Source organism: Melopsittacus undulatus, chromosome 1 (genome assembly GCF_012275295.1).
Source record: "Melopsittacus undulatus isolate bMelUnd1 chromosome 1, bMelUnd1.mat.Z, whole genome shotgun sequence".
NCBI lineage: Eukaryota > Metazoa > Chordata > Aves > Psittaciformes > Psittaculidae > Melopsittacus > Melopsittacus undulatus.
This window is the reverse complement of record NC_047527.1, coordinates 7272062-7416240: the sequence shown is the minus strand read 5'-3', so window position 1 is coordinate 7416240 and position 144179 is coordinate 7272062. Positions and strand designations below refer to the sequence as shown.

At 39.4% G+C, this 144179-nt stretch overlaps 1 protein-coding gene across 2 annotated transcripts; it reads left to right on the top strand.

Annotated features, from left to right (window-relative positions):
* Positions 1-27482: 27482 nt before the first annotated feature.
* KHDRBS3 (KH RNA binding domain containing, signal transduction associated 3) lies at positions 27483-111137 on the top strand. Of its 2 annotated transcripts, XM_031045773.2 has the most exons (10): positions 27483-27968; positions 51908-52026; positions 64283-64399; positions 67363-67509; positions 73396-73535; positions 78901-79011; positions 80384-80576; positions 93052-93134; positions 107183-107241; positions 110524-111137. In XM_031045773.2, exons 1-10 carry the CDS (start codon positions 27881-27883, stop codon positions 110613-110615), a joined length of 1149 nt encoding a protein of 382 aa, XP_030901633.1. In that variant the 5' UTR covers positions 27483-27880; the 3' UTR covers positions 110616-111137. The 2 variants fall into 2 exon arrangements, with proteins under 2 accessions (XP_030901633.1, XP_005145555.1); XM_005145498.3 differs by lacking the exon at positions 78901-79011.
* The last annotated feature ends 33042 nt before the right edge of the window (positions 111138-144179 follow it).

Here is a 144179-nt window from a genome sequence, read left to right as displayed (position 1 = left end):
AATCCTATCAAGAAAAGCAAATGTTGTTGCTTGTTCCTTTTTGCTACAGCATTCCAGAGGGGAAAAAAATAAATCCAGAAATGAGCTGTCACCTAATTCACAGCTTCCACCCTGCCCTTTGTATGGGTCTTTGTCTAAGACTGTGTAAAAACACTGTATGTACTCAATTAATGAAATATTTGTGCTTCTCTCAGTCTTGCTGCTTTTATTTTAGCTAGAAATATAAAACATATTCATACTGAGTTAGAGAAATGGTGCTTGCTGAGTCCTGTCTGACTGTGGCCAGCAGCTGTTCTTCATAGAAAGGTATAAAATCACACTAAGGATCCAATATTTTCCCCCATCCACCCTACCAGCTTCCAACCAGAATATAATGGGTTGCTTTGTACTCATCTTTTCACCCAATTTCTTCCCTTCCTGCTAACTTGAAGGATTTTATGAAGCACTATAACTACACAATCACTGTCCTCTTTTATGGCCACAGACAACATTTCCCCCCACCTCCCTCTTTTATTACATTTATAGTCTTTGCCTGCCAGGATACTTTTATGGCGGTGGGAATGATTGCCTCACTCTTGATAAAGTCTGGAGTATCCCTTGGTGCTCCATATAACATGTCACAACATTCTTAACAGCAGCTCGTCCCGATGCTTGCTACCAACTCCCCTGATGTGCTTCCTGACACTGTTAACAAGTATTCTTCCTTACAGCATCTCCCACACAGTGCTGTGCACTGGTTCTTTCCAACTTGTGCTCTTGGTTTCTTGACTTGTCTTAGCTCCTGGGCTTTTGCCTTTGAAAGCAGTGAAAATTTATACATCTGCTTTGCACAGTACACCAAAAAATGGAAGTAAAACATTTCTTTCACTGCACAGCATTTGTGTTGAGAGGCTGTGTGTGTTCTTGTATATATCCCCCAATGCTTTGTTTTTAATGTCACTGGAAATCACACATGTTTACCTCAAGGTACCTTGTGGAGAGCAAGCTTCATTGTCACAAACTCTTGGCTTTCCATACAGTTCAGCTTTGCTGACTGATTCATCCACATTTCCAGCTCACAGAAGAATACATATGCACTTTCTGTACTGAAACATGCAACCTACAGGCAATAAAAGACCAAGCAATAGTATAGATTTGGTTCTTCTTCAGAGATCTAAATGGGAAAGAATTATTGAAGATACTCTTAAGACCCCTTGCTGAATCATAAAACTATTTTGCAGGGGTAATTGAGGCAGCATATAAATACTGCATGGATATCTCTTCAGGCTCTCTTCATAGAGCAGTTACATTGCATTAAAGCACTTTTCTTGTACAGGTTAATCTCTCAGAATAAAAGTGGAAAATACAGCAACAAAACAAGATGATATTTTCAGTTCTCAGTAAACCTCTCCTCCCTTGTCTGTAAATAAACCATTCCCAGAGGCATCCCCTCCAGGGCTTCTGGAAGCTCCAAAGGGCAAGGAAAGGAAGTAAAAAATATCACAGCCTGCTCCAACACATTCATAGCACTTATTAAAAACAAACAAACAAACCAACCAGCACATCAAAGGCTGCTTGGTACTGCACAAAGCCTCGCTGATTTACATGGTGTGCAAGTTAAATCAGATTTGGGCCCAGTCCGACTGTAGCAATACATGCCTTGTACTGCCATTGATTGAGAAAACAACCCCACAGTTGATAGGAAGCAGAAAAGCTGTGGGTTTTTAAATGAGAATGGCAAATAAGGGTTAATGATCAAGACAAATCCAAAGTGTGAAAGAACAAGCTGCAATTTCACTTCTCATAATTTCTTATACATCCCTCACTTGCTTTCTGACTTACCCTGTGATTGTTTTTTAGTACCAGAACTATATCTACAGCAACTGAACAGCACCTGATACATTTGGGACACTATAATAATGTAACTACCAGTGACAAAACTACATTCTTGTTGCTGTTGCACACATAGGAAAGTATTTCAACACTCAGTGTTGTGTTGCATTCACATTATAGGTTAAAAAAAATACAGATGTCTCTTCTAAGGGAAGTCCTGCAGTATAATGGCTAGCTCCTCGTACCAGGATACTTAGAAAAATTACATTAACTTCCAATGTATCTAATTATATACTATCTGCCATTCTGTTCTGACACTTTTGTCCTTCTGTTCCTTCCCCAGTCTATTGTATAACTGTTCCTTGCCCAAGCAGTGGTCACATTTTCTTCATGGGTCTTGTATTTCCTCTGACAAAGGGTGTTTAAAGGAGTTCATAAAATGCTTTGGGATCTTTGGGAGATGAAAGGCACTATATAAATCTCAGTTATTACTATTAAAAAAGCACTGAGTGAGCTGTCTAGAGGCAACTCCAGTATGTGGTTTGGCTCTTTACTGATGAATCTTACAAACCTGCACTACTGGTCTGCCTTACTGTATATGAAACAAGTGTTGGATGACACCTTGTATTTCACCAGCTGCTTTTCTGCAGTTTCTCAAAGAAAGTAACACAATATATGGCCCACCTGCTGTGAGAACATCTGAATACAACAGACAGTAAAAAGCCTTGGAGTAAAGTTCTTCCAGAGAGTCTTTTGCTGTTATGCTCTGTAGCCCTTACTCAGTTTGCAGGTGGTATCTCTAGTTTTCCATGAAAAAGAATGTTGATTTTCTCTATGTGCATAAGAATTTGATGAGAAAAATCATATAAAATCATATAATCATAGAATCATAGAATAGTTAGGGTTGGAAAGGACCTTAAGATCATACAGTTCAAACCCCCCTGCCATGCCCAGGGACACCTTACACTAAACCATATCACCCAAGGCTTCATCCAACCTGGTCTTGAACACCAACAGGGATGGAGCATTCACATCCTCCCTGGGCAACCCATTCCAGTGCCTCATGACCCTAACAATAAAGAAATTCTTCCTTATATCCAGTCTAAACCTCTGCTGTTTAAGTTTCAACCCGTTACCCCTTGTCCTATCACTACAGTCCCTAATGAAGAGTCCATCCCCAGCATCCTTATAAGCCCCCTTCAGATACTGCAAGGCTGCTATGAGGTCTCCATGCAGCCTTCTCTTCTCCAGGCTGAACAGACCCAACTTTCTCAGCCTGTCTCCATACAGGAGGTGCTCCAGTTCCCTGATCATCCTTGTGGCCTCCTCTGGACTTGTTCTAACAGTTCCATGTCCTTTTTATGTTGAAGACACCAGAACTGCACACAATACTGCAAATGAGGTCTCACAAGAGCAGAGTAGAGGGGCAGGATCACCTCCTTGAACCTGCTGGTCACGCTTCTTTTGATGCAGCCCAGGATACGTTTGGCTTTCTGGGCTGTGAGCACACACTGCAGCTGGCTCATGTTCATTTTCTTATTGACTAACACCCCCAAGTCCTTCTCCTTTTCCTTTTGTTTTAGGCTTCTGGGTTTGTTTTAGTTTTCATTTAGGTCTGCACAAAGGATTAATCAGCCCATTATTACCTCATTGCCAGCAAGTACAAATTTAGCTCCTGCAAGAGTCCTCACAAAGGACTAATCTTGTACCCTTCACTTATGCAAGTAAATTGTCAGATGTTAGTGGAACTAATTACAAGAGCATTGCTTTCCACTTTCATCATGACTTCAAGGCCTGATTGAAGCATGGTCAATACACACCACTGTCTTCCAATAGCATCTTTATTCCAGATGTTGGTTTATAAAGTAGTGTCCTCTTTGATAAGCGTGAAAGAACTTTATGAGCATTAATTCCTGCGGTGACCTGGAACGGGGCTACAGCCATCCTACAGGCAAGTCAATTGAGCCTCAGCAAAGCTTGGTGGTTCATCCAACACATCTTCAGCAGTGACCGAGCCTCAGTTCCACAGCCCACACAATTCTCATCATTAAATTCCACTTCACTCCCATACAAGCACTCTGTGCCTTTGATTTATACTCAATTCCTTTAGACCCACAAAGCAGCCACTAATTGTACTCTGCATACACAGTGGAATGGGACCTTAAGGGATAGGTTTTAGTAACTCTGATGACACCTTTCTAGTTAGTGTGGTGTAGCAGTATCCTATTAAAGATTGCTTTGTTTAATTATTTAAGAGCCATTATGGTAACTGGATATACTCTAACTGTAATTTATTAACTCATACATTTGAATTATCCAAGTCTCCACATCCACTTCACAGAATTACAGAGGAACTAGAATAAAGTAATAGTATTAGAATGGTACAGAATATTTCCTCTGCTGTGAAGGACAGAAGCTCTCTTATCTCTTATAGCAAAGGTGTGCATAAGCTTTTTCAAAATATGCACTAAAACCATGAAAATCATTTTATACCAGCAGCAGTTGTTCATATAGTACATTAAGAAAATGTGTGCATTTGATATATACGTATCTATAAGTATTTACTCATATATATGCAATCATAATTGAATTCAATGCAATACTAAAATTTGCCTTTCCTTTTTGATCTAAAAATTGATACCACATCCATCTGTTCATCCCTCTTTCCCTGCTCCTCTGAATGTGCTTCTTCACACCACAATCCTTATCTCTTTTTCTACAGTTGTTCTTTCCTGTTGTTTACTCCTGTTGTCTAAGCTAGGGTGTCATGTTAAATGATACCTTTCTCACTGGAGATACTGCCCATTCCCCTGAATCCCTCCTCACCATCATTGTCTCCATACACTGCTGTCTGCCTGCATAGGATATGACTTTACTCTGGAAAACAGCAGCTCTGGGAGCAGCACCTTGCGAGCGGCTCTTCCTTGCTCCAATGCAGCTCCTCTTGCCATCAGCAGCTAGATTCTCTTCTTACCATTAAACCACTTTTTGCACATCTCAGAGCTGTCATTTGCAAAAAAGAATAGAGACACATGGAGCAGCAGATAAAGAAAAGGGAACCCAGATTAAATCATGGGACCAACCATCTCCCTGAATGCCATAGAAACACTCACAGACCATCCTAGCATCATAAATTAATTTGAAACTCCTTAGAAAGGAAAAATTCAGCACTCAGGAGTCTAACAGCAGTCTCTTCAACACAATATTGCTTTAGTTACAACATGTATCTTAATCTAACGCGCTTACCAGAATTCCACTGTGCTCCCCATAATATGTCATAAACATCATGAGCGTGCAGAGCCATTATAGGGGTCGGATACTGGGCTGCAGCATCCCTGCTGTTCAAATGCACTGGCACAGGACAGAAAACTGACAACAGCAATTCTACAAAGCTTTTGAACCAGGAGAAGAGGAGGATTGCAACCAAATACTGCCCTGCAGGCTCAGGTGTTCTAAAGTACAAAAGGGGAAAACTCATCATTTACTTGTGTTGACCACTCTTGCGAAACAGAAGTCATTTGCTCTAAATAAGAGCTTGCCAAAAATGAAAAGTTAGGCAGGGGCACTTGAGAAAGATTATTAGCAGATAGAGAATACTTTCCTGCACAAACAGAATCATGTAATCACTAATGCATAACATCTCTCTCACACTTAACCTTTATGTGCTACCAAAGTACAGTGTCAAGATTGTCCTTTGGCGTTACACGTCTGTAACTGAAAGCTTTTAATATCCTCTTTCCATCTCCCTCAAAGCCAAGTTATCAGGAACATAGAAAGATTTAACCACTTTTTAAACAGTGCTAACTTGTCAGGCAATATGTTCTTTTCCAGAGGGCAATAGTGAATTGAATGTGTAAGAGAGACAAAGTGTCTAACAAAGAAAAACTTGTTGCCTGACAAGGATCACTTCTTCTCTCCCAAGGAAACCAACTAGCAAGGAAACCTCTTCATGGAGTACAAAACAAAGGAATCCTATGATAGGAGATGAGGTAATAGAAAATCACAGAAATAAAGATGTAGAATGAGAATGGTGGACATGAAATTTGTAACATTTTTGCAAATATTACTTCAATAATAAATGAAAACTGCTTTGATTATTTGGCTCACGATGAACCTTTCTCTCCCTTCCTCTTTTTCTGCAAAGAGGAGTTGGAAAACCCAACTCTTGCTGTCATGCTTTGCACAACCGCTGCACAAACACAGCACACAGAACACAAAGTAGCTGAGAATGAGGTCTTGTGTACACTTCAGAGCATGAAACACATATCATTATGCACCTATGGGTATTTAACACCCATAGTGGTCATTGGGATTGCTCCAGAGAAAGAAGATGAAACAAAAAGTTGTCCCATGGCAATATTAACACATCTTCATTGCACAGTATAGATGTCCTGACATTTATAGATGCAACACATATAAGACAGAGATAGATATGTTCTGACAGAGAGAGGTCAAAATCAGCCTGTGTCCAGCTTTACTACCCCGCAGATTCATCATATCAACACCCACAATGTCTGTGGAGACAAAACAGTGCAAGCAGTTCAGGACTCCTACGTTTCTATGCCAGTAACTAACTCCAACGTCCATTAAGACTGCTCCTGATGCAGATTCACTCCAGCTCACATTTGTTTCCTGTCTTTAATGCTATATCTAAACCCACAAGTACCAGTTGATGTGTACTCATGAGACATATATATGAAAGTCACCCAACATGAACCATGCCAACCAACCTACAACATCTTTACTTGCCTCTGCAGATCTCTGCTAACTGGAGAACAAAAAGGCTTGGTCATAGTCCTCTTTTTCCTTTTGGACAGCATTCCACCCAGGAAGAGATGCAGCCAAGAGTGTATGGATGCACAGGCAGCCTTGAGTTTTGGCTTTCTATGCTTAAAATAGTTACCTAAAATGAGCAATTAAGAACAGTAATTTAAAAATGTAAGTTGTAACTTTTAGGGGGCCAGGACCACCCAGTGCAGTTGTTTTCATGTGGTCAGATGAGATCCTATGCACAGTCCTAAGGTGAGAATGAAAAAAACCCATAAAGCAACCCCCCAAAATGAAGTACATTGTGATTTTAACAGTATTAATAGAAAAATGCAACATTAACTGTACAGACATATTAGATTCACACAGTTCATTTGGTTTTCTTGTTAATTTCACCTTTAAAAAGGGGGATTGTTTTATATTGAGCAAAGCAGACACTTAATTAGCCTTCGTGATTTACATATAATTGAATAAAATACATGGAAAAGGGCACATCCATCTCAAGTCATTTTATACCTTTGCTTGAATTAATACAGCAGGCCTCTATACCCCTTCTTTTAACAGTGACTTTCCACTTTTGAAAGCCTAGTCATCTCTCTGAGGTCTGTAGTCTTTGTGCAGAGAGGTCAAGTGGACCTGGATGTCAGAAGCAACACAAAAGAAGCAAATGCATGTATTTAAGTTGAAGGATACAGCCTCATTAAATCACTTCTGCAGAAGGATGAGGAGTTTCTAGCAGCTTGATTGCTCAGTGTGCTGCAAGAGAAATTGCTCTGGACCACAGTTTGTCTTAAGGAATATAATGCTTTTTGCATCTTCCTAACTAATGTTGCTAAGGCACAGTATGAAGAAAACAGAGTGTTTGGGGGTTTCAGTCAGAGCCTCAATCACTGCAATTGTAGTAGAATAATCATGTGAAAAAGCCAGAAAAAGCATCCTGCAAATTCACGTATGGATGTAGTTATATCTTGTGGGATACAAGAAAGGAGTGGGCTTACTCGTGTGCATTAAGCATTCAAAATACAACAGCAACAACACAATTTGCCTCAACCGAAAACCAGGTTTAAATTGTCAGGAACGAATGACAGAGGAAGCCACCGGGAGGCAGTGTTGTCACTTAGCAAGCGCATGAGCAAAGTCTTGCTTGCTTCTGCAGACCTCGATCACCATCACACTGGGAAACTTCCCCTAACAGCGCTGTGTGTGGGTCAACTCCCAGACAAGAACATGTCAACACAGAAAATACAGTATGTTATAGTTATAACTTTATGTTTAGAGGCTGATGCATTTGTACCTACCAAGAATAGCAATGAAATTGTTCGCACTAAAAGCGATGCGTGAGTTTTGCTGGCAACTCAACAGTGAAGCGGTTTGGTTTGTTCTTTTGGAGGTTTTCTTTCGGTATAGCATCATCTATCTTTATCCATGCTATAGCAAAATGAGAGCTATTATGAACAAAACGAATTTTATGTGATGATGCAGGAGCTTCTTTGTAAATTAGAAATTAAGGAATGTCTTATCTTTCAAAACTGCAAACTGCTATGAAAAAGAAATTGAAAGTGGTGATAAAATATGATTCTTTTCATTTGACCAAACCTCTTATATTTGTTTTTATTAGGTTTTGTGATTTATAAATTTTCCACTGCATCAACCCCTTTGATTATAACCTCACAAGCAGAAGCAAAGCTATGCACAACATGGATGAAAATCTGAAACCACATAAGAGACATCCTGTTCTTATAGTCTGTCATCATAGTAAAAATCCACAAAAGCCAACTTTATTTTTCTCCCAGATACACCTACCTAATTTTTATTCTTGGGTTTAACAATTCTTTTTCAATTTGAAGAACATTTCAGGTCTTTTTAGCTCGTGGATTCTATGATTCTGAAGGAACCACATGCAAAAACTTGACTCTCACTCATACAGTATCACAGTCAGAGAAGGCTTTACTTAATATTCTTGTTTAATGCATTAGATTTGTAAAAGCTGCCATAAACTGGGAAAATACAGATTTATTTAGGATTTATGTTATTTTTCTAATTAAAACAGCATATGAAAAATTGTATTTTAATAAATGTCTTATAATCTCTACTGGTCCATATGTATGAGAGTTTAATTCCTGAAGCTGAGCATGCATATAATATTTTCCATTTCTGCTGTTACCCACAGTATTTCACATGCAGGTTATTTGCCTTTTTTCACCTGAAGATAGAAACACACCCTCCTCTAATTACAGATAAATGTCACATCATCCCCTTTAATTGCCTAACAACAATTGACACAGAAAGATCTGCTGATAGCATGAAGCATAAAAGCACTTATAATGCAAAGAACCCAATGGGAATGATTTTAAGGTACACTATGCATTGAATTATTTAGCTCAGTACATAGAATACTCTGAGAGAAACACAATACTCATCTCAGTTGAAACTCCTCTTTGGTGCAGAGGTTTTAATGTTAGTGAGTCTTGTTTGTTAATCCATGGGATTATCTGATATCATCTGGCATAGGTGTCTGTGCCCAGAGCATGTGCTCAGGCGGGTGGATACATCTGGCTTTAACTTCGCTTCCACTAAAAGCTAGGAAATGCACATCAGCTCCATGGTTGATAGCTGTGCTCCTTAGAGCAGGTCACCTGAGACAATGGATAGGAGCTGAAACCTGAGTCAATGACATTAAATAGTTCTGCTTTTACAACTGGCTTGCTCTCTGCCATGTTCCAATGTTGGCAGAGTTAGGCCAGGTCACAGCATAGAGATACACCAGGGCACCAGAGAAAGATGGTTTGCTCTGTGCAGTGCTAACTGGAATTTAATCCACTGCTCTGTCACAGTTTATATTTGGGCAATATTCTGTGCTTTGGATCTTCATCCACAAAAGATTAATTCTCAAATTATCACAGTATAATAGAGATAAATCTATGTATGAGTGTCATGCACTTCAGTACTGTTCTAATGAAGCTCTTATAAGATGCTTTAGAGAGGTCCAGCTCAGGACAGTATGCACTGTTGACTCTTTTGAGGCACAGAAGGCCTTGCAGAGGGGTCTAGATATATTGGAGCATTGTGCTGTGATTAATGGGATGTAATTGAACAATTCCAAATGCCTATCAGTGTTTAAGAGGCATTTGGACAATGCCCTTGACAACATGCTTTACCCTTTGGTCAGTCCTGAAATAGTCAGACAGTTGGACTAGATGACTCTTGTATGTCCTTTTCAACTGAAATAGTCTATTCTGTTCTATACTGATTCACACAGTCAGGGGTTACAAAGCAGCTGTGCCCCACAGTGCCTAATGTCTAGAAGACAAGAGAGGCTGAGTCCCAAAGAGTCCACTTAGGAACCTGCAATGACAATGTTAACCGTGCCTGATGACTGTGTTATTCTTTAAATGCCTTTCAATAGTACCCAGTGTAATCTTCTCCCTAATGTTTGCATTAACTGAGGTTAGACTAACAGGGCTGTAGGTCCCTGGGTCCTCCCTCATATACTTTGTGTAGACTGTACAGAATTTCTTCCTCCCATCCAGCCTGAATCTCCTCTCTTAGTTTAAAGCCATCACCCCTCATCCTATCACAAAAGGCCCTGCTAAAAAGTCTCTCCTCATCTTTCTTATAGGCCCCTTTTAGGTAGGGAAAGGCCACAATAATGCAAATGTGTTTTCATTTCTGTACTCATGAGGGTTAATACTATTACAGAGAAAGCTCATTTTTTTAAGCTGCCATTTCCAGTCTTGGTGCCAGAGGTAACCTGCAGCTAGGAAATAGTTCTATTGATTTTATTAAACAACTTAGTTGTTCACTTATCCTCAGACTTCTGGGGTAATGGGCAAGCAGAATAGGTTTCTTGAACCAGTTGCACCCAGTAGCTCATCAGAGAGCATGCAGCAGGTTGTATTTCTAATGTTGTTGCTGTAAATGAAGCCATTCAGGACAGACAGTTCCAGAGAGATCTGGACCGAATGAAGCTCACCTACCTTCACTGTTTGGAACACAGACTTGTACAGGGATGAGTATTTTTGGTTCTTTCTCTTTTTTGTCCTAAGGAAAAATGTGTTTTCTACAAGTTGGAGGGAGTAGAAACCTATAAACAACTGTTGATTGCTTGCGAACTACAATCCTCTTGCAACTGAACAGAGTAATCACCATAATTAATAACTCAGCAATATTCTGTACAATGTCATGACCTGGTAGAAGCTCTCATCTAGAATTAATTATACTCTTCATTTTGAATAGACTTTTTTGTTTTAGAAATAAGAATAACAGTATTTGTCCTGATGAATTTAACTGCTAACATGAGCCTAATTCCATTCACAGCATAATTTGGGTTTTGATTTGCACCAATCAAAACAAAATCAGCTGCATTATTCCTGAAAATTACCTTAAAACCAGCTACAGCTCTGCCTGCTTTTACCAAGGTACAGAAATAGATTCTTTTTTTCCATGTAAGAAATAAGGTGAGAAAATATGCACTTTCTTACCTTTACTGTCTGGAAGTTGCTGTCATTTCTCCCATTTTGATAATGTAGTAGCTGTAAAGCTAAAAGATAGGCTCAAAGGACACTTTTTTTTCATCTTTTTCTAATTTATTCTTTGGAGAGTTATTGGATTTATATGCATTTTTATGGAAAAGGGCAAAACAAAAACGATGGTGAAAACCAGAATGCATAAATAGACCATGTACCTAGTTACGTGCTATAAATCATGCTGATGAGTATTTTTAACTGGGGAAAGGTGACACGAGAACAATGAAGAAATGTAGCTGCTTCGAAAGCCTAATGTGATTCTATTCTGTTGTTGTAGAGACACTAGAAACGCACACGTACACCGAGGCTTACACAGCTTTGCCTACTTCTCAAAGGGAAGTGATAAATGGGGGAAGGCATCCCAAGGGGTTCCCTTAGTTTAACAAAAACAAAAGTACTTTTCAGTACATTGCGTTTTCCTCACATCTTCCCTCAAATAAAATGAATTATGCACACAGATTGTTTATTGTCAGTTGGCATGCTGTGGTGTTCCTGTTGTAATAAACAAGGCTCTGAGGACTTCTCTGTAAATGCTTTTCCTGTTTATTTATATGGGGTTTATCGATACAAATGCTTATCTCAAACCCAACACTTTATTCCCCTTCCCCCAAAAATAGAGAAACTTTATATACATGGAGATGATGAGATACGTTGCAAGTTGCTGTTTCTCTGCATCTTTCCATCAACAGAACAAATGGAATGGGAAAGTCTATATTCCTGCAGGATCGATTGTGAGATGTTTTGCATTCCTTATATGCATAGAAAATGGATTCACTAGCTGTTTAAGTTGATTTTATAACTAAATTAGTTGTAGGATTTAGGTGTAGTCATAGAGTCATAAGCTCATAAAACAATTAAAAAGAAAAGTACATATAAAACCCAACCTGAAGATATTTTTATGGTAACTCCATTCTGTACACAAATACGGTGGGGTTTTCTCCAAGTAGGTGTGGTTCTGTCTTCTTCCCCCAATATCCTGAAGCATGAGCTCTGTCAGGATCCAGTAAATACACAGGGCAATGCCCAATATTCCAGACATCTGGTCTGGAAGTTGCCTTCTAACAACAGTGGGGACACATCCACAAAAGGTCGAATGCTGCCCCAAATGCACCTGTAGCTTCTTTCTTTATAAAAACCAAACTGCAGCAGTATCTATCATTATAATAGCCCAGCAGTTGCAGCATTTACCCAGAACCTGCTGAAAACTGACTTATTTGGGAAGATTTTCCCCTCTTAGAAAGCTACTCTAGTCAGCAGTTCACTCTTCCATATCCTTTCTCCTCCTGCCATATGAATCTTCCCTCCTTTTCAACACAGGGGAACACTTTGTACCTACAGGCTACTGTTATGCATTCAATAGTCAATGGGTTTAAATAAGAAAGAATCATGAGGGCAAGTCAGACCTTCAGGAAGGCACTAGTGTAAAAGCATTTGTGATTGTTAAAATCAGCAGGTTATTTTGTACAAGGAGGGCATCACCATGCTTTTAGCACAATCTTTTTTTCCATTCTTTCAGATTAGGCATCTTCCCTTATGAACTGGGTTTGACTCTGGGCTCTGAGGAGGCTGCTGCTCCTTTACAGAACTGACTGTGGTGCCTAAACTGCAGAGAGGACACAAAGATTGGACTTCTCCCATGATCAGAGGTACTAACACTGCCCTAGTGAATCTGCAGGTCTTTGGGGCATCTCACCAAGGGAAGTAGTTCTCCCCACAGTGCTGCATAGAAAGCATATGGTTGGATTTGGCTTCAATTTCTTGGGACCAGCCACCTAAAAAATAACCATTGCAGAAAATCTCTGCAGTTCTTTATCCATCTGTCTTTAGTGCTGGTGTGAGACTATTTTACTCTAATTTGCTAGTACTGAAGGAGTCCTACTTAAGTGAAGCAGTGCCATAGAAAATATCTGGGCAGAGAAGCTGTTCTTGGAGGATATCTTTGCTCACTGAAGCAACTCCACAGACTTACACAGTCTTGACAAAGTAAGTTGCAGAAAACTCATTATGGTGAAGGTTTCTGCATTGCTCTGTCCCCATTATCAATGTGCTTGCTAGAGGCCATCATAAGAGGTCTGCACATATGTTTGAAGTTGAACACCTTCACAAACTGTGGCACAATGGAGTCACAGCTATTACCAAAGCACCATAATGTCAATAAACGTTGTCTTAACAGATTCCAATGGATGATTATTGCATGTTGCTCACAGACCCCATTATGAAGCAAACTAAAAGCCAAACCAAACTGTCCTACACTCCGTTCATTAAAAGCATCTGTCTTCTTCATAGAAAGAAATCAAAACAACAGGCTCTAAACTCACCAGACTGCTTAGACCTAACATGGCACTAACAAGGCTGTGGATCCTGACTACATCCTAACACTCTCCTGCTAGTGCCATGTTGTCTTTAACTGTAAGACACGGTTTTATCCAACACTACCAGCTCTTCATCCCTTTCTCCCAGTGTGATAACAAAGTTTAATTACCAAAATGACCCTAAATTCCCTTCTTGAACTTTTGTCAGGGGCTGGATTTTAACACCTAGCTGTTGAATCAGCCACTACAACCTGGTGTTGTAGAGTTTTCAGCTCAGGGTTTGCAGGTACTTGTAAACAAAGGCAAATGATGAATCTTTTATAGGGACCTTAGCTTTTCTCAGCATGTTTTACTGTTGCATCTGCACACTGTTGTACATTATAACTGATTTCCTTACAACAAAATTTGTTGGAGGAACAAAAGTTACTATGAAATTCCATATCATAGGAAGTGTTCAATGACGTAGCACAGGAAACATCCAGGGCTATAACTAAAGCTTCAATTTGGGGGTCCCTAAAATATCTTCAAAACCACAAAGGATTTGTTAATATAATACAATTTTTCACATTTATAATGCATGATAACCTTTAATTTGTTTCAAAGTTTCTAATATTAGAGCCTTTTTGAAGAGATGGTTCTAGGACTCTGGAGGATCAGAAATAGATCTCAAATTCCTGGGCTGCTTCTTTCTCTATTAGGATAAAGAAACGTTACAAACATCACTAGCTGTGTGTGAGGCTACAGGGGTTTGTGGTTTTTAAGGATGGAGGTTGATTCTGGGGTTTTTTAAATAAGGTTAGAAATTACTCCAGGAAAGACTCCTGCTGCATCAGCAGATCTGAATGAAAGTAATCAGTATAAAATAATGTATGTATGGGCTTCTATTCTTTAATAAGAAAACCCCAAACCAAAACAGAAACAAAACCAAGAAACCCTGAATGAAAATAAAAGTTAAGATCTCAGTAAGTAAAAGCTTGTGGCAACAAAGATTAAATGAACACTAAATTGTCTTATATTTATTATTTTTTTCTTCCCATGTCTCATCTGTTTTTGAAATCACATATTCAACATGATTTTATGTCTTTAAAATGAATATGTGGGCTAAATTTTCTTAGTTTTATTAACAATAGCTTACATTTTTCTTCTGAAGGACATGAATATTAGTCCTCTCAATCTCAGGACAACCAAAGCAATGAAATGCCATAAATCCAGATCTTTAAAGCTCCTTGGTATGTATGAACCAGCCTGTAAGATTAGTTCCCCAAATAGCTCACAGACTTCAGTTTCATTCTTTAAGAAGAAAATAACTTGTTTCTCAAATTATAGTCTTTGCTTTTCTCATCTGATATTAAATTCCTTTAAGGTTTTGTAAGTTTATGACAGAAAAGAAAAAATAGGCACCTCTTTTAACTTCCTTTTTCTATATTGAATTAAGATCTTTTATCATGCCACCTGTAGTAATAATACTCTCCACATATGTTTTTGGAGTGCTTTCCATTTGGAGCAAGTTTGAGACTGAATATCGTTTTCTGAACTTCATCCACCTCAGACAGCAGTGCATGGCAATCTCACTAAAATGACTGAAGCATTAACATTTTAACTGTGAAGATTTCATTCCGAGTTTATCCTTCAAAAGCCCATAACTTTTATGTTAACCTTTCACAAGTGCCTTCCTCTGGCCTTTACATTTACTGAGACACAGAAGACCATTAGTCTGCAGCATCTTTATTGCATGAGGTTTTAAATAAAAAATAGACTAACCATTAACCTTTTTAGCTAAAAAGGGGTTAATTGGGAGATAATATTGATAATATTATTTTCATAACTGTTGAAGACTTAAACATGTTAGAACAGCAGTTTGGAAAACACATGAACTCCTTTACATGTGATTTACTCACTTCATATCTAAAAAGATAATAGATACAGTGGTGTCAACTCAGCATATTCTATGAGGACTGAATTAACTCGAAAAAGAATCAATACCACAGAAAATAGTATAGTGGGTGGTAAAGTTAGCTTTTATCTCATGTTTTTAATATAAGAGAGGGTAACTAGGCATTTGTATAGTGACTTAGATTCTAAAAGCATAATGTAATTATTAATATTCTTTAGGGTGGGTAAGTATTAACAAACAAGATGCAGGATGAATAAAAGCAACCTGCATAACCTGGGATAACATTATATATATATTGTCTTACAGCTCCAGGTCAAAAGCTCAAGTCCTACAGTGAGCTCTGTCCTGGTGCACATGCATCCCATAATGCTTTACATCAAAGGAGAAGTCTGTAGGAATAAGAAGAGGGCATTACTGGGGGCATTGTTTCCAATTTTCTGGCAAGGCAGTTCAGCAGGTATCAATGTCCCCTGGACTCTTTCCTTCAGCAAACTATTGGATTAGATGACCTTGTAGGGTCTGTTCCACTCTTTTTCTTCAGCTCTGTATCATGTAGCTCACCATAAGAATGCATTGTCAAGGAAAAAAGATCATGTTGATTTTTCTCCTGCCTGTAGAAGACAACAGCTTCTGCCAAAGCAATCTCCAGTTGACCACTGGCCTGTTGTGTTAAGCACATTTGAATATTAGTATTTTCTTCCATATGAAAACCCAGCGAGACTTTAACACTGCCTCAGCTAAATACCATAAATCTTGAAATGGAAGCATATGTTTCCTTCACACATTCCCACTTTTATGCTTTAATTTGTCCCAGCCTACCTGAAGTGTTTTTACTCAAATTAGATCTGTTACTAGTATAAAATTATAGCTGTTCTATTTATGTGATACAACAAAAATGAAATAGAAATGTATCTGGTTATACTTAGGATTGGGTATTTTTAGGATTGCTTTCTAATCTTGCTGTGGAAACCTAATGCAATATAGAATATAAGAGATCATGTTATTATCCTTATAGCTATAATATAGCCCATCATGAATAAAAATAATACATATACAATAATGAATATTAAAAATCTAATTATTTGTGTCATTAGAACATTGTCTTTGTTTTATAATACAATCATGAATATGGCACATTTGTGTAACACATTCTGTTTATTGAAAAACAAATACAAAATGAGATCATTTTAAGTGCATATTATACCATAGGAAAAAAAGATCTGTGGCAAAAAAACAGAATAAAACAAAATCACAGTAATGAATGAAAAAATCAGTAGCTAAGAAACTTACAGCTAGGGACCCATTTGTTCTTTGGGATTGTTATGCTAATTTTCAGGACTTGCTGCAGCAGCAAAGTTGAGATTTAGGATGAATGCATCAATTACTAACTACTAACGCTATAAAGATATCTTTAGGTTCTCAAGGTAATTTAAAAGACACATTCATATCCTGCTTTTCAAGCATTGCACTTTTACTTGAACTCTGGAAGAGGGAAACTCTTCAAAAGTCAATAACGGCTTTAAACTGAAATAGGGTAAATTTAGATTAGATATAAGGAAGAAATTCTTCCCTGTGAGGGTGCTGAGGCGCTGGCACAGGTTGCCCAGAGAAGCTGTGGCTGCCCCATCCCTGGAAGTGTGCAAGTCCTGGTTGGAAGGGGCTTGGAGCAACCTGCTCCAGTGAAAGGTGTCCCTGCCTGTGGCAGGGTGTTGGAAGCTTTAAGGTCCCTTCCAATGCAAACCATTCTGTGATTCTATGATAACATTAACTGTTTCCTTAAGAAAACAGAAGTGGTTTCCTTGGGAAGCATTGTTTCTAATTCTCCACTAATTAAACAAAAAAGAAACCACCAACAAACAAACAACTACCTAAAGGCCTGTGAATAAGACCCAGAACTAAGGTACTAGCCTACTAGCCTATTGGCGTACTTTTTTTAAGGAAATGTGTATATACATTTCCTTATATACATATATACATTTCCTTATGTATATACATATATACATTTCCTTATATACATATATACAAAATACATTTTACACCTTACTAAGTGTTTCTTGCCTGAGAGTACATTCATGGCTGTACACTGCCAAAATAAGACAGTGCATCAATAAAATTCAAACTATTGATTTTTAGTAAGTTGGTTTTGACAAAAAATGTATTTCTCAATTTGAATCACAGAACTGCATTGAGTCAATACCCCAAATTATTAAAGAAAACGACTGGGGGAGGGAAACCACTTTTAATTAAAATCTTGTAGCAGTAAAGCAAAGACGTATTTTTGTCTTAACATTCCACTTTATGCACTGAGCTACAATGAGATAATCCTGCTTCTTATTTTCCCTCATTTTGCTAAAACTTAATACGTGGAAAAGAGTGCTGTGATATTTGTGAACGTATCAGGAATATTGTTTTCCAACTGAGTTCTAAATTAAAACTCTGGAATCGGGTCATTTTCACCCACTGAATTCTCAGACACACTTTTTAGAAACAGGTATTTTTCTTCCTGCCAGTGACTTCTCTTTCTCCTCTCACAGCCACATTTCTTTTACCACTCTGCAAAGCAACAGCTCTCCCAGCAGTTCTTATATTGCTCTATTTTGTGTGCTCTTGTCTTGTTTCCACAACACGTTTAGGACTCACAAATCTGAGATAACCTCTAGAATTGCTTTTGAAGTCTCAAAAGCCAACCTCCTAATATACAGTGGCCAGACTATGTTCCCAGAGCACTTTCCCCTGGGATTTATCAGTGCTCAGGTGTTTATTAAAAATGTAATTAGAACAAATACTGTTGTAAGGTTTTTTCCCTCTTGTTACACCCTAAAAATTCCAACACATTATCTGTGATTATAACCTGTCTGTCTGGAGTTTATTTCCTTTTAACAGGGCAGGTAAAAGTGATTTTCATCTCTTAAAGTGAAATGGTGAAATTATCTAATCTCTTTGAACACTCCTAATACTGCATGCAATAAAGAAGGCTTTAAGAGAGCTAACAAGATATTACCTTCTAACTGCAAAACTAACATAAGGGGTTGGGACTACTGTTGTAATATCTCTCTCCTCTTATCTCCATGTAATTCTACCTGATGCTGTGAGTACTTAGCATTTAAACAATGGATGATACAGATACTGTTTTCTTCCTACAGTGAGACAATTAATGGGAGGATGAATCTTGATAAACAATTTTAATTGATACTTCCATCTAGGCTACTTTATCTCAAACAGAAAATACATATATGGCTATGTATTTCACATAATCATTCTAAACCGTAGAATTATTACAAAGAACTCAAGATTACTGTTCAGTGTGGTACCATATTGCAGAGCATGCAGTTTAAATCTCAGTTCATTCTGATACAAAAGAAAACCTAAAATGCAATCAGACTGCTACTGAAATAGAAATTACTGTCTGTTTATTGTCTAGAGCAAGAAATGCTGAACTTAGAGCTGTAATACTTAGCTTGCTTATTGCAAAAATTAAAGAAAATTAAGTTTAAGTGAGGAAACATTTTATTTCAGAATCTAAAACAAAACCACAATGATAAGATGTTCCATTAGAACTAAATTTAAATGGACATTTTACTGTTATCCCTTCTCCCCCTTCAGAAAGGCTTAAGAAATGTTTTTTTCTAAGACTGCTTCATGATTACTGTGTGTGAGTTAACTCTGTTTAAAAGCAAATGCAATAACTACTATAACCAAGTGGCCTCTATTATATAGCAACTTTAGTTTACTCTAGTTCTCTGAGGATCTGAGCAGCCTGAACAACTGTATTTTCTGATATCGTCTCAGAAAAAAAATAAACCATCTACAGGTTTCATGCAGAATAATGAAGGAAATGGGCCATGGGTAGATCAGAAAAGCATTGCAGAAAATAGTGGGATACAGAAGATACTAATGCAATTAATTTTTTTCAGGGTTGGAGTAGATAACACCCTGAATAGCCACTCATTCCACTAGGTAACTAGGAAAAAGGCAGGGGTGTTTTCAAAGCTCAGGTAACCAGCAATCTCATAGGAGCAGACAGGGAAACACAGATTATCATATCTCTTTCTTTTTAAAGAACACATCACCATGCAAAGATAAATGTTATGAGAGACATCAAGGTCTTACTAAGACAACTGTTAAGTTATGGCTAATGAGGCCTTAGTAGCTAGAAAAGACAGTCTGTGAAAGACAGGCTTTTAATGGGATTGAATTTAAGAGTAAAAAATGAGTAACAAACAATTTCACGCTGGAAAAAGCTGTCCCAAGAACAAAAGAGAGCATTCATTAGCATATAGCACAATATGTTAAAAGAGACGCAACCAGGAAGACAGGTATAACAAAGATAAGAGTGTACTGGCTTTGGCATCACCCACGTTGAGAGAAATGAAAGAGGTATGTGGGACTACCAGATGCATCAAGGTCTGCAATACATGTTGATTGTTCAGCATTACAGAAGACAGTCACAAAGGGCACAAAGCAAATCACTTCTATAAGCATATTACTCTGGAAAATAGGAAAGTAAAGAGCATACAGTTTTGCAAAAGCTCCTAACAGAGGAATTTAGAAATTGCATAACATTCCTTTATAGCTACATCGGAGGATCAAGAAAGGAGTAGTAAAGAAATGTTTATATCCAAATACGACCCATGAGAAAAAGAATACACCAAAAAAGTCTTTCCATCATGATAGCATTGATCTTTTCCATCATTAGAGCTATATGAAGTATTAGCAAGTATATATGGGAAAATGTCAAAATCTAGGTTTTAATAAATGCAGAAACAAAGCAAATACTGGGGCAGGGAGCTGTAAAAATACTGCACCTTATTTAAAACTGTCCTGGGTTCAGCAGCAGCAGTCATTTTTCACCTTCTTAGCAGCTGGTGCAGTGCTGTGGTTTTGACTTTCAGCCTGGGAACAGTGCTGATAACACCGATGTTTTTAGTGGCTGTTCAGTAATGTTTACTCTGACCAAGGACTTTCTCAGTCTCATGTTCTGCCAGGGAGGAGGGGAAGACAGGAGGAAGCAGAGACAGGACACCTGAACCAAACACTAACCCTAACCCTAGCCAAACAGGTATTCCATACCACAGCACATCATGCCCAGTATATAAACTGGGGGAGTTACCCGGGAGGTGTTAGATCACTGCTTGGGTCTGGCTGGGTATTGGTTGGCGGGTGGTGAGCGATTGTATTCTCTCCCCTTGTTATTTCCCTTATCATTATTATTATTGGTGGTAGCAGTAGTGGTTTGTGTTATACCTTAGTTACTGGACTGCTCTTATCTCAACCCATTGGAGTTATGAGAAAGGGGAGGGGGAGTGAGAGAGAGACTGCGTGGCTGAATTGCTAGCTGGGTTTAAACCATGACAAAAACAAAATTAGAAAAGACTTTTCCAATCTCACAAAATACTTCAGAGGAGAGAAAATAAAGTTCATCTTGATGCCTACAGGCACATCATATGATCAAGGTATATGTGCATGCAGTTCCATAACTATGTGCAATGCTACAACTGCCATTAGCAAAATGCCTAAAGGAAAGCAAAAAGCCCTTTAGATCATGCCATACATTAATATAATGAAAACGGTGGTGAACTCACTGCAATGTATTCCCTCAATTACTGCACTAGAAACTGGAGGGACTTGTGCTGATACAGTGCATTAGCTTTTCAGACCTAAAAAGAACAATAAGGTGGAATGCTAAATTTACTTGCTACAGATGATGTAATATTTTTGCTCTGCAGCTCTCATATATTCTATGCACTATGTATTCTACGTGGATGCCAACAGTTCAGGCCAGGCAAACTGTGGCAACCCATTTCAGTTCTCTGGAAGGCAGCAGTTCAAGAAAGTGGTTTTTATCATGGCTGCTGCATATGAGATTTTGAAGGGAGGTGCATGATACACAAAAAGGATTGTTTGGAATTAGCTGTTTTCAATACCGATACTGAAACAACAGCAACAAAATATTATGGCAAAATCCTAATGTCACAGGGAAAAGATAAAAGGAGATGCCATCTAAAATTCTACTACACTAGAAGGAAAACTGGTGTTCATCATTTTGGTTATGTCTAGGAATAGATATGTATGTAACTCCCCAGAGTTAGTGCTTCAAACAAGTAAAAATATTTTCTTCTTACAAGAGCTGAAGAACATAATGAAGAGGATGACTAAGACAGGCAGAAGTCTAGACCAGTTGGGGAGGGAAGGATGAAAATGGTATTGGGATACAGTCTGAATGATTTCACAGATGATGTTTCCCATAACATGAAAGATTTAGTCATTTCCTTGTTCTACTGTAGTATCTTAGCTCATTCAAGGAAACACCCTGTAGGCTGATACATAACAAGCAGAAGTTAAGAGTAGCCCTCCAATAACGTAAAATCAGAATAGTAGTTATTTGTGAATACTATACCTTTTTTTTTTCATCACAGATATGGGTTCAGAGGGACAGTAGAATCTAAATGTAATCAGTTCAGATTCAAAAACCTTTGACTCTTTCAGTGACAGCACTATAACACTATCAAAAGTACAAATGTACAACTTGAATAAGGCACATAATAACTGAAAACAATATTTTTTGTGTATCTCTTTTACCATACAGAATCTCTGAAGTTGGATTGGACTTCTGGAGGTTATCTGGTCCAACCCCACCTCTCAAGCAGGATCAACTAAAGCCAGTTGCCCGGGACCATGTCCAGATGTCTTTTTAACATCTCCAGGGATTGGAGGCTCCACAACCTCCCTGGCAGCCTGTGCCAGTGCTCAGTCACCCTCACAGTAAAAAAGGTGTCCTGCTGTTAAGCGGGAACCTGCTGTGTTTCAGTTTATGGCCATTGCCACTGGTGCTCTCACAGGGCACCACTGAAAAGAGCCTGTCTCTGTCCTCTCTGCACCCTCCCTTCAGATACTTATGTACATTAAAAGACCTCCTCCTCAGCCTTCTCTTCTTTTGGCTGAACAGTCCCATCTCTCTCAGCCGTTCTTCATAGGAGAGATACTCCAGTCCCTTCATCATCGTCGTGGCCCTCTGCTGCGCTCTATTTACTACTGTCCCTGTGTGTCTTGTGCTGGGGAGCCCATAACTGGATACATGGATACAGCTCACCAGTATGAATCAGAGGATAAGGATCGTCTCTCTCAACTTGTGAGCAGAGCTCCTCTTAACGCAGCCTAGGACACAGTTAGCCCTCTTTGCAGCAAGGGTGCGCTGCTGGCTCATGTTCAACTTGGTGCTAACACCACCGGGTCGTTTTCTGACAACCTGCTGTTCAGCTGGGTGGCCACCCGCACGGACTGATATTCTTACCCGGGTGCAGGACTTTCCACTTCCCTTATTAAACTTCATGAGGTTCCTGCAAGACCATTTCTGATATTTAATACCATAAATCAAGTTATAAAACAAATGGAAGACTTGGATGAACAGCTGCATGTGATGGTATGGCACACTCTATAATGACTAAAAATATGGTGGCAAAGAACTTACATGCCTGAAAGCCTTTTTTTTTTCGTAGAACAAAATACTTTCCTCCTGCAAACTTTGTTGTTTTGTTTTTTTGTTTTTTTTTTTTTTTTTTTAGAAATAAATGTAGAGAAAGAGTGTGTAAAATATTAAAATTAGAGAACAAATCTTTTAAAATAAGCAAACTTAACATAGCTGGTAATGAAATAAATCTCATTAGGGACAAAAATAGCCTAACCTTTGATCTCTGGGGCAAAAGGTACAAACGAGAAAGCTATGAAATACTGGAAGCATCCACAGCTTTTGAAAGTGGTTCATGATAGATGTCTTGATCTGACAGTATACTCTTTTTATACTATTTATATGTATTTTTTTCATACTTTCACACACATGCAAGTTTGGAAAGCAAAAAGAAATGGCCACAGGAATATTGGAGAAAGGAGTGTGACTGTAATTTCAATATACCCAATAAAAATTGGCAAGTGATATATTGGAATACTAAGGCAGCCAGAACCTACTTAGCAACATGCTAATCAGAACTGTGGTGAGTCACGTCAAGGACATATTCACTAGATGTGGTATTTGTGACAAACTATTTCCCAAAATAGACCCTGCTTCTATAGGTCTTCAGCTGTGTGCATTTTAATGAGCTTAAGTCTCAAATAAATAATGACTCTCTAACAGTCTGTTGTGGTCTGAGCTTTAAATCAGGGTCCCAGAGCTAAATCAGAGTCAAGAAGTACATTAGAGGCATGTAAAGTCTGCCATGCTCAGCAGCAGCTTGATAGGATCATTGAATAAATGGAATAACGCTTGACATATGAAAAAATAAAAAATAAATAAGAATGGGCAGTAATTTCGGTAAAATCAACCTTGTGGTTGGCGTCTACTACAGGCCATCTGATCAAGGGGAGCGTATTGGATATAAGGAAGAAGTTCTTGACTGTAAGGGTGGTGAGGCACTGGAATGGGTTGCCCAAGGAACTTGTGAATGCTCCATCCCTGGCAGTGTTCAAGGCCAGGTTGGACAGAGCTTTGGATGACATGGTTTAGTGTGAGCTGTCCCTGCCCATGGCAGGGGGGTTGGAACTGGATGAACTTAAGGTCCTTTCCAAGCCTAATTATTCTATGATTCTACTGATGAAGCCTTGTTACTTCAGCTACAGGAGGCATCATGCTGGCAGGCTACTATTGTCCTGGGGACTTAAACCACCACAATGTCTGCGGGAGAAGTAGCATGGTGAACTGCAGGCAATCGAGGAGACCCCTGGAGAGCACTGGGGATAACTTAAGCCAGGTAACAGTCTGCTTTACCAGAGCAGATACGATACTGATCTTGATGGTCACTAACACAAGTGAGCTAATCAGTGACATAAAGATTGGAGGCTGCAATGATCACACATTGGTGGAGTTCACAGTCCTGAGGGATAAGGGGCAGGTGAAGACTGAAGTCAGGAACCTGAATTTTAGGAAAGCAAACTTCCAGCTATTCAAGAAATCAGTCAATAGGACCCCCTGGGAAACTGCCCTCAGGGACGAGGGAGCAGAAGAGAGCTGGCAGACCTTTAAGGACACTTTCTATAAAGCACAAGAGCTCTTGATCCCCAGGTGTAAGAAACCAGGCAAGAGGCCAGCATGGCTGTGTTGAGACCTGCTGGTCAAACACAAGGGCAAGAAGGAAAGAACAGGCAGTGGAAGCAGGGACAGGTAACCTGGAACAAGTACAGGGACACTGCCCAGTTGTGCAGAGATAGGGTCAGATAGGCCAAGGCTGGAGCTGAACTTGGCAAGGGATGCAAAGAATAACAAGAAGGGCTTCTACAGGTATGTCAGCCAGAAAAGGAAGGTCGAAGAAAGTGTATGCCCCCCAATGAGTAAGACTGGCAAACTGGTAATAACTGATAATGAGAAGACTGAGGTACTCAGCAATGGTTTTGTCTCAGTCTTCATTGGCAACCGTTCTTCCTACACTGGTTGAGTGGATGGACTACTAGGCAGGGACTGGGGAAGCAAAGTCCATTCTACTGTGAGAGAAGATCAGGTTCAAGACCACCTGAGGAATGTGAACATATATAAGTCTATACGACCAGATGAGGTGCATCCCGGCTTCCTAAGGGAGTTGGCTGATGTAGTTGCCAAGCTGCTCTCCATCTTTGAGAAGTCATGGCAGTCAGGTGAAGTCCCTGGTGACTGGAAAAAAGGAAACATTGCTGCCATTTTTAGAAAGGATAGAAGGTAAGACCCTGGGAAGTGGTAAATGCCCCATCCCTGGCAGTGTTCAAGGCCAGGCTGGATGGGGCTTGGAGCAACCTGCTTTAATGGAAGGTGTCCCTGCTCATGTCAGGGGTGCTGGAACTGGATGATCTTAAGGTGCTTTCCAACCCGAACCATTCTGTGGTTCTATGATTCTGTGAATCAGTGCTTAAGAAGTTGGTGTTTCCTGCCTTTCCTGGTCAGGAAGGATCACGCTCAGCAGGCTTTTCCCAGCTAACCACATCCTAGGCTGCTTTCTACAGCCCGAGGCTCATGATTTCCCATCTTTTCTGTCCTTCTCTTGTTTTATTACATCCTAGTGAATTTCATTGGAGAAAACAATATATTGTTCTTGTTATGTGCAGGCTTGAGTTTGAACAACAGGGTAAAATGTGGAGAATTTTATAATTCCTTTCCTATAATAGATCTGGTGAGAAAAGAAGTCTTCAGACTTCCAGTAAGCCTTTCACTGTTGCAAGCCAGAGAGAAATGGTATAATTTGGGTAGAAATACAGTGGTTTCTTTAAACACTAAATGCTTATTTAATCAGTTACCAGTGAGAACATGACTCTTTCCAAGAAAGGTACATTGTGTTTTACTGCATTTGTGATAATATAGCTACTTTTCTTTCTGAGGTCCTGTATGCTGTAAAGGGACTTTAAATACATTTTTTTGGCTTTACTGACAAAGACAGGGATTATTTTGCTGAGGTCATCCAATAAAGATCACACTCCTACATATTGTTGTGTGTGAAAGTTGTATGTGTCTGCCTGTTTCACAACAGATGGCCGCATTTCAGTACTTTTATAGAGAATATGTATATGGAAGGTTGAAATAAACCACTCATCGTAATCCAAATTCTTCCTGTTGCTTGTATGTTTTAGTTGTATCCCTCAAACTCGATGTCATGCAGGAGAATTAATATATAACTTTGTAAGTTTGTTTCTATTCATCCTGGGTCAAGATTTATTTGGAAAGGTTGTAGAGAGAATGTAAATCAAGTTTATTCCACACTGTAACATATCATTGTTTTATGAGATATTCCAGCCTGTAAAACATGAGAAGAAATAAGATACCTTAATATATGGTCTTTCTGTTTTAAGGGTGAAAGAGCACACGTAACTCTGAGAAGGGAGCCTTAACCTCTGCTTCCAAGCTCTGAGTGATTTCTCGTGCTAGCTTTTTGTTTTCAGAGCTTCTTTATCCCTATCTTGCAGGCATATGACTAAGATACATTGCAGACCTCTTTTTATTTTCCATTAAATAGAAAAAAGCAAATGTGTGCGTATTTGATTCACACAGATAAGAATATTTTCAGTGTTTTTTTAACTGTAGCTTTCACTTAAAAGTTTATTATTGTCTTTTCCAGTGAATGTTGGTTTAAAATACTACTTAACATCGCAGTTTTGCCTTCAGTGATTGAGTGACTCCTCTGGTTTGCCCTTGTGTTGTATTAAAGAGCATCACTGGTCTTGCTTTCTTTGGGCTTATGTCACCAAAGATTCATTGATGAAACACCTGAGGTTTAATGAGGAAGCTACATAAAACCTCAAAGCCGAAGATCAAAGTGAATAATAATTTAATGTATTATCTACTAGGAACAAAAATAGGCTTATGAAAGGTCTTTTAAACCTTTTTTCCTGTAGCACAGGCTGCTGCTGAATCACAAGCCCACTTAGAACGCCTCATCGGTGTAATCTATCGGAAGTAAGATCTTTTTGGCCAGTGTTTATGAAATGCTTTGTGCTACTGGAGGCGTCAAGTATAAAATGCAGCGTAAATAAAGAATACCGCTGGTTTGGGAAGAAGAAAAAAGTTAAGATCGGGGTTTTTCTCCTCTTTAAAAAGAAACCCTGCCCTTCATCGTCCCCCCAACCCCCCCCCTCGCCCCATGAACTTTGTAAGGCACTGCCCTGGCTCCCCTGGTCCCCCTCACACGCCGCTGCCCCGGGGAGCGAGTCCTCAGCCGCTGAGTACGTCCCGTCGGAGGCAGGACACCTGGGGCGGCTCCTTGCTCCCGTTTCCCCTCGCCTCAGGGGAACGAATGCCTGCAGGTCCGCCGGCACCGACGGCAACAGCACCGGCACTGCTCCCAGGGGATGGTCCGCTGTTTAATGGAGTTTAATGGAGACCCGGCTCCGTACAATGCTTCATACCCGACCAGCTCCCACTGCCGTGCGACCATTACCTCAGCACCGTCTGTATACCGGCAACCGGCGGACGCCCGACAGACGCTGGTAGGTGGGAGGGGGCACGGATCCACCAATCCGAAGCTGCGGCCGGCCTCTGACTGACAAGACACACCACCCAATAGGAGCCGTTCTTTGAGCAGGAGGGGAAGATACCGCCCATTGGGAGGAGCTGGGGGGCGGGACAACGTCCCGGGGCGGGTCTCGGGTGCGGCTGGGGGGCGCGGCCTCAGAGAGGGTATTTAAACGTCGCGCCGAGGGGCTCGTCTCCTCAGTCCGCGAAGCGCTGGTGGCTGTGCTGGTGTGCGCTTCACGGGTTGCCGCTTGTTCTACGCGCGGGTGTGTGGGGCGCCCGTCCCGTCTTGGTCAGCGGCTCCCGAGCCGCGTCTTTTCCCCTTTCCTAGCCCCTTGCTCCTCCGCTGAGGGATTTCTCCGCACCCCTTGTCCGGTTGTGGGGGGGTATCCCCCCGGCCCGCGTTCCTTCCCTCCCCGCTCCCTGCCGGGGGTTTGCGGCGCTTCCTTCTGGATGCGTCCCCGCAGCCCCAGGCGGGAGGCGGCCGGGGGGAAGCGCTGCCTCAGAGGATTTACCGCTCACACCGCTTGGAACTCGGACCCGCTTCGCCGCCGCTGCTCCCTTTCCTGTGGGGGCACCCAGCGCCCCGCCGCTCCAGGCCACCGCCGCCATGGATGAGAAGTATCTGCCCGAGCTGATGGCCGAGAAGGACTCTCTGGACCCGTCCTTCACTCACGCCCTGCGGCTGGTCAACCAAGGTGAGGGACGGGCCGGAGTTAGCGAGGATGCTCCGGGAAGGGGGTGCTGTTCGCTCCGCACCGCTTGGTGGGGTTGGGTTGTGTCTGTAGCTGCTGCTCCGCTCCCGGCGCTGTGCGCTGAGGAGGAGCCGGGGGGTCTGCGCTGCCCACGGCGATCCCGGAGTGTTCCCGGGTGCGGCTCCAGCATCAAACCGAACCGAAACAAACGCTGGGCCGCCTTCCTCAATTGCTTCGCTTCCATAGGGGTGTTTTACAATGGCGAAGGGATGACCGCTCACTGCCTGAGTTATAAGTGATACGAAGTGGTATCCTGGTGTAGAACAGCAGGGGTCTTACGTACTCTACCCGGGCTTAGAGTCGATTAAAACCCGGAAAGGTTTTCCTTTTTAACCCTACTAACAAGTTTCTGAATAATAAATCGCTTATTATTTACATATGTGTAAAAAGGAGCTTACAATCTATGTCATTTCCTAGGAACTTTTGTCTATAACTAATGTATTAAGGAGCCAACAATGCATTTGGTAAACCTTTTAAAAACATCAAAACGTACTTTTTGCATGTATGTAACTCCAGAAAGCAGTGATTCCTATCCCTTTTGCATCTGACATGTCAGATGTGCATTGAAGTGCTAGCTCTTTGTTTCAGTGATGGTGTACTGAACAGAAAATTCTATGTGATTTACAATATGGTTATACACTTGGAACTGTTGTATAATTGGCAGGTGACTTTCAAGTATAGCTTTGAAGGAGTGAATACTTGGTGCAGTACTTGGGATGGTCAAGCGAAATAAGTTACGAACTAATCTTGTAATGTAACTTAATGACATCTAAAATGATTTTGGCTTCAACTGACATGATTGAAAAGCTGTACAAATGTACTTCCCATAAGAGGAATGTGGCTTCTTCTAATGCATTGCTGTAGTTTTTGATGTGTAATTGACTGTGAATGCCCATTTCTAAATCAGGAGAATCAAGTGTTGTCTTACATATTCTGGAACTAGGGGTAGCTGTAAGTTTTGGTTGTGGAATGCCTTGTGATTTGTTGTAGCTGCATGTCCTTGGATTGTTGCTATTTTGCATATTTCTCCTACCTTTGAGTTTGTAATAGTGCTGGTATTGATAGTAGGAGTAGAGATTTCTATTGTTTGCTATAAATTTGTTAAAATTTAGTTTGATGGCTAAGAACTTAAGACTGCAAAATTGTGAAGTTATTCTCCACGTTGTGTAGAAAGAGTCTTTATTGCATATGTAAATTACCTTATGATGTTACAGATGTGATTTTCTGTTTTAAAACTGGCATTTATGGAATTAGATGTGGCTGTATGGTTGCTACCAAAATTGTGACTTCTGAGGACTATGTATGTTACTTTTGAGGTGCTCACTGAAATGAGGAATTAGAGGACAGGCAGACGTCTGCCTGCTTTTGTCATGTAATATTTGGTATCTGCATGTATCCTTTCAGTTCCAATGATAAATTACATTGTCAGTGAAAGAGTGTAATGGACATGGATCCAACCTCTTTTTCTCTACTATGTCTCTAGATTTTTTTTTTTCTTACTTTGAAAAATCAAGTCTTGCATTAAAACTTAAGTATTTCACATGTTGGAGAGAGGTTAAAAAAAGATTAAGCAGGGTGACTATCAAACTGCAGCTTAAAATGTAAGTTTCTATAATATCCATGTAAAATAGATGATTTAGCAGTTGAGTCACCAAGGAACCAAGTAAGGTGAAGTGACTGTATAATACAAGTGGGAATTGCATGGCTTTAGGAGGAGATACTTTACAAACCCATGCTGTCATGGCACTGACTTGACTACAGTTCAGAAGAAAAACCAGTTACTGATAATTCTGTTCAGGTAGATGAAGGCAACTGTTAGTGGAAATGTATATGTAATAGTTGTGGCTTGTACTTCATCTGTCAGGTCCACTGGAGCTCTTTCTATGGTAGTTCAGTGAGCAAGCAAATGAAAGGGCTTTTATCATGTTTTTACCAGGGTTTGTTTAGCTTTTCGAGTGAGAATGAAATGTGTGTCAAAGTTTGACTTCTTCCAGGTATGTGTGAGAATGCCTTAGCAAAGGTTTTTAAGTGCTTAAAATAACCAGCTTAATTATGTAACAGCATTTTAATGTCTTAATAGCATTAAATTTACTGTCTGTGTTTACTCAAACCAAAATGCTATAGATCAGACAGCTTTCTGTAGAAACTCAGGATTGATTTGTAAGAATTGCATGGTTGAACTGGTAAATCCTTCAGAGATGCTGAAGGAGTTGAAGTGTGTGTACTGCTTAGACAAGAGCCAAATCGCCAACAAATCTTTATCCATGCTGAGATCTGGCTTCTAAGGAAAAGTCCTGTGTTTGACTTCCAAATTCTGTTAATTGTAGTGCTCATATGGAAGTGGACACATTTGCATATTATACTTGTAATTACAAATTATAATTTGGATATGATATAATTTCCTGTATCATTTAGAATTATGCCATAAGGAAGTGGAGCTTGACATGCTTTGAGCTCCAGGGCAGCCTTTCAGCTGAAAAAGAATAATGTGGTGATAAGTAAGATGCTGCAAGAATACTTCTGTGGTCAGTATTATTAATGTATCTCAGAATTAAGAGATGTCAGCATCTTCTCCTGCTCTAATAAAACCTTGTTTTAAGCATTTTGAAAGCACTAAATTCTGTGTCCTTCATTGTTCCTGCACAGCACATAAAGTGCTGATGTTTCCTGTTGTAAATCGTTCAGGTATTTGACAACTTCTCTCTTTGTGACACAACTGCAAGACTGCTTAAATTTTGCTTTAAATAGTCGTTGGAACATTCAGATGATGCTTAAAATTCAAAACAATAGGAACCTTTTCTAGGAGACCAGAGTATATTCTTTGTTCTAATTAAGATGATTTACTGGTATACTTGAACACTAAGCCATTCTGAAAAGGGGATATTTCTCCCTATAAACCTTTACACATATAATAGATTGGAAGTATACTTATTTTTGCATGTGTGGTAAGGTGACCAGGCTAATAGGATTAATTTGCAGCTGCTACCAGACAATGGGGAGTGGAACATTGTGCCCAATTAATGTCTTGAGTTCTGTAATTGAAGAGCCTTGGGGAAGATGAGGCTCTGGGAAGTGAGAGCGTAGTCCATGTGTATTTGTGTTTTTCCTACTTGCATCTTTATGCAAAAATCTGAAAAATGTTTTTGTATGTGCAAGAGATGCTTGTTCTCAAGGCAGACTGGTTCTTTGTGTTTATCATTGCGAGGCACTGAGCAGCTTTGCTTTTCGACCTTTGAGAGCTTTATTTTGAAGGCTGACTTTGCACTTGGGCTGGTATGTAAATGCTGGTAAATGTGCAAGTATAATACTGATTGTCATAACTTGGTTCACGAGTAATGCTGTACAAATATTGGAAGACCTGCAAGAAGAGTTTATCTTTTCACATCTATGCATAGTATTGATTGATGACAAGTATTTTGGGAATGCTGGGTGAAGTATGTGAAACTGCAGATTGAAGAAGCTAGCTGTAAATAAAACATGTTGATACAGATAGGGGAGGCATTAAAGCAGATGCCTGGCACTTGTTTGGTTTGTATAATGTTAAATACATGGGAGAGAAGAGCCCCGTAATCAGTGTTAGGGCAGCTGAAATCCTCATGTCAGAAGACAGTGAGTCCTGGTGCCACTGCTGAATGACAGTTCTTACTTGTGTAGACTGTACCTGTGGAATTCTTCCTTACAGGCTCATTTTAGCTACTTAGAGATTTGAGGTAATATCTTAAATTGGTGAGGCGTCCTTTAAATTGTCAACAAGATGTACAGGAATAGGAAGCCTTCCTATCAGTAGATGGCTGTATATGCTAGCTGTATGCTGACTGACTTTACTGAGCCATGTGTCTAGTAGTGATTGGTAGAGGGTTACTGTTTCTTGTCATATTGAGTAGCTCAGTAATCAAACAGACTAGTAATTCCTTAAATATCAAGGAGAATGGTATGTAAAGAAAAGTGCACTGGCTTTCTGGCTTTGAGGGTATTCACTGTCTCATTTTTATAGCAGCTAAGGGATAGCTTAGCGAAAATGCTTGAAGTAGAAGCTGAGTGAATTATGGCTTCATAGATGTTATTAATTTTTAATCTCTTTCGATATGCAAGCATACCTGGGCACTGAGGAAGGACTTTAATTTGTCATTCTAGTTTTTCACAAATCTAAAAGATGTATTTGATTATATGTAGTAAAGTGACATACATGATATCAGTTTGTTACTGAATCCACTTTTCTCCGAGGACAGGTGCTTCATGGCATGGAACAGATCCGTGATGCCATGCATTCCAAGTCACTAATGGTGTAATGTGTACGCTGTTGCTGTGTCACCTCAAACTCTCCTTCTCATTGTAGTCTCAGCCATGTGAACAGTGCTTGCTCCAAGTTCCCTGCTCTTGGAGGCTGGCAAAATGCTTTATGAAGGTCGCAGGTATTTTGTAAAGCAAATATAGCCGAAGAAAACCTATGGAGTTTTAAGATTATTTTTAAGGTTATAAATTTGAATGAAACAGTGAATTTTGTGATATACTCTTCAGATGGACATTTTTGGGCAGCATGTCACTAGGTTATCTTTCTTAGAGGTTAACTAGAAAGAATAAACTCTTCTGTTGTTTTCCAGTAATCAGACTTCAGAACAGAAGTCTATGAAAATGTGTGGGTGCAATTGGTTATTCAGCAGGCTCAGTGTGATGAGAAATTGAAGTGGTGGTAGTAGGAATGGTATGGTATAGCAACAACATAAAAACAGGGAAGGCTCACTTTGGTTCTGTTGCTGTTTTCTTGAAAGAGCATGAGAAGTAATAAGACTTGGAGTGAAAACGGAATATTTCAGAGGTTGTTCCTGGTGTCTCAGCCTTCCTTGTTCAGTAACACTTTAGAAGTCCATGTTTTTGTGATGGTTGTGCTTTGCTTTCACTGCAGTGAAACTGCATTGGGAAAGTCATAAGATTTATTAACAATTAGATTCCAGTCTTGCTCTCTTAAAAGGCTGGGGAAGTGATTTATCAGATATTCTGGTCATGTTAACAGGGCTGCTGTGAAATGCAGCTGAAGATAATCATACATACTTCACCCTAGGCTCATCTGCTCTGAAGCATGACTCTAGCCTGCAGCCACTCACTGATGATCACATTTAGTCGGAAGCTGACTTCTAATTCACTTGCACACTTACTTTGGCAGTCAATGAGAGAGATCGAATTTAAAGGTTTCAAATTTAGACTGGCATGGTTTGTCACTTTCAATCCTTTTTGACACCAGCCATGCAAATTAAAACTGTAACCTTCTGAGTACGTATTTACTGGAGAAATCAGAAAGATCACAGCACTGACTGGCTGCTCTGGTGGCCTGTGGCTTGTTTGGCTTGGCTTATGTATGCTTAAAATCTATGTATGTGACCTTTCTGCCCTCTGAGTTCCCCCCCCCCCCCCCCCCCCCCCCCCATCTTCAGGTATAGTTAAGAAACGAAAGGATTTAAGATGTGGTTTGATTTGAAAGAACTGGATCTCAACATTCAGAGTAGCTTCTGAAAGTATTCAGTGTGATACTGCATGACTTTAATTAGTATTTAGCAGTGTCAGTAAAAAGCATGTTTAAATGGATTAACTGGTAACTGACACACCTAATATTTTCTGGTGAATTAACAAACTGCTCTTAGCTGAGCTCTGCAGAAATCTTGCAAGCTTAATGCTTACATTATTAATACTGTTTGGCAAAGAAAAGGTAAAGGACAGGATGTTCATACAGGGCAAGTGGAATATCTTGATAAAGTGGGGTTATCTACCCCTGAGTCCTGGGAAGGCAGGGCTCAATGGGAGCTGCATGGTGGGGACAGTAGTTCTGGGAATTACCTTAGAGCCATGTACTGCTAGCTGAGTGACTTCCAAGTGCAACACCAGGTAGAAAATTAATGTCTTTGTGGCCTTAAGCTAAAGCCATGAGAGCATATAGGGTAGGGAATTCCATTTTCCTGACATTCTAGCTATACAAGTCTATGTATCTTAACCTTTGGGAAGATCATATTAAAAACCCAGTGCTTTGCAAACTTGGAGGTCTGTGTGCCTCTTGCTGGTCTGATTGGTTTGTGACCATGTTCATTAACTGATGGTTTGAGTGCCCTCCTACTGTCACAGAGGTCAATAAGGGGGCTAATAGGTCCTTTAAACTGATGATGAAATGTCTGGCCAAAAAGTGCAAACAAAAAATAAAGCATGCTGCTTTAGCAGCAGATGATTAACTCTTAAATCTAAGCACTGGTAGATTTTCTCTTCCCATCTTTGATTCAAAATGGGATACATTTCTGGGTATTTGACCTCAGCTAAATTGTTAGGCTCTTTACAGATCCGTCAATGACTTGGGATATGTGATAGATGTAAGCTGGCTATTTATGACAAGGAGTGAATTGGAGTAGTAACTGGAGAGGTGGAATGAAGAAAGCGTGTATTTTTGAGTATTTCAACAGCTGAGCAGTGCATGCTTTATTCTTTGTGTGCTTATCCTATTTCAAAATATATCTTTGCTGGAACTCAATTAAAATTTATCATTTTTGTGTTGTCATTTTTCATTATTTTACTGTATTGTCAGGTTATAATAAGAAACTAGAAAGTAAGATGGTTTTCCTTCCTTCCTGGTCTCCATTTCCAGTTGCTGTTTTTGCTGGCTGCCTTCCATTTCTTATTTTGATGTGTTTATCAGGCATTTGGCTTCAGGTAGCAGACAAGCAACAACAAAGCTGCAAGGCAGCAAACAAATGTCAGTTTAATTCTTGTCGTTGGTAAATCTTTCACTGTTTTTTTGCCTTTATAGGTGTTCTTCTGTAGATCTATATTTCCTAGGAAGAATTTCTTGACAAAATAATTTGAAACCTAAAAGATTAGAAATCATTTCAGTAAACCTATTGTTTTTGTGCTTAATCCAAGAAGTTGTTACAACTGCTTGTGCTGATCTTGGTATAATGTAGTGACAGGTTCCAAATACTTTGAGGATTTTTTTTCTTCAACTTTATTAATGCATTTGGATTGGATAAAAGGAATAGAGGAAGGTGCCTTTTTGTACACAAAAATCTAGTGAGAAGTAAAAGTTCCTTCTGTTGCTCTGACACTGCTTCTGCACTTACTGAGTGCTTGGAGCATAAATGCATTTGTGGTCTCTTACTGTCTGTGATTATTCAGTAACAGTACTCTGGATAGCACATGCGTTTGAAAGCAAAAGGTTTTAGATATTTTCAGCCATGTTTTTCCGCTACTTTAGGATAATAATGATGTTTTAAAAGATGTAGAAATGGAAGGACTGCTTTTAATGCATCTGTTTTTCCTTTCATGTGTCTCCTTTTCTGGTTACTGATAATGGACAAAGTTTTTCATTATTGGTTCATAATGTCCTAATTAAATAGAGGCTGTGATGAAGCACCAGTCCTGATGTGCCTCTGGTCAGCAGCAGAGTTTCTGCTCCATGAGATCACATCCTCAGTACCTGAGGGCTAAGGAGCTTTCTGTTGCTTTTCTCCCGCTACCAAGCGGAAATGATGTGATCCCTTGAATGTAGACTTGAGTGATACGGCTCTATGAGGTAAGCTGGTAAAGTGAAATTGCCCTTTTCTGCCCACCTCCAAACTAATCCTAAATGATAAACTTCCCTTTAGCAAAAGTGAAAAGCGTCTGTCTTATTTCATGGCCTTTTGTTATGCTCAGCTAAACCCTATAACCCTTCCTGAGTCTACAGGAGAAGTGTTTTCCTTCTGGACTTCTTTTCACACAGTTTGAGCTCAATGTTTTGGCCCATTCGTACACTCATGGAAGTTCGGAAACCTAGAATGGTTTTTCACTTTAATTGTGTCATGACCACTTCTAGACTGCTTTTTTCAGGATCAACAAGTCCTAATTCCAGTGAAAAAGGTAGTGTCACTGCTGCGGGTTCTATCTTCCTTACTGGGATTCCCCCAAGCTTTCATGGCATGTGGAAGAGTTTCTCAAAGTAAAAGAGTTTATTACTAATGATTTGACTCAGTTTCTCCATTTAAATCCTGATGTGCATGGAAGAGCTAATCTGCTTCCCTTCCTGCTTCACAGCAGATGCATTGCAGCTTTATCTTGAGCTGTAGTTAATCACTGCCGCTTTTCTAGAACTATCCTAATGATATCCTAGGCTGACTGTTCTACAGGGTGTAATGTGGCACTTTAGTACTAGATTTTCAGTCTGGAAAGGACTACTGTGGTCCAGTTTGTTCTGTGCAACAAATTGGTCTTGAAGATTCTTTTCACTTATCTTACAGCCTTGACCTTTTTATTATACCATGCATCTATGGTCTGGAAAAATGATTAGGTTTTTATTGTCCTTCTGTTGTATGCTTTTATACAGTAGATTTATCATGCTTTTAAAGCTTACTGTATCTGCTCAGGCATTTTTTCTGCAAACTCTTGAAGTCTTCACAGAAACCTATTAAGCCATGTGAAAAAAATGCTGGGAATAACCTAAGTGTAGTCTATGAAGTGCTTGTGAAGGAATTAAGGACCTTTGAAGATTTCTTTCAGCTTTATTTTTGATGGATTTGGGGATTTCAAGCAATTAAGTATTAATATGAGCCCACTGTGGAAAAAGCTGAAGTGTTGCGCAATGGGTTTCCTGTAATGTAGCTATGGAGTATCTTAAATACAGTGATGCTGAGGTTTTGAAGGTATAACTTCTCCAGGAAGGCTTTTGGATGCTCTGTATGTGTCAGGGAACTCTGTTATATTAGAGATAGTAGCTAAGTATTAGTGATTAGTATATCATGCATTCTGAGCTGAGCTTTTTCCAAAGGGATTTTCAGACCATGGTTTGTAATCATTTGGCACATTGCGGTGCTGCAGTTCGGGCGCTGTGTCAGGAGGGGGAGCCGGCGCTCAGCCCATCCAGCCCTGCCGGGAAGCGGGATCTTAGGGAAGGGATGCCTGACCCCCGAGAAAAGCTGCTGTAGGGGAACCAGCGGTTTTCGCTTGCGGCCAGATGTGTTCTGCAGCTCAAAGTGCAGGTCCTTTCCAAAAGCCAGTATACAGATCACCGTGGCTTCAGTGCTTAGGGGATCATTTTGTCAGTGTTACTTTCAGAGCTTCACTGTGTGCATGTAAAATTGATGCTCAAGGTATACAATTATATATACAGGCTTTAATTGGTAACTGGCCAGTTTGAAATCAGCATCTTTCTGCTCAGCCATCTCATTGGTATTTGTCTTTATGGCTCATACCTTGGCCACAAGCTCAAATATAGATGGAATTGCTGTGGCTGTTTGCACACAGGGTTTCCAGATACAACTGGGATGCAGATGGGACCTGAAATAGCTTTGGCCTGTGCTGCGCTCTTGATGTATTCTTGAGGTATACTTGAACTTGACAGCTGTCAGTCTGTCCCGTTTGAGGAGTCCTCAATGAAGTTTTAAAGCAAATCCTTTACTAGGCTTTTACATTTGAACCTCTTAGAAGATCACATACAGCTGATTATGGTAATTTCCCTGTACTCTCCATTTAGTGTTTATCAGTCATTTCTTCAGAGATGCATTTACAGAATTTACAGATCTCCAGAAATAATAGGCCTCATTTAGAACACAAAGTAATAGTTCACATAGTTCAATATAAGGTTAATTAAAAATGCCAATGTGTATTTCATTATCACATAAGTGACAAGTAGCTGGCTGTGAAGTGAGCTCTATGAAGAGCTCTAGACAAATTACCCTTTTTAAACTGATACCCTGATAGAGGAAAATGTGATTTGTTTAACCTGTAGATCACAGTTTCTTTAGACTTCAGTGATATGCTGAGCATTATGCTAGCATAATGTGTTTTCTGCCTCTGAGTAGGTCCTCAAGGCACTGATCCCTTATGTTTGTCAGTGGCAATGAGCAAAGCTTTCCATGACTGGTTGTCTAGGCTAGAAGGCTACCTATTATGATAGCTTCCATGAACATGATGCTGGGAAGTTGAGTGCTCTAGGCACTAAATAAAGTACTCAGTGTGCTGGATAGCCTCCTGCTTGGTCTTTCTGCTGGAGAAAACAGTGGAATAGACAGGAAAAAACTCGAATCAGAAGTACTTTTCCTTCCCACTTGGTTGAAGTAAGATGTAAAGCTGTAGGTTTCATTCTGTACTGTTCTTTTAGAATCCTTTGCTTAGTTGTATTGGAGTAATAGCTGGGTACAGCTCAAACTTGTAGTTTGTAGTAAATTTTTCAGCACTAACTACTCATTATTTGTAAGTCTGCAAATCATGCTACTCATGTCTTGTTAGCATTTGCATGAGGTATTTTTGGCTGCCTCATTTGGAAGGTTTCAGTACTGTTATCGAAGCTGAGATTTGAAGCTTTTCTGCAGAGTCATGTAAAAAAAGCTGAGTGCAGGGAATGTAGAAAGCAAACCAGTTCAGGTTTGGCACCCTTAAAACATGATTGAGTGTGCTTGCCAGTAATGGATGTCAAGCTGTGTTGTAATAAAACAAATGTTAGAGCATTATTTTTCCCTTCATTTTATTGATGACTAATCAGCTATTTGAGCTCTGTCAGTTATAGTCAATTGGCTTCTGCTAATAATCCCTTTTTCCTCTTTACCTTACTGTACTTTATCAAGACAACTATCCTTACCTGAAATCTTTACAGGTATTCTTTACAGAATTGAAATGCTATCAGAATAGTGAATGTGGCTTCAAGTTAGGCCATGAAATGAAGAAATAAGAGCAGATGGCCCCTTAAGAAAAACAGGTTAAAGAGAATAGGTGCTCCTGGCCAGCTATGTAGTTAATTCCTTACCTCTTGTCAAGAGGTCTGCCAATAGATAGTTGTTATGCAAAGGTAAAATAAAACCTGTATGAATTTATGGGTGGGGGGGGTTGGGGAGAGAAAGGGTGTGCCTCATTTCCAGCTCTCTGTAATATTTTAGTGTTATTTTTGTATTTTCAAGATACAGCTTGAATTTGGGATATAATGTTAAATTAGTTCTTTAGGTGGCTCGAGGGAGAGTTTAACTGTGCCCTTGTTAAATGTTTTTTACAGATTTATTATTAGTGGACAGACAGACCTTTTTCAATTCAGTTAAGCCCCTCTATTTTGGGGGTTTATGTGAAAGTAGCACATTCCAGCATTTTGGGTGGTTCTGTTTGGAACTAGGTAATTAATTCCTGAACTTAGAAAATGAATGGATCAGGAAGGGAAGTAAGAATTGAAACTAATATATACAGTCATTATGTTGGTTGGGCAGGAGCCTTGGGTGGCATGGTCTAGGGTGAGATGTCTCTGCCTGTGGCAGTGGGGTTGAAACTAGATTATCTTAAGGTCCTTTCCAGCCCTAACCAGTCTATGTGATTCTATAGGAAGGCTTATTTGTGGGAACATAAGTACCCATTATTACTGGTTTGGTCTTTTGTTCTTCCCACATACACTTATGCTTTGCTTCTCTCTAGTAGCAAGGAGTGATAAAAACAGTGTACTGTATTAAGTGGTTATTGCTGACTCAGCTGTCCTTGGTTTGGGCACCCAGACCCTGAATTTCTTATGCAGCTGTGTATTTTTTTTTAAATGCATTTTTTTTGTCCTCTGATGCATCTAGAAGGTAACTTGATTCAGTACTTTCAGAAAATGGAACATCAGTTTCTTTTCCCATAGAGAAGCAATTCAAATGTCACTGAACCAAGGAGTAATGACACTTCGGGTTCTTGGTGTTGGCACTCTTCTTACTGTTTCTTGGCAGACAGAAGTGATGGAGCAGAAACTTGAATATATGGGCTTATGAAGGCATAAGTAGCAGCAGCAACTTCTGCATTTTGCCAGCACTACTGATCTCAGTATGAACAGTTCAGGTTTGTCTTTGCTGTCTCACCTTGCATGTAGGTGTACTTCCCTGACCATGAATTCTTCTGTGCTTGTAGATGCAGTATGCCAACTGCCTTGTACATGTACTTTCTAGTAGTTGACTGTTTTGTGCAAAATCAGTAGGAATGTACTGAAATTGGCTACTTAAGCTATTAAATATAGGAATTACTCCCATAAAGTTCATCACACACACGGGGGAAAAAATAGTAGTGTTCAGTTAAAGCTGGGGTTTGAAACTGGCTGGATTAAAACTAAATCAGTAACACTTCTAAAATGAATTCATCACACAACTACATAAAGATGTGACTTCTGAAACTGCAGGAAAACAGAGGCATCACGTTTTCCACTTCCATATAAGCATTCAATTTTAAACTGTCTTCAAAACAAATCTGTAAGACAAATGAATTTGTAATATCTTGACTGCTGAGCAGTTGCATAGAATATCATGCAGGTGTTCCGCTCCTTGCAGCTATAATACAACTATGTCTGTTGGAGAGAAGTGTGACCTTGGGCTTTTTAAAAGACATTTTACTCAAGATGCTTCTTAGAAACAAATTTACAAACATGAAATATGTGGCTTAGAAGGAAGAGTTTATTTTTAAGCTAAACATGAAAACACCTTCTTTAGAAAAAAATACTGTTTATAACTGTTTCCTATGGCAAGTAAAACCATACTATAAGTGCTACTAAAACTTGTATATTTTAGCTTTTACTGAAATGTACCTTAAAGTTAACTGGGTAGCTATTCCAGATATTTATTTAAGTATAAATCATGGTCTGTTTAATTTTCCTTAAAGCTGGAAAATTGGATAATATTCTACTAGGTGAATGCTAGAAATACTAGCTTAAGGAAAAAAATATCCAACCCTTTCTTTGACAGATGCCACACAAGTTGGAGGATTGCTTTCCTCAGTGAAGGTGCTACATGGATAAGCACAGAGGTCCTGCAGAAGACACAGGCTTACTGCAGACTTTGATCTCGCTTCTTTCCTGCAGAAACTGCTCTGCTGGCAAGGGATGTTGGTTGCTTTCCCATGAGTTGCAGCTGGAATGAGTCCATAAGGTGATCTTTCAGGGTTTATTGCATGTGCAAGGAAGTGTGATCTAGAGCTAAAATTACATGAAATGATTCAACTGACTTTGAGAATACATGTAGAATCATAGAATTGTTAGGGTTGGAAAGGACCTTAAGATCAACCAGTTCCATCTAGTGTAATAGAATAATATTTGGGAACAACTGAATGTGGAAGTAATCTGCTTAACTCTGGGTAATAGGTATCTTCATACACAGTAAAGAGATTTGGATTCACCTGCTATTGAGCATGTGGAAGGGAAAGTAATGCTATCCCTCTGCTAATTAAAAAATAACTTGGAAGCTGATAGTTTAACATCCAATTTGTTGAAGCTCATACATAATTTCCATGAGCTTTTTTAGGCTGCACTTTCCCATGGGGTGGTAGATGTACAAGCTGCCTTGGTATGTTTTTCCTGCCAAGCTATGTTACTGCAGCCAAGGACTGTAATGGATGACAAACACTAAAAGTGCTGCCTACAATAATTGTATCAATAGTGTTTTGCCTCTGTCTGTTGGCAGTAGGAGTGATGGCCTTCTGAAGGGTTAGAGGTGTGTTAAAGTAATCCAGAATGGTGTGCTGGAAGTAGTCCCTTTCTGCATGCACCATATAACCTCTGCAGGTTCTTTTCGTACATCTCTGGACCAGAATACACAAATACTTCAGGATCTTTGGGCTTCTGCCTTTTTCATAAGCATTCTGAAAGCATTTTTTCAACTTCTAGAGCTACAGTTTTGGCTTAGGCATTAAAATACAACCCAGCAATAGTGCTATGTTGCTTCATATTCACCTGTCGTTTCATGTTCCTTCCGTGGAAGTTTACCTTTTCATGCAGCTTACTTGCACATCAATAGTATGTGCTCTAGTAAACAAAGCTGCCGACACGAAGTCTTGGGAACCTGAGCAGTTTATACTGGAAAACTTGTGTTAGAATCAGCAGGCTGATAAAATTATGAACAGTTGTTTGAATTAACTGTTTACAATAGTTAATCTTTTACAGGCTCCAAAGTAGTGGTGGTATTCATTTTCATGGTTCATTTGACTAGTGCAGTGTCACAGAACATACAGATTCCTTAATTCCTTCAGTAAGAGAGGTTATGGTTATGTTGCAGCTATGAGTTTTTCTAAGTCCTAACAGTGTCTGGTGCTAACTCTTGAGTTTTATGGAATTAAATATAAAGATTTAGACACAAATACTTGTGGTAGCCTCATGTAATTTTCTTTCTCTAATGCTGTAAAACAGGAGCAATAATAGTTTTTTTAAGTCTGTTCTTATGCATGGGGTTGAACATTCACAGGTACAGGACTTTGCACTTCCCTTTGAATATAATGAGATTGCTGTCTGCCCATTTTTCCAGTTCTTCAGTGTGCTTTTGAGTGCCAGTGTAACCCTCAGGTGTTTGAATCGCTTCTCTTGTATTTCTGTTACCTGTAAACTAGTGGAAGCTGTGCTCTGTCCCATCATCCATGTCAACAATGGAGATGCTACACACTATTGACCCTTGGGAGCAGACACTAGTGTTGTGCTCCTAGCTGGACTGGTGGTGATGCCACTAAACATGACTTTTGAACCAGGCAGGCCATTTGTCAGTCCCACCTCACTGTCCATTTCTTCTGCCTGTACCTCATCAGTTTGTTACGATGCTATGGGAAATAGTATCAAAAGCCCTACTGCAGATGAGAAGGACTCTGCTTTTGTCTCATCTGGAGAGGCAATCGTGTTTTGTTATTGAAGGGTCTAAGTTTGGTATGTAGACTTCCCTGTCATGTATTCATGAAGGCTATTAATAATCACCTTGTCCTTTATGCTTGGAAATGGCCTTCCAAGGGCTGCTTGCTGCCTTATCTTCCAAAGAGTCAAGGTTAGTCTTACCATCCTGTTCTTCAGATCTCCCTCCTTGATCTTGAACATAGGACTGATACTTGCTTTCCTACAGTGTTCCCCACAATCACCATGACCCTTCAAAAACAGTGGTTTTGTCACTGACATCAACCAGCTCCCTCAGCACTTGTGGGTGTTTGCTGAAGCTTCTGGTTTAGTGATGATTTCAAGTAAATTGTGACTTAGGTGTGAATTGTGTTTCAGGCTTTATCAACAGGATGTGTGACACATGACTGAATTACAGATTGCCAGTGTGAGGATATACCCTGGCTCCATCATGTGGGATGGAGAGTACTGGCAAAGCTCCAGAGTTGCTCAAAATGACTTTTAGATAAGTAGGGGAAGATAAGACTGCTTTGTCTAGCTGATGGCTACATAAAGCTTTTATAATGCTTCATAAGCAGTTTTATACTGTTGTGTAACTATTGTACAAAATACAGGGATGGGAGATTCCCTATCAAGATGAGCTTTGGTAGTACAGGTATCTTCCAGTATGAAGTGTGGTTTGTTTAAATCTAGTGACAGGGTTTTTTAGGCTACACTGTCTTTGGCAGTGCCCTAATGCTTTACATGTGGCCGCTTAATATTGCTCAAATCTGCTTCAAGGTTCAATAACTGGGTGTGCTATGGCTAGTATTTCATCTTGGCAGTAGTTTTAAATGTGATATATGCAGATTAAGAGCTGCAGGTTGTATCAGTTTGCAGATGGGATCTGAATTATGCTTTTCCTTGTGAAAATTGTCAAAGGACTCACAAAGTTTGTGTAGTACTATCTACTGAATAAGAAAGGATATAGACCATTCTTGATGACTCACCAAGATGACAAGTTAAATCTTGTGTAAAGACTACCTGATTGTGTTCCTGTAGTGACAGATGGAACAGCTTTTTAGAAGGGCTCTTGATACAAAAAAAACTAACTTCATTTTATCTATGCCCTGAGTAGTGTAAGATGATCCTTGTGTTGGATCCCCTCCTGAAATGAAGTCATGGCTTTACTTTTGAAATCTGAATTCAAAGTAGGCTTATACCTATGCTGTCAGTTTTCACATTTACACATTATGCTTTTATGAGGGAACTACTTTAGGCTCATGTTTGAAACTCCTTAAGAAATGTCTGCTAAAAATAAAGATCACTTAGCACCAACTCCTCCATTTTGTTCTACCATACCATTTGAATGGTTCAGAGGGCTTTAGAGCTTTGCCTTTGGAGCTTGTTGGGCTACTTGTGTTGGCATATAGAAGCACATAAGAAGTATTAGTAGAAAGGGAATTTATATTGCATGGTAGATGTGGGAGGTAAAACCAAGACAGTAAGGGTCCCTTTCCAGACACCTTCTGCTTATAGAAAGGATCATAAGGTGTCAGAGGCTTTAATAAACCCCTGAAGGTCCTATCTCCTGCTCAATGCAAGGAAAAAGTCAGTGTTCCTATGTGCTTCCCATTTAAGCAGGTGTTCCTGAAGCAGGGGGGAACGTGGCAGTCAAGTGTGTTAGGCCTGATAGGATGTAGCATTCAAGTTAGTAAGTGAGTGTAGGCTATTTGGTGCTGGTTTTCTACATATATGCTTAAATTGTGTTTGGATTTAAGTTCCTGATGAGTTGACATTTTTCGCAGTTAATGGATTCCTGCCCTTAGCAGTAGGTAAGCCAGATAGGAAACTTTTAAGTTCAGAAACTCCCCTCACAATGACATAAATAGTAATTTCCAGTGAAGCAGGGTGGGTAAATGGGACTGAAGCTTATGTTGACATCCTGTATTTTTCCTGAGCAAGACTGGCTGAACATCTGTTAATATCGTATATGTTATTTTTGACAGTTTCTACTCTGGTACTTCCTACTTCATTGCTAATATTAATCAGTTTAAATAGATTTAAGTGGAGTCATTTTTGATGTGAAGGTAATAGGTTTTGAATTGCTTAAATAAAAAGGCCTATTCAAAATATTTGTCATATTGGTGACTGAAATGTATTTTCAGATCAGTGCAGACAGTAGTACTTACACTGTAAAATAGAACTTAGAATGCCTGTGAATGCAATTTAAATAAAGATTGGTTTGAGTACTCTAACAGGGATATTATTATTAATTTGAGGATGCTGAATGTTGTAGACATCATTGTAGCATGAACCACTCATTTTATTGAAAATTCAAATTAAGAGTCATTGTCAATTGCTTCCACAAAATTAAGGTGGCGTATGAAAGACAGTTATTCTGAATTAAACTATTGTTATAATGTGCATTTGTTGAAACATTCCTGTGTTTCTTATGATCAGTTCATGTTCTTAATACATCGCTTTTTATGCTAGTTCAGAATTAGGACCTACTGTGGAGGTGATTTTTAAAGTATCACAGTGATGGCTAAGAAGTGAAGTTTTCTGAAGCCCACAGAGGAGAGGGGATGCATATAGTAATAGAATAGATGCATTTTAAAGTAGTGTATTTCATTGTGTTTGATTCAGTCTTTCAGACCCATTCAGGATGGATCTAGATGTAGCCATTCCACATATATTTAACTCCATAATTTGTCTCTTTCAGGAAGATACATTAATTAGTATTTGCTTTGGAAATTGTGGGTGGTAAAAGGGATATTTAGAATCATAGAATAGTTAGGGTTGGAAAGCACCTAAGATCATCCAGTTCCAAACCCCCTGCCACGGACAGGGACATCTCACTCTAAACAATGTCACCCAAGGTTTCATCCAACCTGGCCTTGAACACTGCCAGGGATGGAGCATTCACAACTTCCCTGAGCAATATTTGTGCAAGCATTTTCTTACATCAGAAAATGTTTAGTTGCTGCTCTTAATTGTGGATTTTTTTTTGTTTTCCTAGGACATTGAGATGCTACATGCAATTCAAAATGAGGGATTACTTATGTTTTGTGAATGTATACACACAGATTGCTTTAAAGCCAACTAGACATGCTTAGCATCTTTTAAAATACTCGAAAGCAAGAGGCTAAGCTTACCTCTTCTGTTTAGTGCCAAATTTAGGAGGGTTGCAATCACAGAATGGTTAAGGTTGGAAAGAGACCACCAGGGTTCTAGTCCAACCTCCCTGCTCAGGCAGAGTCTCCCGCAGCACATCGCTCAGGGTTGTGTCCAGATGGCTCTGAAAAGACAGGTATTTGTTGGAAAGGTGCTATTTCAAATGAATTTTAATCCCTCAGTTAATGGGTTAGGGATTAAAGAAGTCAGTGTAAGAGGTGTATAATCTGAAGCACAGTTGAGACCATTTCACTGTGACTATAATGAGATTAAGTTCTCATCAATGTAATCAAAATTGGAACTATTGTTACGCTCATTGTCCTATGTTAGTGCAGTTTGGATTTACCAGAACAAGTCATGGAAGGACTGTGAGCATTAAATCAATATCTAGCATAGCAAACAAAGCCACCCCATAGAGAAGTTGTAACTGCCAGTATTTTCAGAATAGGTGTGCTTAAATTGTGCTTTGAGATAAAATATGGATTCTGACACAACAAAAATCTTCAAATAAGACACAGTATGGAATGCTGGGGCAGTAATACTTTAATCCTGAAGAGTGCTTCAGAAGTACTTCCCAATACTCTGAATTAGGATTATAGGAAATTGAAGAAACTGATGTTGACATTTTTTCTCCATTAAGGAAAAGCTATTCTGAAATTCTTCCAGCTGGCTTGGAGTCCCTGCCCTCCTCTGGAAGCTTGTCTCGTATCAAAGCTTGGGTGTGTTTGTTAAAGGAGGTCATTATAATTAATAAGCTAAAATGTTTTTGTAGTGCTGTCACTTCTTAATGTGGAACCAAAGGGAATCATACTGTCAGCCCAGCTATCAGTCTAGCTCAGTGATGTTTACAGCCAATAGCAATGATTTTTCCTAAGGAGTGAAAGAATAAGGACGTATATAAAGATGCTTCCGCAGCCTTCACTTAGGAGCTTTTTGAATTGAAGATGGTATGTTTTTTCCAAGTAAGCTACGAAGTCTTGAGAATTTACTGAGAAATACTATTGTTATTGGAACATGCTTCAGTAGTTCAGACCTGTTTGGTTGACTTGGTCTAACTTTTGACATCTTTGTCTTAGCTACAAGCTGCCAAAATTGGAGTTGTCCAAATTGAGCTAAACATGATGTTGCTGTTGTATAGTGTCAGCAACTTTGAAAGCCACTATAGTGTTTGAGGTGTTGTTAGAGATTATTCACAAAGCATAATGTTGTTCTTCAAATATTTTAGGTTTCAAAATTAAAGTAGAAATTATTTGTAGTGAAATAGCAGGGCAGTTTGGATGGCCATCGTTTGGATGTCTTAGAATTTGACCCTTGGGTTCTTCAATTTTTCTTCCATTTGAAATAGAAAAATGGTATGAAATGAAATTTGGGTTCAAACTAAAATGGGAGAAGTTCAGGTTAGATATAAGGAGGAAGCTATTTACTGTGAGGGTGCTGAGGCACTGGAACAGGTTGCCCAAGGAGGTTGTGAATGCTCCATCCCTGGCAGTGTGTTCAAGGCCAGGTTGGATGGAGTCTTTAGTGGTTTAGTGTGATGTGTCCCTGCCTATGGCAGGGGGTTTGGAGCTAGATGATCTTAAGGTCCTTTCCAAGCAAACCATTCTATGATTCTGTGACTTGGATTTTGTGGTGTCTGATAACAGTTCTGAACCTAAAGAAAAAAGAGTAGAATTTTAAGGATTTGCAGATAAATTTACCTGATTATTTTTCTTTTTTTTTTTTCCTGGGAACCCTGTATTAAGGGCAGATGCAGTAAACATTTGTTTGAGTTTGACATTTGATCTTATGTTGATTATATTGATTTACTGCAGACAAATAGAGCATCACTTTGTTTTACATTAAATGCAAGTATTTATGTTGTCTTAGGAGAGGGAGCTGAAATCCTGGCTTGTAGTTCTGCCACAGGAAGTTTAATTCTACCTACAGATTAACATGGAACAATTCTACTTTGTCATTATCTGATGTATCTAGCAACATTATTTGGTGAACTGAGGAGTAATCATTGCTTAGAGCTCTCTGCTATGATTAAATGTAAAGACAAAAATCATGCAGTTATTACTTCATCCAGTTAAATTCCTGGACTATTGCATTAGCTGCATCCTTGGTCTCAGAAAATGGGATTTTAATCTTTAGCATTATGGAAAGCTTTAATCACATGTTTTTCTATTTGTGATCTAGGAAATGTCATTGCTTCACATAGCTAAGCAGTACAGAATGTAATCTAAGGATTAGGAAAAGGCAAATCTCCTTATTCATCTGACCTTGAAAATCTGATTGGATTTCCTTTGTAATCTGGCATGTTTTTTCTCTAATTATCTAAAGCTAGATGTGAATGATAGGTGTTGAATGAGCAGGTAGGATAGTATTCTGATGCTTAACTTTATTTCATCTTAGATTTGAGTGCAAATAAATGACAAAAAGACCACCCAAGAATCTGAGACAAAAAGTGGTCTCAGTATAGGGTGAACTTTCAGTAATTCAGTGTCCTTGACTTTCATTCGAAATTGAAGTCATAATGATAGTGAATATGCATAAAGTCAATGTCATTAACTTTAGACCATAATAGGAAAAGCCTTTTATCTCATTCTGCAGTGTTTTGACAATGAGCTGGTAAGAAAAAAGTCATCTGACTTCAGAACCAATGGGAAAAATTGTGATCCATCTTACTGAGCATTTACTGGTGGCATCCTATGGGTCTCAGTAGCTTCAGGCAGTAGAAAGTCAATTAAACAGTGGAAGTTAAAGAATAAAAAAATGGTTATTCTTAAAATGGTCAATAAAATGTAGCTGCTTGGGGTAGGGAAACCATTCTTCAGAGTAATGAATGGAGTTCTTTTAATATTTATTAGGACAAGAAGGGAACGTTCTTTCTACAACCTTTTTAACTTATCCAAAATATGATAGAATTGAGTGTATCCAGCATTAATGAAGTTGTTGGAGCTTAGTCCTTCAAAAACTGTACTCAAATACATTCTGTCAGCTAAAATATTTAGGAAATACAAATAATGGTATATTGATATTATAAGGGACTAACATGGCTGGCTCACCTGAGGAATGATGCTGCTCTAAACCCTTCAGATGCTTTTTAACCTTGACAAAGTCAGACATCTGAATATTCCTGAAGCAAAAATCACTTTAGATGTGATTTCTTGGCAGTATTTAGGAAGGTCCCTAAACCACGGCTCATTCATAAACTTGTGGTTCTCATTTAAAATTCCTTACTACTTCTGGAGGTAAAAGTTTGATGGTATTAAATTTGCAGGTGGGCAGGGGGTTGCTGTGCATGTGTGTAAAACTGATTTATCTTCAACTGAGAAAACCATGGTGGGCTTTCATGTTAAAGGTACTTTTATTTTGTAAGTTTAGGTTACTTCAGGAAAAAGGTCTCTCACTGGAACAGCAATTACAGCTACTGCAAACTAAGGATTTCGCATCAATCTGCCTACCAGGAGCCTTTGGTGCACTGATCTCTTCCAAAATAATAGCACAGTGCATTAATTTTCTGAACAAATTCTGGTCTTAACACTTAAAGTCACTACTAAATCATGTTGTATTACATTTTATTGTAACTGCATTTGCCTTAGTTATAACAACATGGATGTATTTAATTTTTAATATGTGGTATTTCTTGGTGTGAAACATTTCTGAAGAGCATCCTATTTACAATCCGTTTTGAGCTTTGAGTGCTTATACTGTCAATATTATAAACCAACACCAGCATTGAAAAGCAGTGTCATGTTTGCTTTCCACTTGTAAAACATAGAAACCTTTAAGTGTCTTGATTTCCAAGAGAATTGAAGAGGTTCATCACAACTGCTCTTGTTATATCAGGAAGCAGGGGTATTAAAAGTAGTTTATTTGTGTTTGAGTGCTGTGATAGTACTGCACTTACATTTGAATAGGACATTCAGAACTTGGATGTCTAAAAAACACCAGTCACCTGCTTTCTGGGTGGGAACATCTTGCCCTGTAAAACTTCAGTCTCAATTTCATCTGGAAATAAACTTCAGTGTAATTTTACATCTGTTTTATTGCCATGATTATCTAGTTCATAAAGTGGCATCTACAAAACCCATGTGAATTCTGTTTTTACCTGAATTCAGCTGTTAGTATATTTGTTGGTAGTTGTTAGCCTGTGGGCTGAGGAGTTGGGAGTTTTTCTGAGCATGCTGCAATGTGAAGGACACTTAGAGGAAGCTTGCTTTGACAGGGCTTCTCCAAAATTCTTACATTACTAGAATCCATATGAATCAAAAACTTCCCAGGGACTTGCCAAGATATGACAGTATAGCTGGGGACACCCCCAGGTTAGTCTGAGGCTAGTTTGGCTCTTAGTTCTTCAGTTACTTAGCATTAGCTTGAATAAATACAGTGGTATTTCCTGTTCTGTGCTAGTGAGGTGAAAGCTTGCATGAAAGACTGGAATTTGTTATAGGGAAAGATGTTATCTTCACTTTCTGTTGTGGTAAATGGGAATGGAGTAGTGTTCTTTAAAGCTGAGTGGATTTTTTCAGTAGTAAGAAATGTGCTGTTTACTACTGTTTTCATTGGAAGCTATTTGGAACTATGTTGTCTTTTAAAGTGTACAGAATGGATGCTTTCTCCTATATTTTTGATTGGTTTCTTTTGAACACTGGGGCTTGTTACTGTCTCCTGTTGTTGCAAGTTTGCATTCCTACTAAACTGTCAAGGATAAAAGACATTAACTTCCAGTGGTAGAGTAGAAGCATATTTTTTGTGAAAAACTGAGATTTGAAAATGATTGTTGAGGACAAATGTTAACTAGTTAGAATAACTTCTGTTCCACATCTGAAAGTGATTGGATTCTGATAAGTCTTGTGCTAACATACTTAACCCACAGCATGCTGGATGTGATCCAGCAAAGGCTTCAATCAGTACTTCATTTTTAGTTTCCCTGTATGCTTGTCATGTTTTCCCACTAATGAAGTGAAACCTTCAGTTTTTCATTAGCACACTGGAGAGTCAGTATTTGGACAGAATTATAATCAAGAATCAGTTTTGTATGTATCTCTGGATTGACAAACCCAGTCATGCAGCCTGGGTTTGAGCTTCTAAATCTCATAGCTAATTATTTTGTCATTGGTATAACTCATCAGATTTTTGGGTATGATCTATGTCTCATACATCCCTGAAATGTCAAAAGATAGACATTTGCTCATTAAAACTCTAGACTCGGTTTACCATAGAGAGGAAATAATAGTTAAAGTACTAACCTAATTGTAAGCTTTTGAACTTAAGACAGGTATCTAAGTTTTTACTGCTTGAGCCATATAGAATATTAATGTATCATAAGGGTTAACTTAAAAGTTAATGTTTAAAATGCTTGGAATTAGGATTTGAGAGGTGTTGATATGAACATGAATATTAAAGTTTGAAAAAGAGAAACATGATCTATCCCATTGACCTACATAACCAGTTATATATGTAATGTGCAATGTGTATGTCATGATTTAAGCCCAGCTGGCAACCCAGAAAAAAACATGCAGCTGCTCTCTCACCTCCCCCCTTGCTCCCAGAGGGATGGGGAGGAAAATCGAAGGAATGTAACTCCCACATGTTGAGATAAGAACAGTTCAGTAACTAAGGTATAACCCAAACCACTGCTGCTACCACTAATAATAAGGAAATAACAAGGGGAGAGAATACAACTGCTCATCACCTGCTGACTGATACCCAGCCAGACCGGAGCAGTGATCTAGCATCTCCTGGGTAACTGTCCTCAGTTTATATACTGGGCATGACGTGCTGTGGTATGGAATACCTGTTTGGCAATTTTGGGTTAGGTGTCCTGTTTCTGCTTTCTCCTCGTTTCCCCACCTCCCTGGCAGAGCATGAGACTGAGAATGTCCTTGGTCAGACTAAACATTACTGAGCAGCTACTAAAACCATCGGTGTTATCAGCACTGTTCCAAGGCTTAAAGTCAAAACCACAGCACTGCACCAGCTACTAAGAAGGAGAAAAATGACTGCTATTGTTGAACACAGGACATTTTATTATGTTATTATGCCGTAGTGTTAGGCTTTAAAGTTTTCAATTTATACTGACTTTGAAGATCCTCAGTTCTTACATTGTTGCGTTAAACTGAGAAAATAACTAACTTTTTCCCTTTAACAGAAATTGAAAAATTCCAGAAAGGGGAAGGAAAGGAAGAAGAAAAGTATATTGATGTAGTCATCAATAAGAATATGAAGCTGGGACAAAAAGTTTTGATTCCAGTAAAACAATTCCCAAAGGTAAGCCCCATTTTCATACTTGGTAAATCTAAGTGCTTGTAAAATTTGTTGCACTATTTTAACTGTTTTAACTGTTACAGTTTTGCATTATAGTGCTCTAATCCTTTGTCTTTTGATGCCTTGCTGTGTGCTATGTCTGTGATTTTATTTGTAGATTGAAGCCTTAGGGTGTAATAGAGACTTAACCAGAGGTGCAGTTAGTGTGGTTTACTTTCAGTATATAGGGTTGAATAAAGACTTGATGAAACTATATTTGGATATAACTTTTTAAAACAGATTTTGACATCTGACTACCATTAATAATATTCAGGAGTGATATGAAGCTGAAGCTGTATCAACTTTAAATTGTCTTGGTCTAATGCTTAAGTGATTATTATGGTGAATGAGTACTATTAATGAATAGTGAAATATGAAAGTAATGAGTTCCTCTAAGCTATTCTGAGGGTTATTTAGGGCCATGTATGGACACTTAAGGACATGATTTAGTGGTGGACTTGGCAGTGTTGGGTTTATGGTTGGACTCAATGATCTTAAATGTCTCTTGCAATCTAAATTATTCTATGATTTAAAATTCCTCTACAGTTGTTGTCCTACAGTCTGTTCTATGAGAATTCTAAGATAAGAATGATTCTTGTTGGAATAAATACACAGGGAAGTTGTGCTGGTCACATGAAATAGTATGTTGAGAACTATTGATAAATGAATCCTGTTTTCAGGACATCAAGATCATTCTATTCAGAATATTAAAACGGATAGGATATATTTCAGTTGACTCCAGTGAAAGGCTTTGAAGCTTTCTTATTGTAGGTAGCAGTGCAGCTTAAGATGCACCATTATGGAGCTCACTGTGTTAACTTAATTTTCATCATCTTAGAATTCAGCCATTGTTAGACTTGGATTAGTTTGGTCTACACTAGTAAATGATGCAATCTATTCTGGAGGGGTAGGAATTGTTCTATTAATATTTGACCACCATAAATTCTTAACTTTTACTGCCAAGTCTTTTTCTGCACTAAAATATTGCTACCTGGAAGCATTTATTCAATATCCAATAAGCTGTGGATCTGTATTCTTTTGGTCCCTCTTTAAATTAAAGTTGATCCTATGCAAATAAGATTAGCTTTTTTTATTTGCTTGAATTTGCTTTTTCCTACTACTGAGTTCAAGACTGCTTCTATTTCTGCTCATGGAGGAAAGGAATTCAATTCCTTCATTTGTTTAGGAATACTTTTTATCAATGTTTTTTCCTCCAACTACCCTATCAGTGTTTTTCTCACAAGACTGTGCTGTGTAACTTGCAAGGATTGCTTTATTGCTGTTTGAAGTTTCATGAAATACTGCTTCAGTGAATTCAAGACTGCATATCGCTTATATGCAGGCACCTCTTTGGAACTCTGGCTTAAAAGTCATCTTTGACTAGGAAGAGCTATAGGAAAATATTACAGAAATGTAATGATGAGATGATAAAAGACAAGGGAAGCTTACCTGTTCAGTGTTTGTAATCAGGATGCTTCTTACAGGTACTGAAATGTAGATACTTGTATTCAATGGTAAGAAAGGCAAAATAGGTGCTAAAGTGAAATGGTGCCTTTTGAAAGAAGCTTGTTTCAACTTTGTAGGATGAAACACTGAAATTTCTTAAGGAAACAAGTAAAAAAGTCCTTGCTGTCTTTTGAATGGGCATCTGTGCTCTGCTGTGTGCTCAGTAGTTCTGGTCCATGGAGAAGTCTTTGACTTAGAATAAAGCCTGGTGTATGCTATGGAAAGAAACCTGATTTTATATCCAGATAGAGCTTTGATGTAATCCAGTATGCCTCTGTTTAGACCACCAGGATCCAGGGGGCATGGAGTACAACTGATGTGTCAGTTTCTATGTCTAGGACTTTTTCCACAGAGAGTAGAATACTGGTATCTCTACTCACATAACTCCCTTCTGCCAGGGTGAACAAAAATCCTAGGGATTATCTAAGAATATTTTAACCTCAAAATAACAGGCTCAATTTTCTTAAATTTCCTTTTTATTACACACAAATGTTATGTAAATATGTGTGAAGCTTATTAAAGATTCCATGTAGTCCAAAGGAATTGAAAAGAATAGTTTGGGAGTATGAATTCAGACTTAGGACAGGCACTCTAGGTCTTGGAAGCACCTGCCCTAAGTCACAAGCAGTCACTGCAGTTTAGCATCACTTGTTTACTAGACCAGGCTTGTACTTCTGAGATGTAATAAATTTAAATGCATTGTATGAGGTGACATTGCTTCAGCATGGCAAGCAGAGCTTTATCCTGTCATACCGTAGTCTGCAGTGGGTGACATGAATTTTGAAAGCCTGTACACGAAGGAACAAGTCTTTTTGCATCCTGATGTTTGTGCTAAAGGCTAATCCCCTTCCTTCTAGGTGTTCAGAGGCGGGCTTAGAAATTAGAGATGCTTTGTCAAGTCTTTTGGGGTAGATACAGAATTGTTCCTGTCATCTTGGTTTCACTGAGCTGTACTTAGAATGCATGCATTGTCTATTAAGATTTTGCAGAACCTAAGCAGAAAGTATTATGTAGTGCTTATGAAACCTGAAATGATGCTTCATGTAAATGCTTTATGCCTCTACGCAGTTCTTTCCTGTGAATATGTGTGGTTTCCTAGACCATTTTGCCTGCAAGAGGTGTTAGTATTAGTGCGAATGTGTCATCTGTAGAAGGTGCCAAGTGATACTTCCTCAGAAAAAGAGTTGAAAGATTTGGTTCTGATTTAGGAGCAATTTTCTCCTTCCTGCTGATCACTGATTGGTGACAAATGCTTCAGAGGAATGAAACTTAAAACTTAAATATGGATGAAATCTGTGCAAAATGCCCTTCTGCATGTGAATACTGAATTTAGAGAAGCTCTCCTAGAAGCTGGCATCTGTTTGTGTGTCTGCAGTCCACACTAATATTGTTAGCTATTGTGCAAGATCTTAAACGAGAAGATAACTCCTGAAGCACTGGAGATACAGTCTATTTTGTGTTAACAGAGTCAGCTATTTGAACCTGACCAAGTCACTACAGTAATTAATCAAACTAGTGCCAGTTTGGGTTGAATCTGGCAAACTTAGGTTTCCAGAAAGTAATGAGGAATAAGTTTGTTTCAACTTTTTTTGGGAAGCACTATTCCATTCATAGCCATAATTCTGCTTTTAAACAGGATCAAAAAAGTAAATTGTTAAAGTTATTTTTAGCAGGGTTTAATATCTGTGAATATAATAACTATTAATATAAGTGACTTTGCTAGCAGAAACTGTTCCTTTCTTTATATTTGCCAGTGATGACTGGCAAGCAGAGATGCGTCTCCTGTTTAGGTATATAGATAGGACTAATGAAGTATCAACCAATTCTTTTGTGATAAATGATGTCTCTGGACCAAAACAGACCACAAGAGCACTACCCCCATTGAGACAGTTTACAAGATCTGACACAGAGTTAATCAAGTTTCCTTCAAGTATTGCACTGCCCTTTCCTTGTTTAAAACTTCTGACTCCTTGAATAAATCATAACAGCCTCGAGAAGGGTCAGGCAGTCCTAGCTCTGATGTGATCAGCCTGGCATTGTAATGCCTGCTCACATTACCTGTCCTGTCAGATGCATTCTCATGGGCTCATAGCTGAGCCCTGTGCAGATTCAGCCTCATTACCTCTGACATCCCTGGAAGGTGACAGGTTAACTGCAGCAGAAAGTTTTCTATGGGGAGTTGAGAGCAGCTGGGTTTCTTACTGGAAAAGAATTTGGCAGACCTCATTCAGGAGCAGGGATTTTAATTTATATATATATCTTATATATATATCCTTCAGCTGGGACCTTTTGTCTTGCTCAAACCTTAGCAGTGTTAGGAGGCCTAATAGCTCATGCTAGAGCCAGTTTGCCTACATCCCCTTTTGTGTCTGGACCTTGACAGAATAACCAAAAGAGCCTGAATTTTGTCTGCTTAATGAAGTAATTTTATAGTCCCAGGAGTTTTCTTCAGTTTCTCTTTGAAACTGGTTATGCATTTGAATTAATTTCATTTATGTTCTTTAGCCTCCTGTACATTAAAAACCCCAAATTTGTCTTTATGGTGACAGTTTTCCTTGTTAAGACTAAACCTTGTGGAAGCTGTTCTGTGCATTGCAGGTCCAGTCAAGTCTACAAAATCCGGTTGTATCCAATCTTATGCATTTTTCAGGTTGGTCAGCTCTACAGATACCTCAGAAGTCTGAATTGCTGTGATATGGAAATTAATCTGAGGTTTTTAGGTGAGGCTTGAACGTGCTTTGGTAATGCTGCAGTTTTACTGTACCTGGGACATAAGCTACAAGCAAGGATTAGAGAGGTTAGGACTTTTATGTAAGCTTATAGGGCCAACTTTTTGAGGCATGATTCAGTTCAAAATCAATTCTCTGTAGGTAGGAATTCATGTGGATGTTGGATGTCTAAATTGTGGTTAGTGGAATGAGATCTTGTCAGTTTAGGCAATGGAGTTCAGAGTGATTTAATACACCTTGCTATTTGATCAGCTGAATACCTCAACTGACTGTCGAGTGTGAAAATGCGACCCTTAAACCCATGCTTCTGTTGTATTTCATGCTTGAAAGTCTTCAAGCTTGCACAGACTTGAAGGCAGAAAGTGAGCTGGCCATGGAAGGTCATGATGTGGTTGTCTTGAAGGGACTCTGGATCTGTCCTGACATTGCTATGAAATGTCAGCCTGTGTGAAAAGGTGTTTCATAGCTTAGTTACGTACCAGTGAGTAAGGAGGCTGTTATCCCCTTCCAACGCATCTAATGCTTTGTGAAGTGCTTTTGTCTAAGAAATCTGATTTTGCTTTGACAGTTTAGGGAACTCAAATGTTCTGATTCTGGAGGGAAATAGCTTCCATGGATGGTAAATGGAATGATGATGGCTTTCCATGAGATGGATCAGAACTATGGGGAAAAATTACTTGCTTTGTGACAGCCTACCATTTATAAATTGTTCATGGATTTACACTTAAATACTGGGTAAATCTCTGAAATCAATAAGAAATGGCCTGTATCGTGTTCCCTGAAGCAATACTTGAGATACGTGCTGTCAAAAGTTACTGACTTAAGGAGCTGGTATCCATATAAGCCTTTTAGCTCAGCATTTAAAGAGAAAAGACCTATTTCAAAATGTCATTGGTATATATAATAGATCTGTAGTTGTTACATAAAGTCACTGGAAGAAGTTCTTGACTGTAAGAGTGGTGAGGCACTGGAATGGGTTGCCCAAGGAAGTTGTGAATGCTCCATCCCTGGCAGTGTTCAAGGCCAGGTTGGAAAGAGCCTTGGGTGACATGGTTTAGTGTGAGGTGTACCTGCCCATGGCAGGGGGGTTGGAAGTGGGTGATCTTACGGTCCTTTCCAACCCTAACTATCCTATGATTCTATGATTTTAATCACATAAGTAGTTAGAAAACAATTTGTCATCATAGCTTAGATCAATAGGATTTCTTGAAGTAGAAATAAGAACGTGGTTGTATAACCATTGGTTACATGGAGCAACAAGCATGGAATGTAATGCCAGGGATAAATTTTGAGCAAATTTATAGTTACTGACCAAGGTTTGTTATGAATGTTTAAAGCAAAAAAAGAGTGATGGGCTCAAAGTTACACAGGGGAAGCTTAGGTTAGATGTAAGGAAGTTCCTTGTTGTGAGGGTGGTGAGGAACTGGAATGGGTGGCCAAGGAAGTTGTGAATGCTCCATCCCTGGCAGTGTTCAAGGCCAGGTTGGACAGAGCCTTTGGTGATATGGTTTACTATGAGGTGTCCCTGCCAATGGCAGGGGGCTTGGAACTGGATGATCTTAAGGTCCTTTCCAACACTATGATTCTATTGCTGTTTGTGAAGGAGATTAGTTTGATGTGGTAGAATGTAGATTCTTGGAGTATTTATTTTTCTATAGAAACCGTATTTTCTTGAAAATTAAGAAAAATGTTGATGTTTTCCTATTTTCCCTGAAAAAGTTTCCTGGTTTTCCCTTTCATTGTAAGAAAGTACTCAAAATCTTAAAGTAAATATTTTTTCTAGTAACCCTATCACAGAGGAACCCTTGCAGAAAACTAATATGCCAAGAAAGCTTTCTATGACTTTAATGACAATGGCTTGTTTAGAGCATTACAGGGAAGCATTTTGTAAAGCATTTATACTTTCACTAAGTATTTTAAGCAGGATGAACCATTCTCAGCAGAGTTGTCTTGGTGGGGATAAAGGAGGATTACTTCTATTATATCCTCCTTTCTGCTATATATACATTTAAAAATGCTGTAGCATTGGCATTAATTCCTTTTTTGCTGAAATTCATACTGTAGATCAAATGCTTATGCTTGCTTGTGTACATTTTTAGCTGTGTTTTCTCCAAACTGTTTTCAGGAAATAGGTTCAGACTGTGATCTGGTAAGGACATAAATCTCTAGATAACTGTTAATCATGTTTTGATGTGGGGATTCTGAAGAAATCAGTGTTAAGCAGTGATGTCCATAATCTCCATTTTACTATATCTGCAAAGCTGCTTCTTAAAATGAGGATTTATTAATATCTGGAGGAAACAATTTTCAAGTAAAAAATTGATTTGTTTCTATTGGGATAGAATTTTTCCTTTAAAATGTACCTTAAATTGGAAGTTTTTGTAGTTAAACAGAACTCTAAAAAGGAAACAAATGCATGCTTTCTGTCTAGATAACCAATATTTGTGGGCAATACAGATTCCATGGCCAAGGATAGAATCCTGTATATAAGGATTTCGATAAGGAGCTGTAGCACTTCATGGTGTATTTTTACCCCCAAAGCCAGAGATGTAGATAGATGAAGGATGTGCTTTCAGTGATCAGAGGGTTTGGGAAAATACCCCTCCTAAAATCTTGCATTCTTTTGCTCAAGCTAATGTATATTTGGTGATACTTTATAATAAGACTATAGAGGCAACCATTTATCCTTTCAACCCAAACCATTATATGATACACTTAATGTACTGTGTGTGGCATATGCTTCAGAGCTGGTCTAGAAGCAACTTTGTGTTGTGGACTTTTATCTTCTGTTTTCTATACATACTGTCATCCATAATATACTGATTCTTAAGATATCAGAGGCTGTCTTAATGTAGAAACAATCCTTGATTTAACATAGGTGATTCATCCAGTGTAGCATAACATTCATGGCTGGCTCTTCAGAGTTCAGCTATTCTGTAGAAATGTGAATATTGCAGTATCTTCCAGATCAGCTTGTGCTGGAAAGCACTGTGGCTGCTTTGATACTATAATAAAACTAAGGTGATGGTGGTGAACTTGAGGACAGTTTTAGGTATTTACTGCAGTTTGGATATGATTGTGCTGTAGCAGGGAGAAGGGTGAGTGCAATGGGGGTTCTGGCATGTCTGATTCTGAGCCAGACCTAATGAATGTGACTGGTCAGACTTGTACAGAACTGCTTCGATGTCATCATGTTAGCAGGATCCAGTGCACTAATTCAGAAACAATTTACAAGCTTAAGTTGAGTACTGCACCTGAATGTAGGGTTTTTTCTTGTTGCACTTTTGCTCTAAATTTCCAGCAGTAATATTAAAAGAAAGGTGACATTTTATTCATGCTTTGACTGCAATTTAGAAGGCAAGCATGTTTAAGTGTACAATGCATAGCTTTGAACATCACTTCCTAACTGGAACAAAGGCTACCTGACAATTAAAATATAAACCATAAATCATGACAAATTTGGCAAATAAACTCTAAATGGAACCCATGAAATGTGTATATGAGCTATCTTGTGTAAGAGCTAACTTGGGTCTGCCAGGCTTATTTGCTTGTTTCACCAGCAGATAGGCTGGATTTGTTGATCTTGTAATGAAAGCTTGTCTTTGTGGTGATTTATACCTTTCAGGGTGACTCCTACTCATTGATTATTGGGGTAAAGTGTATCAGTAATGATAGTAACTTAGTGGCTGGTATCTTTTGAGTGTTTATGAAATATTTTAAAATTAACCTTTTGATCAGATGTTTCCAGTTTTATGTAGAAGGGAGAAAGCCCAATAGTTTGAACTAAACCAGTACCTGTTAAAAGTAAATGATTTCTACTGAAATGATTCAATATCATAAATGAGCTTCATTTATAGAATAATCAACTGAAATGATCCAGAGCTTTTTGGCTGTCTTATGTTGGAGTGAAAAGGCTTTGGAACTGCACTGTAAGCCATTTGGTAGTAACCCCCAAGTTCATTGTGTTCTTAAGCTACACCTGGAGTTACTGTGTTTTCAGATCAGTAGAATTTGACTTGCAGCTGAAAACCAGGTTTTCCAGACTTGGGATCTATCATCTAATATTTGGAGCATCGATCCACTGAGTAGTTCAGTGGATCTCAGGATACAGCTTACATTCATTTAATGTTGTCTAGGACACATCATATATGTGGCTTGTGTATCTACTTGTATACTTATATAGCTACCACATCATCCAGCTTCAATGCTAAATATTGTTTTGGTTTTGAGAAGACAGCTCTTGGTGCTATTAGTTTTGTAGGTCATGTTTTAGATATGCACAACACACTAAACATTTGGCTTTAATTAAAATACTAGAGCTGGAGTAAACAAACGTGCTTTGGAACACCCAAGCTGTCTTTTGAGCACTGAAGCCTTTTAGTAACTTTGATTACATTCAAAGTGGATTTCATTTTTGCTGCAGGTATTCACTTCCATTTGTCACGATTTATAGTTTATATTTTAATTGTCAGGTAGCTTTTGTTCCAGTTAAGAAGTGATGTTCAAAGCCATGCATTGTATAGTTAAATATATGCTTGCCTTCTCCTAAATTACAGTCAAAACATAAATGAAATTTCACCTTTCTTTCAAGATTACTGCTGGAAATTTAGACTGTATCAGACTGCAGGTATTCAACATGCTGAAGTAATTTCAGTATACTGCACTGTAAATGGAAAAATCTCTCATTTAAAATGTATGCAGTGTTTGGTTTTGTTCCTAATAACTTACAAGGCTATTTTAAAGTAAGCATAAGTAATCTTGAGTAATGCATGAAAAACTGATGTGGTATTCCACAATATGAAAGCTTTCATTTGAGCTTTACTTATGAAAGGAGTTTATAGTTATGATCCTTTATTTAAGGAAACTGTTGACAAGGAGTTACTGACTTTTAGAAGCTCAGTCTTGTTATGTATTGTTTCAATTTGTTTGTTTTCCTTGCAGTTGTACCTCCTGAAATAATAAAAACACAAGTCCAAGGTGTAAGGGACCTCTAGGGAATATCTGGTCCAACCTTCTGTTGAGATTGTGGTTGTAAATTGGGTTACACAATGCCCTGTCAATGTCTCAGAGTGAATATTCTCAGCGAGGGAGATTTCTAACATTTTTGCTGGGCAGCCTGTTTCTGATGAATGTTTTCCTTGGCTGTGTCTTAGGACCTACAAGGAAAACAACAAGTATTCCTGATAAAGCAGAATTAACTACAGATTTAATAAGACTTTGCCTGTTAACTTCAGAAAACCAAGGCCTTAAATTTAGTGGTTTCTGTGGGCTTCTGGAAGGCATGCTGAGGCACATGAAAAGCAACAAGGTGCTTGGTGACAGCCAGCATGGCTTCAGTAAGGGGAAATCCTTCCTGACCAATTTGGTGGCCTTCTGGGATGGGGCTATGGAAATGACAGACAGAGGTAGAGCAGCTGATGTCATCTATGTGGACTTGTGCAAAGCGTTTGACACTGTCCCACATGACATCCTTGTCTCTAAATTGGAGAGACATCAGTTTGGTAGAAGGCTGGATGGAGACCTCAGAGCAGCCTTCCAGTATCTGAAGGGGGCCTATAGGGATGCTGGGGAGGGACTCTTCATTAGGGACTGTAGTAACAGCACAAGGGGTAATGGGTCGAAACTTAAACAGGGGAAGTTTAGATTGGCTATAAGGAAGAAATTCTTTACTGTAAGGGTGGTGAGGCACTGGAATGGGTTGCCCAGGGAGGTTGTGAATGCTCGATCCCTGGTGGTGTTCAGGGCCAGGTTAAACAGAGCCTTGGGTGACATGGTTTAGTGTGAGGTGTCCCTGCCCATGGCAGAGGGCTTGGAGGATCTTGAGGTCCTTTCCAACCCTAACTATTCTATGATTCTTCTATGATTCTATGACTAGTGATGCATGAGTAATTTGGTCAATGATATCTTGGTTCTAACTGATATACATTGGTGATTGAACTTGGAGGTACTAAGGGAGGTAAAAGTTATGCTTTCATACTTGGCAGGCTTTTAATTCTTGCATTTCTTTTTCTGTCTAAAGCTGACTTAGATGAACTGGAGCTGTAGACTGTTGTAGGGCACTGTAGCTGGGCATTTCTTCCATCAGCACTTCCGATGTTGCAACAAAGGATTTTGAGGTGTGCTATCCCATTGCCGAGTGTTTTGAAATTCCTGCAGGGGAGTAGGGAGATCCTTACAGGAGAAGCCCATGTAGGCCCTTCAGTGACACAGTAGTAGAGCAACAGTCAAAACTTACAAACTGCCTCATAAATGTGAGGCCACAAACAAGTATCTTAAGTTTGTTTGTTCTTTAGCATCACTGTTTTGCTTGTGCCTTAACTATCTCTTTAACATGATTATGTCACTTTAGATTCAAGTAGTATGAATACTCTGGCTTTGCAATTTCATTTGGGGTAATAAATATTCATGGACAGTACTTTGCTGATAAATAATCTCTATTGCCTTATTATGTGGACTGGACTTGCGGTGGGTTGATCTTTGTTGGCTGCCAGGTGCCTACGAATCTCTTCTATCACTTCCCTACCTCAGCAGGGTGATGGGGAGAAAGATGAAAAGCTCGTGGGTTGAAATAAGGACAGGGAGATCACTAACTGATTAGTCACAGGCAAAACAGACTCAACTTGAAGACTAATTTATTGCTAATTAATTTTAACAGAAGGATAGAGTGAAATAAAATGAAACTAAAAATAACTTTCCTACAGCCCCCCATCTTTCACAGGTTCAGCTTCACTGATTCTTCTGCCTATGTCCCTCAAGTGGCACAGGGGGATAAGGAATGGGGGTTGTTGGCTCAACACCTCTATTGTGCCATCCTCATGGTCTTCTGCTCCAGCCTGGGATTCCTCCTGTAGGATACGGTTGGAACTGCTCCAGTGTAGATCCCCCAGAGGTTCATAGGTTGTGGTTTAAGTCCAACCATCAACTAAGTACCATACAGATGTTCTTAGTTCTCTGCATAGCTTAATAGAATCCTTAAATTTCTCTGTCACCATCCTTCAAGTTTCATATACATTCCAGAATACAGTGCAGTGATGTACAGAAGGGGACTGCTGACTGTATACAGCTTTCCTCTCCCCCCATGTGTGACTGGGAATACATGCTGTATGGAGCAGTGCTCATGAGAACTTTCACATCTCCTGGCTTTCCCTAAGTCCAGATTTGCATCCTTGAAATGACAATAGACAGATTCTTCCTTTGTTTTTAAAGAAATTGATCTTTTGATGCCTGTTTTCTTTAGCCAGTTTTCCTTTTGAAGCATCTCCTGGGCAGAAGGTCCACCAGTTGTGTATTTTGGTGTTTTCTATAATGGCAAGGGTTGTATTTTCCTTGTTTTTCTTGTTCTTGGTTTTTGAGGCTCACCACATCCTTCTCCATAGTTATCTTAGTGGTGTAATGCCATGATTATGAATCCCAGCTGGCTTTAGTAAACTTCAGTCATCATGGGGTTTGAGTGGCAGTTGAGAAGGTAAGTGTTGATTCTAGTTGGGACTGAATTTATATGCCTCTGTTCTGTGGCTTTGACTCCATGATTGTTCCTGGGTTTTAGAGCAGGGTATGTTATATGGATTACTTTGTAAATCTTCAAGGGAGGATAAGTCAATCAAGGTATTGTTTTTTGGAGAGCTTTGGCTTTGTATCTGTGAGATTGCTGCCAGCTTTGTTTTTATGGTTATGTACCTGGTAACAGTAGTTGAAGAACTGAATTGCAGTTTGAGCACATCTGTTCTCAGTCTCGAGTGGGATAAACACAAAGTTCTCTTTTCAAGTACCTGATTTCTTTGAATTTGGGTACTTCTGTATTTCTCTTGACACCTGGTCGAGTCACTTTCATGCTGTTGAATGTCCCACAGAGTTGTAGTTAATGACTGTAATTTATGATTTAATACTTGTTTGCACCTAAAGTTATTTCAGCAAAATATTCCATTACACTTATTCATTTAGGCTTAAAAATCCAATGAGCTTAATGGTGTTTTGTTTTCTTACAGTTCAACTTTGTGGGGAAGCTTTTGGGTCCACGTGGCAATTCTCTAAAGCGTTTACAGGAAGAAACACTGACCAAAATGTCTATTTTGGGTAAAGGTTCTATGAGGGACAAGACAAAGGTAAGACCTGAGTATTTTAGTGTTTGGTACCTGAATTTTATAGCTTGCCTAAAACTTTTGGGAAGGTGAATGAAACCCTTGCCAAAAATGGGAGCAAAGAAAAAGAGTATCATGTTGGTTAGATTGAGATGGGTCCTGGTTTCTCTTGAATCTGTTCTCACTGAGTATTTTGAAGCTACCATGAGTTGTATGTAGGATCCCAAAATACGTTCTTTGGGTAAGTGGGGCATTACCAGTGGCACGTTCTAGATTGGTCTTGTATAGCTTATAATGAGTAATGCCCAAATGAATGTGGCAATGTTCCCACTTTTGAAGGAACCCCACTTCAAATTTCCTCCAATCGTGTTCATATAGCATTTAAACTTAACACATATTTCTAGGCAAAGGAAAAGAGCTGATGGAAAGAGGTAAAATACAACCAGAAGAAACTTCACAGCACTTTGGTGATGTAGTAAAGATGAAAATGGATGGTACTATGAGCAGATTCTGATAAATACTGCTGCTCAACTTCTGATTTAAAGCAGTAGACTTCAGGGGTTGGTAGCTGCTGCTTGATAGCTTGACAAGTAGGATGGAAAGCAAAAGGCTGTATAGGAACAATAAACTACTACAAGATGAAGTATATTTACTGTCTTTAGGCATATTGCCAGATGCCTTGTGGTGCTATGCATCACAAGCTGTGCTAGTACTCTGCTTTGTTCTGGACCATGAAGGGATGAGATATAGGAGCCAGGTACAAAGCAAATAGGGTAAGCTTTCTCATAAAGCTACTGGTGTGCAGTACTGCAGGGATGTCTATTGAAAGCATGAAGCTAAACCAGATTGCCCAAACTATGACCATTTGGTGTGCTAAGTTATATATGAGAAAATGGAGATTTAAAGGACAGATTGTCTTAAAAGTAGTGACCTTGTTGTCTTTTAGCTCCCTTGTTCCACATCTGGTTTGCTTTCATCCTTGCAGCAGCTCTCAAATCTCCATTGCAGTGAGGAAAAAAAAAACCCCAAAGTACTGTTTTAGCCAGCCAAGCAGCATCCACATGCACTTGGCCCAGCCTAACTGGTGTATGTACTGTCAGGTAATGGAAGGCAGAGTATTTTGTGGGAGCTAAAAATAGTGTCAGTGAGGGTAGCTGGAATGGGAATAAGCTGTGGCTTTTCTGTTGGTCATTGTGGGGAATAAAAAGATCCTGAAATACTAAATGTATGCCCAAGGCTGGGAGATGTAGGCCAGTGGGTGACCTCATTCTCTTTTGTGTGGTGGTTTGCAGTGGGTTGCCAAGCCATGTTACAGAATTGGTGGGGGAATCAAAGTGAACTTTGCAAGTGAAGCAGGAGAAAAAAGACAGTTACCTTAAAAGCTTTCATGGGAATGATTTTAGAACAACCTGCACTGAAATTCTTTTCTGTAAACATTGCTGATTGAAATCCTTTTCCACCAAGCACTGCACATGAAATGGTGACTTTTTTGTTGTGTGTTGCTGTTAGCTGACAAGCTGAGTGCTAACCACAGAAATTTTCTGAATTCTCATTTCTCTGCACATCCAACTGTACAGGGATCCTTCTAAGGGTAGGGAATGGTTGATAGCATATATACTAAACCACAAAGTATATGGAGAACTTCACTAATGAAAGCATATAGCTTCTGGTGCTAGATGTTTGTTCATATATCTTGAATAACTGTGCTTTAAGTATATATTTAAGTGTGAAAATGTGCCAATTAAAACTAAATAGGATCTGTAGAGTTTTTACTAGTTTACTGCTGTTTCTTATTCTGTTATTTCTTGTATTGACAAGAAAACAGTGTGATGGCAAAGTCTAATCTTGCTGACTCTGACCTTTTCATATTCCTGTTGTGGATGCTGTAACAGCTAAATACTTTCTGTGAGGCTTAAAACATCCCCATAGTCAAACATGAAGTATGATGACATGAATGATATTTATGAGAAGCAGAAATGGCTTGTCACTTGCACACCTTAACTCTTAATTAAGGGGTGTGCATGGGAGATTTCTACTATCTTTGAACCAATAAGTTTAGAAATCTATAGAATTAAATACTTAACCAGGTGCATCCCATATGCGATAAGCCATGGGAGAGTTTTCTTAGGGCTTTGTTTTTAAGATAGCATTATATCAAATTCTTAGTAGTTCTGTTATTTGGTAATGCAATGAAATTACTTTAAATGATGGTTTAGCTTCTTGGAAAGCACCTTTCAGATGTTGGATGAGAAGCAGCCTATCTGAGAGTAATATATGGCTGTTAAGTCTGTGAACTCTTCACATGTGAATGCAAGTATTTGGGAAGTGAGCTCAGCTCCACTACCTGGAAGTAGTTTTTCAGTTGTATTCAAGTGGGTTGGGTGAAGCAGAATAAAAGTAATAAACTCCTTTGAAATAGCTAGTGAACTCTTTTACTCTAATATCCTATTCCCTCCTCATAACATTGTCAGCTTCATGTTCAAGTAGCACAGTTCTGTGAAGGATGTACTCATGGGGTAGAAATACCAGTGAGAACAGAGAATAAGAACTAGGAGTAGTGCAATAATACCATGATTGAAATAATATCAGTAAAAGAATCTTGTTCTTGTGGAATATTAGATCAAACCTGTTTCTGAAGACTTGAATTTTGAGAAGAGAGGCTTCAAGTTCACATATTTTTGCATCTTCTAGATGAAACTGGTGCATGTTCTCCCTTGTGCTACAGTTTCTTTATGTCAGCAGAAGTCAATGGGTATTATTTTGTGTTGGTTATCACTTACGGTCAACAAGCAAACTGATACTATTCTGATAATTTAGCAACAGGATTGATTTTAAGTGTATCAGAAGAATGTGATTTTATCCTTTTTAGTTGACATCAGAACATGAGTAAACAGTATGTGCAAATGCCTGTGAAGCAACTTTAACATTTGCATTATGATATGCTTAAAGAAGGTGGTAAAAACCCCAACATTTTTCTTATTTCCTAGGAGGAAGAGTTGAGAAAAAGTGGAGAGGCAAAGTACTTCCACTTGAATGATGACCTGCATGTTTTAATTGAAGTATTTGCTCCGCCTGCAGAAGCATATGCCAGAATGGGACATGCATTGGAAGAAATCAAGAAGTTCCTCATTCCTGTTAGTATTGTAACTTTTTCATGGGAATTTTGGTTTTGAGTGAGAAACTGTCTCTAAATCTGACTTACTGAACAGTATTGGTCAGGTCATGTTACAGAATTCCCTTCACCTGTGAATGAAGTGATGTTTCAAATACTTTTCATTCTGATAGAGGCAGTGATTGGGTGAATGGTTAACTGTCCACATACACTTATGATGATTGTACAAATAATGAACATCTGTTAAGTATGGAAAAATAACTTTGCTTAAGGTAGGGCTTTTCTGTGTTTTTGCTAAATCTGAAGCATCAGCATAGTGTTCTGTTTCACTAAGAATAAATTTGATGTTGTGGTATTGCTCCCACTCCTAATCCTGGTTTAACATTCAGTGCTGAGAATCAATGCAATTTTATCATGTAACTAGTGACACATGGGTTATACTTGTTTTATGTATACTTCAACTTGCAATGTATGGATATATAAAATGAGATGTGATTTCCAGTGTAAGTTTGTACTCCAGGTTTGGGATATGCGTAGACAATGGTGTTACAGGGTTTCCAGTGTCTTTCTAGAGAAGATTCTTATTTGCTTCCCATGTAAGGATGAGACTTGATCTGTGATACTAAACTCATGCTGGGGCATTTAAGAAGGTGTTACTGTGTGTCAAGTTCCTTATCTGTATTAAGTTTTCAGTGGATATTCTTCTATTTTTATTGGTTATGAAATGAATGGAAAAATCAAAACATTCTCGAGGTACACTGACTTCTGTTTACTGAAGAAAAGGTTATTCAAGTGCTAGTTTTAATTTATGTCAGTGGAAATGCGGGAGACCAAGCTGAGGAGACTTTGCTAAGGTGTATGTCTGACAGCATCACATAAGTGCTTGAGAGTATAGTCAGTGTGGCTGTGTCCTGGGTTCAGCAGTAGCATTTTTTTTTCCTTGGTAGCTGGTGCAGTGCTGTGTTTTGACTTCCAGACTGGGAATGGTTGCTGATAGCAAGTATGTTTTGAGTTACTGCTCAAATGTTTGGTTTGTCCAAGGACTTTCTGAGCTCATGCTCTGCCAGGGAGGAGGGGAGGCCAGGAGGAAGGAGAGACAGGACACCTGACCCAGGCTAGCCAAAGAGGTATTCCATACCATAGCACGTCATGCCCAGGATGTAACTGAGAGTTACCTGGAAGGGCTGGGACTCTGGGGGTTGGAGGAGGTATCAGTTGGTGCTCGGTCAGGCAAGGTGGGGTGAGTTATGGGTCGGTGGCTGGTGAGATGATGTATTCTCTTCACTTGTTATTTCCTTTATCATTATTATTAGTAGTAGTAGTAGCAGTAGTGATTTGTGTTATAGCTTAGTTATTAAACTGTTCTTATCTCAACCTGTGGGAGCTACAGTCTTTGGATTCTCCTCCCCAACTCTCCAGGAGTTGGGGAGCAGGGGGGGAATGAGTCAATGAGAGCTGTGTGATTTGGGTTTAAACCAGGACAGGCTGTCTTCAGGACCAGTCAGGGATGTCTGTTGTACAGTGGTATAGCTTGCTGTGGGTAGAGCTGCTGGCTGTACTCCAGGGTGAACCAGTTGGTACAGATGATGTGGCAGTACTGCTGTATGCATTTTGAGGATTTTAGGTTATTCTAAACCTAGTCTAGATCCATGAAATTAAGTCCCCAAGTGTCTAAAATTGATTTGTGTGCTCCTTAGTGCTTATTCTGATACGTTTTTGTCTGAAAGTTATTTCATATGCTCCAACACCTACCCCCTGCATGAACTAAAGCCTGATAAGTAATGATCCCTAGGAGGTTCATTTAGGAACACATGCTGATGTGAAATAACACATCTTGTGTTATAAAGAAGCAAGCATCACATTATAACTTTGCAGGTTCCAAATGCATATGAAGAGGTAAATAAATATACTACTGCTTGCACATCCTAACTGATTAGGTTGGTGATACTCTCGAGCATGTTTGTAGGAATGCTGGGATACTCCAGAGAATATTTGTAGGAATGCTGGGCTGTCATAATGTCAAAGGTTACTGTATTTACATGACTTATAACTTGAGTGTGTGAAGAGATAAGGGAGAATTAAATTGAGTATTCTAGTGAGCGAACAGCTGCTCTCTTTTGAGATGGAAATATGCTCAATTCTGATAAATGCTTTTTGCAAGCACTGGAAGCAAGGATAAATCTGATCCTGCTGCCCCTTCATCAGAGGTCTTACTTTTCTTTATTGAGCTTGATTCACCTAATACCGTAATAAATGAAGTATATCAAAACCTGGCCATGTCTCTACTGCTAAGTCACTAGAATTACAGACTTATAATGAGCAATTCCATTCATTGGTTGTGCACTTTTCATCTCAATTTTTGATCATTGCATCTTGTACTGGGCAGAACTGACACTACATGATTTTTACTGAGCTATGGGATCCAGCTAACACTGTCTTAATTTTCCTGTGGCTTCTCAAATATAATCTTATGAGATTTGTTCTCAATGCCTTAATCTCTTCTGCCCCCACCTCCCATAGAACTACTGGTAAGTTAATTTTCTATAAGGTCTGTTGTGACTTTCTTAAAATTATCACTATTTTAAGAAATAAATTCTGCTATCAGCATGCAAGATTATGGTCATAATTTATGTTCTCCTTACAATGTAAGCTAATCACGCCTTCCAACAACCTTCGCTTAAGTTGATTTATGAATGTGGTCATGGTGCAGTTTGCAGAGCAGGCCTGAATATAGAATAACAATTGGTCCACAAAATATTCCTGTAGGTGCTGACTATACCAAAAAAGCCTTAGTCTGTCTTCTGCTATCTTTATAGATCCATGATGTGCACCTTTAAGTTCAGACTCAGGCAGGTGCAATAGTGTACTTTCCTTTAAACTATTGGTATAACTCAAACCAAGACACAGAACATTGACTTGAGGAATTTGTCTGTGCTTGTGTTGCCTTGACTCTCACCTGTCTTCTGCAGGTGGAATTGTGGGTTCAGAACTCAAGTGTAATTTATTTATCCTCCTTTAAATTAGACAGTCCCTTTTGTTTGATCAGAGCTTCTGGTCAGCAATCCAATATTATCTTAGTATTACTTCTACCAGTCAGGATGAAAGGACCCTCACCTCCCCCTGGCTCCTGTATTACTGCAGTCTTGGCCAATAGGACTTTATTTGGCTTAGTTTTTGAGTAGTGGCAATCATTCTGACAGCTGCAGCATTAATTATGCTTTGCTGTTGGGTACCAATTACTTGTTTTCCTTTGCTTTAAAGGCAGGTATAGAAACATTGAGAGAATCTGTAGCAGACAGTGGAAGTTTTAGCAGAAGTAGAGTTTTTTTCCATAGTCTGCCTTACCTCCTGCTTGCTCAGTTTATAAGCTGTGGTGGTAAAAGTGTTTAATGGCATTTGAAAGAGCTTGATAGGCTTTGGAAACTCTCATGTTTTCCCTTAAGCAAGCTGGCAAATAATTCTAAGGGGTCATGTGTGTGCATAAAGGATGCTGGAAATCTGATAGCTATTGCACACTGCCAGGATAAAGATCTGCTTGGGGGTCTCACAGAACTGCATAGGGTCTTGCATGGGTCTGTCTGAACGTGAACTAACTTTTTACTAATAGTTTGATAAATCCAAATAAGGTTTTAAGTGTATTGATCAGGGCTGGGTAAAAATTGCAAATAAAACTGAAACTGTTGCTTAGTTGGATGGTGTAAGCAATTCTATGTAGGGAGAAACTATCTTGAATGTATCTTGATGGTATAGTAATTCTTAGAGCAGAAAACATCCTCTCTGCTCTGAGAAGTCAGGATGGGCAGTACTCATGAAATGAAAGTACATTTGTTCACTTGAAATTCAGCAGCAGCAATTGACTGAAATTAGTGTCACCTCTGCTGAAACTGTACAGGGGAAGGGCATAGTCTAAATGGTTTCCGTGTCTGTCTTCTGCTCTAGGTGAGGAAGAGATTGTTTCCTCAATTTGATTTGAAGTGTGCTGCTTTCCAGCAGCAGTGAGTATTCATAAATTGACCATCTGTTAATCCATTAGACTCTGAAATGGATTCTTCAATTAACACTGCTGCTTATCGTGGCTTTCTTGTACTGCTCCTTCACTCTGTATCCTCCTCCTGCCTCTGGTGCATGTGATAAGGACCCTATTTCTGTTCTTTGCCTTTACACAGTGGAGTCCTTGTCTGTGACCTGAGACTGCTGGTATGTCTAATAGTTTGCTACAGGAAAATGAGAAAGCATCAGGGACTAACATGCACAGTGACAACCTAAGCACATCTCTGAAGAAATTAAATTGGTATTAGATGATACAGGTATTTTTCAGAAGCCCTATTGAGGAGAACGTCTTGTGGCAAAGTTATAAAGGACATCTAATAAATACCATGTCAGAACTGGGACCTGTGTGTTTGTGGGACAGTGCCTTAGCATTTTATTTAAAGATTTAAGTTTTATTTCATATATTACATAGAAATTCCTGTTTGTAGCTAGTTCTTGTCCAACAACAATTTACAAATATAAAGTAGTTGTACTGTATGTTATTAATATATACATTAAACTATATGTTGCTATACAGTTGTTGGCCAGAATAGTATCTGATTGCCTGTTTCTGTTCTCCCTAGGATGGCTTGTTTGTTTATTGGGTCTAAGCTGTTCTGTAATGTAATCTCTTTCTCAAAAGCTTCAATTATGGAGTTTGCAACAGTTAATTTGATCTTTAAGACTCTTCTTCACCTTGTTTGCTGGTTGATTTCTGCTGCTAAATAGAGGATGATCTCAGATGGGCAGTTGTGAGTTAAATTTCAAAGTTTAGTCAAGTAGATCAGACAAAATGCTTGTATAGTGACATTTCTTCCTAATAGTAGTAACTATCTTTAGTAATGTGATGTATTGGAAAAATTCCTTTCTGTTCTTCCAAGTCTACTTTAAAGGATAATTGACATCTTTGAACTCACAGAAGTTTTAATCTCCTTTCTATGCAGTTCTTCAGTTGTCTGCGAGGCTACCTGATGGTTGTTTGCTGTCTGTCTAGTACCTGAACATAATGAGCACAGATTTCCTGTGAGAGAGATGCAGATGTTTTATTTTGCAATTGAACTGTAAAATGGGTGGTATTTCAACAAATCTTTATTCCTTGAAATGAGGGGATTTACAGAAGATCAGAGATGCTGTATCAGAAGTATCACTTCATTCTTATTAGAGGACCTAATAATATTTTGATTCTCTGTTTGCATGTATACGTATTGCGTAGAATACTTCTCGATTCAGCTTTACCCATGCATTCTTTGCCTCACTTTAAATGTAGGAAAAATGATAGAGAAACATGTAGCTCAAGAGTTTGTTGCTGTCTCTATTATTCCTGTGATGTGCTTGCTTTGGAGGTTGGTTCAAGGTCCCTGAAAACTCCTGTGCATTTGGGAAGTACTGTATTAATTCCATGTAAATCACTTCAGCTTTCTTTTTGATAGACCTTGAGAGGGCTTGTGGAGAATAAGAAACAAGGCATGTGTTCTCAGCCTCTTTACCACTGCATATTCTAGAACTGATTGGTTCAGCTCTTTCTATTAGATAATAATGCATGTGCTTATTGAATGAGTTCACTTGTTTATACGTTGACTCTTGATTGTAAGTGTAGATCCTATCATTGGTTCCTTCATGAGGCACTGTTCTCACGAGCATATTTGTTCTTTACCGCTTTGCAACACCAGGCGAAAGGATTTTTCCTGCTTTTAACATAGTTGTTGTACAGTTGGAACTACAAACCAGATTTCCACTTAGAATATGGGGCCTTTATTCTTTGTTACACCTATCTACAGCATTTTAACATTCACATTTTAATTGGTAAAGCTACATGGAGGTAAAATGCAGTGGAAAAGAACATGTCTGATATTTTTCTTCTCTGTCCCCCCTGTTTTAGGACTATAACGATGAAATCAGACAGGCACAGCTTCAGGAATTAACATATTTAAATGGTGGCTCAGAAAATGCAGAAGTTCCAGTAGTTCGTGGAAAAGCATCACTTCGAGCAAGAGGAGTACCAGTTCCTGCTTTGTCCAGGTAAGTATCTCAGCTGTAGTGGAATATCACTTGGAGGTACATTCTAAGCTTCTTCAACATCCCCTCCCACCTCACCCCTCAGAGTACAACAGGATCAATCTCCATTCATTGAAGATAGAAGAATTTAGACTGAATTAGCAATGGTACTGGGTTTTTTTTTAAATGAAGCTTAAATGATACCTGTGTTAAACAATGTACATCAGGCAAGATGTTTAATCTTACCGTGAGCAATGGCTTGCCTTGAATTTTGAAGTTGCCCCTTAGGTGCATGTAGGGTCTGTGTATGGGCCCTGTGGAGCTCACACCTTTGAAAACTGATAAATCTGTCTTGCCTTAACATAGGAATTTCAGAGCAATTTCTCAGATACACAGAATATACACATTCTTTTTTTACTGTCTTAAGTTTCACAGTCATAATGAAATGTTACAGAGGTAGAATATGGTTTTAGTCTCATCTGAGTGGCATTACTTCATTAAAAAGCAGCTTGTGTTTGCAGGAATAGGCAAGTCTATTGCTTTTGCTTTATTTTTCTTTGGCACAGGAGATGTTTTATTTTTACCCTGGCAGCCCCCATCTTCCTTGCAATAGTGAGATGACAGCTTCAGCTCCTTTGAGTCCTGAAGTGTGAAAACAAAACCTAAATGAAGCATTTAACTGTTTCTGTTACAGTACAGAGAAATTGTGGCTGCAGCAGCCAAGTTTAACCATTTCCTATGGTAAATTATTTTCCTTCAGTTGTGGTTATAGTTGTTATTAATGCAAGCTTGAATCTTACATCTCAGTTTTTAGAACTTCAGAATGATATTTTGAAGTGTTTTAACTCAGATGTTAGAAGAAAAAGTACTGAGGAATTAATGCATTTATACAGATCTCCATTTATACAGTTCAGTCTATCCTGGTAACAGCTGCAGATGAAATGCAAGATGAATCTTAGAGAATTTACACTTCCAGTTGTGTCCTGTAACAATTTTCTCTAAATCAGCAGGTTTTTGTTCTTATATTGTGTAATACCTCTTCTGTGATTTTAATGTTGTTCAGAGTAGTGATAAATGTATACCGAGGGTCACTTCTTTAGCACTGAAATCAGCCATACAGAAGTGTTTACAAATTACAGAGCTCCATTTTTGAGATCTTATTTGCTAATTTTACTTCAGTTCTTAAGTACCTGTTTTAACTTCACCATAGATACCTGTAAGAGCTCTGCTACAGATGCTGAGTACAGATCCACTTGCAGTTGTGTATTTTCTTCATTTTTCATGTCAAGTTAGTGTTTCTGCAATACTGAAGTCATTGTTCTGATCTTATTGCCAGAACTTGATACCTACTATTAGCTAGTGCATGCATAATCATTTTTAGTACTGAATTTCTAACATCAGTAGCTCCATCCTCTGGATTTTGGCATTTTATTTCATTTTATACTGTTTCATAGCTCAGAATCCCCTGGACTTGGCCTACAGCTATTGAAGTGTCTTTAGGTTATACTTAAATGCTAGTATTTGATTTAGAGATGACAGCTAAAAGCTGTTTTGTCATCTCCATTTCTAATATGTTCTAGAGAAAGCTGAAAAGTTCTTGGTTTGACTTGTCTTGAACTCCAAGACAGCTTCCCCTCAAACTGAATTTCCCCTCGGTTAGCATATTCCATAAGTGAAATTCAGTGCTATTACTGCTGAGATACCACAGCCATTGAGTTAAAAATCTCAGTTGTAATGCTCTGATTCTTTTTCAGCAGAAATTGATTTCAGTAATGCTTTCACTGAAGGAAAGCTTTGTTAAGGGCTTTGTCTTAGTGTTCAATAAAACAGTTTTTATACCAAGCATCCCTCAGAGGTCCAGTAGCGGCTGAAGCAAAGCCTGAGAAGACTTGTGAAGTGAAGTTGAACCTCAATCCTAACCTCCTTTTATAATCTATAGAATATTTTCAAGATCAGTCTTGATACATGAAACATCCTGTTGAGGATGCAATATGAGTGCTTAAATTCCCAATTTTTAAGCCTTTATTCCTTAATAGTTGCACTTAAATACTAATTTATACCTTTGTTTGCTCCTTATTAGACATATTGACACTGGAGATAATGCATCTTTTCAAGTCCCTTCCTTTAAGACTTGTTACATATGTGTAGCTCCATACTAAAATCTTACTGTGTAGAAAACGATACATTTGTGCTTGCATACACAATTCTAGCTTGTGCACAGGTATTTCTGTACATGGTAAGTAACTTCCTAATGATTGTGGCTTGGTAATTTCCTATTCCCATGTTTCTGGCTTGTTCCAGAATTGACTAAATTTTCGAGTCTAGAGCCAAGTAAGATTTTGAGGGATGAACAGATGCAATTTGCTGTTTTCAGCTTCACCTTTACGATTGTTCTTTCCTCATCGCATGTGAAATGTTTATTTGGCAGGTGACTATATAGAATGATCATATCAATTACAGATTAAAGTCTGCAAATAAACATGTTAACCTACATGTTAATATACACCTCAGTAGTTTCTTCTCTAAAATGTCACATTTCTATTTTAGGAATAAGTAAAAACAAGATTTAAGGATCACTGAATTCTGACTCAAACTAAGATGTATTAGAAAAGTGAAATTTTAGAGAACAATAATAAAGTGTGGGGTAGGGGAAAATAATTTGTGTCATTGTTAGACAGTTAGAATCATAGAATAGTTTGTGTTGAAGGGACCTTAAAGCTTATCCAGTTCCAACCCTATGCTATGGGTAGGGCAACCTTCTACTAGAGCAGGTTTTGCTCTGGCTCCATCCAACCTGGCTTTTGAACACTGACAGGGATTGGGCAGGCACAGCTTCTCTGGGCACCCTGTGCCAGTGCCTCAGCACTGTCTCATTGAACAGTTTCTTATATCAAGCCTAAATCTACCTTCTTCCAGTTTAAAGCTGTTTCCCCTTGTTCTTTGACTAGAAGATAGAGTTTAAAATCATCTGTCTTATAAGCATACACAACCCTCCCCTTTAAGTATTGAAAGGCTGCAATAAGGGAGAGGTGGTTGGGTTGACTCCCCAAATTATGAGGAATTGTGTGAAAGCAGGTATTTTGATTTCACTAAGATGAGGGGAGGAAAAAGTAATTTCTCAAAGCCAACATGTAGGAGTAGCCTAATTGAAGAAACAGCAGAATTCTGGTTTATGCTTGTAAGAGTGTAGGTCTTTTACTTTTGCCATTTAATTTTTATTCATATTTCAGTGTATTCATGGATGGGATCATAGCAGTTGAATGACTGTCAGGTCAGCTATGGAAAAATTAAATTTACTTTTAGGTTAGAATATGCTGTCTGGTATGTCAGAAGTAACACAAGGCATTGTAGATCAGCACTGCAGTGTGTTCACAACTTCCAGATGTTCTCCTGCCATATGTATGGAATCAACTGATTTCCTTTTGAATAACTTTACTGTTGAGAACATGTAGGTAGTGTACTGTGAAAGATTGTGTAGTATGAAGAGTTTGACAAAGCCAGGTCAGGATCCAAGGAAAAGTAAATGGTGCACCTACCTTCAGAAATGGCAGGAAGGACCTGTTGAGTATAGGCTGCTCAGCCTTACCTTGATTTTTGCCAAGAAAGGTTGGGCCAGATCATCCTTAAGGTCCCTTCCAACCTGGTATTGTATGATCTTTGGGAAGGTGATGGAGTGACTAATCCTAGGCACCATTTCCAGATACATAAAGGTCATCAGGAGGAATAACTATGGGTTCACAAAGCTGTAGTCATACTTGATCAATAGGACAGCATTCTGTAATGAAGTGGGTGGTGTGGTAGGTAGGGGAGAGTAGTGAGTACTGTCTGCTGTGCCTTCAAGGGAGGCTGTCTCTGTAAGATCCTCATGGAGAAGCTGTTGATGTGTAGGCTGGATGAGGAGATAACTGCATTGAAATTGGACCAAATGTCTAGGTCCAGAGCATGCTGCTGAGTGGTACAAAGTCAGCTGCAGATCACTGACAAGTGGTGTACCCCAGGGGTCAATACTGGATCCAGTCCTGTTTAACTTCATTAGTAATCTGCAAGATGCAGCTGAGCGTTCCCTTGGCAAGTTTGCAGGGGACAATGAACTGGAAGATCCTTTTATTCTGTCATTTTAGTCAAAGATGGTTGGCAGCACCATCCAATGCATTCTGCATCAGGAAAGGTTCTACCATGAGAACCTTAGCCAGTGTGTCTTGATTGCATAGCAAAACCCATAGCATGCATATCTTGCTGGTTTTTCACTGGTGATTTGGCCTCACTCTGGCAGGTTTCCTGATTCCAGAATGTTTGAAGCATTTATATTTTCTGGTTTAGGCTTTTTTCTTTAGATTACCCCTGTCCTGCTTTTCTAAGTAGTTTTATTAGCATTTGTCCTTTGAGATTAGAGATGGGTTCAGCTTTTCAAATGATATCTCCTTTAATACTCTTTGTTACCCTGCTGTTCCAACCTTATTCTGAGGTCCTTTTGCCCTTTCTCAAGCTTTTTGTTTTCTCGGTATTGCTGTTTATTTGCTCTGACTTCCCATAACATTTCTCTGAATGGTTTTCCATATTGTGTATATCCATTTTACATTGAAATCTTTTCAAACTTTATTTATATAACTGCCCTGTTCCAAATTAAGCAATACCAGAACTGATCTGTTTCTGTGAAGGTGTGCAAAGGTGCCTGTTCAGGTGGTTCCCTGATATTTTGAGTCAGTTTCTGTTCATTGTTCATGTCAATCGAGCATCTGGAGTTCCCTGGTAACTTAATGAAATAATAATTTACAGTCTCTAAAACTTTGCCCATAGCATCATACTTTGCTATGACTCAAATCTGTGTAGTGGTACTTGAACTGTATTGTTACTGAGTTTCCTATATCTGGACCTTCCCAGTCTCCTCCAGCCTGGTGCAGTAACTATGAATAGTTAATAATAATAATGGTTAATAATTAACCATAATGGCTAATACAGAGCAATATATCTCAGATTTACTTTTCTTACAGTAACTCTTTAAATTGTCTCCTAATATGGGAGAAATTACTTTCCACCCATCACCACTTCAGCCCTATTAACTGTCTTTGAAGTGCTGAAAAATCCTTATGTGGATCTGGTGCTCTGATTACTCTTCAAGAATAAATCTATGCTGGCTCTAAAAACGGTACTATCTCCCTCCTTCCCCTTCCCTAGTGTTTTCCCATGGTTTTCAGCATGTCCCATTTCCTGCTGCTTTCACTTGCACCCTGTCTGAAGGATGCCGTGAAGATTATAGCTAGTGATTCTTGAATCTTTTTACTGACTTTTTTACTTGGTATTGACTATTGTCTATGCCAATAGGTTCATTTCCCTTTCTTTGGTTTCACTTGGAAAGCGTCACTTTTGCTATTTCTTTATATTACTTCAGCAGGCTGTGTCTGGGAACTTCACTGCTCACCCCTGCCCCCACTGCAATGAAGTCAAATAAGCAGCTGGTACCCTGTCCTGAGGAGGCATTCTACAGATTAGCCAAAACCAAGTAATAAACACAGTTTTAAATCACTTACTCTCTAGGCTTGTTTAAAATACTTTGTGACTGTGTTTTATCAGTAATTAGAATTAATAAAATCTATCCTGATTGTATTAAGTTTTTACATCTTTGCATTCATCATTCAATGATGCCGTTTTTCAAATACTAATTGTGATTAAATGATTATATTTTTTCTTAGTTTACCAATGAGATTATAGGATTTGAAATTGGATAGGAAGTCTTAAGGCCAAATCTGGATCTTATTTTATAATAAATTGGATATTTCTACTGAAATCAGTGTATTTCTACTCAGTTACTACTCTTCAGATTAATTAGATGGCTTGATAGGTAGAAAGGTGGTGTAGAGCTTGTGCTTGTTTTCTTCTTTGTATCTGTTACAATACTCAGTAAGGGTGTGATTTCCTTGAAACATGTCTATATGTCTACAGAGCAGTCATTTAAACTCAATTATAGTCCATGGGGTGAAATGATCTCCTTTAAAAAGGAGGTGCCTATTAGCAGTGCTTTAAACATTCTGCTTAAGAGACAATAAATGATGCAAATTTCTCACAGGTTGTACCTCTAAATCTCTCCCTTTACTATAGGGAGGAGGGGGGAAACACCACCTCTAAATCATAGAAAGGCTTGGGTTAGAAGAGACCTTAAAGATCAAAAGTGTTTTGGTTTAGGCCTCTGTTTTTTCATGTTAAGTGTCCAAAGCAGTGGAATGGAATTTAATGCTTATTCTGTCAGAGCTTTAAGACCAAAAATACTGTTATTTCTTGTTCTTAAATACATCTAAAGCATCAGGTTATATTGTATTATCACCCTGCACACTTGTTACAGGTTTGACTGTTTCCTGCAACAGCTGGAAATCTGTGCTTTAGAACCAGAAGAAAAGCTAATGTTTTCTGACCCAGTCTCTTGCACACAGCGTGATCTTTGGATTGCATTTAGGAGCTTACACAGAATGATCAGAAGGCAGTTGTAGCTGATTCCTCCGTGCAGGGTTTGAGTATGATGTAGCCTGACAGCTTCAAATTAACCTGTTACTCTGTGACTGTGATTTCACATACTAAAAGTCAAATCCTAGGGAAGTTGACTGCTCTAGTGAACTGGTTTGGGTATCTTTGTGTATGCCAGAATGGCTCAAGATAGTGAGAGGTTTATCCCTGAATCATGTCTAATTTGTGTCTTTTATCGTTTTTTTGCATAATGTGTGTAATTGGGTTAAATCATACAGAAAAAAATGACAAACTATAAAACTCTTAAGTTTTTTCTGGCTGTAGCAAAGCAAAATTATTGTGAAGTTGGGGAGGGATCTGTTGAAGGGAAAGCCAGGGGTGTAGTAGTTAATGGTAAGTGGTCCATGTATTCACAGGGGCCGTGGAGGAGTGCCTCCACCACCAGCAGGAGTACCGAGAGGGGCACCAGCACCCAGAGGAGTGCCTCCCAGTAGAGGACCAGTCAGTCGGAGCCGTGGGCTTCTAGCACCCAGAGCAAGAGGAGTACCTCCACCTGCAGGCTACCGGCCCCTTCCGCCGCCTCCAGCACAGGAGACCTATGGTGAATATGTAAGTTGAGATGCTGTTGTGCATAAAGGGTATAACTTTGGGGGGATGATCCAGACTATCACTTTACAGCTGGTAGAATCTCTTAAATTAGCACCTGATTAATCTATGACAAATGTGGTCATCTCTCATTACCCTTTCAGACTTGATCTGCTTTTATATTAACGCAACTTCAGGTTCTATGTACTATCACAAATGCATTTACAGTGCATTTGGCAAAATATTTATGTACCTTGTAAACATATTATGTTCCTGCTTTACAGAAATCTGAAAACTCACATTGTCAATGGATTTTTTTAACTCTCAGAATAATATTCTATTCCTCCTGCTAACCTTTGTGGTTGTGGAGCTGTTCAATGGATAGACAGTTAAACTATTTTTATGAAAGCTTCAGAACTGATCCTAAAGTTCTAAGTGTACAGTGTATCTCAGTAAGCCATACATGTTTCTCTTAATTTTATTGTATTAAAAATTAAAAACCATATCAAAACATATTGTACATGACTGAAAATTATAGACAGTTGTGAATTGTTAGGGTAAGTTTAAATTGAACTTGCAGAGCAGTGAGATAAAGGGAAAAGCTTGTTAAATCAAAACCAGCATCATAAAAATGGATTTACTCGTACAGAAAAATAACACTTTCAAGGACAATGCTTTTAATGTTTTATATATCTTAAAGGTTTTAGTGTGCGCTCTTTACAGCCAAGTCTGTCTGGGCTTTGTTGTTCAGACTAGTGAAAAAGGAGTTCCTGAGTTCCAGAAAATGGTTGTGCTATTTAGATGTTCTACTTTCAACCTTTCTTCTACTTACTGTCTTCCCCTCCTCTTTCACTGCTCCCCCAAAAAAAAAGCTCATCCTCTAAATCAAATCTGAGCCTTTGTCCTTTTGATCAGAAACTTTCTATATAACACTTAAGCTTTGGGCAGAAAGAAGTTTAATGCTTGTACAAGTGTTTATGCACACGCTTGAACAGTTCAGAAGAAACTAATATTTGAGAACTAGTACTTGAGCAATGTACATGAGTGTCCCCTGGATATACCTGACTTGGCTGGTTAAGGTGGGTATTGCAAGAAAGTGATTATTTCAGAAGGCTTTAAAAGGAATTAGTCTTCATTAAAGAGTCTGTTTCTAGGGCATACACTGTAGAACACATGGTGATGTGGTAGGAAAAAACATTTGAATAACTTCATATTTATAAATATATCCGCTGTTTATAGCGTGTCTATGTCAAAGTGGTGTGAAGATGACAGCTGTTGGATCAGTATCCTGATGTAGGCTTTACTTCTGTGAGAGAGTAATTAGAAAATAGCTCTGTAAAGAAACACAGTGCTGTGCTAAATAACTTCTAAAAATGTTCTGTAGAACTGGATCACTCATCTTCAAAACAAGATATCCTCACAGAGATAAACACATTTAAAGGTGAAATTGATGAAGCTGGTCTGTTTTAAAATTACCGTAAAGGAGATTCACTGGAATGAAGTTTTGGTAGGACATGAACCATTAGTAGTAGTTGGACTTGTTGACCTTAAAGGTCTTTTCCAACCTTGTTGATTCTGTGATTGTATGTTAAAGGCTTAATTTAATGCATTGTATTTTAACTGCCTGCTTGTAGTAGGTTATCAAAGTGATTTAACTGTATCTATTATGGGTTAAGGTACTATGGTAGGAGTCAGGACTGTTTCTGTCCTTTCCTTACTAATTGCTGCTTAGGCATATCTGGTGACCCTGTGGGAAACCTGCACTGGAGCAGGTTCCTGGCAGGACTTGTGGTCCCATGGAGAGAGGAACCTGCACTGCAGTAGGTTTGCTGCAAGACTTGTGACCCCATGGGGGACCCATGGTGGACCAGTCTGTTCCTGAAAGATGCACCCATGGAAGGGACCCATGTTGGAGCAGTCTTTTCCTGATGGATGCACCCCAAGGAAGGGGACCCATGCTGGAGCAGTTCATGAAGAGCTGCAACCATGGGAAGCTGAGGACAGGAGTGATACAATAGCTTTGATGGGCACCTGTGTATGCCCAGGGTCAGCCTCTTCATGCCCTGAGGCTTACAAGCCTCTGCTCTGCTTTGTACTCATTGAAATAATGTGAAACCGTGCAAGTTGAGAAAGAAGCAAAATATATTATGGATGGAAGTCTTCAACCATTTGCTTCTGTAATGCTTTAAATATCTCAAAAATGATGCAGGGCTTTCAATACATAAACTTCTTGCCCATTTCCTCTGTAGTATACTGTATATTTTGTGACAGCAAATGACTCACAAACATTGACTCATAGCTGCCTTTTTCCTTCACTCCCTTTGCTAACTTTTTTCTATAGTCTTTGTGACCAATAAGTCTTTAGCATCTATGAGGAACTTAATTCTGCCTCATGCCTATCATAATCTCTCTCCTTCTTCTTCTGGATTAAGCTGTTTTCTAAAACAATACCAAAATGGAAAGGGGGTTACTTCTTTCCGAAAATTTGGAAGGATAGTATCTCACATAGGAAGATCATGTCATAGGCTATAAATCATTAATGTCAACTTAAGATGGACTTGTGATCAACAGGACTAGGTGACCGTTGCTGTCCTGTGCTTGAATCCCATAGGGAAGCTGTCAGGAGCTTACCTGTTGCAGGAAGCTGTACACAGAGGTACATCTTTCTGGGATCCTTGTAGTGCTGTCTCTGGATGCTTGATTTGGCCTTCACCACAGAAGTGAAGATTTTCCTGCTACCCTGATATGTTGTGTCCTTTTTCCAGTTCAACATAACTAGTTATCCCCCTCCACTGTTGCTGGTCTCACTTGTGTGTATCTCAGCCCTAAGACCCATTCCTCCTGGTACTTCACCATGTTCTTAGTACCACGATGAGAGTTTTAAACCCAGTAAATGACAGTTCCTTATTTTCTCTGAACATTGCTCCTTTAATAGTTGTAGCATCAGCTTAGATGATAGGAAAAATTCAGGTCTCTACAACCAGCCAGCTTTATAATGACAGTTCTAACCTCACTGCTCTTTGGTGTGATAAACTCTGTCTGAAGGCTAACACACCTCCTGTTTTTATCTCCTCAACCATTCAGGTCAGGATAAAGCCTAGAATGACATGTGAAGCATGGCCGCGATTATTTTTACAATGCTTGGGTAAGGGAGATCATGCTAAGTCTTGCTAGATTTATGGAAGCACTTCCAGATAGTTTCAGGGACATCATTCTCTTAATTGAGAGGTTTTCTCTACTTATTTTTCGAAGCAGAGAACTTGTAGGTTGACAATTTAGTCCATTAAGATAAGAAATAGGAATTGTATTAAGCTGCTAGCTGGAAAGTTTAAGCTTTCACATATTTTTCTGCTTATTGAAATTAACAGTATGCAAGCAATTCAGTACTCTTCAATAGCATCAATTACTTAAGGAATGTTCAGTCAAATAGGTTAGAACACAACTGTTGAGTCTCAGTTACTGTCTAGTTTGCTCTTCTCTGCCTCTTCCTGTTGACCGTCTCTTACCAGATTCAAACATTTGAAGCTTTTTCCAAATCAGTGACCCAGCAGTGGGACTGAAGCTTTTTTAGGTTAGATTTTTATTTGCTGCTATTTTCCTTTTACAAGGGAAACCATTTTGTAAATATTCTGTATTTTCTGTGTATATACTTCTGATGATGCTGTGGCAAGTCTTGCTTTGGCTGCTTAGAAGTGTTAAATGTGATGTGAGCTCATAATCAGATATTTAGGTCTTAAGAATTGGGCTTAAAACGTGGGTTTGTACCCATTGCTGTGGCAGCATGGAATGTCTGCACGGAAAAACAAAGCTTGTCAATCTAGTAAGTTGTGGCCAGGACTTCCTTCAACACTGCTTTGGAGAAAGCATTGTGATCTAAATGTTACTTCATAGTGGGGGGAGGGGGAAGTTGTGGCAGAGCTTTACTTCTGTTTCTGGTGGTTTTATTGATGTTTTCTTGTGCTCAAACAAGAGTTATCTCGGTGGTAGATTTATCTAAAGCAGTGACCACGTGTATAATTTCAAGCAATTAATGCTTCAGTGAGTTTGTTTTGTGTAATAAGAAATTGAAATTGAGATGGAATGTTGATCAGTAAGAGACCTAGGGAGCCTTTCTAATGCTAAGTAATTGTAACTTGAATAAGAACATTATGAATCATTTAGAATGACATGCCAGGAAAGTGTTGACTTAAAGATACAGATCCAGGCTACTTAGAAAGACATACAGAACATTGGGATGCAAAAAATGCACTGATAAACTTCGAAATCTATGCTTTACTATCCATCTTTAATTATTACCTGATTCTGGAAGATCCTAAAGCATAGGGATTGCTGACTTATTAAGCTTTATAGTTCCTGAAGCATATACTTCTGGGTATTTCTTGAAATAGTGTTTCACTGATGGACAAAGCAGTACTTCAGACTTAATTTGGATTAAGTTTGTAATTTTCATATTACATCTGTATAAGATTATACTTTGTTATGTATTCTGTAGAATACATATGTTATAGGTATTACAATAGTATGAGACCATGCTTACACCATTTCCCATGAGAAATGGGGAAGAGCCAAATGACATTGACATAACATGCTATCATCTCTCTGTAATTGAAAGCTGAGTATTTTTCCTGTATAGTGGAAGGCCCTTGGTCTGAATTCCTATCACAGGTATTCACATTCCCTTGGTTCTCTCTGGAGGTGGTGCACTGACAGCCAGGACACTGACTGTCCTAGGATACATGGTCAGGGACTGTGGTTTCTCTCATTTTGATTTTGCAAGAAATCCTTACAAATCTGTGTGTAGAATTAAGGGAAGTTTGTTCACCAGTAACTTTTGGCTGGATGGCTAAGAACAAAACTATGTTGCAGTGATTATTACAAAAGATGCATGTATGTATTCATTAGTGAAAGGAATGAATGTAGAGTCTTACTATTTAGAGGTGAGATCCCATTCAGCTGAATAACCTATAGCCTGTTACTTAATGTACCTTCTTAGAAAGCTAGGGCTAACTCTTGATTTGATTGATAGCACTGAGTTTGAGTTTCCTGTTCCCATGCTGAAATCATATTTAGTTTAGATTTTGAAAAACAGCATTAGGATTATGTGAAAGCAATTGTTAATGCAATGCACATTTGGCATGATGAACTGGTTTTAAAGTTGATGTTTTTCTTAGTGTTCATTTGCTTGCTTGCTGTTCATGTTGAAGGAATGATCTGTTAGGGAAAAAGAGCAAAAATCCTTGTATACCATATAAAACATGCCCGAACTTCTTAATGGAAAACCCTTAATGCTTCTTGAAGTGGCAGAATATTAGGCAGTGCCAGTCCAGATGACTTAAGACTCTGAAAATAATCTTAAATTCTCCCTGTATAAAGCTCAAGTATAATTGTAATTCACTGTGCAGGAGTCACACCATGTTTTAATACGCCTTGGTCTTCTGAATGTTGATAGATCCCTAATAACAGGCAACATTGATTTCAAATGCTTTTATTTGCTTAGTTATTTTGAATGTGGCTCAAAATAACTGAGGGTTTGTAAAAGGGTTTAAGGTAGCTTCATTCTCTAAGAACAAGAGATACAATCTTTTGTCTATTCTCTGTTCCCTTTGTAGGTAATGTGGTTTCCACTTAGGTATTACACCTTTTAAGCAATGTATTTACTGAGTTCTGGCTTCTCAGGAGTGTGAAGACTATTCCTAATGTCAGGGTGAATTCAGGTAGGACTTCTGGAAAGCAAGCTGTTATCAAGCCATTATTTCTTGGCCTTTTTGCCAGTTACAGTGTTCTTTTTCATGCTAAATAGGACAAGCAAGAAGAGAATGTAAAAATGCCTTAGGTGCCTTAATTTGGGGTGTTTGTTTTGAATCTTTTACATTGGCTTTCTCCTGAATTTTCAACATGAGGTGGAAAGAAACATGGAAAACCTACGTTTTGAGGGCAACTTGGGTGACTTTGGCTGTGGAAACAGTAGAATATTTTGGAGGAAAGGCTGAAAAGCTTTTCCAGCTGGCTGTCTCAGAGTTGAAAGTTCACCTACAATGTGCATTTAAAATGTGCATATTAAATGTTAGTTTAAGCTGCTTATCTAAGTCAACCACATTCTGATTTTGTATTTTTCAATGAGCATGAGTTGCCCCTCCTGATGCTGACATTGCTCTCTGTTGTATATTGAAAGACAGAATTGTTTTGGCTTGCTTGTAACTTGATTTAAATGTTGTTGCTGCGTTCATTAGCACCTCTTCTGGGTTGTTTTTTGAGGTACATGAAAGATGTAAGAGTACATCTCTTATTCCAGGAGAACCTTATTTGTTCTGCTTGAATATGCACTAGGCTCCTTCTAGATGAAAACAGATGAAAATGTACAAAATGAGAGCTTACATTCTGTGCTTGTTTCCTGCTAATGTCCTTAATGTTATCACTCAGACTTTAGCTGCCCATATTTGTTTTGATTGCCCCATGTTCCCTGTTGATTAAATGATGGGGAGATGTTATTTCTACACAACAAAATGGCTGTTCCCTTTACAATTGTAATTTACCAAAAAGAAGCCCACTTCATTGCACTGCTTTGATGTAATCTCATGTTCTTTCTTCAAGCTAATCTCTGCACAAGCATTTTGAGTGTAGTAGTCTGTCTAAAAAGAAGTCATTCCTCTAGTATTCTGTGATAAAGTACTGGTGTAAGTATTAATTTCAGAGAATGATGAGGAAAAGAAACAACCTTTTAGCTGTAGTGATAACAGCCTTATATTTTCTTTTTTCCCTTTGGATGGATTTCTTTAGGTGGGGAGAGCTGGAAAATTGATTTCTTATTGCTTTCAGGATTTGTTTTCCAGCACTACAAATAGCCTTTTTGTTAAAATGAACTTTTTACCCTCTTCTTTCTTTCTGATTCTGGCTTGTTCTCTTCAGAACATTGTTAATTTCCCCTAAAGAGGGCCCAAACACCAGTCTGTCATTGTCACTGTCAGGAGATTATAATTTAAAGCCACCATTTCCTCTTCCCCATGAACAAGGCTATGTTTAGAGTACTTAATTATTGGAAAGAAACATTGATGAGCAAGGCTTAGAATGATTTATAATGGTTTGGGTGTTGCAGAGGTTTTAGCAAAGATTGCTTTCATTGCTTTTATCACCTTCTGACCAGTGCTAGTAACTTAGTATTTAATATATTTGAAGGGTGCATATTTACACATTGCCTTTGGTTCTGTTCATGAAAAATTTCTGCACTTCCCACTAAACAATTACTGTTACCAGTGCTGCTCTGTGGATTTATATCAACTGCAGGCATTATCAATGACACCACTGCAGGCAGAAGCTCTCTTTAAGAGGAAATGTAGAATTCTGGCTTACAGGCTGGCTTAATATTGGTGTTAATGAGGTTTGAGGTTTTACAGAATAGTTTAATATTTTCAGAGGATCATAGAATAGTTAGGGTTGGAAAGGACTTTTAAGATCATCCAGTTCCAAACCCCCTGCCATGGGCAGGGACACCTCACACTAAACCATATCACCCAAGGCTTCATCTAACCTCACCCTGAATACTGCCAGGGATGGAGCATTCACAACCTCCCTGGGCAACCCATTCCAGTGCCTCACCACCCTAACAGTAAAGAATTTATTCCTTATATCCAGTCTAAACCTCTGCTGTTTAAGTTTCAACCCGTTACCCCTTGTCCTATCACTACAGTCCCTAATGAAGAGTCCCTCTAGCGTATGGACAGAACCACACAGCTTGGTGTCATTGGCAAACTTGCTGAGGGCGCACTCAATCCCACTGTCAATGTCAGTGACAAAGATGTTAAGCAAGACTGGTCCCAATGCTGATCCCTGAGGGACACCACTCGTTACCGATCTCCAACCGGACATTGAACCGTTGACCACAACTCTTTGAGTGCAACCATCCAGCCAGTTCTTTATCTACCAAGTAGTCCACCTATCAAATTGATGTCTCTCCATTTTAGAGACAAGGATGTCATGTGGGACAGTGTCGAACACTTTGCACAAGTCCAGATAGATGACATCAACTGCTCCACCCCTGTCCATCACTTTTGTAGCCCCGTCATAGAAGGCCACCAAATTGGTCAGGCAGGATTTCCCTCTAGTGAAGCCATGCTGGCTGTCACCAAGCACCTTTCTCTTTTTCATGTGCCCTAGAATGCCTTCCAAGAGAATCTGCTCCAAGATTTTGCCAGGCACAGAGGTGAGACTGACTGGTCTGTAATTCCCTGGGTCATCCATTTTCCCCTTCTTGAAAATGGGGGTTATATTTCCCTTTTTCCAGTCATCAGGAACTTCACCTGACTGCCAGGACTTTTCAAATATGATGGCCAGTGGCTTTGCAACTTCATTCGCCAGCTCCTTCAGGACCCACGGATGGATTTCATCAGGGCCCATGGACTTGTGTACATTCAGGATCTTAAGATGGTCTCGAACTAGATCGATGTCTTGTAATTATACCTCTTCTGTTACTTTGGGTGAAGATTTTTAAGACTGAACTGAAAAGGTCAGGAAAATGGCTCTTTCTCTTCCTTGCTGATGTTTTTTATATGTTGTGTGAGTAATACCTGTCGTTTAAGAGGACTTCAGCATTTTCAGCTCACTTTTTTCCTACATTGTTGTTGTAAGCACAAATTGTACAGCACACTTGGCTCTTGATCAGACTAAATCTGATGAGATTTACTTTTCTATAGTCTAAAAAGTAGAGTAATGAGTAACAAAACGCTTCCATTCATGGGATGAGTATATGGTCTTGCTTGGGCTTTGGGGTGTTTTTTGGTTTTTTTTTGAGCAGGACAGGAAATACAGCTTTACCAGTAAACTTTGTGTATGAAGTACTTTTAAGAAGAGCTATTTGTAGACTTCTGTAATTGGAGTAGAGAGGGAAGTCCATCACAATGCATTTTGTGGTAGTAGGAGCAAAAAAGATGTCATCCAGATAAGAGTATGGCTTTAAATACAAAAATGAATTCCCTTATAAATACCTGAAACATCCTAAAAATCAGCAGGAAAGATTCAGTTAAAATAATCTTATGAAGATGTCATTCTTGTATTATGCCAAGAAATCTGTGTAACAACACTTGTCAGTGGAGCTGTGATGTACAGGATATCCTTATTTAGGTTCTGTCTTTTCCATTTTCTTTATATCATTAGATATACGTAAACATGGTATTTTTAATTTAAGTTAGCCTGATGTTTTACAGTACTGAAACAGTCTCTCTCTCTCTCTCTCAACCACACATACACACACACACACCTGCTCCCAGAGGGATGGGGAGGAGAATCAAAAGAATGTAACTCCCCTGGGTTGAGATAAGAGCACTCCAGTAACTAAGGTATAACACAAAGCACTGCTGCTGCCACCAATAGTAATAATGATAAGGGAAATAAAGAGGGAAGAGAATACAATACCACCCACTGAAATGAGCCTGTCCCAGAAGAGAGTGAGCCCTTCTGGGGAACTCCCAGTTACTTCCCTGGGCATGACATGCTATGGTATGGAATACTTCTTTGGCTAGCCTGGGTCAGGTGTCCTGTCTCTCCTTCCTCCCAGCTTCCCTCCTCCCTGGCAGAGCATGAGCTCAGGAAGTCCTTGGCCAGACCAAACATTTGAGCAGTAACTAAAAACATCGGTGCTGTCAGCACTGTTCCCAGGCTGAAAGTCAAAAACACAGCACTGCACCGGCTACCAAGGAGAAAAAATGACCGCTACTGCTAAACCCAGGACACCCAGGTACTAAATCATTTATTGAAGTCACAAGAGGCCTGTTTCAGAAAGAAAATACTCAGGTGGTGGATTTAATCTAAAATGTAAAATGTTCTGCCTTGACAACCTTACGTGTAACCTGAGAGGATTCAAATACTCTTAAGAAAATAGTGTCAGGTAGCATTCAAGGAAAGCTCTGAAACATAATTCAGCTGTCCCTGCCTAATTGCTACTTCAGGGGAATAGTGCACAATAAACAAGTGTTCTGGAATTAAAATCTCTTACCGCTTAACAGAACAAGCCATTGAGAACAGCTCTTTAAACCTGTTTGATTTCTACAGCATGTTCCCTGTGTTTATCGTGGTTTTAATGCATTTTCTGTTTTGTTTTATAAATGTAAGTACAGCAATAAAAAGGAAGAGTTGTTCTGTTTAAGCAGTTTATAGTAATTGCAACAGCACAAGTTGATCTTTTTAATGCCAAGTGACAGGAGTCCCACGTATAAACTACAAACCAGACACCTTTCCCTTCAAAGTGATCAAAGCCACTTTCAACAGTGTAATAATGCAGGGCTTAATTTTTGCAGTAGTCGATTTATTAACACCAAATGGTGAGCAGTAATGAGTTCTGGCCAACATCTCTTTGGAAGAGAAATGCTGATACTGGAAACACTCAAGTCTGAGACAACATGGACCTCATGAAAACCTATTTTATTCTGCTAGTTGTCTTATTAAGGGTCTTGCTATTTCAAGTTTACTTTGTTCCTTTGTCTTCAAGAAGCTATAGATACACCATAACTTCAGGGTAGTCTGGCTTCCCCTTTTCTTTCATGATCAGTTCTTAGTAAATGTGAATGGGACTGATTACTTAAGCAATGATTCCTTCATGACAAAGCTCTTCTGCCATGTTAGAAGGTTAATTTCAGTTCTCTGCTGTCATTTGTTGCCACTGCTGGGTGGTTTGAAGTTTGGGAGCCCCTCTTAGAGATGGCTGATTCACAGCTGGGAGATTCTATGAGAGAAAACGTCATGTAAATGTTCTGGAGCAGAGCATGTAAGTTGGCTCAGGCAGCTTCTGCTGTTGATCAGTGCCTGTATTGTTAACAGATGTCTGTGCATTGCATCAATAAGTAATAAAGTGCTTGTTTGTAATAACTGCCAGGAGGCAATGGTTTTGTGGGTTCAGTGTATGGCTTATCAAGAAAAATCTATATACCAGATGGGCAAAGAAAATACTAGGACTCGGTTTTAATTTTTAGTTTCAGGACAGTGAATTACTGAAAGAGAAAATAATTCATTTCCTTTTCAAGTGAGACTGTTTATCCATGGATCTCTTTACAGCAGACAATTGAAAGAATCCTCGTTTCTTCTTCCAGCTCTATGAATAGGCTGTCACTCATTTGTACTGGCAAATGTTCATAGACATCCGTCTACTAAACACTGCCTGGAAACAATAATGCTCACTGATCTGGTGGTGGTGGAACAGTGCTGATGGGCAGATGGCCTGGTTTTCCTGGAAAGAAAAGGCTAAAAACTCTTTGCAAATTTAGTTTCCTGTCAGTTGTTTTGAGGGTGTCATTGGCTTCTACTGTAGAAAGCTTTCCTTCCAATGTCTAGAAAGCTGTTGATTACAAATGTACGAGATGTGTTTTGCTGGGTTGGACAATGCATCATTTGTCATCCCTACCTAATTGATGCTGCTAGTCACTTTTTGTTTCCTGTCATCACTGAAAGGTTCTTGAAGCTTCCCTTTCCTGGTAAAGAGCTTTTTCTTTCCTGAGACTCTATCTACAATGCTAGGATTTGATACGCACTTACTTTGAAAACACCATATGTATGATAATGCCCGATTTTCATTTCTTTTTGGTCCTTATATCTTCAAAGTATCTTCTCATCAAGTCATTCTCATCAGGCAAAACTGGACAAGACCCTTCAATGGGTATTTAGGGGTGTTTGGTATATTTGGATAGGATTTGGATATTAGGATTTCCTAGGAATTAGTACAAAGGAAGCATTGCTTCTACTTCCCATATGTTTATCTCTATTACTGGATGAAACATATTGCTGATAGTTCTTTGGATTTCCGTAGTTCATCCTTCTCTGGGAAAAACCTGGTATCGCTGTCACTTGGTTTTTATCTTAAACTTGTGTGGCTTATAGCTGGTGTTAGTGGCTTGTTCAACTTTATTTAAATCCAGTGCTATTCTGGGAACAGTGTTACTACAGGGGATACTTAAATAGTGTGGATAATGTGGGAGGAGTAAGAAACGCTTGCTTTTATTTTGTTAATGTGTGCTAAACTCCCACAGGTTGAAAATTCTATAGAGGGCATTGAAAGAAGTAAAACAATCATTCTTACTTGTGTTATCTCTTGGGAATTTCTTTCCCATCTGTAATCTATGTAGAACATTGGATTTATTGACCAGAAATAAATCAGTTGCACAATATTTATTCAGATGTTTTAATTCTTGAGATGCTCCCCTGGGCTTTCTTGAAGGTTGGTGGCTCACACAGCTTATATTCAAGTGTATGGAGATGTGAAGTATTTTTGCTTTCTCTGCACAAGGTAGTGTTAACAAAAAAAGATCTTTTCAAAGCACACTGCCAATAATTAAAACCTTAGATGTGTGTGGCCTCCTAAATGAGAGTAGTTTCTATTACTATCAATAAGGTTTTGCCATTTCACGGTGTAAATGTCTCATACATTTCAGAAGAGTATTCCTTCCTATTTAGATCTAGGTTACTATGCTTCTGGACTGTGCTTATGGTTAATGCTACCTTTCTTTTTTTATCATTTCAGGAGTATGATGATGGCTATGGAACTGCTTATGATGAACAAAGCTATGATTCCTATGATAACAGCTATAGCACTCAAGCACAAAGGTAAATCTTAATCTGCTGTATCTCTATTTGAAATATTCTACAGTTGGGAAGTTAGTTTTACTTTCAATTTCTTTCAATTTCATCTTTACCAGCAAAAAATCACTAAATGTTATCTCTAACAAGCCTTTTATAAGATTTCTCTCTAGTATCATGTAAATCAAGTTACTGAGTGATCAAAAAGAAACAGAAATGAGAACTTGAATCAGTTTTAGTGATGCTAAATCATAAATCTGAAACACAAGAGCTGATTGCATTTTTCTTGCTGCTTAAACATGGTTCTATTCCAGTATTTTGCATTTACTTAGCTGTAAAAAAAAGTCCATCCTTTTGTTTTTCTTCTCTGTGGAGTTGTCTTTGTGACAAATCTGGAGCTTTCTCTGTGTGTTCCTTCTCCCATTTAATTCTCAGCACTGTTTTTAAGCACTTATGATTTATTTTCTTCACATTCTGCTTCCTTAAAGAGAGTTGCTATTTGGAAACTCTGTGAATTACAATGAATAATAATGTATTCCAATTATGGGGAAATGCTGTGTAGTATAAATTACTTGTGTTGGTGATAGTTTGAACTTAATGGCAAATATCACATTTAGAAGCTTGGCTGCTCATCCCCGCTCTTGGGTCATTCTAATGTGCGTGTCTGGAAAGGGAACTTTGTGCACCTATTACTGAGTTATAATTTATCCTCATTCTTTTTTAGCTTAGACCAAGCATTCCTATTTTGATCAGTAGCAGGTTCTGTAATGTCATTGAGAAGTTCTTGAAACTTGCATGGCAAAGAACTTCAAATGACTGAGGCAAGAATGTTGAGAAAATGGTTAAAATACTACAATTCTGCATTACTGCTTTGGTGGTTCGGGGTGTGATTGGAGCTTCAAACCTTGCCCACTGGGAAAATGACAGTAGGAAAAGGTGATAGGACAAGGGAGAATGTATTTAAATTGAAACAAGGGAAGTTCAGGTTAGATATAAGGAGGAAGCTCTTTCCTGTAAAGGTAGTGAGGCACTGGAATGGGTTGCCCAAGGCAGTTGTGAATGCTCCATCCCTGGTGGTGTTCAAGGTCAAGTTGGACAGAGCCTTGGGTGACATGGTTTAGTGTGAGGTGTCCCTGCCCATGGCGAAGAGGTTGGAACTGAATGATCTTAAGGTCCTTTCCAACCCAAACCAGTCTATGATAGTGGTGGCTATTGTGATGTTGAAAAATAGATACTACTTAGTGGTTTACCTTCTGCTAAATATTTAAGACTTCTACAGTGTAAGTTTATCTGAAATGGTGCAGAACTATTCACAGCAAAGTTGAGAACAAAGCTGTTTACACCTGACATCTGCTTTGCTATAGTGTTGATATACCCACCTTAAGTTTTGTTCTATAAATGTTTTCCTGTATACAATAACTTAATGTGAAAAAGCTTAATGGAAAATTCAAGTGTCATTATTTCTGAGGACTAACAGAATGAAAATACCTTTGTGTCTGATACTTCGTTCCTACGGAGTCTTGCAAGCTATCAAGTAAGAATAATATGACTTAAAGCAGCAGTGTAGGACCTGCAAAGCATGAGGCTCTGTAGAATGTTACATTTAGAGAGCAGCTGTTGGTAATGGCCTTTTTCCAGAAAGAAAATTACCAAAATAGTCCTCAACTTTTATGTTGGCAATTCTGTTCTGTTTTACTGCTTCTAGTGTTGGTAAATGGGCTTATAGCACACAAACATTTGGACTTCATTACAAAGTCATTTGTCTGAGCCAAAACTAAATATTGCTTGGATCTGATTTTTTTTTTCCATGTTAAGGTTTTCACTAATTTTCCTTTGAACTGAAATTGGCAAAAAGCGCATCTCCTGAAAATTGAAATTGCTCTTGTGAAGGACTAGTACATAAGGATATGTGTAATCTTAGATAGACTATGTATACATAGCCATCTGGAAGGAGATAGTTCATATAGTTATCGCTCTGTGTTTTACCTGTATAATTACCTATATATGTATTGTACAATACATATACTGTTAGATTGTGTTGAATTCATGAGCTTCTGAACGATTACTTCATCCTTCCATTCCCCCAACTTCACAAAGTGTTGCATGGTAAAAGAAAACAAGAAATCATTCACTTGCATGTTTCTCATGGGGTATTGACATTGATTTTTCTGGCATAATGTCTGGCTTGCAAAAGTTTTGGGGATTGTATTGGCAGGCAGAAAGTAATAACTATAAACAGCCATCTGAGCTACCTAGAACAGCATTCCTATCTTGAATCTGAATAGCAAATAGCCCATATTGCAAAATGCTGTTCTGTAACCACCAGGAGATTTATCATTTAGGTGCATTGCAATGCCCTTACTACTACGAAGGAAATAAGGGAAAAGCGGTTTTATCATTTAGCTTTACATCATTCAGGATATTTTGACTCATAAGGCATGGAAGGAAAAGGCATTTGCACATAGAGGACATTCGCATGTTTGAAATGTATCATTTGTGTGACTACCATGTGAAAAACAACTTTTATTTGTAAATTGAAAGCAGTAATCCTAAGAGATTAATATCAAGACATACTAGAAATGCTATTAATCTAGAAGATTGTGATATTGATATTGTGTATTAAAGAGGAAATTTGAGAAATAACTAATAAACTGAAAAGAGGGTTTGCTCATAAAATTTCAATAGTTTTTCAGTATGTGAACCCTTTTCCTGCACTTCATCAAATTTATGTTCACATATGTGCATTGGGTACAATGTATGTGTGATACAGTAAAGACAGCTGAAATACTCATTTTTTTGTTTAAAAGCATTTTCTGATACCGATTCTTCTGTTAAAGGTGGAAAATTTCAATAGAATTGGAAATCTCTAGAAATCTTCTAAATGTGTAAGATGACGTGTTACAGTACATCTGTGATATCTGTGTACAGGAAGATGTTCTTCAACTTGGACTGTTCAGTACAATAGAGCATGACCCTCCTTTGTAATTTTGCTATTTCTGGTATATTTCCCAGAAACAGCCAAATCTGATTCACTAGAATAGGTGATATATTCAGATATAAAAACCCAGCACTCTCTTATTCCTCTATGCGTTGTGGTAGCTGGGACTTCGCATGCCTCTACAAAAGCATCCTTTCTAGAACCCAACTGCTTGCTGCTACCAAGTAATGTTTACTTAAAAGTTTAATGGTATTTCATTTGATGTTGTGTGAGACGTTATTCTTGCTTAAGCATGGCAATCTAACGCTTCAGATAAAACCTGTCACAGCACTAATAGGGAGAGAAACATCAGAGTGTTCTCCAAGTTCTCATCTATCTTAATGCTCTGTAATCCTATAAAAAAACTTGTTTTTCCTCTAAACCATTTTCTTGTCCACAGTTGTTTTTGTGGAACAAAGCCTCAAAGAGAGGATGTCTTTTATCAGAATTATTTTTCATGGACAAAAAGACTTCAAAACATCCCTTGGAGCTGTACTAAGCTTGACTAAACATCTTAACTGATTTATTTTTAGAGGAGATGTAATTAAATTGTGTATAGTGTTTTGCAGAGGATTGTTAGATATTTATACCAGGGTAAAGTGGGATGGTTCATCAGCTGGGCTTTCGGAATTGTTATAATAGCACAAAACAAAATAGTTCTCAAATTCTAAAACCCAGAGGGTAGCAAACACTTGGCTGAGACCTGATCACCAGATTCCAGGAGATGGAGACTCCTGTTTTATGTGGAGTCACATGGAAAAGACCAGGGATGATGAGCACAAGTTACTCCTGGGGAGATTCTGGTTTGGGCATTGGAAAATTTTCACAGTGCAGACAATCAGCCATCGGAATTACCTTCCCAGGTAAATGGTGGATTCCCCTGTGTTGGACACTGAAGATCAAGCCGGACAGGGTGCTGGGGCACTTAGTGTAGGTCAGGCTTTGCCAAGGCAGATTGGACCAGATGATCCATGAGCTCCCTTCCAACCTGGTATTCTATGATTCTAAAGTAGCTGAAACAGTTTTACCATAATAGAGCTGTCAGAAGCTGTGATCATTTATGGTTGGTACCCAGTGCCTAGCTAAGGGGAGCAGCAAGATTAGACTGATTGTTACAGTTGTGCAGGGCAAATTTCACATGCAGTCAGTAATTCTTTGATAATACTTCTTCCATATACACGCGTACTTTAACATGGGCAGTTGTACAACAGACTTTCTTGGAATTCTGCAATTCATGGTCTAACGTAAGTGTGAAAGACCATACTTGTGATTCCTAGTGCTGATGACTGCCTGTATCAGATGCCTGTAGGCTTGTCAGCTTTCCTCACCAGCATGTATGCATCCTTTCACAGCCTAGCTGCCTCTTAAAGGATTTCTCAAGTCTGTCTAGGCCTGTAATTCTTTACTTGGATTTACTGCAGAAAGTAGTGTGTTAATGGCCTGATGTTGATCCTAAATCAATTCTACTATGAAAATCCAAAGAAGAGTATTTATTGTGGAGGAAGCAGGAGCATTTATTTGGGTCTTCATTTAAATGTATAGATAGGTTTAAACATTTTCAGCATGAACTACAAAGACTCTATTTATTTTAAGTCTCTGAAATATGTTTCAAATTGAGCAAAAGTGGTTTTGTCCCTTGCTGGCTCCACACATGATCCACACAAGTGTTTGTGAAGACAGTAATACAGCAAAGGGAAATGGATGCTAATAAATCGTCACTGTCAGTTCAGTGTTTAATGTTCTCTAGAATACATAAGATTTATCACTGAGGAATTGCAGAATAATGGTAGTGTATGGAAACAAAGTCCACCAGGGAGATGTACTACATCATTTGGATTTAGCGCTGCCATCTGCTTAATAGCATTGAGATGACTACAGAGGTACTTATGATCAACCATTCATAGCAGTGACAGATGCTGCAGAGAGTTAACATGCCAGAGAATGAGGTTTGTTACTGAAACTCAGATTATGTGACAAGGTTGCTGAGAAAGGAGGCTGGGTTTGTTACCTCTCCAACAGCACTGAAGGTTTACTGTGTGCTTTTAAGTTTGCTATCAAAAGAGAATGGCTAACACAGTTACTGTAGTACAAAAAAGTGGAGAGAGTCCCATCTGGCTGCTTCATAGCACTGAGAAGTTTCAAGTAACTTCTTTAAGCTTGTCTGTGAGCATTTAAAACTTGGTGTTTTTCCTAGAGAGAGACAAAAAGCTGTTGTCTAGCTTCACTGTCTTTTTACATACAACATACGTCAGCAGTCCAGGCTGTAAGAGGTAGTATGTGCAACTATATGCCTGTGATTATTTTGGGGCAAGTCCTTTGTATAGTAATGTCATTTTGTGTTAAATTATAACTGTAAAACTGTTTTAGATCTTCAGTCAGGGTGATCTCACTTTATTCGTTGCAGAATTTAATCTAAACAGTGGTATAAAAGGGGAAATATGAGTACTCGAGGCAATTGCTGGCTCTGTCTAAAGCTTCCTGCAATGTTTTCTGTTGTCCACATTTGCCTGTTAATGCTATAGATTCCTCTTGGCAACCACCACTGTGCCATTGGCTTAAACACTGTCTCTCAGTTGCTGGTCTTGCATATCTAACAATAATTGCTACCATCTCAAATCATACCAAAATGTGATACACTCAAATAACTGCAAGTAGCCTGTAAGCCTTAGAGCCACCTGGTCAAGCTAGTCTGAGTTGAGGGATTGGCAACTTCTCTTTAGTATACCTATGTTTATTTGATGCTTCTAATTTGTTCTGTTTATTGCTTAATATACCTGGGAGTGAGAAGTACATGCTGTGACTTTATTTCAGCTCATTTATCTAAAAGCATAAAAAGATAACTGCCTACATGGTAATTCCTAAGCATGTTGAAAATGCAGTGTTGTGCACACCATGCTGTGAGGCTGCATTCTTTACTATTTGTTTCAACAGTGGCTGATTTAAGCCATTAAATGTGTTCAAAGACTATGCACAAAGACCCCATGGTTTGCAAGGTTGAGTTTTGTAGCTTGTGGTACATACATAAGAACTAAGTAACTGGATATCAGGTTGGAAAGAGAATTAAAACACCTTGAAATCTGGCAGTGGCTGTTATTCAACAGATACCTAAATAATAGAACTAAATTGGTTTGCTAAAATCCTTCAAATCTTTAAATCCCTGGGTTTGTGCCCTTCAGTTTTGAGGGAAGTTGATTCCCAATGTTTAGTTCCTGGCAAACCCTTCATTTTCCATTAGGAACTCAAATTTTCAGGTGTGTTCTGAAACTGCTTAGCAGCTGTACAAAAGATGGTGACATTGCTGTTTATAGGAGGATTTTCATAAAGAGCTGAGTGTATGGATTTGAAATTGGTATATGGAGATGTTGCTGTTGTTATTTGAAAGTTAATTGCTAACACTTTGTTTGTGATGCTCAGTGTTTTAAATTTACATTGTTAGGTTTGTCAGCAATCATGCATTTCCAGGATGTATAAATATGCATTATATGCAAAGCAGTGTCTGTTACTGTAGCTTTTCAAGATGTAATTCTCTCAGTTTTACTGCTAGTAGCTGTTTGCATTTTGTGCTCTGGCTTGTAAATCAAATCTATCCACAGCAGTTTGATTCCTGGAGGTAGTGCACATGGCCAGTACTATGTAATTGTTGCTTGTGCACACCTGGTATGTATGAGCTTATCGGAGGTTATAATTCTGTGCCAATAGAACCTCAAAAACATTAGCATAAACAAGCTAATGTATCTTTGATCTGAAAATCCCTGCCATGTGGTTTCCTGCTTCATTTTAATGCTTATACTGTAGGAAGAGATTTTCTGCAGTGTTTTTCAGATCTAGTTCATCATGTTCAGATAAATGTTTGGGGGTTTTTTACCTGTTAAAATGTGACAAAATAAAATAATGGGGTTAAACTGAAACAGAAGTTCAGGTTAGATATAAGGAAGAAGTTCCTTACTGTGAGGGTGGTGAGGTACTGGAATGGGTTGCCCAGGGAAGCTGTGAATGCTCCATCCCTGGAAGTGTTTAAGGCCAGGTTGGACAAAGCCTTGGGTGAAATGGTGTAGGGTGAAGTGTCCCTGCCCATGGCAGGGGGGTTGGAACTGGATGATCTTAAGACCCTTTCCCATTCAAACCATTCTATGATTTAGAAGTGCCTAGATAGCACATACAGGTTTAATTGTGTGCCAAGTGCAGACGTTTAAATTCCTTAAACTTCTTTACAAAAGTGTTGTTTGAAACCTCAGTAAGCAGGAATAAGACTAAGGCAATTGGAGTGATGGAAAAAAACCATAATGAGTATTGCATGTCATGATGCACTCAACTTTGGAAAAGACTTTGAGAATCCTCATCATGTTGACATTAATAGATTCTATCCCTTTCAGAAATGCTGGTATTCCTTTTCATTTGTACAAATTATACTTGCTAAAATGTTTTTGAGATACAAAAAAACCCCATGGTTTTCCTCATGTCTTCCCTATTAAATATAATGATAACTATGCCTAAATGTTTAGGCAGCAGTCAACACTGTTGGCTTACTAACAGTTATTGAAAATTGTGGTTTTCTCTCTAAAACTATCCTGTGGTATCTGGCTTGCTTTCAAGAGAATAAAAGTATTGCTTTTTTGGTAAGGAAATATCTATTTAATTGGGCAACATTAGGAAAGGGAGACGGCTGCAGGGATGTATTAAAATGGTCTTGTTTCTCCTCCTTGTTTTCTAGTAGAAAGAGAGCTGTAAATTGTACTTTTAAGCACCGTTTTTGTTCAGGTGGTGTGAGAAACATGGTGTAGTAACAGCCTGAATTTGAGGTTTATCATGGTGTAATTGTCAGGTGATAATTGTATATAATGTACTTGAAACACACTGGTAGAAGCAGGAGAGTCCACATAAGGCCAAGAGATAAGTCAAAATGGATTGAATTTGCCCTCAACACAAGAGAAGGCTGTCTTATTGCATTTGCAGCGGCAAAGCTTGGACCACGCTGATGTAAGGTGCTTTAGGAAAGATCTCAATGTGGTAGTGCATTGCTTTTAAGATCTGGCAGATTCTTCAGCCCTGGAAGCAATCAAATATAATTCTTTAACCAAATACATTTCTTAATGATGCACTTATTATTCTTTTGGTTATGATCAAACAAACTGGGACAGAATGATATTTTTTCTCTTAACTGCTCCTCAATTTCAGCTGATGAATAAGGGTATCAGATTTATAGGAAACTGGTGAAAGTTGTGCTGTCCCTTCAATAAATCAGAAAGACAAGAAGGTTGATGTAGAATGGCGATTTACCATCTGTGCAGTTTTTGTGGATGATGAGGTATTAGAGGCAGTGTTGTTGTGTACTCCAGTCTGTGACAAGGAACATCTCGGATCTCTAACAGCATCTTAGGCAGGACTCAAGGGATAACCACGCATTAAATGGAACAATACCCACAACTCTGCAGTATTGCAGTGGATTGTCTAAAGTTTCTTTGACTGACTGCTCATGGCAGGGGGGCTGAAACTGGATGATCTTAAGGTCCTTTCAAACCCTAACTATTCTATGATGAATCTAAGTTAGAATGTAAGTTATTTAGAGAGAACATGTGGCACAGTTGATGCATGGAGAGAAAGGGGAGAAAATGTGTTAGTGTCGCCTCACACCTCTGCTCTCAGTTTAGCAGTTGGAACACATTTGGTACACACCTGGATAGTTTAACATTTCCAGTTTAGTTTCCTGATAGCACTTCCCCGACTGCTTTGCAAACAAGGCAGAAGTGATGTAGGGTGGCTGGGGTTTACTTCTAATTCACAGACCAAACCAAAATGCTGATGTTTACACAGCCTGAAATCTTTAGGTTTTCTGCCAGTGCTTGCTTTATTTTTTTCTTTCATTTCTGCTGGTGATTTTCTTTCCTTTTGCTTTTATGGCAAAATGTTGACATTTAGCATTTCTGATCTCTAGGAATGGATTGTTGCTGTATGTCTATGTTTCTGTTCGTAGTTTCAAGGTAAAGCTCTATGTCCCTGGTGCTGCTGTTCCTGAGAAGCCTTATTTGTGCTTCAGTCACCTCTGCTACTTGCCATTTACCTTTCCTGTTTTGAGTGATGAGACATGGGTGGAGTGGGGGAAAAAGACTGAATTTAGACAGCAGTAATGACATTTCTGATGGTAAAGCTGTTAGCTCTGAGGAGCTATGCAGAGTTCTGCTAGGAATATGTAGATGCAGTTCTGTGCTGCATAGGGAGCACCAGAATGCAGATGCCTCTGAGGGCATTTCACTATTTAGAAGTGAGTTTTATTACAATTTATGCCATAAAAAGTAATTTCCGAATAGTGATAACTAAGGGAATCCTTGGGAGGGCACTCTGGCCATCTTTTGTAGGAAATGGGTTTGTTATTAGGATTGTCTGTATGAGTACAATGGGATGTAAGCTGGGGAAGATTGCATCATTTTTCTCCATTTTATAAAGCTTTCATATATGTCAGGTGCATTGAGATGATTCTTTTTATAGATACAAACAGATATAGGGATTAGAGTATGTACCAAAACCTTGTGCTAGGAAGTAGCAGAACTGGGCATTAAATAGAAATCTATCTGCAAGATGAAAGTTGTGGATCTTCTCTTGGTAACCTGGTTTTATGCTATCCTGCTATAGTATAACACAGTGCTTCCTTCTATAACACAGTGCTGTGTTATAGAAGAAGCTGTTCTAGTGATCCACAAAAGCAATAAGAATGTACTTAACTTGGTGCTCAAAACAATTATGGCATTATAAGAAGCTTCATGACAGTGATTGTTGTCTTGGCAATAACATTTGGGACACTCTTCCTGTTCACTGTTGATGGATGCTTTGTGATACCAGAAGCAGCTGAGCATGAAGCCCTGATAGAAGGTTTGTCCTTGTGGGAGGGTTGTATTCAGAACTGATCATATCAGTCAGGGCCTACCTCTTGCTAGACATTCTCATTTGTACTTTCTGCTTTCCTGTTCTCTGTGACCAGCGTGTAGAAAGACAAAGGTGTTGCTTGTGGAGCTCCTCTTAGCACAAAAGAAAACCTTGGTGTTTGGAAGGGGATTTTCATCACTTTCTGAAACTTTCGTATAAAGGGATCAGTCAGAAAGTGATGCCTATGTGCAAAAGAGAGCAGATGTTGTTTCCTGTTTTCCTTACTAATCATCACAAGAAGCTGAACTGGTTGCAAAGCCTGTTTTTCATCACTGAAGATGAAGGAACTTGCAGTTCCCTCAGTGCTTAAATCCAGTAACCAGGCTTGTCAGTGTTTAAGTCTGGGCTTATCCAGTAAACCAAAGCTTTCAGAGGCCTTTTACTCTCCCCTTTGCAGTCAGGCTCCCTGCCACACTACTTTTGTTTCAAACAGAGCAATGGCATAATGTTGATGCTAAAAGATGCCTGTATCAAAACTAAAGAGCTGTGGCAGTTGCATTTGTTAATCACCTTATGTTTTGACTACCTTTATCCTTTCTTTGGAAGTACCACTGACCACTTGCATTGTGTTTTTGACATTATTGCTCTACAATTGTCCCAGAAGTAGCCCAGTGACCTACTCTGATACCTTTGTGAATGTTAGGTCAAAACTCTACCATTATTCTCTGTCCCAAGAGAATATTCTAACTGGTCTGGAAAGAATAAGCTAATAGTTAATACAGTATAAAAGGTGAGAGTTCCTAAGAGTCTAATGACCATCATATCAAGAGCAGTTACTGCTATTGGGGTTGTTTTTTCATAAAGATATGGGTTTTTTTATTATGGCTTGTCAAGATATTTTCAGAAACAATCAGCTTAGCAGGAAAACTTGAGAAATTCAGGTCATTTCATAAGACCTTTGAAGGCTTATGTTGAATACCTCTAAATTAAAGTATTTTCAGACACTTCTCACAGCACAGTACTTCTGGAGAAATGGCAGGAAGCTCCCCAGTCCTCTGTGTTACTAGATAAAAAAGCTCCTCTAAGGCTTTACTTTATCAGTGATGCAGTGTTAAACTCTGAGGCTGCTCTTCTCAGGCTGTTTCCTGAGCACAGAGAAGGTGCTTCCCCCTGCTTTAAGCTGCTTAAGCCTCACTTCACACTTCCTCTAAACATTGTAGGATTAATGGGCAGCCCTCAACAATTAGACCTAAGTTTATTGTTGTTTGCCAATCCTTCCATATCATCAGGTGGTTCCAAGTTTTTATACTGACATGGAAAATCCAAGTGTGTTTTACTTTGCCATCTCTGTCTTCTCTTGTGTCAGCCCGAAGACATTGTGCTGGAATGGGGGTTCAAAAGAAGTTAAATACGAGGACATAAAAGCAAGGGCTCTGTGTACAAATGATGTGAATTGCAGCCAATACTCCAGTGTTGACTGCACTTGTACTGTTTACTTGATGGTTAGGAAGATGCTTGAAAACTTACCCGACTATAGGATGTAATGCAGTTATCCATCTACAGAGGAAATAACTGCAAAAGTAAAAATTAAGATAATTGAAGAAAATGGCCTCAAGACATTTCACATAAGAAAACACAGGAATTCAGAGCAGACTCCAGGTTTAGTCTTGCTGAGTTAAAAAGAATAGGATCCATGGAATGCTTTTCCCTTGTTCTGAAAGGAGGGAGGCACATGAGGTAAAGAAAATGTTTTGTCTTTTCCTATGAGCCACAATGAAAAGAATAGGGAGAAAAGGGCTTTCCTTACAGAAAAAAAGCCATTAAAGGGAGGTAGTTTGTATAGTCAGTCAGAATGCTAAGCTGCTGGAGAACCTATACAAAATCCCTATAAATGTCAAGGATGCTTTTGCCACATTGACATCATGTCTTCTGTTCAGAAGAAGACTTACATAATATAACTACTTAATTCTTCACAACAGAATTGACTTTGGCTATCTCAGTTAATCAGTTCAAATGTACAATCTGAGAAGAAACTTGGTATTGCGAATTCCTTTGACCGGCTTTCCTTTAACAGGCGATTGCTTTGGAGAGGAAACAAGTTTTGTAAGCTGTAACTTCCTGTACAATACCACATTTTCCTGTAATTCCTTTAAAAGCACAATTATCTTTGGTCTGGGTTATGAACTCCATGAGCCATTCAGACTGTTAGAGATGAAACAGTCTTCAGTGTTTCCTTTTACCCAGAACTCCTTATACCCATGTGCATGTACCCTTTTCTTTGGGTCATAGGCTTTAAGTTGTCTTATCTGAACTTTTGCATTTGTTTAACATACATTTAGACTGAAAACATTGGCATTGTTCATAGAGCACAAATGAAAGCAGTCAGTGTATTGAATTGCAGTAGGCAGCTTGTCTTCCTGTTGTAACATGTGCTTTTTGGACAGATTATTAATTCTGAAGGGTTTGATAACAGAGATGGGTCATGAGATGATAGACTTTCAGTTTAAGAGATTTTTCCTTTCTAATATTTATTCATTTTGCAGTTTATATTCTGTAAAATGACTTTTTTGTTGTTGTTTAGTAGCTGTTCTCTATAAAATGAAACTCTACCAAAGTCATTCTGACAGGTTTGACAGGTACAGGGATAGGACTCAGCTGCTATAGGCTTCCAAACTTAATGACAGCCTTAAATAATCAAGTGCTGTGTGGAAGGATAGTGAATGTCAGTTTTAAGTTGGTTATCAGAATAAAGCTGCTGCAGGGCAAAATTGTTATTTCTTATGCTTTAAACTTTGACCTTGTTATTCTGGGGTCCCCAGCACAGGACTGACAAACTACAGATAACATTAAGGCTTATACAGATGCCTTCATAGGGCATTCTGGTTAAGTTTTTGTTTAGGAAGCCTTACAGCAGCAATAATGAATACTTGACGCAGTTTTCAGATACACATTTGCACCCACAATAGATATATACCAGAAATATGATAAATGTTCCATCCCTGGCAGTGTTCAAGGCCAGGTTGAACAGAGTCTTGGGTGACATGGTGTAGTGTGAGGCTTCCCTGCCCATGGCAGGGGGGTTGGAACTGGATGGTCCTTTCCAACTCAAACCATCCTGTGATTCTGGCCTTGATTATATTGCGGGATTTTAAAGCCTTGTAGTTAAAGGAAACTAAAACACCAACAACCCAAATGCAACAAACTATTGCTAATTCCTGTTCAAGCTATAAATTGCTTTTTCTCTCAGGTTTTTAATTTGTTAGCAATCTAATGATGGAAACATTTTGTTAATATTGGTAATTACTTGCAAGTGATCAGATATTAGCTTTTTTCTTCTCACTCACAAGGTAATGGCTTTATAGCATCAGTTTAGAGTATCTTCCAAATATTATCAGCCCTGGGTCTAGCTGTGGTTAGAAAGAAGAGGACAGAAACAATTAGACTTGCTTTTGATGTCCTACAAACATGTCTAATAGACGTCTGTCAACCGTGTAAAAAAACTACACATAGCTAGACTTACATGAAATATGAAAGCATAATGGGAAGGCAGTATGTAATAGGACTTCTTCAGTTTCTATTCAATGGTTGCAATACAAATATAAATGCTGTTATGAAACTAAAGACTTTTTGGCTATGGTTAACAGTATTCATACTTTTGAATCCTAACAGTCCCAAATTCCTGTTTTTAACTCAGTTCATGTTTTTACTTATCTGTCTGTTAAAACAATAGCATTTACATAGAGGTACATTTGTCTTGAAGACACCAAAATAACTTGCTGATCAGAGGTTTATATACTTGCTATGTCCTTTATTGCATTTCTATCAGTGAATTCAAAGATACAAAGGCAAAATACTAGGCAACAGCAGGTAATGAGAAGTTTGACAAATGAATTGGTTCTGTACCTACACTTCCCCCTCTTCCTTTGCTGGCAACTGTAAGATCTTCAACCTTCCCAACTCTATGATTTTAAACATAAAATTCTCACATCCACATTTACACTGTGGATCAGGGCTCAATGATGGAAAAAAAAATCCTAATGAAAGTAAGTATAGTTTCTCTTCTAATTAATGACCAAACAGCACCTACATTCTCATTGTCACATACGTGCTTACCTGTCTTGTCTTAAAACATGTCTATAATCCTTTAAGCTTTCTTCTTTCCACAGGTAGAATGTGTAATGATAAGCACTGCTTAAAAATGTAACTGCTCTTCTTGTTCTGTTTCCCTCCTCTCATACAGTGGAGCAGATTACTATGACTATGGCCATGGACTGAGTGAAGAAACATACGAATCTTACGGTGAGTAGCTTTGTAAGCTAAATGACTACAGTTGTACACTCTTGGAAAGATACAAAGGAAGAAGTTCCATAAGGCAAGCTTCAGCTCTGCACTGGATAACCGCTGTTCAGGGATCTCTGCATTGCCTCATTGATCTTTGTGTGGTTGAGAAAAATACTGAAGGGGATGTCTATGCTCTCTCAGCGAACGTAGTAGTGTGAAAGTAAAATCAAGGAAATATAAGATCAGAATCTAAATCAAGTATCATTTTCCTGTCATGTTCAATGAGATTTAAGGGAAAAACATGGGATATAGGGCCTTTTTTCAGGAGCTGTTTGCAGCTGAAAGCAAATGCTGCTAGTGTGGCACAACTGCCCACACTTGCTAATGGTAAGAAACGTAATACAAGGTAAGGACACGCTGAAGTTCTCAGTTGAGTCAGGGCCTAATTGAGTGCATTTTAGACTCGTATAGTCTTTTTGTATTAGTTAACTTTCATGCATCAGTGTTGGGAAATTGAGCAGGGAGTCATTATGTAAAGGTTATGGAGGTACTTTAGGTAGCTAATAGACATGAGGGCAGTGGGTTACTCATATGGAGACAAAACAATGCGTAATGAAGCAAAAAACATATGCCAGTGCTAAAGAATATAGAAGTGTGGTAGTGACAGCTTAATTAAAAGAAATCTGTTATGGATTGGGAGCATAAAGCATGTTGAAAGGCACCTTTGCTTAAGGGATAAATGTTAAATCTCTGGCTAGAGATCAGAGACATCTAACCTAGATCTCTGAAATCTCAAGCACTGGAGGAGTGTTAGTTACTCGTGTGAAGGAGTTGTGATTCTGGGTTACGGATGCCTCAGTGATTTTAGAGCTCTACTTAGTTTTCCATGGTGTATTTCTTGACCTCCATTTAAAATGCTTCCTGCTGGGAACTAAAATGACCTCAACTAAGTTGTGATAAATGCAACGCATACAGAAGTTTACTCAATGTTGTCTGCTTAATCTAATTATTTTGGTTAAAGGGAAAGTCTGTTCATCAAAAGAGGTCACTTGGAATTCCTCTATCCCCCAGCACTTTCAACTGGTGTTGATTGATATGTATATGTATCTTCAATCTTTATTTCAGCATTAAAATGAACTATTTTCCATTATAAGCCTAAGACATCTAAGACTATTTTTGTGAATGTAAGTTTGATGGGGAGGAAATATATAAAATTGATTAATGTAGATGGTTCCCCATCAGCCTATGTGGGCTGTGGTATTTAAGGTTGAAAATATGGATTTTTTTTTTCTTCATTGCTTTTGCATTTAAAGTTGGTTTTGTATTTATCAAAGCACAGCCACTCGGAATATTAAGTGATGTATTTACTCAAGTTGAGATCAAGACTTAGAAATACCTTGAAGAATGATCATGGGTTACAGCCATGAAAGTTCTTGCAAAAACAAATGGTTATCCACCTTGAAGTGCATCCTTAAATACAGAGTTAAATACTAACAACCATCCTTACAGTATGTAAAGAACATTATGTGCCTCAAGCTAGAAATTCATAAGGCTGCATAGTGAGCAGATAGCTGCCTAGTGCTGGCCAAGAGGAAGCACATATTCCCTGGAAGTACCTAAATTTTCCTCCTGAGAAGCTCATGTGCCAGTCCAGAGAGATGAATATCAACATTTTTAGGATTCAGATCCCTGAATGGCACCAAAATGAAAGCTGATAAAAAGGTGACTTCATCCTACAGAGACAGGACCAATTGCTTGAAAAGGAGCAAGTATTCCCCTTAAACTGTAACCAACTTAACACTTAAACAGTTCCTTGCAGTGGTGCTTAAAGGCTGGGATAGCTTTAATTCTTACCCCTAGCCCTTATTGTTAGGCTCGGGTTCTTCTCCTTGCTTAATACAAGCCTTGCTTTCTATGTGATGAAGCAGCACAGGAGGTCACTTCTCATGTATATTGCTGTTACCAGATTCCTGTGCAACTTGCCTGAGGCACAAGCTTAATTCTTGCAGTCTTATACCAAGTTTGAACTTTCAGCTCTCAGGCAAGTGTTCTGGCCACAAAGGTGTGATGTAAACCTTGGGGTCTGCAGGCAAACACCTACAGCTTTAAAACTAAAGTAGTTGAGATTTCTAGGAAGAAATTGTGAAATTGGACCTTTGACTTGGGGGACTCCTGTCACCTAATTTCAGCTAATCTGAGCAAGTTACCATTCAAAGTGCAGGGTTCTTTGAATGTTAACTTTGATTTATTTATTCTAATGGGCCAGAAAGACAAAGTGATGCCTGTGTGTTAGATTACAGTACGTTTGGATTCCAACCTTAGCTTCCAGATTGCATTGGGTTCACTTGGACACCTCTCTGCTTAGGGCAGAGCAGTTTTCCCAAAGTAGATAAGGAAATACATAGCACTGTTTTCAGGTGTGTTTGCTTTTTATCTGGGGAGGGGTGGTGTTTGTGGGTGGCTTTTGTTTTTATTGGGGTTTTCTTGTTGTTATTTTGGGGTTTTATTGTGTGTTTTGGCTTTTGCCTTTTTCTTCAGGGATGATTTAGTACTCTGGGGTTTACTTGATTGAAGTATACCCAAGTGTTGATTCATTATGCTCTTCATATGGCCCTGTGTTTTCCTTCTCATTGTAAATACCTGGCACAGTATGACCCTAAGTTAAGACAACACTTTGCTACTTTCTGTTAATATTTATTACCACTAAAATGCAATAGGATTATGAAGTGTTAAATATAGCTTGTTTAAAAACTTTTCATTGTCAATTCAAAGAAGCAGTTTTCTTGCTCTCAATACTTTTATAATTTGCCTCTGTATGTCTTGCATTTTAGAGGAAGTGTATGCTTTACAGTGAGGCTGGATATTGCCCCTAGATTATTGGAAGCTACAGGTGTTCATGGTGACACTATAGGCTTTTTGCTGTTGGACTGCGTATCTGAATTAAGCCAAAATTGGTACTGATGCTGAGGAACTTAGTGTAGCTTATTTGCTTATGTGTAATATATATTCTCCATTCATTTAATCCCAGCATAATTATTTGTAAGTCTGCTATTGTAGCTGACATTCCTGTGTTTCTGCAGCGAGCAGGTCCACCTGAATGCCAGAGCATTATATGTTTTTGCTATAAGCCCTGCTGCTATGTGTGTTGTACCCAGTTGTTTTGGGTCAAGTGTTAGACTTTGTACGCCTCAGTTTCAGTAAATAAAATATCACTCCTTAATTCACAATTCAATAAGGACAAAATAAATACATAATCTGAGAACACTGGAAGGGGTCTAACTATTGTTTCCCTTCTTGTAGGTCAAGAAGAATGGACCAACTCACGACACAAGGCACCTCCTGCAAGGACAACAAAAGGAGTCTACAGGGACCAGCCATATGCCAGATACTGATTGTACTGTCTGATGTTGTGAAATATCCAATCTCCACCAGTCCTGTATACTGTTCAAAGTAATTTTTTCTATGAACAATCCCTTTTTATTAACTCAAAGCGCATAAAAAAACCTGAATGGATGGACTGAACCTTAAACTCTTTTGTTGAAAGAACAACCTGGACAGAAAGAAATGTAAACCGAGGAACTTTGTTATTTCCAAACTGTATTTGAGACAAAATAGGTGATCAAAAAAATAACCTTTGATTAACTAGTGTTAAACAGAAAAATAGGTTTACTAAATCTGTTAGTCCATTCTTTTAACAGAAGCGTAACCTTTTATTTTAAAGGTTTTCAGCAGTTTAGTTTTTAGCTTTTCTTTTCAGCCATTTGCTAGATTCTCTCTTTGCAAACATGCGTAAAAAGGGAAGCCAATTCCAAATGCAAATAATGTGGTATTTTGTAACTCAAGTCTTGAAATGTTCTGTAGTGTTAAGCAAAGTTTTGCCCTTGCTTGATACTAAATAAACTTTTGAAAGAAAATCAGTGTGTGTGAGATTAATTCTATGCTTTATCTGATAATAAAACTCCATAAATAGTAGTAAACAGGGAGAAGTGTTTAACAGCGATCACCATAAAAGGCTCATCTTAAACATTGCACCACTTCCTTAAAACAATGGTATAAACCTAAATGTTATCTATATATATTTACAGTAGATTAAATGCTGGTTAAAGTATCCAAATGGTATTGATCTGCTTGAGTGCCACATTAAATCAAAATCTTTATTTTTTTCTGGTTAAAAATGGTTTAAAATAGCTGAATTTTCTGGAAAGCTGTGATTAGTTTTTCATCTTGTTGAGCATTTTTTCACTAGTGCAACTTTGGAATTTTTAAGAGCATTTTGGTACCTTAATGACCACCTCGTTCCGTGCTGGAAGCAATAAACACAAAGCTTTTAAAGACTTTCTGACTTGACTAATTGAGGTCGCTTTCGTCAGAGGCAGAGGATGTGTAACCCTTAAAACGGTCTTCATTTGCAAAGGTAAATAAATCAAATCAGATTTTAATCTCACTTAATTTATCTTTAATATAAGCAATAAAAGCAGGGAGGCTGCAACTTAGAAAGTTTCCTTTTAGAAAGTAGGAAAGACTTTGAGGACCCCTAAATTCTTTTAAAAGGTTTAATTTGTATCAGTAGTCTAAAAAGCCTTAGCTTAGCTAGTTAAATTTGGTCAAACTATTCCCTATTAAACAACTGTAAAACCTCATAACCAATAGCTTGTAATATATTCTTTTCCCATAAATTCTAGTAACTTAAACATTACAGATGTTACCTAAAGCTTTCTGTTTATTAAGTTTCTATTAATTATAGTTTGATTTACATTGTCTTCTTATTAGTTGAAAGCCTTTTAAATTTAGTAAAAACATCTTTTTCTCTTCTCTTGTCAGGAAACCCACCTCCTTGGACAGCCAAAAGAACAAAAACCTGAATCTCCTGATGCTTTGGTAGGTATTTTCATTCATCTGTGAAATTATCACGAGTAATGGAGCATTTGATCAGGTCCTTAAGTCTTTATCCACAAGCCTTTAATTTATGTAAGCACTGCAGGTACTAAGTTGTAGGTCAGCAGAAATCATTGGCTCTGTTCGGTTTTGATGTGAAAAGCTATCATTAAATAGGACATTAAACTGTCCCAGTGTGTGGACAACATCCTCTGGCTGTTTATTGAGAGGTATACGTAGCTTTGACAACATGTCAACCAAAGAAGTATTTCATTGGACAGAGGAAGATTAATGAAAATGGATGTGATTTTATGCTGGTAGTGTTTGAATGGGAATTTGAAACTCTCACCTGGTCAGCAAATACTTCTAATAGGGTTTCCCAAAGCTGAAGAAAGTATTTTGTAGAATTGCTTTCTAAGTCAAGCATTTCTGCACAAGGAGCAGACTGATTTTTGGCACAGACGAAGGAGAACAAGTCCATTGAGAAACATTAGCTGAAGAAATAGCTAGCTCCACATTTTCTAGTGTATTCAATATATAAAGAAATATGGTATTTATGCTCAGATTGTGTTTTTTAAATAGAACAAGTTTTTTTCTTCATTTCCTACTTGGAATGGTCATTTTTCTTGCCAACCTCATGATCTCAGTGCCTTTAGTTGACATCCCTTAAAAGTTCTCTACTTTGAAATACTGCCCCTGTATGCCACAGTAGTTTTAAGCGACTGCTGTTACAGACTAAAGCAGCTTTATGTCCATCTAAAAAGGGTTTATAACAATTTGCTTTATCACAGGCCCCTTTTGAGGTTAGGAAAACTCAGATTTCTGCCCTTTTGGGCTCAAATGGCAAAAATTAAGGACCAGCTGCTGAGACTGCTATGGCAAAACTGAGTATATGAAAACCACCCATCTTAAATCATACATGATCAGTTACATTCAGACATGACAAGTTTTTATTGGCAAATATGAGGTTTTATATTAACCACATAAAATGAGATTTGATGGGTTGAAACTAAAATATCTAGTAGCAAGGATGACCAGTAGGCAAATAAGTGAATCAGGTGTAAATTGAACATTCTGTAATATTTATCCAGCTCTAGGGGTTTTATATGCCATATTAGTGTCTACTACATGGTGGATGGTTATACTGTAATGCATTTGTGCCAGTTCTCTGCCCTGAAGTCCTATAAACCCTTAAATTACTTCAGGTGCCCTTTCTAAGGGTGGAAAAAGCATGTGCCTGTCAGGTCATGCAGAGGCTGTTTGAGTGCACCATTGTGTTACAGGGTGCATAAGATTGGATGTTGCAGATCACATGTATAAATGAAAATCGCCTTCCTAAGAGCATCCTCATCCTATGATTGAACTGATTGTTTTGGTTGTATGCCAGATGTGCATCCCTTTATGCATGTGGTGCTCCCATTAAGTAGCTATGGTCTATCTTGGTGTAAAAGTTTTGAGTCCAATTTTGTCTGAATTTGATATATCTGAAAGTCTCCATGTATTGAGCATAATAGTGGTATTAATTTTGACTCCATTAGGTGCCCCATCCCTGTGAGTGTTCAAGGCCAGGTTGGACAGGGCTTGGAGCAGCCTGCTCCAGCAGAAGGTGTTCCTGCCCATGGCAGGGGGTTGGAACTGGAGGAGTTTTAAGATTTCTCCAACCCAAATGACTCTCTGATCCTATAAATATTGTTTCTTCCAGCACTCCACATTCTGTTTATCCTAAGAAAATTAGTTCTTATGACCTATAAATAAGAAGTTGTATCAATTCACAAGTGTGTACCATAAACTACATCAGTTCAAACTACTGGTGTTAGATAGAAACTATGTATTTGCAGTACAGAACATCTCTTGGCAGTACCTGTAATAACATGCACTAGTGTTCTGCTATTGCATTTCTGGGGTTTTGGGAGAGTTATGTTCTCTAAAATGAAATCCATCAGATGTTGAACAGAAGGAAAAATAATAAGGTCTCTAGACTTAAAATGCATCAGTGTAGAAGGCAGCCTTTCTTTTGTGACAAATTAACCTTGAAGTGTTTTGCCATTTCACTGCGGTTTTGTATTCTTGCACTGCTCAATTGCTGTATGTAACTGGTCAAACAAGTAATGTTAATGATTATAATTAACCATATCATTAATTTGCCTTTATTGAACCACTTTCTCACATTTGCGCTGAATTTCAGTGGTAGCTTCTGCAATGTTTTCCATAAATCTACATACATTTATTATATATATGTAATTGCCTGCTCCTACTGCTTACAATCTGACAATCTGAAGAGTATCCATAGGTGCTGTTCTCAGGATGTCTACAAATAAATGATGTTTTCTTCTTTTTCAGGAACTTCTGCCATGACAATTATGGACTGCTTAGAGCATTGAACTTACTCGTGTGCCCAGACAACACTGAAATGGACTACAGAGTATGAAAATCCTGTATTTCTTGTATAAAGCCTTAAAGTGTATAACAGCGTACACTTTTAAAAGAACTGTATATTTAAAATCCTGATTGTTGACTGATGCAACAATGTTTTATTTGGAGCTCAATAAAGACTTTTCATCCAAGTTCCTGTTACAAAGCAATAATGCAGCCTCATGTTCCTCCAGTGACTTGTTTAGCCTTACACAGCAAGTGTAAGTGTGTGAAGTCTCATGACTAGAATCGAAATGGTTTGGGAAGCAGCTTGTCTAATGTATGAATAACATGGATAAGTTAAAATGAAGATTGGTATCTTGTGCTGAAGCTTTTCTTAATAGCTAATTGTAAAAAGGTCTACTTAAAACAAGACTCTTGGGTAGAAATGATGGTCTAACTTCTGTTTCCTTCAGAAGCTTGCAGAACATGAAGGTATTTTACTCCCTATCAGTTATACTCTGCTTCTATTCTCTTTCACTTGGTGTTTGATGCATAGAAATGTTTTCTCACAGCCACAGGTTTTCTAGTAGTAGTGTTGGACGAGGCTTTTACACCTTGACCAATCTTGTATCTGAGTCATGTTTCCTCAGTGCTCTGTTTTATATTAATTGTGATTGTGATAATTTGTAACAGAAATAAAATTCCAATAATTAAGTTTTTTGTGTTCTTTTTCCTAAATACTGCTTGCAAAGTATGAGTGAACAATTTCTCAGTGATATTTCCATGAGATGAGGTTTTTATTCGCTGACTCTCAAATTCATCCCAAGAAAAGCATCACTTGGTTGTCTTGTTTATTTTGCCTTGAAAATAAGCAGTATCACTGAATAGCTTCACACTGAATAGCTTTACACCTTTCCTTTGACATGTGTTCCTAACTTCTAATACCATACACCGAATATTGCAGATTGCTGTTAACCCTGGTGCTGTTCAGAATGAGTAAGGTGTCACTTCTAATACTGAAAAAGCCTGTATTTTTAACCTTCAGACATTCAAGGTCATTTTATATGTCAGTCTCACAATTTGGGAAGATTTTTCCCTGCCATGGTCTCTCTGTGTACAACTGCATTTCTGCAATGTTTTCCATAGTAATTGTTAAAATAAATAAAAGCAAAATCCAAAACCTTTGAATAAGCACAAGACACATAATAATTGGGCTGACAGGCAGGAACATCTGGTGTAGAACTGCACCTAACACTTTAGGTGCTAGCTAAGTTTAAAACTGTATCTGGATACTGTGGGGGGAACTCAGATAAGCAGAATGCAATTTCACTTGCTGTAATTTGGACTGGACACCAGGATTACCAACACAATCTTATTTGAGGAGTGCTATGAGCTATTTAAGCAGTGAAGTATCAAGGCTTCTACTCTAGAGTCATGAATAACAGAGTTTGTTACTGTCAATACTGAAGTATTTTGCTGGTATGACTTATATTTTATAGTCACATTGAAATATCCAGCAAATCTGGTGGCTGTCCTGACATCTTGTCTGGTTACTGAGTGGCCTAACACGGGATGTGTTAAGGTCCAGTCGAAGCGGGTTGACTGCAGACTATCCATGTTTCTCTGGCAAGTACTTTGCTTATTTCACTAAAAGCTTTTGAGGATTGACTGTCCCTGTGCTTTGAAGCCAGGATTTCATTTCTGTTGGGATTTATTGCCACTAGGTAGAGATTTTTATTTCTTGTGACATTGTTTTGAGTGAAATTGAGGTCCTGCTGGAACAACTTGGTCATTTGCTTCAAGAGACGATGTGTGTATATATATGTGCATCCTGCCTGTGCTGTCACTGATGACTTCAACCTACCTTGTGGGTGTAGTGCTGATGCTCTGTTGTGTGATACCAGTTCTACATGACATTGCCTTAAGTACAGGTTTTGAGCAAAAACACGAGCCTGCTCCTTCACATGAATTTTTCCAAGCTACATCACAGTGTTTCCAATAGTGCTTATCCTGCTCTGTGGATGTCTCCACATTTAAGTACATCATATATGAAATAATATTCTAGGACTGCATGAATTAAAACTTGAGGTTGGAAATCTTTCTACATGATGTTGCAGAGTACACTTCTCAAGTTGGAACTTCATTCTTCTGGGCAAAGGAACTGAAGATTAAAGGTCAAAATGCAGTGTTAAACTTTAAAATACATATATATAATGATTGGTGATGGGATCAAATCTGCTCGGGTGGTTCTGCTTTGATTTCTCTGCACGACTTTGCAGTCTTTTTAAACTACTTTAGTCTTGTAGAGGGATTTTTCTAACAGGCCCCTAATTGTTGTAAAAGGACCAACATGATTCCTAGGTTACCAATGTCCAAAACCTCAGTATTGTGGCTGAGTAACTGCACACCAAGAATCAGTATCTTTAAGTTTATGATAAAGACTAATTGGCTGAAGGGGCTGAGAACTGTTTCCACAAGCTCAGCAGTTTTTTGCCCAAGATAACTACATTTGTTTAATGGGGAGAAAAACCCCTTTGGTAATGGAAATTACTGAAGGTATTTAGTGTTAAAGCACATATCGCTAAGATGATGAATGTGCAGCCTCAGATCCTCAATGAGTTTTGCAGTACATTGACCCTTGTCTTCAGGCTTCCTCTACCACTGTAAGTCAAGAAAACATCTCTGGCAAACTGGGCTTTTAAAAACACTTAGGGATTGTAGCCAGGGGCAGAAATAAAGCTGCTTTGCTGTGTGTTCTTTTTAGGGTTCCTCACTGGGAAAGCATTAAAGGATGAAATGTCGACATTCCTGAAAATAGCCAATTAGGGAATGGGCTTAATGGAAACTTCCTCTTTTCAGTCAAAGATGTACTTGATAATTATGGAATTAAAATAATTTAGATTTAATAAGGGTTTATGAGAGAATTTGACAGGAATCATTATACCCAGGGATCAAAAATAACTCATGCTCTTTCAAGAGAGACAGCTCCTGAGCTACAGCTCCTGACTAAACAAGGCTCTGCTCCCAGTACCCCGAGAGAAATCAAATGTAAATGAGTCCTTGGAGCTAAGTTTCTGCTTTTGCAGAGCTGCACAGTTCACCAGCTCTTGTGCCTGGAACCATTTGGTGTAAAATAGTTCAAGTTAATGTTCTTACTGAAACTTCAGGTTCTCACTTGAAGTGGATGTTGGCCCCTTGTGAAGATACAGGGAAGGTGTTGGTGTTTTACTGACCTAGACAGGCTGTTTTGGTTGGGTTTTTTCTCTTTCTAGTGGACTGCTCCAATGCTTACTCGAGCAGCAACCTGTAGAAGACAATGCATTATTGAGTTCATGACAAAAGAGTGAGTGGTGGCTTCTGCTGTTGCTGTTTGTGGAAGATCCTGATGCCCCTAAGCATCTCATGAAAATGAAAACACTTAATTTGATAAAGTGCCTTGTTTCTTCAATCTTCTATTAAAAGCTGGGGTTTCTTAATGTGAAGGTGGCTGGTTACTGTGTGTTTCTCACTGACAGAAAATGTGGACTCTGTCTCACAGAATCCACCACTCAAGGATATATTAAAAAAGGAGATTGCTTTTGTCTCTGAGTTCATTCTTCTGATAATGCAAATACCAGTTCAATACTCCACGGATGGAGATGCTTCAGCCAGCAAGACTGCTACAGAATTACACTGCTAAACACACATTCACTGACTTTGGGCTTTTACTAAATCATTTTGCAATGTTCGTATCACAACATAAATACTGCTTTATAAATTCAGTAGACCTCTCAGGATAGTTAATTACAGGCTTGAAAGCAAATGAGAAGCCTGAGTATAAGCTTTGGTGAATGCTGCCTACATGCAAATTGGAAATCATCTGATGAATCAGAATTATCCACATGTGGAAATTAACCTTATTCTGTTTAGTGTAAGTTTCAGTTGAGCACTTGAGGCTCTAACTTGAAATGGTTTGAATACAAAATTCCCTTAGATATTTAAAATATTCCAGTGATGATTTGCTCATACAGCATATTAATAAGGAAAGTGTGTGTGGTTTTTTTGATCATTCACTTGAAGACTGCGTTACTGTTACATCAGAAAGAGTCCCTCTAACGCTGACAGTGTTAAGGAAGTATAAATCAAGAAAGCAGAGATGATCCTTGGGCAGTTCCGCCTCTCCAAGGAACAGTGGGATGAATGCATAAGAGATTGCAGTAAAGGTTTGCTGTATGTTCTGTGGCGGTGATCATGACTTGCATTTACTTTATCATTACACTTGTTAGATTGGAGGAAATGAAAATTGAAAACCATTACACAACAAGAACAGGATGGGTGATGGGGAAGTGTCCTTCCAGCCGGGAGAGAGTTATTTCTCTTCCTAGTAGCTGGTGCAGTGCTGTGGTTTGGCTTTAGTCTGGGAACAGTGCTGGTAACACATCAGTGTTTTGGTTGTTCTCAGTAGCACTTACCCTGATCAAGGACTTTTCAGTCTCATTCTGCCAGTGAGGAAGGGCACAAGAACCTAGGAGGGAGCAGAGACAGGACACCTGACCCAAGTCAGCCAAAGGGGTATTCCATACCACAGCATGTCATACCCAGTGTAGAAAGTGGGGGGAGTCACCTGGAAGGCCCAGGTCGCTGCTCAGGTCAAGCTGGGTATTGGTCAGTGGATGGTGAGCAATTGTATTTTGTATCACTTGTGTTTATTGTTTGGTTTTTTTTCCCTTTCCCCTTTAAGTTTTATATTTCTATTCTTATTACTCGCCTATTAGTAGCAGTATTAGTATATTACTTAGTTCTTAAACTGTTCTTATTTCAACCCATGGGCTTTACATGCTTTTGATCTCCTCCCCATCCCACATGCAGGGGGAAGCAGGGTTTGAGCAAGTGACTGTGAGGTGCTGAGATAGGGTGAGGGTCCCTCAGGAACTGGATGATCTTAAGGTCCTTTCCAACCCAAACCACTCTGTGATTCTATGTTAAAAGCAATCTAAGTACTAAAGGTCAGTTTGGATTTAAAATTTGGGAATGGAAGAGGAAAGCCCCCGTATTCCTTGAGCGAGATTGGGAATTCATTCAATAGCTGCTTAACTTCAATATGTCCCCTTTTTTGGCATAGACTTATTCCAGTTATTCCCTGGAGTTCACTCTTGAATTAGGTATACCTGGTGTTAGGAAGTTGAAGTGATGTGTCTTAACTCTGACGGGTAAGAGAAACATAGGTCACAGGCATGTTCTATGATAACTAACATTTTAATGTGTTTCCAGCTAGTCTGGCATTGGAATCCCCCACACAGTAGAAATAACTTCATTAATTTTTGGTGATAAGGTATAAGCAGATAACTTCTGTAAATGCCACAATCAATACTCCTTTGAAAGGTCACTTCAAGTACTCCTGAATAATATTTACACACGTGTGTACAGAATTTGATGTATTTGGTAAGGGCTCTTCAGAAGAATAATTCAAAGGACAGAAGATGATATCTTACTGTGAGTGACTTGAAAAGCTTGATTATGGTTTATAATTGCTTGCACAGGGAGAGAAATAACAAGTATTAAATGACTCTAATCTAGTAGGGGGAAAAAAGTAAGAACTAATGCTGAGTGTAAAAGCCCTGCAGTTTTAAATGAGAAATTAGGCTCAGATGAGAGTGATTAACCACAGCAGCAAGCTACATACAGCAGAATGGGCTTCTCTTGGTTTCCCTATATAGCAGACTAGACTGAATGATCTAACAACTGTCTGAACTTGAAAGTTGTAGATCAGTGATTAGTGTATAATTGTAACCATCACAAGAAAGCTCTGTTTTTCCTGATTTGGAGGCTAATAGAGTAATTTGTGTGGGCTGAGATGACCAAAATACCTTTCTTAACAAGGATGGATTCTCCATTTCTGTATATATATTACATATATAATGCATGTCTTTCTGCCTTTACAATAAAAGCAATGGTAAGGCAGTGTTTACTGATGCTGACGTACCAACACAACTCTTGTTCCTCAGGCAAGCACCTTTTAGTGTATACTGCTGTGGCAAACTCAAATTATTGTTTTTGAGAACAGCACCTACTTATTAAGTTAACAGAAGTCTCTAAATTTAAAGAAACAGGCTGGATTTCTCAGTTCTGATTTAGGTATCTATAACAGAAGACAAACTTAACTGCTTGCCCATTGTTTTTGAGAAACAAGCTCAAAGATTAGCTATCTTTCTGACACAGAAGCACAGAGGCGTTGCAGCCTCTGGAAGACCTGGCTCTTCCCCCTTGTCTCATGTGGGTGGTTAAATGTGTTTGGATGTTCAAACCCTAGATGCTTGAAGTGAAGCGTGATGAATCCCACTCATATTCCTGTTCCAAATCCAGCTTTGCTGATACTTTGAAAACAGCAGCAATTGAAGGGTCTGGGAAGAAATAGGCTGGAGAAGAGCGCTGAAGGCTGCTCTCATAACAATGTGTGTACAAGGTACGGTTTGCTACATGTATAGAGGTTTATCTCGGTATAGAGGGGACTATTCCAAACAGGTAGCAGTAGGCGAGAGGATGTGTATGTAGCCATGCTTGTTACCTGCTGTTTGTCCTTCTCTCTGTCCTTCCTTCCTTCCTTCAGCAAAAGTCTTATGTACTGCTCATTGTAAGCAGAAAAGAAGGGCAGACCATAAGGTGCCACCATAAGGGCAGAACTCAGGAGTGAGGAGCAGTGGTCACTGTCACAGTGAAAGGGCTGTTTGAGCTATCAGAGGGGGTGCAAACGGCTGCTTGCATCCAAGCAGTGCATGAGAGGGCTGCACAGCCACTCCAGTAGACCCCCAATTCCTCATGTCACCATACACCCTGAAAACATCCATTCGGTCTCTTGGGGAGAGAATTCCAGTGGCCATGGAGCATGATCAGAGCCCCGGAATGCTCTGGACTGGGATGGGTTTGGGGTTCAGAAAGGAATGAGCTTTGCTGCAAGGGTTCTCCTGAGTGGTGCTGCATCACCTGCCCACCAATCACATCCAGAAACTAGTGGAACTGCTGGGAGGAGGCGGAAAGACACCCCAGCGACAGTGCTTTAACCCTTTAAGAGTGGATTTGGACATTGTCAAGGACAGTCTGTGCCCCACAAGTGGTGGGACTGCACCCCAAGAAGCCAGCAGGAAGTGTGGCAGGAAGCCTCAACATTAAAGAAAGGGTGTATGTGGAGGTTTGAATCTGTTGATGGATGACTGTTGTGTTCACATTCTAAAGTTTATGCTATGAGAAGTTGTATTAAGCATGGGATGATAAAACCAGTAAAATAATTGGCAAATAATGATCCACAGTGAGTATTAAGGCTTATCAGGACTGTGATCCCCTTTAACTTTTGAGGCAACAGGTGACTACCATCATTCCAAGGAAAACAGCTGAATCATAACTCCTGTCCCACACACATGGTGGTGTTTGGTGGGTGCAGGGGCAGGAAGTTGGGTCCTGAGCCCATGGGGGTACATGACCACATCTGACCACAGCTCAGATCCCACCATGGCAGCAATGGAGCCCCTTGGGTGCCATTTGGAGTCACTCCTCAGAGCAACAGTACTGCAGCTGGGGACTCTCCCCTTTGGTTGGGACATTGTCCAAGGGAACTCCTCAAGGTTAAGCCCTCCCTTTTAGATGTCCAGCTATGTTTTCATTGCAGCCTAGTTTTCCAGTTCCCATGGAGTCCATCCAACTGTTCTTTGTATTTCCAGTTGACTGTAAGTTTGCCACACTTGAAAGTACATGAGCTCTCCCCAGGTCATGTACTTAGCTCAATGCCAGACACCACAGAAGGCAACCAGGCTGGTCAGGGCATGACTTGCCCTTGGTAAATCCATGTTGGATGTTCCCAGCTACCTGCTTCTCCTTCATGTGCATGGAAATTTGTGTCTGGAGTGGATTTGCTCCATAACTTTCTCAAGGTTAGGCCAGCCAGCCTGTAGTTCCGCAGGTCCTTATTCTTGATGATGGACATGACATCCAGGCATCAAGAACAACATTCCTTTGCTCTATATTTAACTATGTACGTTTCATTAAAACAAACCCCAAACCCAAAAACCTGGGATAAATATTCCTCCAAATCTTCCTGTATTCTTCATTACTTCGTATACTAGACTACTTAGTTAATATTTACCTGACTGAAGGTAGTTGAGAGGAACCTAAACCTTTAGATGTCCTTCTTCCTTTCCCTTCTGTAAAACTACATGAAAAGGAGGTTAAAAATATACTACATGCTTTCTTCTTGCTACTTTTTCTTCTCAATTCGGTCATAGTAAAAGAAAGATCACATCTCCTTTTTCACTTCAACCAACAGGCTCTGCGACCATTACAACACAGTTTGTTCAGTGTGGTCTTGCAGGAGGGTATAAGCATGTGTTAACTTACAGCATCAGGGAGTGTAAATCCCTCCAGTGTATATGGACACTTAACATGTTCTAGGTATATTGGACTCACATGCTGTGATCTTAAGTCTGAACTGTAGTTGTGCTAAGTTCCTTTATAGACAACTATGATAGAAAGGCATTGAAGAAAGGGAGAGACAGCTGTGCCAGCAACGATTTGGATAGCCTGAGGAACATGAGAGCACTTTTCTTTGCTAGAAGCCTCATTTGGTTGTCTGAGGTTAGCCAACACCTCCTTACTGACCCACATGAACAGCTTCTGAAACAATTGCAGTTGTTAATATAGTAATAGAATTAATTTAGTAATGAATAAACACACTGAAGATGAAGTCTGTGCTCCCTCCTTTATCTTCTCTCTTGCACAAACACAGACTGTAAGTGAGCTGATTATAAATAAGTTCCTGATGATCAGCATGTGTTAGCAGGAAAGAATTTACTTCCTTCTGCTGCTCCACCACCAGACCCATTATTATCATTCAGTGACAATACCCTGTTCTGCTAATTCAAGTGGAGTCTTCAAGTGGGAATGCTGTTAATCAGATAGCACCTGAGGAACACTGCTACTTATTAATCATCCCTGCAGATCTTTTGTTCTACCACAGGTACATGTAGAGCGCAGAAAACATTTTCAATTATACACAGCATTTATTTTTCAAAGCATTTCTAAGTATTGAAAGGAAAACCCAAAATTACCACAAAAACACCCAAGCAAATTGCAATTTATTATTTACTTTCTATCGAGCACCTGCAACATTTCACATCTGGTGGGCGGAACCCAACATTCTGTTAGTTCTTGTGTCTGTGGATGTATTGTTCATATTAGCTTTGAAATTTAAACAAGCTTCAGCTACATTGCAGGACAAGCCTGCTGGTCCATCTGTATCCCAACAACAGGCAGAATTTTAAGTCCTTGGGCAGAATACAGTTTGATTAGTACAAAGATTAAGCCTTAAAGGATGTACAGCTTTGATTTAGACAGCTACTCATGAAACTTGCCAGTCTTGAGGCAAACAGAGTTAAGAATGTTGCCCTTAGGGTCATATTTGGGCTCAAATCAGGGCTGCTGTATTTATCAAGGAAAAGCAGATCCCTTCAGTTCATAGGTCAAGATAAAGATGAGGAGATGACTGCAGTGGATTGACCTGGCTGGCCACCATGTGCCCAGCAAGCTGCACTATCACTGCCCTCCTCAACTGGACAGGACAAGATACGGTGAAAGGCTTGTGGGTTGAGATGAGGACAGGGAGATCACTCACCAGTTACCAACAGGGTAAAGAAGAATCATTTGGGGAAAAGAATTTCTTCTCATTAAAAATCAGAGTAGGACAATAAGAAACAAGAACAGATCTAAAACCACATCCCCCCATACCCCTCCCTTGTTCCCAGGCTCAATTTCACTTCCAACTTATTGACCTCCTCCGACCAAGCAGCACAGATGATGGGGAATGGGAAGGTGCTCAGTTCACCACATGCTGTCTTTACCACTCCTTCCTCCTCACGCTGTGACGGTCAAGAGACCCTTTCTGTGTGTCCCAAACCCAAAGGGCAGAAGGCGGTGCAGGAGGCTGAGCTCCTGTTGTTGGTGAGCAGCGTGCTGCCGGTCGTGGGCAGGGGCAGAGCAGGGATGTGCTGCCCCAGCTGTGGATGGATCCCTGCAGTGTCTGCCCTGAGGCCACCAACATCAACTGCCTGAAGCCAGCGCTGCAGACCCCACGGTGGCTCCACTCAGCAGGAACCAGGTCTGGGGCTGACCCCTGACATTGCCTGGAACCTTCCAGAACTGCTCCTGGTACATGTGCAGTGTGTGAGTTAGTGTGCCTGAGATACGGGAATCCTAAGATTTAAAACTTGTTGCTGGTTGGGTAATTAGTCTTAATACGCATTATCAATGTAATTAGTGATTATATACCTTAATCGCATTGTTAGTGCAAGTGAAGGGTTAACAAAGCGTGGGATTTAACGCTTATCTATATTTGTAACTCCTGAGATAAGATCAGCTGATGCGAGGGGAGATTGAGCCTGCACAAAAGAAAAGAACAGGTTGAAACCAGCTCTGTGGTGTGGGCACGATCCAAGGAGCAACTGAGCCTGTGTGAGATCAAAAGGTTACCTGCGGTGACGAAGACGAGCCATTGGCCTTCATCCCCATGACCCCCTATGACCACCACCAAAAGGCACTGCGCAAGCGTAGTGGGAGGAGTTTTATGGAAATATTAATTATCATAGAATCATAGAATAGTTAGGGCTGGAAAGGACCTTAAGATCATCCAGTTCCAACCCCCCTGCCATGCCTGGGGACATCTCACGCTAAGCCATGTCACCCAAGGCTTCGTCCAACCTGGCCTTGAACACTGCCAGGGATGGAGCATTCACAACCCCCCTGGGCAACCCATTCCAGTGCCTCACCACCCTAACAGGAAAGAATTTCTTCCTTATATCCAATCTAAACCTCCCCTGTTTAAGTTTGAACCCATTACCCCTTGTCCTGTCACTACAGTCCCTAATGAATAGTCCCTCATCAGCATCCTTGTAGGCCCCCTTCAGATACTGGAAGGCTGCTATGAGGTCTCCATGCAGCCTTCTCTTCTCCAGGATGAACAGCCCCAATTTTCTCAGCCTGTCTTCATACGGGAGGTGCTCCAGTCTCCTGATCATCCTCGTGGCCTCCTCTGGACTTGTTCCAACAGTTCCATGTCCTTTTTATGTTGAGGAAGTGGGGACAGGTTATGAATATGTATAGGAATTCTCATGAATATGTAACCACAATGCTATATATTTAGATCTTCGTTTGTGAAGTCAAGCCATGATGATGATATTTAGAGGACAAATGGCTTTGGTGGGATGACCCCCGTGCCGCCCAGCACTGAATACACATACCTACTTTACAGCCTTATTGGCTTATTGGCTGTAAAGTCCTTTCTCCACACATCATGCCTGTGGGAGGGGACCAGGAGATCCCAGACTGTGAAATACAAATTCACTTCTCTAAACAAGATAACAAGGTTTTATTAAGGGACAAAGTCAATAAAGCAAAAGCAAACAGCCCTGGGTGCATGACCATAGCCAGAGGCGCAAGTGATTAGTATTTGTTACAGGTTTATGTACTTTCACAATTCCATTAGTCACATACATATTCATAATCCCTGCATATAGGCAGGGAACATTATAATTAAGTCCAGTAATTTATTATCATAAGTCTCCTCCTCTTGGCGTCTGCACACTGCTCTTCAATAATTGTGGGCAGGGGTCTTGAGGATGAAGTAAGCAGTCTTCCTCATGTGAGTAGGGGTCTTCAAGATGAAGTAAGCAGTCTTCCTCGCAGTGTGCTTTACACCTTTGGCACAGTTGGACGCCCCAGTAATCACACAACTCACTAAAACCAGACAGATATGTAATTATTCTAATAACTAACAAAGATGTAAACCAGTGTGACCTTCCTGCAAAATTTATTTCAGGATGGGCAGACAAGGAGTATCCCAAGCGAGCAGATGTTTGGGAGTCTCTGTCTCTGAACTAACTGATAAGTACAAGCATGGTGTGAAATAACTCATTCATGTTTAGTGGGGTCACTAAATCTTGTTATCTCGTCACAGACTTACAACACAAACATTGTTCTTTAAAACTAAAGATACTTTAGAGGACCAGTGTTAAACAATTAACTCACATTTAGTGGGGCCACTAAATTCCACAGGCTAACAACATGAACATTGTTCTCTTTCTACAACCTAAGTTAAGCTAAAAAGTACTTTATATTTTACAGGCACTAGTTTTACTTCTATCAAGCATGCAAACCCCCCCCCCCTTTCTTCTTTTTAACTTTACAGATTCTTCTACTATATGACTCCGGTTTGCTCATCTTATGTCTTTATTGAGGTTTGGTTTTGTTACTATAAACTTGTATAGTTATATCCACATAATCACATCTATGATTTGCGAAAGCCAATACATTTATGTGTTTATCACACAGACCTTATAAATGATAACGGTGCTGAAGTGCACGTGGGGTGCCCATCCACTATGGGACACAGTGGGCTCGCTGGCCACAAGCATCATAAGTGGAAGGGGTTCCACACACTGCGGGAGAAGATGTCGCTGGTTGGTGATCCTGTTTCTCTTTGTTTTCTTTCCTTTATCCTTCCTCTACTCTGGATCTTTTATAAGAACAAGAACTCGCCAAAATTTTTGTTCCTTTTGACAAGTTTTAGGGAAGCTTGCAATAAAATTAATGGTTGTTCCGTTTCCCAACCTCTGGAGGGCCTGTGGTAAAAGATCAGCTCCCCACACACCCACCCGAGACGGGACAACCTCCAACCTCTTCCGTGCTCCCACATGGGGTCCTTCCCGTGGGATAGGCTTTCTATGTAGGGAGCTGAGCAACCCCTGCTCCAGCGGGAGCCCTTCCCCACCTGCACACTTCATGGACCCCCCGCTCCCTCCGTGGCTCTGCAGGGCCGCAGCTCCTGCAGGAAATCCCCCCCTGCTGCTGCGTGGGGCCCTCCCCAGGCTGCAGGGGGGGTCTCTGCAGGGCTGAGGGGATCCCTGCTCCAGGCCTGCAGCACCTCCTGCCCTCCTCCTCCTGCGCCCTCCCTCGGGGTCCCACTGCTGCTGCTGCTCCCTGCTTGGCTTCCTCCTCCTGTGCTTGCGCCGCCTTTGGCCCCACATGGAACCTGTTTTCCCCCCTTGCTGAGGGGCTCGGCTGGGTCCTGCGCTGGGGCCGTGTTTTATTTCTCTGTTCTCTGTAGTAACTTAATGAAATGATTCTTTATCTCAAGTTCTTTTTACTTCCTGGCATGCTGTGTTCCAGGGCCAGTTTTGTGATGTTACAGTGCTGTCATGGCAGTGCATGGTGCTATGCTGCAATAATATACTGGGGATTACATAAACTGGAAAAAAATATGTAAGGGGTATCGACCTAAAGGTGAAGTTTATTTGGACTGCTACTATCTTATGTATGATGATTAGAATATATAATCATTTTTTACCATGCAAAGCTTGAAATGGCTAATTTGAATGCCTCAGTACTCAGGGCTGCCAGAGCTTGGGTCCATAGGCAGTGGATGAGAGGAGGTCTGACTTGTATGTTGTGGTAGATAGTGGTTTTATGGTTGGTATAGGTCTGGCATCCTGGGACTCAAACACATCTGTTCACCTCATCTAAATTCATCACATAAACCTAAATCTTGTGAGGGAAGGCCACCTCCAAAGTGGCCCATAGGTTAGTGACAGGGTAGTGTACTCCTGCCATCCAAAGGGGTTCTGTAAAGACAAAACCAGCATCTCTCCATTGGCTTAAAACTTGAGAAGGTGGTAACAGATCACCAGCCTGCTCATAGCAGCAAGTTGTGAGCCTCACAAGAACTGCTTCAGTGTTCCTGCTGTGGATACCCTTTCATTTTTACCAATGCTTTAATTAGGTGTAGCAAATACCCAGGCCAACCCATCACCAGCCCTTAAGCCTCTGGAGAAGCTGTTACATTTCCAACCACTCCATTACTTGTTCGCCCTGCTCTTTCCCATTTGAGTAGCAAGTGAACCATATTGCTAAACCTAATACTCATCCAGAGCCAGGTATTTATGATCTCTGTTCAGGTCTCTGTTGACTCCAGGGGTTGCACAGCTTTTGATTCATGCTTGGATTTCTTCCTTTCCTATTTTTTTTCTTTTCTCCTTTTTATTTTTACTTCTTTTGGAAGCCTCCCAAGTAACCAGTCCCAGCAAACTCGGTCTGCAACCAAATACTGCTCCTGAATGAAAATGTATCTGCCATTATGACTAGAACAGCACTCGCAGCAGCAATATGGACCCTGCTGGGTGGTGGTTGCCAGGCTTCAAATAAGATATCAAACTTTACCACATAGGAGTATTTAAAGGCCCTATGGTACAGGAAGCCTAATTCCCATCTCTATCCCAGTAATCTGAAAGGGTAATGACTGCACAGTTGTTCTAGTGAAGTTCCTGATGCTGCTGTGCTTTTTCACGTGCCATCTTTCCTTTCCTGTCAAGTTCCTGTGTGGCATCAATGTGTGGTACTACACAGCTGCTTCTCTTTACCCCAGAGATAGCAGCATTTCAGCAGAAGACAAAGCAATTGCTGTTCTTCAAGCATGTGAGATTTCCTGGGAGTAAAGAGCTCCTAATCTTCTGCCTTATTTGACTTTAAAATCTTTCTCAGACATCTGCAGATTTAAGGGCTCTGGCTTGGAGATTGGAAGGAGTCTGTCCTTAAATTATCCTCCTGCATAGCACAAGTTCTTTTTGCCTCCCCCCTACCCAGAGAAATAATTTACTGATCTCTTCTTGAAGAACTAGACTTTCAGGCTTAGTAAATCAGACTGAATGTTTGCAATTAAATTTCAGAGTACTGCAGGTCATTTGTGTTTGAAATTGAAAAAAATAATAGCCTTAAGATGCTACCAGATGTGCTCCTTTTGCCTGCTCTTGGGATGAGTTATATTTAATTTGAGTTTGTGTTTATTCCTGCTGCAGTTTTTAGGCTGATTTCCACAGTTACAGCAAAAGAGCATCTGACCTAAGTGCCCTGGTAAAATGAAATAATAAGCAAGCGAGCCATGATGCAAATGAGATGTTAAAGAAAACCCTCCACAAGACAACCCTACACCAAATGTATATCTTTCCCAAGAAAGAAGGTGCACCGTCTTGGCGATATTGCATAACACAGAATGAGGACAATGAAGTGACCTTGACATGCAGGTAGCTGACTCTAGATTAGCCATGTGTTCTATGGAGGGTTGCTCCTTCCTGTTGCTGAGAAAGATCCGATCATGAGCTGTTCATGGTTTTCTGTATTAGCCAAGCCAACCTGGAAAAGTCTTCTCCAAGCTTTAAGGATGCTGATGTCCCAGACACTCAGGATTGGTCTTTGTGTACATGCAGCTCACCTAAAAAACACACTCTTCGCACAAAGGATCTCTGTGCATATGAAATTCTCCTTCTCTGTAATCTCCTTAGCCCACTTCATCTCAGCAGCCTTGCTTTCTTCAAGTAAGGACTGCTGCAAGCTGGAATCCCAACAGTGTGGAATAGGTATCTGACGTGAGAGGAGGGTTGTGTCTCATGAACAGAACACGAGGTGGTCATGACTGGCTTTGAGGATGAGGTAGAGTTCTTCCCTAAATGGTGGACATCAGATAAAGAATCCAGATCAAGCAAAGACATAAATATGTTAAAAGTCGTTAAATTTCATATGAGATGAGCAGGTAAGAAGTGATGAAAGGAGGCATAAGTGTATTGTGCAAGTTTTGTAAAGTTTCTTTTGTTTCTGTTCTGCAGTGGTTAATTCCACAAATATTGGTTTCATATCTGGAAATTAGCTACTAAGACTCAATGAGATGAATGGTTCTTGGTTTGAACACTGAGCTGGACTGGGGGTGAGAGTATTTTAGCTAGGAATATTTATCTTCCAGGGACAACCAAAGCTTTTAACTTCTATTTCCCCTCTCTCTTATGAAGTACGTTACTATGGGACTTGCTGTTTAATGTGCATTTCTGTAGTGTATTCACCCAGGTGTAGAGAGGCATGTCCTGGGTTTATTTTCTTTGTTCTGAGAAGTTTAAATGGTCATTTAAACTCTGATTTGAACTAACTGTGCCTGCAGTTTGCTCATTACTAACTGTAAAAACAAACACTGGAGGCAAAGGGCACACCAAGTGTAATAGTTCCGTGGACACAAACCAGTGAAGCGCAATAGAAGATCTACATCTGATGCTTTTTTCTTCCTTTTTTTCTATGTATGTAGTTGAATCCTTTTGACCTTTGTAGGTGCTAATCTGACGCGTTAAAATCTACTGCAAGAGATTATTAAACTTTAGCTAAACCACTGTGTTATGAATGCATTGAGGGCACTGAGCAAAGGAAATTCCATTGCTGCTACTAGTGCCCATAGCCATTCAGAAGAGAAGGTTCATGTATCCATTCTTTCCAAAGCTGGGTAAAGGGATCTCAGACCTTGTTTCAAAGGCCACAGGAGACAGGGCTTGTCCTTCGTTTCTATATGTCAGCATTGTGTCAGCTCCTAGCACTAGTAGGAATTCAGTGCTGATTTTCAGGCTGAATTTTGCAGTATCCAGCTTCCAGCTCTTGTTATGCCATTGTTAACAATGTCAGAATAAAGTTTAGGGTGTTTGCATGCAAGCCTATAGGAAGAATGAGCACAATTCTGTTTAGCAAGTATCTTCATTTTACAGTAGAAAATGATAGTTGATAGGAATATTACATTATGTTTGACTACTCAGTACAAATCTAGAAGGTGGTCCAATGGTATCTTCCCTAAAATTGCGAAACATGTTGTCGTTACCCCCCCCCCCCCCCCTTCTTCCTTCCCTGTGTTCCCGCAGGGATGGGGAGGAAAGTGGAAAGAATGTAACTCCCATGGGTTAAGAGCAGTCCAGTAACTTAAGGTATAGCATAAACCACTGCTGCTACTACCAATAATAATAATGATAAGGGAAACAAGGGGAGAGAATACAGCTGCTCACCACCCGCCGACTGATACCCGGCCCAACCTGAGCAGTGATCTAGCCCTTCTGGATAACTGCTCCCAGTTTATATACTGGGCATGATGTGTTGTGGTACGGAATACCTCTCTGGTCAGTTTGGGTCAGGTGTCCTGTCTCTGCTTCCTCCCAGCTTCCCTGCTTCCTGGCAGAGCGTGAGACTCAGAAAGTCCTTGGTCAAAGTAAACATCACTGAGCAACAACTAAAAACATTGGTGTTATCAGCGTAGTTCCCAGGCCAAAAGTCAAAACCACAGCACTGCACCAGCTACTAAGAAAGAGAAAAATGACTGCTACTGCTGAACCCAGGACACGTCACTTCACAAGTGCCAGAACTGACATAGCAGAGAAAGCTTTTCAAACTAAGACTAGCAGAGTCTGGTGTTAACAACACATGTGCTACAGGGAGAATAGCTATTAGGAGAATAAGCTGTTTGGTAATCCTTATGAAGGCTTTGGTGGTGGAAATCCACCCCCAACACAAAACCCATCAAAACCCAGCAGATGATCTGGATAAAAAGGCATCCTGGTATTTAGAATTCCCTGCATTGTTCATTAGCTGGCATGTTCAGAGCTGTCTGTGCAGATGAATGGATATGCTGTGCTCCATTGCAGAACAGCACAGGGGAAGAGGGAGCAGCTCCACTGCTCTGGTGGGACTGGGAGCTGTGCTTAGCAAAGCCAGCTCTTTTGGTCCTTTTAATAAAATGACAGTAATTTGACAGTCCTAAACATTAGGCTGTCACTGTAACGGAGCAGTTTGCAAATAATGTTGACATTATCTTATGCTTCATGTCAGAATGTGGGTCCGCTTTATCAGCTGATTAATGGGGAAATTGGATGAAATCCTTCAAACCTGACAAAAAGAAGCTGGGATTGCACTGGGAGCGAGTTGGCTTTTGTTTCCTTCTGTTCCTTTTAAGCCCTGGTAGTGCTTTTTCATCTCTTTTCTTGGATTTGTTCTGTGGCTTCCTTTGTTTTGTGTTCTTATTTTGAGCATTTGTGCAAAGTGTGACAAGTTGAACATAAACAGTGATGTTTAAACTACTGTAAGTACCATTTAAAGTAAGTCCTGGAGTTTGTTTTTCTGGAAATAGACAGTTCTGAAATAATGAAGGCTTGGTTTTTGTGGGTTATTTTTGGGTTGTTTCTTTTTTTAAGTACCTTCACCATTAACTTCTCTATCTACTGTCACAGATAGTGGCTATTCCTACATACTAGTGGTATGATACAGATGATGATTAGCCTTCCAGAATTCATTTTACTGCTGAGGGAATTACAGACACAGAAGTTTACCAGTACTCTGCCAGGGATTTCATCTGTCATTGCAGCCCATTGTTGTGAGCCATGCAGTCTTGTTGCCCTAGAGCCCTCTCAACCACATCCTTCCAAATCTCATACTTCTCTTTCTTTCTGGATTTCCTTGAAGTGCATCTGTCAAACTAACAGACACCTGGAATATTTGGACTTTGTATGTATTTTGTAACTGTGTATGATCCAAATGCATTTCATGCCATTGAAGATAGCAAACCAAACAGGCTATTGGACATGTATGTAAATACCAAACTTATCAACTGTCTTCTTTTCAGAAGGGAAAGTAGCTGGTCCACCCACTGGGGGGTGTTTGAGGAAGCTGCTGGAAATACGTCTGACTTATAATGATTTCTGTGTTGGATGTGGAGAACAACAGCCCTTCCCACTTGTCCATTCTACCACATGGCTCACACAAGGGGAGTATCCAGCACCAGTGTATCCATTTCACAGGATCAACAGGTATTTGGGTCAGATGGGATCTCAGGAGATCTCTGTGTCAGCCTCTTCAAACTAGATCAGTTATGGAATCCTGTAATACTGCTCAGAGCTTTATCCATTCATGTCTTGAGAACCTCCAAGTTTGAAGAATGCACAAAGTACTTGGACAACCTGCTTCACTGCCTGGATGTCCTCATGGGGGAAAAATAAACTTCTCCTTATATCCAGTCTGACACTCTCAAGCTTGTCTCTTCTCTTAACTTGAACCACTGTGGAAAGATTAGTTCCATCTTCTTGATGACCTTCCCATGGATTCCATGGGCTGCTGTAAGGTCCCTTAAAAACTACCTCTTCTCATACTGAGCAATGCTCATCTCTCAGCCTTTCCTCAGGAGTGTTCCAGGCCTGATCATCTCTGTGGCCTCCACTGAACTTGTTCTAGTCTGTTAATGTATTTTGAATATTGAGCTATTTAACTCACATTTAAGTCAGTGAAAGTACAATATGAACCAACCACTTAAAACCCTGTGGCTGCAGCACCAAGTGCTCAGGCCTTCTCTGTGAATTACAGTAACTTGTCCTTCCCTCTGTGAATCACGTAAGGAAGAGGATGATATTATCTTGTTTTATAGATAAGAGATGCAAACATATTACCCAGCTTGGATGGAGGTGGTCTGGTCATTCAGTGGCAGTTAATGATTATTACCTGGATCCTTAGTCCTTTTCCAGCTTTGCTAGACTGGACTTCAGAAATCCACCTAATTTCACCGATATGGGATTGCAATTATGATTGAACTGGGAATGAGTGTCAGTAAATGCTCCCAAGAGGCACTTGACACCCTCTACAGGAAAACCAGCAGCCAGTATTAGAAATGAATTAGCAATTCCACAGCACAGCCTTTGCCATACAATGTATAATGACCTTTACAGGCCAGAGAAGACTCAGTTTAATGTACTATATAATGCCAGATGGTAATGTCTTTCCTCACTTAGGTGGCTTGTGATTAAACTCAATTTTCTCAGCCACCAATTGACCTTTATCCATCTCCTGCAATTTAGTGAATGGAAGTTGGTAAAAGCTAATGGGGTGTATATATATCATGTTGTCACAACTTGTCCTTATAGCAAGATAATACCGGGCACTGAGGCACATCTGAGATGCAGTCATTTCAAGCAAATGTTGTATTTGTCCAGATAAAGGAGAACTTGTTGAGATGCAACCAAGTTATTTTTGTGTGTCCATGGTGTCTTACACATACATTTTCAGCAAGACAGTGTTTATAACAAGTCCTCTGCATCATCAGGCTGTGTTCGGAGGTGTTTAGTAGATACTTTCCATTTAACTAGAGTAGGATGAGACATTTGTCATATCCCAGCGAATGTCACAGTAAACATGAAAGGAATTTACCCTCCTTGTCCACTTCTGGAAATCAGCCTTTATGGAGAGGATATCTTGGATTTTATAATGTGCAGAGCCATAGTGCAGGAAATGACCTTTGCAGTACTTGGTCACCTCCTTGCTGATGCAGTGGCTTCCCATGATCCAGACGCTTTCTGGCCCTAGAAGTCTGGCATATCTAGATCTAAGGTCACTAGTAAAATGAATGTCACAGTATAATCTTCTCCCATGGTCCAGTGCATGTGCTACCCCAGATAAGAGTGGCAAGTAGATAACTTCATCTTGTTTGCCCCATTGGTATATCCATGTCAGGGGGAGGACTAGTTGGTACTGCTTTCTAAAGCATTCATATCTGTTTATCCTGAGGAGGGATTTATTATTTACAATTGCACTATAATGCAAAAGTTTGAATTGTACAAGGTCCCAGCATGTATGTGTCACACTTGTCTTTCCTGGTAACACTTCTGAAAGTGTTTCTGTTTCTTATAAATGTTCCTCACATTAACTGTGGCCAGGACACAGTCTTGGGATACCAGATCTTGAAATGTGGTTTAAATGAAAGCCTATTTGAGCTCTCCCTATAGAACATGCTGTGGTTAACTGTAATCCAGTACTGCAAACACAGCATTAAAAGGGCATTTTTGAAATGAAGCAGCATATCTTTAAGTAATTGGGTATTTTGCTTCTTCAGCTCTTCACCATATTTCCCTTCTGTTGAAGTCACCTGTAAGGTTTTATCATGCCCCATTCCTATGGAGTTGTCTTTTCTTCCTTTGCTCATCTTCACTTCACTTGCAGTGTCAAGAATGATGCCTGAAGTTTCTTTGCTATTATTGCAGTTGTCTGTCAAGAGTTTTCTTTTGGCAAAGCTTTTCCTAAGATGGCTTTATGTTCTCTCCAGACCCGAAAGATGCCAGCGTATGGCTGTGAAACACCACCACTGAATTACTGTCTCTGATAATTTAGTTTAGACTTTTGGACCACATCTATCCCAGCTAATTGAATGACATCAGGGAACATTCCCAGGGACTTGATCGCCTGTCCTGTTAAATGGTTCCTGTTACAGTTTTCTGGCCCCAGCCAGCTGGCACTTTCCTAGATGCATCCTGGACACAGTTCAGGACTCAGCAGAGATCAGGGACCATTCTCTGATAGCAGTTTGGGTGTGCCCACTGTGTTTTGCAGGCTGGGGGAGTTTTAACAGTACAGGTATAGGCCAATCTGTGCCAAAGAATCCCAGGCACATGTAGCATAACTATCAAACCATATTGTAACCCAACAGCAGTGTCTCCCTTTCCTTCTTTACCTAAAAGGAACCACAATTACTCTTAGTTCTTAAACTTGGGTGTTCTTTTAACATATATAAAGCAGCTTGGGAATCATTAGAGCTGCCATTTTCTGTGGCAGCTGAATTGGTGCTGTTGGTAAATATATATTACCTTCCAGTCATTGATTATGGAAATACAGGTAGGTATTGCATGTATATCTTGGACCTGCTCCAGAGATGAACCAGGACTGTGTAGTGCAAGTGCCCCACTGCCTAGATTAATAGGTTGTTGCAGCAATTAGGTGGTATATAATGAGTAAGAAAGGGACGGGGAGACTTGTTACTTCCCATGGTTGAAGCTATATGGTTGAAGTTTGGTAACTTCAGTTACCAAAATGAAGAGCTATCCAACTTAATACCAACTGAAGATACTATCTCTCAACACAGTACTGAGCTCCCTAGTGATGTTTCACAAGAAACTCTAAGCCAGGAGATCAGCCTAAGGTGGAAACACAAATTGTCTTTGAGAAACAATCACATATGGCTTTATCAGGATTGATAGATACAATCAAGTGGTCTGTACCTTACGGGAATCATGTTGCCTGTATCTTATGGGATTTTGTCTAATCAGATGGCAGATGTTTTCAGGCAGAGACCTATCCTTCTCTCAGAATACCTAGAGAAGCACATCTTGCTTTTCCAGGTGACCATGTATTCACTTGTGAGTAGTGATTGCTTGTAGTGAAAGCCTGCCTGTGGTGTGCTTTAACCATACTTTCATACAGATGTTATGGCTTTTATAACCAAATGCAGATGTTGGCTTTAAATAATCTTAATCGGATTGCAAAGTATACATAGTTTCAGTGCACTGGTGGGAAATGTGCTCAATACATAGAATTTTAGTTCAAATTCCATCTTCATGAAATGTGCAATTCTGGGTTAAAAGTTCTATTCCATCAAATAAGGACCAATTTTTATATCATTAAAATGGAACATAAGTTTTGTTTTTCATTTCAAGCAGCTACTAATAGGAAAACATAGATAAAAAAACCCCTGTGCTCCAGAGCTGTACAGGGAAGTGTCCCCAGAATGTAATATCAAGGATAGCAAGTAATATTGATTAATTTCATGGTACAGGTTACAGTATTCACTTTAGAGAGTCACTCAATACTAGTTACCAAAATATATGTAGAGGAGAGGTGAAGGGTATGAAACTGCCTGGAGAACACGTCTTGCAAAGTAAACCCTCAGCTCTGAGTTCTGTGCATGACTTAGTTCTAATAATGTAAATATGTGCATATTAGAGTCCCTATTGATCATATTTTGAGTCACATTTAACAAAGGTAGTAAGACACAGAAAATAATAGCCCTTTAATCTAGGTAGTAGAAGTGAACGTTTGAAAGTCACTAGTAGAACAGAGGTTTATTCTGCCCACTTAGTAGCTGGAGTGGCAGAGAAGGAAAAGCAGGATCTTGTGTGTCTGAGATTAGTACCACAGTGTATTTTCTTTTTAGTGCCATTACTGTTTATCTCATTGTCCTTAACATCCAACACATACATGTTTGTTGTCACCTGCATATAGTAACTCCTACTACAAGCAATTTACTAAATGGAAGGCAGATAATAAGGATTCTCCCTCTGATACAACCATGCTCTAAAACCATAAGCGATTTGATTAATCCTTCTCGGTTTCTGTTTTTCCTTATATGACCTTTTCTTTGCATTAGAAACATGTATCTGGAATGGCTGCTTACCTCCTCTTGTTCTGACTGATCTTCCCACTGCAGCTGCAAGCCTTATTATAAAACAACTGAATAATAGCTCTTACCGAGAAAGGATTTAACGTGAACTTCCACTGTACTAAAAACCAACCTCCTCTCTTAATAGCAGATAAACCCCAGAAACATCCTTTTCCCTAAAAAGAACTTATTGGTAATTTTTTAAGTAAAGTTCATATTTACAAAACTGCACAGAAAAATCAGACTGTCTGGAAACTAAAATGTTATTTTATACATAATAACTTGAGTCTAAACTATACCAGTGTCACTGAGTTTACATTGCTGTTGGCAGTTACTGGGGGTGAGTAGACAATGAGGCAGGTGGACTGTATCCCCCAGGTGATGAACGTGGTGGTGGTCTGTCTTTAAGTTTCTTCCTGCTAGCTGGAAGGAGAACCCCATCCTTCCCACTGATGGATGTAGTCAGCCACCTCCTGCAGCTGTGGGTACTCACCCAGTCACACCAGCTAGCACTGTACATGAAGAATTAGAGTCCTTTATTGCTAAAGAGCAAAGATAAAGAAACATGGTCTATAGAATGGAAATGAGCACACTGAGCTCTGTCACTGTGGTGACCGTCTGTGCAGCAAGCTAGGAGATTCATTTAGCTGGTGGTGGAAACACATGATACACGGAATTAGAGGAGGGAAGAAGATGGAAACTTGAAACCACCTGAGCCCTGTAAAATTACTTTTCTCCATGATGTGGCAGCTTTGTCATCTTTCACAGTGACTTATGGGTGATAACAAACCCCCTCTACGTGGAGGCTAGTCTAACTCGCCTATTGATTTTTCCCAGTCCTCTGTGCTTGCTTAATAAGAAAAATGTTGCTTGAAACTGAGTCTGATAATCTTAAAGATGTTATTTACTTCTTGAAAGGTGAGCTGGATTATGATTAATATGGTAAATAGCTAAAACCTAATAGAGTCAATGCTTCTTTTTTATCACAGTGGTCTAGTCTGGGTGCGGAGAAGAAAGTAGCACTCAAGCCTGAATTAAACACTCTCAGCTTTCATGTTTGTGCAAGAGATTTGGATTTATTTAGTAATATCTATGTGCAGGCCTCCATTCAATCACAGGAGCTTATGTCATGCTGCTGCACAGAATGGGGAGAGAAACTCTGCTCTTTATCAAGTACACCTCCTTCCCCACTTCCCCTTCTCAGGGTCAGCTGCAGCACAGGTCACCTCCAGCACCTCTCTTTCCCTTTTGGTCATCAGCTGAGTAACATGGTGCATGTTTCCTCCGAGTGGAGCAGAGACACTTTTTACAGGGTAAAACTGAATTCATGACAGTTCCTCTGTCTCTTTGCACAGGGAGGCTGTGACAGGCAGGGACCTCATGGCATTGGCGTAGCTCAAGAAGAAGGGTACAAATGAATCATGCTACCCTGCCCCTCCTTTCTTTCTTTCTTCCTTCCCTTTTTAACCAAAATCACATCCCACCAGTGCACCAGAACTCTTAGCAACTCCACCTTAGGATGGAACTAGACACCCAACAAATACCTATTGCTTCTTTGCACTGGAAATGGGGGATCACTTATCACAAGCCTGCAGAAGATAAAGCTACTTCTTGGCAGATGAGGCAAGATGGATCATAGAATTACAGAATCATACAATAGTTAGGGTTGGAAAGGACCTCAAGATCATCCAGTTCCAACCCCCCTGCCATGCCCAGGGACACCTCACACTAAACCATGTCACCCAAGGCTCTGTCCAACCTGGCCTTGAACACTTCCAGGGATGGAGCATTCACAACCTCCTTGGGAAACCCATTCCAGTGCCTCACCACCCTAACAGTAAAGAATTTCTTCTTTATATCCAGCCTAAACTTCCCCTGTTTTAGTTTTAACCCGTTATCCCTTGTCCTGTCACTACAGTCCCTAATGAAGAGTCCATTCCCACCATCCCTATAGCCCCCCTTCAGATAGTGGAAGGCTGCTATGAAGTCTCCACGCAGCCTTCTCTTCTCCAGGCTGAACAGACCCAACTTTCTCAGCCTGCCTTCATACAGGAGGTGTTCCAGTCCCCTGATCATCCTCGTGGCCTCCTCTGGACTTGTTCCAACAGTTCCATGTCCTTTTTATGTTGAGGACACCAGAACTGCACACAATACTCCAAATTAGGTCTTATGTGGAGATAGTGTTCTCACAGGAGAATGGATATTTGGTACATGAGCTCTGAATAACTCCTAGGGATACAGCAAGGCCATGGGAGGCCTGAGGAAGCCTAAGCAAGCAAGATAAGAAGAAGCTGTAATTCACTGAGTTATGAGAACTGTGGACTGTTGGCAAGCGTTCGAGGTCAAGTTCTCACACCTGTACTTAACCAATTATATGTTAGTCACTAAGGGTCTTCAAGACAAGTATCCAATCATGATATGCCAAATTGCTGTAGGTGTATGTAAGCAATAGTATATAAGGAGTTAATGCTTTGCATTAAATGGCTTTTTGTCTGATCATATTGGTCTCTGACTGAGTCCATTCTGTGGCAGTTTTATGAGAGCAGAGTAGAGGGGCAGGATCACCTCCTTTGAGCTGCTGGTCACGCTTCTTTTGATGCAGCCCAGGATACAGTTGGCTTTCTGGATCCCAACCTATAGCTTCTGCTCTTCTGTGCTGGCCCTCAGAAGGGCCTCCAAAGCTTCCTGTCAGTTACAAACCTATTGTAGGAGGCCTGTGTGGAGTCTTCCCTGTAAAATATACAGGAACAGGAGTTCTTGCTATTGATTATCAACAGCTCAATGTAATGTTTAAGGTAGCAGAGCTTTGCTGGAACCACAGGTGCTCCTTGTGCTGCTGACTCTCAAAGACACAGCACCATTCATTACACACTTCCTGAGCTCATCTTCCTTTCTCTCAAGATCACAATGTACATTTGTCATGTTGTGCAGGAGTCTACAAACACCAGTGCTTGCTTTGATTTTCCTCTTGGCATCCCAGCTGGGCAGTGATCTGTTGTCTTATCATGCTGAACTACCACTTTATTTTGGTACTTTTTGCACAGTGATACAGTATTCCCTAACATCTTACCTTGGAATCAGAACTGGCCCTAAATAGGTGGAAAAAAGCTGTTAAAAACTTTTTGTTAAAAAGGAAAAATAAAATGAAATCAGAAAAATGAATAAGCCTTTGTGCGTTAGAGCTCATAAGGGAATTCATCTACAGTTGTGGCTTGGTTTTAAATCACATTTAAACTGATCGTAGCTTCTTATATTGTCAAAATGTACAAAGTTACCTATCAAAATTGTTTTAATAATCCTATTATTTTAATAATCTACTCAAGTAGTAAAAGTTTTACCATGTTCCAAATAGGACTGGGAAGAAATTCAGTCAATTTAAAAGACTACTGAGCATTACTGTTTCTTATAGATGCTGGGAGGAAGTTGTGATGTGTGTTGTGAATTCTCACCAGAAATGTTTGGCTCTTCAGTTGGGACTCATTCTGCTGCAAGAAGTGAGCATGATTTAGTAACATCCCAGTGATGCTGTGATGCAGTCATGAAGCACAACGAAAACGGAAAAGAACTTGTGATCATTGATTGTCCCTCTCAAGAGCAGTGATGGAAAACATAAAATGCATGGAGGAAGTTCATAAAATGGGAAGTTCAGATTAGATGTAATGAAGAAGTTCTTTACTGTGAGGGTGGTGAGGTACTGGAATGGGTTGCCCAGAGAAGTGGTAAATGCTCCATCCCTGGCAGTGTTCAAGGCCAGGCTGAACAGAGTCTTGGGCAACATGGTCTAGTGTGAGGTGCCCCTGGGCATGGCAGGGGGGTTGGACCTGGATGATTTAAAGGTCCTTTCCAACCCCCAAACCATTCTACGATTCTTCCCCATTCCACTGGGGGTGTGGTTGAATGGCTGTGTGGTGCTGAGCTGCCCAATCCCAAACCACAACAGTTTTTCCCTGAGGTTGGAAGATAGCTGGAATGGGTCACTTCTACCCCTTTTTCTTCAGAGGTAGATGGGAACTATAAGATGACAAATGGCTGCTTCACTGGTCTTCAGTGTGAGACTGTGTCTAAGAAATCATCCACAAGTTTTCTGTTTGTTCCCAGCACCAGATATAAGAGCCAGTGACCAAATGATCCAGGCACTACTAGTGTCCCACTGGTCAGGTATCCAACTGTTAGGGCTAGGGAAGCAGTTTCTGGAACAATTACATCAGTTACAAGGGACAACCCTGAGGCTAAGAACACATTGTGATTTGTGTCTTGAGTATATTTTCACATAGATCATAAATGAAAACTGTGGCCTACAGTTAATCCCAGTGTGTCAAATGAAGGGAATCATGTTTAGAAGGATTAATTTAGCTTTTTTTTTTCCCCCTTGAGTTTCACAGACTGTTTGTATCCATTAAGTAACAAAGACAAATGCAACAAGGATTCAGTTGGTTTGAGATATGAGCTGAAATGCCTACATTGGCTACCTGGTAGCCAATTCTCTTTGTCAAGAGAATGAGTTTTTTCCTCCAGTGTCCCAAGTCTAACTTGCTATGGTTTTGCATTTTGTAGTTTAAGGTATTTTGTTGTATGGTTTTAATCTCAGAACATTTAGCTTCAAACTGGACTGCATAAACTCCCAGTCACCCAAAAGACTGTTCAAGACGACTAACAGAAGATATCCCCATGTATTTCATGTGAACTCTTCTTCAAGCTTACTGATGCTTTCCCTACCATAACTCCCACATGTGTGAGTGACTGCTGTGTCCTTTTGACTTTTGTTCTTTCTGTTACCAGATCCACTCCTCCAAGGCCTGTCCTTTTTCCTTCCCCTGTCTGTCTGAATGGCTCATCTGTTGTATCCCTTCTGGCATTTAACTTCTGAATTGTATGGCCAGGGACTCGGTTGCTGTGATTTAGATTATAGCATCTGGTTCTAAGAGACTCTGATCCTCAGTGATGGTCTTTCAGCATTCCTATTTTCCCAGTGTTCCTGTCTCATCTAACAGCTCAGAAAGTACCTGAAAATATATTAAGCACATAGCACAATAATTCATCCCAAGAGAATCTGACTTAAGACTGAATCTCTGGGTTTATTGTATACTTTGTTGTTGAACAGTTCAAGTTAAGGCCAATGTGTCAGCCTAAATTTACCATCTTTTGATATGTCCTGTCATAGTCTTCTTGTTATTTTTATGCGGTTTAGTTAGACATGCAACAAATAAAGGTAATCTCCTTCTACTTAGTAAAATTTATGTTGCTTTATTTTTTAAGTAATCTTACTTTTAGTCAAGAGACAGATACACGGGCAGCTTTGGAGCTTGGAATTTTATTCCAGCCTTTATCATGCATGGTGTGCCATTGATAGTGCACAAGCAAACACAAAGGAACACGACAACTGCACCTGATGATTTATTCGAAGAGCTATAGCTGAGCTGAGGGGTCGGTACACATGTGCATCTATCTAAATACATGCTTGGCCATTAACATTTGAGAGAAATGGGGAGAAACAGCTGGTAAGGAAGGATGAGGCAGGGAACATTGTATTGGTGATGGAAGTGCAGATGGGGAAAGTATTGGGATAGTGGGAGGCTTGGATACAGGCATGGAGTTCTGTTCCAAGGAAAAGGAGTGAGAGTGTACTAATATTTGGGTGGAGAATATGGAAGTTTGACTCCTCTCACATGTGTAAATTGTCCAGAAGAGAGCTCAGACTGAATCTACAGCCACAGTGGTACCCAGATAAGTCAGATGTGAGAAGCTCTTGCTTATGTGAAGTCTTCTTCCAGGCCATGCCACATGTTGCCTGGAGAGATTAACATGGTTTATCCCCCAACCTGAATGTGCTGGCTTTATGTTAGTCCTTGTGTCTGCCATGAGCAAGAGATGATAACTGTTACACAAGGAATCAAGAGTCTGCTGCTAATCTACCCCTGTACCATGAAGGTGGCATTATACTGATTTGAGAAAGGGTAAACAAGGACAGGGGGTGGCTGACACAGGGGAGCTGGAAGGCAACTGCATGAAAGCTGCGTCTCACTCCTTCAGTTGTTCTGAGGGAGTGCAGGAGGCTTGGAATAAGTGTGCCAGAACATCTGAATATTTAACACTAGACAGCTTTTAAAATTAAAAAGTAAAGGTATATTTAGAGAATGCCATGAAAGCACACTGAAAGACTGCTATTTTTAACTATTCCTAGTGCTAAGTGAAACACAGGGAATTTCATCTAATGGGATTTTTCAGTATCAAAACCAACATGGAACGAAATAACAATAAAGTATCAGAATGCTAAAAAAAAAGAGAGAAAACATGTTCATGAATGATCTCTTCCAGCTTGTTTTTTTTTCTTTTTCTTGGAAAGCCTTTTTTAAATAGTAATTTTTGAGATCACATTCCTTCTCCCTCTAAGGCAGAGTCAGATCTGTAAGTGTCTTCTGCCGTTGTTTGTTTCAAACTCAGTGTATCCTGTAATGACTGTGTGTCCTGGGTTCAACAGTAGCAGTCATTTTTCTCCTTAGTAGCTGGTGCCACGCTGTATTTTTGCCTTTCAGCCTGGGAACAGCGCTGATCACACCAATGTTTTTAGTTGTTGCTAAGTCATGTTTACTCTGACCAAGGACTTTCTGAGTCTCATGCTCTGCCAGGGAGGAGGGGAAGCTGGGAGGAAGCAGAGACAGGACACCTGACCCAA

Bases quoted from the DNA above. Each gene is read 5' to 3' on its own strand.
- KHDRBS3 (XM_031045773.2), top strand. From the start codon at position 27,881: ATGGATGAGAAGTATCTGCCCGAGCTGATGGCCGAGAAGGACTCTCTG. The intron at 64,400-67,362 runs GTAAGACCTGAG...CTTATTTCCTAG, and splicing joins CTATGAGGGACAAGACAAAG to GAGGAAGAGTTGAGAAAAAG. The intron at 73,536-78,900 runs GTAAGTATCTCA...ATATTACTTCAG, and splicing joins CCAGTTCCTGCTTTGTCCAG to CAGGCTGTGTCTGGGAACTT.